General features: G+C 42.9%; 2 protein-coding genes and 1 pseudogene across 5 annotated transcripts; all 3 read right to left on the bottom strand.

The window, feature by feature from the left end:
- Positions 1-3,797: 3,797 nt before the first annotated feature.
- On the bottom strand, positions 3,798-47,904 carry LOC136648464 (vitellogenin-2-like). The gene is made up of 35 exons (XM_066624577.1): positions 47,825-47,904; positions 44,724-44,782; positions 40,675-40,826; positions 39,124-39,372; positions 37,097-37,252; positions 36,858-37,006; positions 34,240-34,384; positions 33,970-34,115; positions 33,612-33,783; positions 33,310-33,435; positions 32,254-32,454; positions 30,366-30,583; positions 29,836-29,942; positions 28,938-29,062; positions 28,702-28,803; positions 27,529-27,633; positions 27,252-27,441; positions 25,728-25,812; positions 25,407-25,592; positions 24,217-24,349; positions 23,418-23,655; positions 23,117-23,328; positions 22,106-22,735; positions 19,549-19,602; positions 18,164-18,295; positions 13,575-13,763; positions 13,330-13,472; positions 12,234-12,372; positions 11,739-11,847; positions 10,540-10,726; positions 8,372-8,466; positions 6,161-6,258; positions 5,573-5,732; positions 4,297-4,455; positions 3,798-3,904 (listed from the first exon to the last, which is right to left on the bottom strand). The coding sequence occupies exons 1-35, from the start codon at positions 47,902-47,904 to the stop codon at positions 3,798-3,800; spliced, it is 5,538 nt and encodes a 1,845-aa protein (XP_066480674.1).
- A 3,123-nt stretch (positions 47,905-51,027) lies between these two features.
- Positions 51,028-51,147, bottom strand: LOC136650814 (5S ribosomal RNA; annotated as a pseudogene).
- A 3,079-nt stretch (positions 51,148-54,226) lies between these two features.
- Positions 54,227-73,909, bottom strand: SSX2IP (SSX family member 2 interacting protein). Of its 4 annotated transcripts, none has more exons than XM_066624887.1 (14): positions 73,826-73,909; positions 69,153-69,285; positions 67,982-68,145; positions 67,626-67,826; positions 64,857-64,967; positions 63,472-63,607; positions 62,201-62,276; positions 61,940-62,117; positions 61,403-61,553; positions 59,127-59,263; positions 58,537-58,710; positions 56,884-56,995; positions 55,789-55,909; positions 54,227-55,004 (listed from the first exon to the last, which is right to left on the bottom strand). In XM_066624887.1, exons 2-14 carry the CDS (start codon positions 69,193-69,195, stop codon positions 54,842-54,844), a joined length of 1,767 nt encoding a protein of 588 aa, XP_066480984.1. In that variant the 5' UTR covers positions 69,196-69,285; positions 73,826-73,909; the 3' UTR covers positions 54,227-54,841. The 4 variants fall into 4 exon arrangements, with proteins under 4 accessions (XP_066480984.1, XP_066480985.1, XP_066480986.1 ...); XM_066624888.1 differs by having other exon boundaries at positions 58,537-58,707; XM_066624889.1 differs by having other exon boundaries at positions 58,537-58,662.
- Between the last annotated feature and the right edge of the window lie 47,987 nt (positions 73,910-121,896).

Raw genomic sequence — 121,896 nt, 5'->3', positions numbered from 1 at the left:
TGGTGAGGAGTAAAATTCTACTCAGTGTGGGGACATTCTACAGTCCTGATCATGGGTTGTATGGGGACCAGGATCGCCACTGGTTACTAGACCTGCTCACCTATGCAGCAACGGACCTCCTCAACCCCATGCCCTGGGCAAAGATCCATGATGGTGTCCCCCGTAGCTGTCACCACTGCCCCCCCCAAAATCCACTTCCCCCCCCCACTCAGCTGAGGCTCACAGAGCCTTGCACATCCTGCACCTGCATAGGGGAAGCCTCTCTGAGGTTCCCCAATGCTTTAAACTGTGCTTTCGGAAAACTGGAAGCACAGTTTCCGACCCCGTCAGGAGCCTCAGAGAGGCTTCCATGGGGTCCTAGCAGCTCACGCCTGGGGCATTTGCCCCTTCGGACCTAATGGCAGGTCCGCAACTGCACCTCTGTGCAATTAGACCATACGTAATGTGCTTGCTTGTTTTTTTTATTTTTTACTGTTATTTTTTTGTAAAAGAGAAAGGATTCGGCACCAGATTCTGTGGAGACTAATTTAGGCCACACCTTCTCCAAGCTGTCAGTTAATGCAGAGCTAGCGGCCTGAATAGAAGTCGATCTTGAATAAAGTAGCAAGTTCCTTTTAAACCTTCTGAGGCTTGGTGATTGAAAGCAAACATTGCTTCTTGGAATAGTGCCTGTGCTTTACTGTTTTATTTGGTGATCGTATTTATTGTGTGCTGTGTTCCCTCGTGTGATGGGGATGTAAATAAGGGCGCAATCCTAACCCACTTTCCAGCACTGACACAAGGGCAATGCAGCTCTGAGGTAAGGGAACAAACATTCCCTTACTTTGTGGAAGCCTCCATGAGTGTCACCCAACTGCAGGATGCAGCACATACCCCATTGGCACAGCTATGCCATATCTGGAAAGTTGGTTAGGATTTGGGCCTTATGGCTTACTGCTGATGTGCACTGTTGCAAACATACTATAAGGAACGTTTGCAGGCCCTACTGCCAGGCAAGCATCAGCGGTAGCCTAGCGTTGGCCGGTGCTAAGAGTTTTACTGCTTGGCGGTCGCATAGACCACCAAACAGCGGAGAGGTATGGGGGAGCATGGGGGGAGGCAGGGAGGAGGCATTCCAGGGATGGGGGAGCTGGGGAGAGGATGGGGAGGAGGCGTGCTGGGAGGAGAGAGTGGGGAGGGAGGGAAGCGGGACCAGTGAAGCTTTGCTGCACCGGATCCAGAGCCTCTGTGTTAAGCTCACTGCCCAACACGGAGGCTCTTGATTCACCACTGACCTTTTGTTTGGTGGTGAATCAGTAGCCCCATTGCGGGGCCACTCTTTTCACCTGGGGGAAGGGGACAAAAGTCCCCTTCTTCCAAGGAGCCACTGGCAGAATGCACAAGTTGCAGTGGCAGCCATTTTCAGCGTCGCTGCAGCCCAAGGCAGCTCAGGATTGGGCTGCCCATCTTTAAATTTTGACGTGAAGTATATGAAGAAATATTGAAGATCGTTAAATACTCTTTCTGGCCAGATCTCAAATTATCTGTATTGTTGTTCTCCTAGTCAAGTACTCCATAATGATTTGATAGCTTTTCGACTATTAGCAATGTGATTTCAAATTACTTTTTACCGGAATACTGCCAATTTTCAATTAATTTGTGGTATGTCAGTGTCAGATGGATTATTTTTTTTAAGAAACAGGGAGCACTGTCAGCCAAATACAATTTGGATTTGGGAAGTGATTTGCTAATTTGCACCAGAGTTCTAATTGCTAATTTGCACCCAGCAGAATGGCAGCATGACCATAGTGAACTACGGCACTTCATAGCCAAATTATGTTAGAACCAAAAAGGCCCAACAAGCATGCAACAGAGATGGTAAAAACTGAATCAGGAAAACACATATCTATGGCCCAATCCTGTCTAAAATGAACAGAAACAGCCTGATACTGCCTAAACTCCCCATACTGCAATGCAGCAGTGCCAGCATGACATCCACAGCATGTTGTGGGGGGTTTAGGCCTCCAGAGGCCTCCCTGAGAGAAGGGAACATTCCCTTAAGGACACAATGCAATCCATGTGGACCCATGAAGGCAGGTGGTGCCTGAGAAGGGGCTTAGGATTTGGTAGGTGCTGCTGCCACAAAATCCTGCCCCCTTCCCAGACCCAATCTCCCTTCCTCTCTGCCCTGTGGCCTCTCCATTCTGTTCACACTCTGTCCCATTCCATTCCCTCCCTGTCTCCCTCCTGCCCCCTTGTGTGATCCTATATGGTCCAGTGAGCATCTTGTGTCTGCTGCTGTGTGAAGACAACAATGTGCCACTTCTGGCAGTGGCCAGTCCAAGTGCTTCAGCGAGTTGCCTTTTGTGGCAGTCAGAAAACAACAGTGGTATCGCTAGGGGGATGCAGATTGCACCAGGTGACACTACTACTGGTCAAAATTTCAAAAATCTTAGTATTTTTGACTACTACCATCGTGTTATGTATCAGTCATGTGTGGATGAATAAAGTTAATGGGGGTGACACCAACCCTAGTTATGCCACTGAATTTAGGTTGTGTGTATGATATTGTAATTTATTCTGTATGGTCTGGTATGGGAGGAGTTCCATCATGTGTGTGACACAATGAGTTCTCCCACTGGGTGACACAAACCCTAGTCATGCCTCTGGAAAGCATGTAACACTGCGGGAGCACTTGTTCTATCAGTGTAATATTCTTTCAGGATTGGGCCATAATAGGTATAATCCTGAACTACATTTCCTGATAAGATGGCTAGATTTCATTTTATTTATTATTAATTTAAAACATGTATAAATACTGTACTGCTTTTCTGTTAAAAAAATATCCAAAGCTGTTTACGGTTTTTTTAAAATCATCATCATATCTAGGGGTGCGCAATTTTTAAAAAATCATTTTGTTAAATTCATTTTTGTTTTTAAGTTTGATGCCCGTGTGTTTAAAAAAAACTCATTTCATTACAATTCATATGGTGGTTTTTTCCCATTTTGTAATTCATATGTGTTTTTGTGCTCATTCTTTTTCCCCCCTTTGTTTTGTAGCAAGACTGTAGCAAGTAGCAGAGATTCTTTGTGTGGCCACCTTCTAGAAGCAGCTATTTTATTTTCCCACAATGTACCAACCGATACAGTGCTGGCCCATAGCATTACCTGAAAAAACATGAAAGTCACCAGTAGCGCCTGCTGTGTTTCTGTGGCATTCACTGTTTTTCTTCCCATAATGCTCCAGACTCAACTGAAACATGAAGCGTTATGGAATACTAAATGGTGTCCACCAGGAGTTAGCTATATGGAAGACTTTGACTGCCAACTGGACAAGGTAAGTTGAATGGGTAATTGTTGAATGGGTGATGAATGGGTTTTGAAAACAAACCCTGTATCCTTTCATAGAACTCATCATGGTTATTCTGGAAAACAAACTATTGGTTGTATACAGTTTGTTTTCCAATCATTCTGAGAATAAATGCACACTCAGTATTCAAACATCCCATCACACATGCAATGACACCACTTCACTTTTATGCATATCATGTGAAATAAAGAAGCCACCATTTTGAATGCAAGGGTTTATTAGGAAATCATCTATTTTTTCATTGCTGGGCTTATTTATACAGGCTCGACTTTCTGTAGAAAATCAGATTTCTTTAGAAAGGTTCAGGAGAGCTTTTGAAAGATTTAATTTAATATATGTGCCGTTGCCTTGAATAGACATTTGGCCCCATGAAAAACTGTATCACAGGCTTCTAATTGCATGAGTAGGATATTCATACATCATGTTGGCAACCTTCAGTCTTGAAAGACTATGGTATCGCATCACGAGAGCATGATTTGTGAGACTCCACATCATACATTAGGTCTTCAGACTTTTCACCTTTTGATTGTCGACTAGCCAAAGTCATGGAGGAATCTGAAGAGAAAGAGTGAAGAAATTAAAAGAACGTAATATTTTGCAGGATGAAAAGTGCTCTTTATACCTGCAATGGAAATGCTTTACACATAAGTCAGTGCATTTCAAATCAACATGGTAACTATCCAATTCAAGCTGCAGCACTAAATGTACTCAGTAGGACTTTCTTCTGAGTAAACACCCTTGGTATAGGGCAGTCATGCTTGGAAACGCTGTAAGCACACTGCAGGTACATCTTCATAATGACTGTGCATTAGTCACCACATCGAGCCCATTGTTAACAACTTGGGCTTAACACACGGGGAATCTAGAAACATAACAGACCATCATCATAGAGGACACTAGAACCATTACTATGGGTAATCCCAATGATGCATATGACATTGACTTACCAGATGGCACACAGTGCATGGCAACATTCATGGTGGTGGTGGCGGTGGCTGAGTATCCTTCTTTACAGCGCAACAAGGGCACAATGGGGCTGCATTTTGATGGTTTTCCTCGAAGCTGAATTCCATCAATTTCCACTTTTGTATGCTTCAGGTCGCAGCCTGCATTAGAACACGCATCAATCTTTTAAAACCTTGTGAAGGGATCTGGAAGTTCTCCTCTGGAACCCCTCTCCCTGTCTACAATGATCACCTTCAATGGAAAATGAATCAAACCATCTCCCAAATATACAGTGACATCTATTAATAGCAGTCCTGAAACTTTTAACTTTTAGCAGGTATGCAGATTCCAAAACTTTTTCAGACACTGAAGAAATCGATTGATTATATCCTGATTTCAGTTCCCATTTCAGTCAGTTATCATGAAATGAACTTCCCAACCCCAAAGAGTGGCTTACAACATATCCATAATATAAAGTTCATTACATATCATACAGTACAATTAAAACAATAAAACAAAATCAAATGCACAAACAACTAAGGGTGCAATCCAAACTGTGCCAGCCAGGAACTTGTGCTGGCCCAGGAGGGTCGCAAATGTGCCATCAGGCATGTTTGCACCTCCTTGAGAGTTGGCTGGGCTGGCATAGGGATGGCGCGCCAGCCCGCAGAGGCTGAATTCAGCCTCTGCACCGACTTGAAAGGGGAGGCTTGCGTTGACCAAGCTCAACAGATGCAAGAGTCTGGGAGAATAGGGAGGAGACAGGAGGGAGGCGTTCTGGGGCGGGGTGAGGGTGGGCAGAGAGCAGTCCCAGGGGCAGGTGGGTGGGGAGTGGGAGGCAGGGCTAGGAGATATGCCAGATCCTAGCCCCCTTTCCAGAGCTGGGCAGAGCGTCTGCAAGCTGCTCTACTCTCTTTGGACTTAGGCCACCTCCTGAGTTGGCACGAGTCCAAGGAGACCCACTGGGGCTGCGTTGGCTTACCCAGGGGTAAGGGGAACAATTTCCCCTTACCTCTGGCTCTTTGGGCCCCTATCTTGCACTGGATACAACACAGGCCTCCTGGCCTGCCTGTTCCAGCGCAAGATAGGATTGAGCTGTAAAACAACTAATGATTTCAGACATTAGTCTGAAATGGTGACAACACCCACATGCAAAGGAAGAAGTGAGCCAGGTGCTGGTGCCTTAAGAACCCCCCACCAAAGCCCCCCACCAATCGCAAATAATGCAATTGGCATTATTTGAGAGCTAAAGGAAGCAACTTAGTAGGGTCTGCCTACCTTCATATTTTGAATCAGCATCCTGCACCCAGGACTGAACAAAGCTCACTGCGTTTTTAGCTATGTATCCAGTTGGTGTTCGGTATTCCTGTTCAGTTTCAGCATCAAATTTCCCACAGACACCACATAATTTTCCAGCCAACCAGACATTGACATGAATCTTCATGAAAACAAATCAAAAATTCATTGTAATTTGGTTTACAATAAGAATAAAAAGTCGCATGGTGCTATGAGTGCATCCTGCCCCAGGAAGCACTGAAAAAAATATATATGCTGCACAAAAATTGAAGGTTTTTTTTCATGTTCAAGGTATTGGTTTTGTTTGTGGACTTATAAAGATGGATTTGCTCAAAGAGCTGCTACACAATGTGGACGAGGGTTTTACTGCTGTTGTTTCTCAGTCCAGCATGACATAAAGATACATTAATTTGAAGGAGCAGTGAGGTGTGGGTCATATCAATCACAGCATTGATCATTATTAGCTAAAGATCATTTGCTCTGATAATCTGATAGATATGTGCAGATTTTGCTTTGCAGTCCACAGATCATTTGCAGCCCTGAACGTATTTGTAATGAAGAGACACATACCAGGATATGAAGTCCGTCGTATTTCAGTGCCTGAAGTCCAAACTTGGGAGCAAAAAGGGCAAGACTGGCATTTGCATTTTCAATAGTAAAGAGTACCTCTGTGAATTAATAAGAAAAAGTCAAAATAATAATTTCACTGGGAAGCAAGGGAAGAGGAGGGAGTCCCAAACAAATAAAATATTTGAATGAAACTTTTGTTCCCAATAAATAGAAACTTGCAGGGTTTCTGAACCAGTAATCTATTTTAGGGCACAAGCCTAACCAAGTCTACTCAGAAGTAAGTCCTATTTTGTTCAATGGGGCTTACTCTCAGGAAACTGTGGTTAGGATTGCAGCCTTCGTCAATTTCTGAATGAAACATCATCATACTGAGCTGTGTAACCCACCATTTAGGTGATCTGGAATTAAGGGATCAACAGAGAAGTGCAAGAGATTTATTTTGTATCATTACTCCATTTTTGTTATAAAAGTATTTTTATAAAAAGTATTTTATCAGTATTTTGCTGCCTCCATTCTTTGGGCCACACCAGAATCTTTGGGCCACATCTTTGGGCCACACTAGAATCAGTCACTTTGTGTTCTCACCAGCTAGTAGCAAACACACATTCGTTGGTGAGAGTGTGAGGTGACTGGACCTAGAGTGGGCTGAAGATGGCCAAACAAGGTTCAGGCAGTGTGATGTCACACCTCCTGAAGGTGACACCCAGTGCTGCCTGTTCCAGTCACACCCCTGTAGTGACGTCACTGAGCTATCCCCACTGGCAACGTTCATTTTTTTTTCTGCTGAGTGCCTCAGAACGATACAACACTAAGAGAATTCAAAAACATTATAGCCACCAAAAAAACTCTGCTACTCCTTTTAACATCTTAATGCTAAAAGAAGGTAAGGGGGAGGGGAGCATATCCTTCTTCCACACTGTAGGTAAGGCTTCTCTTTCTTCTCTGCATTCCTTTTCTAACAAATGAATAACAAACAAAATGGGTTCCCCTTGATTCATTTTTTTCCCAAAACAAGGTACACCCTTATGAACAAACATTGGACTTTGAAGTGCAATGTGTCTTTCACACTGATGGAAAGGTTATCATTCCTGCAGGCCTGGGCTCAGTAGTGAGCAGACCACACAACCAGTATATACCCTGATATCACCAATATCAAAGAGCAGTCCATGGAGTGGCCGGGTGACCACATTCTGGCCCCCAAGAACAACAAGGCTACTGAATGACACTCTACTTAAGTTGTTCGAAGGGGCAGAAATGGAGTACAGGACTGTGGACTCAGTGGTGCAAACTGACAATGTGGTCCACTGACCTATAAAGTTCTTCAGAACCTTCAACCCTCCTGGCTTCCCAGCCCACAAGCTTATCCTCAAAGTGGAGGCTCCAGTAATGTTACTTTGGATCCTCAACCCACACAAAGTCTGCAGTGGCACCAGGTTGTGATGAAGGCCCTCCATAGGAACATCATTGAGGCCACAGTGTTCACCAGCTGTGCTCATACGGAGTCAGTGTTCATGCCATGCATACCACTCATACCATAAGAGTACCCCTTCCAGTTCAAGAGGCTGCAGTTCCCCCCCTCAAGGACTGCTTTGCCAAGTTCCAGGGGCAGTTGCTGAAGGTGGCAGGGATTGACTTGAAGGAGGACTGCTTCTCACTTGGGCAGTTCTACATGGCCTGCTCCAGAATGGGCTCATTCAGCAACCTGGTGATCCTAGCACCTGAGAGGAGAACCACCTATGTTGTCTACAAAGAGGTCCTTAAGTAGAGAACCAAAGGTTGTAGGTATATTTGTGATTTTTTTTCCACTACAGTGTTATTTCTCTGTCAAATGTTATATTTTGAAGTTCACTTCAACTTTCTGCATCAACATGCTTTGCTTTATTCAAACTACATATATTTTTTCTTAATTTGTTTTCCTTTACTGTTGTGAATACCTTTGCGAAGCATGGTACTATGCTATTATAGCACAAAACCAATTCAAAATACAAAAATAACAATTTATTAAACAAAAAAATTAGATGAAACCAGGACTTTCAACAATTATAGGGTCTTGCTTGACATGGGGTCGTTGGGCTAACTTTCAACTGTTCATTGCAATCAAAGGAGAGTTTATTGGAGTCAAAATGAAATTAAAGTAGTTAAATACTGTAGTGAAACAAAGGTATCATGCTACTATATGGACTAATTATAAAAGTACGTTCTTTTACATACCAGTTTCATTTTTGAATATGAATGGGAATTTTAAAATTTCAGAATCATTAACGTGTACTCTGTAGCCTTCACCTTGCTTCTGGAAGAGAATGTCTCTTAACAAAAAATAGAAACAAAGAGGAGAGTTAATCTTTAACTGTATATGGATCAATTCAATATATCGATCAATTCCCATTACTTCTGGTAAAATCGTTGCTATGGAGGATTATATTACCTGAGTAGTATTTTGTTTGCCTTAAAGGAATAGTTGATCTGATGTTAAAAATAGTTGATTCTGCCCTGGTCTACTGCTTACAGTGTTCCTTATCCACATGGTCATTTTGCCAATCAATATGCTGATAAAGAACACTACAGATTGTATCCTGAGAAACATAATCCTCATAAAAGTTTAACAGGATTAAACTTTTTTGAGATCAATCAGAAAAGTTAATTATGATTAACAGTGAAATCCTATGCATGTCTACTCAGTAGCAGTGTGTGGTTGGGGGTGGCATTGTGGAGCATGACAACCTGAAAGTTTGGCAGTGACGTGATGATCTCATCACTTCTGAGTTGCCAGAGAGAGGGTATGTGTCAGCTGCCGAGATGGAGGATACGCCTGGGTTGCAGAACTGCCATTGCCAGAGGGAGGTTACATGTCAGCATCCACTGCAGTGATCGCTACTGGCTCTCCTGCCTGCTGTGTCATGTCTGAGGCTGGTGTTGTCCAGGTTGGGAGTGATCCTGGCACCCCCTTAGCATCGATTTATGGGTGGTACCCAGTGTGCACCACACACCCTGACCTCCCACTGCTACACTACTCCTCAGTAATGAGTCCCATTTTGTTTAATGGGGATTACTCATTGGGATTTACTCATTCGATACACACACATTGCTGGGAACAGGTGTACAGAATTGCAGCTTTAGGGCACAGTCCTATCCAACTTTCCAGCACTGATGCAGCCATGCCAAGAACTGCATCCTGCAGTGGCGTGGGAGAAGTCATGGAGGCCTCCTCAAGGTAAGGGGACATTTGTAAGTTGAACAAGGTAAGCTGCACTGTGGCTGCATTGGTACTGGAAAATTGGATAGATTGGGCCCTTAATTCCCTGTCATTTCAAGGGAACTTCAGAATCCTCAGTTTCTTTTAACCTTCTGTATTAATTGGTTTGCACTAGCACAGGGGTGTCCAAACTTTTTGGCAGGAGTGCCACATTATCTCTCTGACACTGTGTCAGAAAAAAAGCATTAATTAACATTTAATTTTTTAAAAGCATTAATTAACATTTCAAATTTGAATAAATTTACAGAAATGAATATATTAGAGATGGAACTTAAATGAATGAATGAAGGTCTTGCGATAGCTCAAGGCCTAAAAAAAAGACCTTGCACAAAGTAAGGCCAGTCTTTTCTTCGCTGCCGCATCACAGATGTGAAACATGAAGCAGTGGAGGGAGCCCTTGTCCCACAGCTCACACAAGAGGTCAAACAGTTGCCCTGGCATTGTGTTGGGCCAGTGTGGGCTCCAGCAAGTCTCCGCAGGGCCAGAGGCTCACTGGAGACTGAGGGCTCCCTGTGGGCTGGATTGGGAGTCCTCAAGGGCCACAAGTGGCCCCTGGGCTGGGGTTTGGGCACCCCTGCACTAGCAGATCAGCTGTTTTGTGCCTTTATGGCAAATAAAAGTGCAAGTCAGTTGGTCTGCTACTGATAATAATACAGATAAAGACTGCAGATAAAAAGAACTGCAAACTATTTAGTTTGCAGCAGCGCATCAGCCACTTTACCCTGAAAACTGTTTCTGCTCTCATTGGATTCATTTAAAATTAAGTTCATTGTGCTACTCTGAACTACTAATTGTTGTAAGATTACCACTTCCACATTCCTTGCAAACTCCTATGACTGGATAGATATTTTTGTTTTAGCTTGAAAAGCAATTACATTGCAGGAAGACAGAGAAGTGCTTGTATTCAGTGCTAAATGTCCCTAGAAGGAGAAGCAAAGTCAGCATCAAATGTACAGGAAGTATTGACTTGAATAAACTAGCTGTATGATCATAGAGTCCACAGTAGGAAGTTAGTGTAGACAATTTCCTCCTCTTCTGTCCAGTGAAGAAGCTGAAGTTTTTTCCTTCACACCCAGTGGTCATACCAGGTTACCACAATAATATTTGAATTGACTGTACTACTTACGAGTCAGCAAGGCGAACCCTGATTTGCTTATAATTTGGATTATCCAACTGGTTTTTCATCAACACCATCAGCTTGTTCTCATCACCACAATCGTGGACCAAGATTTGGTAGCAATTTGGGGGCACTGTGTTTTTGATTTCCATTCCATTGAAGGTTTTGACGGTATCGCCATTTACTGTGCAGGTGCCTGAAAGCGGGACAAAAAACAGAGAAGCTTTTTATGCTTTGAACCTCTGGAAGCACTAAGAAATCATCCTAACCTAGAAATTGCATGTTGCTGCTACAGTTTCCACAGCATTTCCGTTTGCTCTCTAAAGGCAGCTGTCCACCAGGGGAAGACACAGGATCCTCTACCTGCCCAGCCATGTAGACCATAAGGGAAGCCCACGGCATGCCTGGCAACAATGATTTCAGCTGTTCCTTTGTGGGATTGCTAGCATACTGGTCTCAGACAGGCCCCTGTAGTTTTGCAAACTCCATGATAGATGGTGACATAACTGGTGCGATCAGACCTCTCTGACACCTGCTGCTCAGTTGTTTGCTATTCAAGCAAACAGCATAGTTGTTAGCACAGGCACAAGCGCTCTGCTGGGATGCGTCAGTCGGCAATCCCATTTTTGTGTTACTCATACAAATGGTGTTCAATAAAAGCTTAACCTGATCGTCCTTCTGTTAGCAGATAGGGATCCTTTCTCTATAGTCAAAATGTACTTCTTGTCAGTGTGTATTTGTGTGAGAGGCATAAGGGGATTTAAACTCTGTGCTCTGGAATTCCAGGCTACTCTCTCTCTCTCTCTCTTTGCCTCTTTGCTCCATGTGCCACAGTAGATCCTGCAACAGAAGAACAGTTGTACCCTTGTGTCAGGTAGCATGTGGGGAGCTCCCCCTGCTGTGCACTGACTCCCTGTCATGTGTCGTCATTGCTAGCATGCCACCCTTTTACTGGTACATGCTGGACATACTGGCATAGGTGTTGCAGGAAGTGGCTGCAAAGAGGCAATTGAGGGAGCGGGGTTGTAACCCTTCTTTGTTTCTTCCCCATAGTTCTGGACTAGTTTAGGATGAAGACTGCAGCTAAGGCAGCATAGGTAGGCTGGTGACCTAAGTTGAGTAAAGGAATGCACTGTAAATTGCTACATATATATTAAGAGAACACATATTTTAAAGGTTAAAGCCTATGGAGATGATAAATTGCTGACCTTCCAGCTTTACAAGAACCAGTAATGGATCATCCAAGAGATGTGAGATGCGAATTGGTGAATTCGGAGGGAATGGCCATATACTACTATATTCGGTATAGTAGACATCCTGGAAAAGAATATTAAAACTGATTAAAACAGAGCTGGCATACTTTCAGTCTGTTTGTGCTGTAGATGGGCACAAGGGTGAAACCCAAGACCAAAACCATCTAGCCCTTTCATTATTCATAAAAGGTTTCCCACTGGCTATTCCATTGACTTGAATAATTGTTCAATGATAATATACTGGGGTGAATTACATCATGTGTCATGTATCAACAATGAATTGCTGAATAACTTTTGGTTTGTATAAGTGTTGGTTAAAAACTAATAAGTACATATTAGCACTTGTACACATGTTTGTGTCATTGACATGACTCTCTCAGTTCCTTTACTCGTTATTCTGGACCAACACCTGAAAATCTAAGCGTGGAAATAATATTGTCTGCAGCTCACCTCGGGCATCCTCATGACCATGATACAGTTTTGTGGATCACCTGCACCCATGATCAACTCAAACCGCCGAGGAGGGTTTCTCTGCTCTTTATGTGATAAGCCCATCATGAAAGCTACTCCAGGAATTAGTTCATCAACACTTGAAAAAGGAAGGGAGAATAACTGTAATTACTCAGTCAGGTAAGAAGGTCATCTCCTTCACTTCCTTAAATAAAAAGATGTTTTCTGGCACCATTTGGGTATGTCATGTTGTACTGACCAGCTCACCGGATTCAGAAGGCAGCTGGGCTGAGCAGCAACAGATGGAACACAATGGGTCAGCTCCAGCTATGGTGAAGCAAGCCCTGAGGGACCCACTCAGATTTTAAAAATAAGTTCTAATGAGCCTTTACCATTCATTCATTCATTCATTCATTCATTCATTCATTATTCAGTCTGAATATTCTAGTCATTAGAAAGTAAATCTTCCTATTGGTCAAAATGTAATAGTAGCCTAGACAAGGAAATCTTGCCAGATAGCATGCTCTGGTCTCTTTATGGAGACTGAGCTGCTAGATTGGTACGTGTATCCCATACCACAACAGATCAGCTACTAGATAGTGTGGAAGGCCTGTTGAAGACATAGCACAAGTGAGAGGGATTAACGGCTCAATCCTGAGGTTGGTGATTCCGCCAGGTGCAATGGCACTGAAACAGCGACCACTGCATTCAGTGGCATTGCCAAAGCCACCAGAAGTCTCTGTGGGGTGGGGGGAGGGGATGATGCCTGATCAGCTGCAGTAAGGAGATTGGCTGGGGAAAAAGATTTTTTTTTTACATGACATGCATGAGTGAGGGCCAACTGGACATTGCTTGCAGGCCAAATCTGGCCCCTGAATCGCCAGATGTCAACAAGAAAGTTCTAGCAGCTTTTTAGAGGTGTTTCTTTAAATCCTGGCAGAAGTGCAAATGCCTTCTTCCCCCATCTTCTGCTTCACGCCTGTTTCCCTCATAAGTGTGAAAGATTGGACATGAGTGAAAAAAATGAAGTCGCTCAACAGGTCCAGCAGAGCACTTATATCATCCATGAATTGCTGAAATGTATACATTTACTCACTTTCTTGCAATGGATTCTATACAAGGAGGAATCTTGGGGAAAGCAACCTTCAGCTGAAGAGCAGGATGATCAGCAAATGTGCCAGCTCGAACCACTGCTGAAACCTCGTACTGCCTGCAGTCGCGACCTGCTTTCAGGGAGGCCTGAGCAATACAGCAGAATATTGAACACATTTTGTCAATATATATAATCAACTTTGAATATTAATGCTCTGTGGAAACAAATATGCTTTTGAAAAGCCTCACCCATATTTTGTCTTCAGTAATTTCAGCATCAAAGCAGGTTACTGTTGACTTTCTTGGTTCTGCGATGTCTCTGACAACAATTCGTACCGCCGAGGAGTCTCCATACAGTGTAGTCTCGTATCCTTCTACTGGTTTATTATTACGGAATGCACTGAGCCTCGCAACCAGAACTTCTGGCAGCTTCTTGGTCTAAAAGACAAAGGAAAATATCCTTCACATTCCTGATTGAGTAGAAAGAGCTACAGAAACATGTGCATTTCCATTTTGAAAGAGGAACCACAGACTTTGAAACATTTCATTAAAGGGTTTCAGCAACAATAGCAGCATACCTTTGTTTCAAACGTACAGAGTTTCACTCCCTTCCTCTTCCTTATATCTAATATTGACTCTGATTTGCCAGCTACCTCACTTAGAAGCTTCTTGAGATGGTGGATATGCAGTATTCAATAAAAGAAATATGAACAATATGAAGGTATTGTTGTTGTAAGTGCTGCCTATTCCATGCACAGAGCCAGCTAGGCAGGCTGAGATCAGGGGTCTCAATGTGTGGATGAGACAATGGTGTCAGGAGGAGGGATTTAGATTTGTTAGGCACTAGGGGACAATTTGGGACAAGCAGGACCTGTACAAGAGGGATGGGCTTCACAAAATGGAACCAGACCGTTTGCACATAATATTAAAAAGGTGGCAGAGCAGCTTTTTAAACTGATCCTTGGGGGAAAGCCGACAGAAGCCATCTGATTCAGGACTCCTAATCCCTATGGAATGAGGATGGGGAGGTTAGAGGACAACAAGGCAGGGGCAGAGTAGGAGTAGGAACTGGGAGTGGAAGCATGATGGGATTTGATAGCCTGGCCAGCAAAATGAGAGTTTGCAAGGATAAAGGAGCAAATAAGCAGCCCATCTTGAGGAACTTTGTAGAGCTTTTATACTAATACCCAAAGTCTCCAAGCAAAGATGGGAGAACTGGAATGTTTGGTGGTTAGGGAAAACACTGATATAGTGGGCCTAACCGAAACCTGGTGGAATGAGTAGAACCAGTGGGATATGGCACTCCCAGGCTATAAACTCTATAGAAGGGTCAAGGAGAGGTGTGTTAGAGGTGGGGTGGCCATCTATGTTAAAGAAGGCATGGAATACAGCAAAGCAGAGATTGAAGGTGGATTCGACTCCACCATGGAGTCACTGTGGGTTAAATTACCAGGCTCGAGGAGCAATGTAATACTAGGGGCGTACTACCATCCACCAGACCAGAAACCTGAAGGGGACCTTGAAATAAGGAAAAAGATCAGGGAGGTGTTGAGGACAGATAGGGTTGTAATAGCCGGGGACTTTAATTATCCTCACATCAACTGAGTCAATTTGTGCTCTTGAGGGCAGGTCCTCTCATGAATTAGAAACTGGTTGAGGATGAAGAAGCAGAGAGTGGGTTTAAATGGGCAATTTTTGCAATGGAGAGAGGTGAAAAGCAGAGTGCCCCAAGGATCTGTTCTGAGACTAGTGCTTTTCAACCTGGAGCATAAATGACCTGGAAACAGGGTTAAGTGGCGAGGTGGCCAAGTCTGTGGACGACACCAAACTTTTCCAAGTGGCGAAGACCAGAAGAGATTGTAAAGAGCTCCAGAAGGATCTCTCCAAACTTGGAGAATGGGCAGCAAAATGGCAGATACATTTCAATGTAAATAAATGTAAAGTTATGCACATTGCAGATGCATTTCAATGTAAGTAAATGTAAAGTCATACACATTGGGGCAAAGAATCAAAACTTTCCATATGGGTTATGAGCTATCTGTGACAGATCAGGAGAGAGATCTTGGAGTGCTGGTGGACAGCTTAATGAAAGTGTCAACACTATGTGTGGTGGCAGTGAAGAAGGCTAAATCCATGCTTGGGATTATTAAAAAAGGTATTGAGATTAAGGGCCCAATCCTATCCAATTTTCCATTGCTGGTGCTGCTGTGCCTATGGGGTATGCACTGCTTCCTGTATTGGGGATGCAGTCACAGAGGCCTCCTCAAAGTATGGGAACATTTATTCCTTTACCTCAGGGCTGCATTACAGCTGCATCGGTGCTGGAAAGTTGGATAGGACTGGGCCCTAAAATGGCTAATATTATAAAGACATTGTACAAATTGATGGTAAGGTCACACCTGGAGGATTGCGTCCAGTTCTGGTCGCCACATCTCATAAAGGATATAGTGGAAAGGGAAAAAGTGCAGAAGAGAGCGACAATCCTAACCAACTTTCCAGCACTGACTTAGCTGTGCCAATGGGGCGTGTGCTGCATCCTGCAGTCAGGGGGCAGTCACGGAGGCCTCCTCAAGGTAAGACCAAGTTTGTTCCCTTACCTCAGAGTTGCATTGCCCTTACCACGATGCTGGAATGTTGGTTAGGATTGTGCCCTAAGATGATTACTGGGCTGGGGCACCTTCCCTATGAGGAAAGGCTATAGCTTTTGGGCCTCTTCAGTGCAGAAAAGAGGAGCCTGAGGGGGGCATGATTGAGACATACAAAATTATGCAGGGGGTGGATAGAGAGAGATGCTCTTTTCCCTCTCACATAACACCAGAAGCAGGGGACATCCACTACAATTGAGTGTTAGGAGAGTTAGGTCAGACAAAAGAAAATATTTCTTTACCCAGCATAAATTACTCTGTGGAACTCCTTGTCACAGAAATTGGTGATGGTATCTTGCTTAGATACCTTTAAGAGGGGATTGGACAAATTTCTGGAGGAAAAGTTCATCATGGGTTAAAAGTCATGATAGGTATGTGCAAGCTCCTGATTTTAGAAGTAGGCTACCTCAGAATGCCAGATGCGGGGGGGGGGGCACCAAGATGTAGGTTATCTTGCTGTCTTGTGTGCTCCCTGAAACATTTGGTGGGCCACTGTGAGATACAGAAAGCTGGACTAGATGGGCCTTTGGCCTAATGCAGCAGGGCTCTCCTTATGTTCTTATGTTAACAAATGGAACACTTATGCACCAATGTGCCTTATTTTAGGGTAAGCAATACTCTAAGGAAGACTGAACATATATGCTTGACCTGCAGAAGTTATTCTTTGCAGGTAGCAAATAGAATGCTCACTGGCTATCCAAGGTCTAGGTCTCACTGGAAATTCTTACTAAGGATGCATGCCCAAAATGCCAGACCAAGGGCCAAGTGATCATTGTGTGATCTGCATCCATTTCACGTAGTTGATCTCCATGTTTTGGAACTGAAATTGTTTTGGTTACAGTGATAAATGATTTCTGTGGTAGATAAATAGGGGAAAAGTATTGATTTTGTTTGACTGCTCAGCAGCTTTCACCAACATAAACTGTGATAAGAGGAGTTGTGCTGGTTGCTGCATTGTTATTGGCCCATTCCTAGTTCATAGGATAATACCAAATGGCAGTACTAGAATCTGTTCTGCAGTTTACCAGTTTGTTACTGGGTGCAGTTCAAGATAGTACTACTGACCTTTCACAGTACATGATCTCAGTGATGTGGCTAAGGGGGTGCAGGGGGTAGCTATTGCACTGGGCAACAAGCTTTAGGGGAGCAACAAGTTGAGCTTGACACTAGTGGCCAAAATTGTGAAAATTTTGGTATGTACAAATAATATCATCATGTTATATATCATTGGATAGGTAGTTTAATGCAGAATGCAATGAAACAAACCACATCAGAATATCTTTATTCTATAAAAAGATATGGCCAATTAACCAAAAAATGAAAACACAATTGCCTTAAGGAACAAAAAGTGGATTTCTTTAAACTCAAAACAGACCTATGAAACTGATTGTTCTGAGAGCCAATGAGATGTTATTACGATATAGCATGGAACCAATAAGGTGCTAATATGGAGGAGGCAGGTTTCCCCCCAATTTGCACTTTTTAAAAAGCCCAGGTGTGATATCACTTCCAGTTGCGACATCACTTCCGGGGCATCATTTTGAGTGCCGCACTGGGATACATGTTCAGTAACTACGTCACTGCATGATCTGTCTCCAGGGTATATCAAAGAACACCTTCTCCCAACTTGAACCTTCTTACTAACATCACCAAATGAATCTTCTTTGGCAACGTCCAGAAGGACTAGACTGAAGACCAGGAGAACTGAGTCTTTCTTGGCTCATTTGACAAGTCCTTCAGGACTCGTTTTTTTAGAGAGACTGTCACAGGAAATCCCTTCAGATGGTCCGTCAGAAGGGTGTTTGTCATGCAGGGCTTTTGGAGATCACTAACAGAGAGATTCCCTTCATTCTTTTTGCTGCTGTTAAGTTCTATTATGTTATTCTATTGTTATATTGGTAATAATTGCTGATTTTTTAATTTTAATATTAGGACCATATTTTGCTTATATTTTACAGAGACCTGCCTTGATGACCCTGTTTGGACAAAGACAATATAACAATAGCTTAGTTGCAAGACATATTCTGTGCCTTATGCAGAGCAGCCCAGGATCAATCTGTGGCATCACCATACTGAGCTAGGAAAAACTCTGGCTGAAACCCTGGCCACTCTTGGTATATTTTTCTAACCAGGTCAGATATGCAACTTCTCCTCCATTTGTCACTTGCCAAGCAAAACATTTTCCATCTGTACCTGATAGTCAGTTTGATCTTCTTCGCTGCTGGATGATGATCTAGATCTAGAGGAAGAGGAGCTGCTTTCCCTGCTTTCACTGCTTTCACTTGAGCTGCGACGGCTAGCAGTTGCTTTTTGCTGTCCTGGACGCTGCAAAATGTTTTGAAAAATGCATCTTCAAGACTTTTAGCAACTTGGAGAGTTATTCTACACAATAAGGCAGGTAATCTTATATAATTGTCAGTTTGGTGGTTTTTTTTTCGTAGCAGTTCGTATTTTGTAGAAATGCCTATCTGTAACCCCTTCTGGAGGATGGGGATGATAATAAAATTGTTTCAGAATAGCCTGACCTACATGTTTCAGTGATGCGGAGCCTGATGGGCCAGCCTACAGCAGCTTCACACAACCTTCATAGGATTATTCAGGAAGCTTCTTGCGTGTACAGGTGGGCCCTTGTTACCCAAAGGTTCTAAACCCGCGGATTTGACTCACAGAGGGTTCTGAACTAGTGGTGGAGGCCCACACCTAATTTCCTGGATGCAACCGAATGTGTTCCCCAGTCACATCTGGGAGGCTTTCTGAGGCCTCCAGAGTAGACCTCCATGTGTGGCCTCTGTGGGCCTCAGAATACCTCCAGATGCAACTGGAGAACATCTCTGGTTGTGTCCGGAGGTCCTATTGGACCCGACCTGCAGATTAGTTTATATGTTGAGATTGCCAGGCCCTATGCAAAGGGGAAGGCAATATTTAGAAAGGGAAGCAGACTTCTACAGCCTTAACAGTGAAGAAGCCTCACCACCCTTTCCATGTTGCTACCATTCCTTTTTATGAAAGGCAGCTGTGAAATTATCACCAAGGGCAAATCCTGAGAAGCCTGTGAAATTGATCAAATCTGCCATGTTCACAGAGCTTATCCAAGCTCCCCGAAGAGGTAGAGGAAAACTGTAGTAAACCATTTGTGAGCTTAGCAGTTGCATAACAAAAAAATACTAACAGTGGTAGGATATGTGTATGGCAGCTTATGGGTGCTCCACCATCCTAGAGAAGAAAATAACACAACAGTCCATGCACATTTGAAAGGATTGTGCTGCAGTTGTGATGAATAATTTTTTTAAAAGATACCACATGATAAATCAGCACTGGAAAAAAGTGAATGGACAACATGGGGATGGAATCGTCTGGGATGAAGGGCCTGAGATTCTCAGGAACAAAGGAGTTATATAACAAAGGGTGTGACATTGGAAGGCTCCAAGATGCAAGCACCTTTATCACTTGCACTTTTCTGTGTGCATTTAAAGAAAGGAACTTTGGAATATTGAAACAGCACTTTCTGGCTCCAGTGTTATCTCTGTCCACTCCATCTCCTACACCACCCCCTGGCAAGCTGAGCAGAAAAATCTTACCTTCTGTCCCTTGAATGCAACGAAGCTGAACTCATAGATTTTTTGTGGAGTGCCCTGGGAAAATAAGAGAAGCAGGAAGTTGAGCAACCTGTCCTTTTGCAAAGGCATCAGCATGTTAACTCACGTTAAAAACTAAGCGATATACTGATGGAATTAATGTTTCAAAAATATGAAAGAAAGTGCCTCTGAATGCCACACTCCTCACAATATTGTCAGAGAATTTAGTCATGTTGATTAACATTGGCATCATCGTTGGCTGTCTGACTACAAGATGCAGCCTCCTTAACACTGTTTTACCAAATCAACAATAATATTTTCCTCAGCATGCTCCACCAATATTTGCTGGCACATGCACTTTGGAAAAGAATAAACTTCAGACTATTTTGTGAGAGCAGAGCCACAATTCATCCAACACAAGCTTCCGAAAAGTAGCCATTTGGATTTCATTTATGGCACTAACAACAATGATGTAACTTTTTCTTTTTAAAAATATTTTAGCGCTCTTGCTACTGCTGCTGCTGGGAGGATCATCTCTCTGGACTTGTTACCACATCTTAATCCAGAGCAGTTCCATTATGGAAAAAGCAGTGGAAAGATTGCAATCTGTAATTCATCCCAACAGTACCTTCTTTGGCATCAATACAGTGCCATGCTTGGTGGCAGCTGTGGGTGCAGTGGTGTCACTAGGAGGGTGCAGGTGGTGCGGGACGCACAGGGGAGGTGACGTGTACTGGGGGGGTGACATGCTAAAATTGCAGTGGTTAGGAGTAATACTATCATGTTATATACAGTTGGATGCAGACTTTCCAGCTGAATGCAATGCAGAAAACCAGAGTAGGTGAGTAGGTGACCTTGCCTTAGTCCATCGGAAAGGGCAGGCTGAGGGGAATCCAATGGTCCTGATCCAATGAATGCAGCCCCCAAAAACACCTGAGAAGGAAGTCCCTCCCTCCAAGCAGACGAATGTATTGAGCCCTATGGAAAGCAAAACTAAGCCTCACAGTTGTGTTTACTCATGAGTAAGCAAATGTGCCTTGGCTGGTGGTCAGGCCAGGTAAAGGGGAATGTGAAGCCACCAGAATGGTCCTGATCTGGTGGAACTGGAACTCAACAAATGCTCCAGAAGGCAGCCTCCCTCTCCCCCCCACTAAAAAGGATCAAAACAGAGGCTTCAGCTGATAAGGTGAACCTTTTTGAGACTTGCAAAGCCAGGTGGATCCTGACAGTGATCTGGTTTAAACAGAAGTTCTTAAATTGAACAGGGCACTGGGTAGAGCTGAAAACCTTACTGATTGTGTAGAGGGGTGCTATTGCAGGCAGGCTACAGAGGAAATTCACTTGGTGGACCAGGGCTGGCTTCCGCTTATATTTGTTTTACTTTAATTATTTATACTTATTTATTTTAATTTGCCTGATGATGTCACTTCCACCATGACATCACTTCTGGTGGGTCTTGGACAGATTGTCATTCTAAAAAGTGGGTCCCAGTACTAAAAATTTGAGAACTGCTGTAATAAGGTGTTAGCAAGTTGACAACCTAGGGGTATGTGTGTGTGTGACACCACTAGTGACCGAAATCACTAAAACCACAGTTTGGAGGAATAATACCATCATGTTATATATCAATCAATGCATCATTTCATGCAGAATGTGTTCTATCTTTGTTCCATCAAAAGGTACAGCCAAAAAACCAGTGGGGGCAGAGTGATGGTACATCACCATGCCCACCACCTGGGGTGTTGCCCCCCCCCCACTGCATGGGGGGTGACGCGCTGGCATTATGCACCGGGTGACGCGAACCCACTGTGTGGGTGTGCACATATGTGATAGTGCAACAAGTCTTATTTTCAGGTGACACTCACTATAATGCATGCACCAATGCCCTCTGTAAAAGACACCTTTTTACTCCAAGCACCATGGCCTGGGCTTAGCTGACTTGCTGGATGGAGGAACTCCCCAAGCAGACCAGCAGACAGATCCTTGTGGGTTCCAGCTGACTGACAGTGTGCCCTGAGTCAGCTGGAACTGGAAGGACCATGCCTGTCCTCTTTGCCACAGTCCAGGCGAGCAGATCTGCCCTGCCCTCCCACAAGGGAGCCATCAGCTCTACACACGGCAGTCACAACTCCATTACCTTTTTTCTTGGCATTTCGTGACTCTCACTGCTGGTGTCACTATCCTTGCTGCTGCTGCTGCTGCTGCTGCTGCTGCTGCTACTGTCGCTGCTGCTGCTGCTGTCACTGCTGCTGCTGCTGCTGCTACTGCTACTGTCGCTGCTGCTGTCACTGCTGCTGCTGCTGCTGCTACTGCTACTGTCGCTGCTGCTGCTGCTGCTGTCACTGCTACTACTGTCGCTGTCACTGCTGCTACTGCTGCTGTCACTGCTACTACTGTCACTACTGCTGCTGCTGCTGCTGCTATCACTGCTGCTGCTACTGCTGTCACTGCTGCTGCTGCTGCTACTGTCACTGCTGCTGTCACTGCTGCTGCTGCTGCTACTGTCACTGCTGCTGCTGTCACTGCTGCTACTGCTGCTGTCACTGCTGCTGTCACTGCTGCTACTGCTGCTGCTGCTGTCACTGCTGCTGCTGCTGCTGCTACTGTCACTGCTGCTGCTACTGCTGCTGTCACTGCTGCTACTGCTGCTGCTGCTGCTGCTGCTGCTGCTACTGTCACTGCTGCTGCTGCTACTGTCACTGCTGCTGTCACTGTTGCTACTGCTGCTGCTGCTGCTGCTACTGTCACTGCTGCTGTCACTGCTGCTACTGCTGCTGCTACTGTCACTGCTGCTGCTGCTGCTGTCACTGCTGCTGCTGCTGCTGCTGTCACTGCTGTCGCTGCTGCGGGAAGACCTATCTTTGGAGGTGTGCCTGCCTCCATACTGACTGGCAGCCTTGCTTTCACTGCTGCTGGTGCTGTCACTGCTGTCGCTGTCACTACTACTACTACCACTGTCACTCTTGCCACTGTCACTGCTGCTGCTGCTGTCCTTGCTGTCAGCACTGCTGCTGGTGTCACTGCTGATGCTTTCGTCCCTCTGCTTCAACTGCTTCTTTGCAGCGAGCAAGGCAGAGGAGGAGGAAGAGCTGGAGGATGAAGAAGAGAGGCTGGAATCTCTGGATTCTGATTCGTCACTCATTGTTTTGGATTTCCTGCCACGCTGCTTCTTTTGACGTTCAGCCACATCCTGCAGTGATGGTCAGAGGAAAGCAAAAAAACACTTTTTAAGAAGCACAAGTCTTGCCCTGTCTGTGCAGATCCTTTTCTTACCAGGGAAAGAAAATCACTGCTATGAGGGTTACTTTATTTGGTAATGATATTTTGTGCAACACACCTGTGTTTACATGTTCTTGCTATTCCAGCAAGGGCAGAATAAAATAAGGGTGCCAATCGATTTAAAAGAAATTTATTTTACCTTTAGGCAAAGGACCCAACCCCCTTGATTTGTACTTGGAAAGCTTTGCCCCTTTAAAATGGCACCAAATCAAGTCCTCCCTGGGAATTATTGCTTGGAAGCACTTCTTTGGGCAATCATGACACTTTTTCTAAGTTCCGCCCTTATTTATACCTTGTATCCCTTTTTGTATCCCTTCTTCTTCTCTTTGACCATTTCTTCATCTGCTTGGTCTTCCTGAGCTTGTTGATCCTCCTCTACTTGTTGATCTTCCTCTTCGTCGTCCCACGTCCCACGTCCCACGTCCCTTCTTATCCGGTGTGCTTGAGAGGTCGACCTCAGTTGGACCTCCCCTTGGATCTCATCAACAGCAGCACCACTACAGTCTACAATTCATACACATGCATTAGAAAATGAACACAGCTTGTTGAATGCTTACAAGGCTACATAGACCTTTTGGTCACATGGTAATTACCTGGTCTCATCTCAACGATTAATTCATGATGTCCAGAAAGGAAGTGCCACCAGCCTTGCTCAAGGGGCACAATGTCTCTTGTTTTCTTGATAGTCCGTTTACAGATTGATGCAGAGATGCCTGGGATTCTCATAGGGAATAGCTGACAACCATATATTCTTGGATCTGCTTTGCACGGACATTCATCTTTAGCCTTGTCTCCATATTTAGTGGGCTTATATTTCAATTCATTGCTTTGCTGCGTGAACACAAAGTTGTCGTGATTTGGCAATAAAGTAATGTGCAAGGTTTACATACAAAGAAGTGAAAGGTTTACAATAAATAAAATGCAGGCTCAGTATTATCTGACTGTCTTACCACTATTATCTCAACATTATACCATTTTTATTCCTCCCCGCCTTTGAACCTGAAATATATTATGCCTGATAACGAATAACAACTTATCCTTAATGTGGTTCACATTGGTTGTATAAAAACTTGTCTATTCTTTTATATTTGGTAGTAGTTATTGTGTTAAGTTAATTACTTCCTGCTTATTTTATAATTCTTTCCAAGAAATTGTGACTTTTACCAAGGGATGTCAGAATGTGTCTGAGCCCAGGGACTCTATCACTCAGCACATATCTATAAATCTCAACCAATTCCAAGTACCTTGAACAAATGATTCAATGTCATCCTCAGTTCCATAATCTACTAGTAAATAATGTCATTTGCTATGGGGCATGCACACACATGTATGTGCACATGTGTACCCTCCCACACACACACACACACACACACACTCAGAGGAGATATTTACAGTAATGTCGCCTTGATCTGATGGCCTTCCTCTTGGCTTGAAAGATTCGTCCTCAATACTTTCAGGTTGCGGTGGAAGAACTGGAGATATTTTCTCAGAATATGGATCTCTTGCTACAACATGAGCCTCATGGCTGTGTGGATATGCAACAGAATGTATTTAACCATGGTAATTTGAAGAAGGATGCATTTGGTGCTAGGAACGCAGCATGATGGGAGAGGCCATCACCCAGTAGTAGAAAACAAGCTTTGCACATGCAGGTCGCAACATGCACTTCTAAGCTTCTCCTGATAAAAGGGTCTTATGTAGCAGGTCTGGGAATGATAGGCAGCACAATCCTGAGCTGCCCAGAGTACGGGGCTGCCGTAACACCAAAAATGGCTACCGAAGCATCCTAAGTGCAACTGGGCGGCCACCGGCAGCACCTCGGGGGAAGGGGGCATTTGTTCCCTCCCCCTGGGTTAGGAAAGTAGCCCCACAATAGGATTAATCAATTCTACAGAAGCTTTGGAGATGCTGCAGAATCAAAGAGTTCCGTGTCAGGCTGCATAGCCCAACATAGAGTTCAGGATCCATTGGTGCTCCACTGCTCCTGCCCTCCTCCCACCCTCCCCCCAGCATGCATCCTCCACACCCTCTCCCCACTTCTCCCCGGAATGCCTCCTCCCTGTCTTCCACCATGCTATCACCTATCTCTCCGCTGCCCAAAGGTGACCACTGAGTGGTGGAGAACCGCTGTTCCACTGGTGCTAGCCCAGCAATAGGTGGTGCTGGGCTAACTCCAGTGCTTGGCTGGTGCTGAGGGCCCACAAATGTGCTTTATGGCATGTTTGTGAGAGAGGCGCACCATCGGTGAACCGACACACACTGTTTAGGATTTGGCCTTTAGACCTTGGAGATCCAGTTAGACAAGATAGTGCTGGATTAGGTGGGCCAATTATTTGACTTCCTGCATGGAGCCCTGTCATAACACCTCAGAAAGTTGAGAACTTCAATGCAGGGACATATATAATGGGAATGTTTTCAAAGAGGACCTCCATATAGATGGTAATACCCATTTCCTACTATTCTGTATTCTTATCCTGAAAATATCCTTGGGTATACAGATTCCTACTGATGGCAGAAGGCCTTAGGGAACAATAGATGACAAGATAAACAGATTTTAGGCAAATGGAAGTCAGCCACTTTACCTTATTCTTATAAACTCATACTGCTGGCGAATTGGAGGCATTTTGAACTTGAGGTTCGCCTTCTCGAAGTCCAATGTGGCAGTAACCTTGGGTGAGGCATGTGAATGGAATTCGCCTATCATTTCCACACCATGTTGCATATCATCAGTGTTAATTCCATAGAGTACTTTACTCCTACCATGGAGGCTATAAGAAGATGGGAAAGGGCATGTATTACAAATTTCCGCACTATGTTTTGCTAGTATTGTTTCAGAGTCAGAATTCCCTTTTTCATAAATGACTCATAACTATTTTTTTTAAAGAAGTTACTGTTTTCCTTACGCAATATCAGCTTCAGCATTAACTTGTACACTGGTAAGATCAGGTAATTGGGTTTTTTCACTTGATGGAGTTGTCCTTACATTTGCTACAAGAGACAAAACAAACCAAAGATGTAAACAAACATGTAAGGAGGTCAAGGAATAGTCTTAACTATTTACAAGTAAACATGTACCGTAGGCCCTCCTTATCCATCGGTTTGGCATCCACAGATTTGACACAATGTGGATGCCAACCCCGTGACTGGAAGGTACTTCTAGTCACATCCAGAAGGTCCTGTGAGAGACAACTGGAGATTTGATTATTCGTGGAAATCGGTATCCAAGGAGGGTCCTAGAACAGATCCGCTGCGGATATTAAGAGCTTATCGTATCTTAATTCCATAAAAGCAAAGTCTTTGTCTTTATTTTTAAAATCTGACTAATTATTAAGAACAATTGAGCAGTAGGTCCTCAAAGTCAGGTGATATGATATGACCTAGTTGGAGCTCATTAGTAAATTTCTGATTATTTGGGATGGAAGTGAACAATGTTTTAGAGAAACTAGGTTGGCCTTTTGTTGATAAATAACACAGTCATAAGGAACTCTGGGGATAACATCTAATAACCAAGTTGCCAGCATGATGATAGGGGATGCTAGAAGTGTATAGTGATCTATATCACTATGGATAGATTTGGATTAGGCTCACTGGATACATAATGATGAAGAATAGCTTCACTGACCTTAATGAGGTTAGACCAGCAATTTTTAACTTTTAAAATCTTATAGCACACTGAGAAGGTGATAAAATTGTCAAGGCACACCATCGGTTTTTTGACAATTGACAAGGCATACCAGATTGCTCACATCCCCCAAAAGCCTCTACGAATATATGGCCCTCCCCAAACTCATGTGGGCACACTTGCAAACCATTCACGGCACATCAATGTGTCACAACCCAGTGCTTGAAAATGACTGGGTTAGACTAACATGGAAAAAATATAAGCAGGATCAGAACACAAGTAATTCCCGAATGGTCATGCATTCTACGATAGGGTCAGAGCTAGCAAGATATATTGAAACACATGCACATGCGGACAGGTGCATACACACACTTATGAATGATAAAATAATATCTATTATATATTCCAACAGATATCAACATTTTGCATATGTTTTCATGTACCTGTACTGCATTTTTGCTGTTTTTAAATTAGCTAAAAGAGTAATGTATTCTTGTAAAGAAGAAGGCAGATTGTGAAAGTAAACAGAATGGTCAGAGCTCAGTGTTCCTAATCCAATCACATCCACTGATGAAGTCCCTCATGTTAGTTTAGAGCCCTGAAGTCTTATGAATATATGGCAGGTGGGTGGCAGATACCTCTCTCTTGGTATTTGGGTATACTCGTAGAGCATTTAGCCACAGCTGTAAAGGAACGTAATTAAAGCTGCTCCCTAACCTGGATCTGAGTTTTGTCACATTCTTCCGTTGTTCCCAACATATGTTATTCTCAATGAACTATAAAGACATGTTATTACCAGACTCACCCTTTAAGGAAGCTTGTGCTACAACAATGGCATTCCAACTGACTTCAAATGGCAGACCAACTGTAGTAGGACGACAGTGCTTCATCTCCAGCATCATAGCATTAGTCAATTCTTGTGAAAAATCAGTTTGGACGATTTTCACCAAGAACTGGAGCAAAACTTTTAGCTGGTTAAGGGGATCTTTCCATGCCTGCAGTGGAATGAAAATTCAGCATGTTAGAAGACCAAGAGATAAAGTTATTAAAGAGATTGTGAAACAAAGAAGACAACCCTTTACCTTCTGTACATTTCTACCGTCAACTTGATAAAAGGCCATTTCCTGATCAAACATTTTAAGAGAAGCAACAGCCACTGGATCTTTAGGAGATGAACGTCCTGGCAGCTGAAATCAGAATCAAGAGTTATTTGATGTTCGGTCTCTTCTAATACATAAATATCAGTAAGTGAATATTCACTTAGAAATATTTTGACTGTTTAAGGCTGTGATCGCAAACCTACGTCCATTGTAAATGCTCCCAGTTTCTTGAAAATGACCACTTCTAAGTCCTATAGAACAATCCTATACATGTTTACTTACTTCTAAGTAGACATTGTTCTATAAGACTTAGAAGAGGTCATTTTCAAGAAAGTCCCATTTATTGCAATGGTTCTAATTGTGTGTAGGACAGCAGAGTTCTGCTGTCACAAAATGGCTGCTGCTGGAGGTGGCAGCACCACCACAACAGCGATGGACACTGTTGTGCCCACTGCAGTAGGTAAGGTAGCTGTGGTGCAGGTGGGGAGGGGTCAAAATTGGGCAGGGAAGGGGAGGAATGGGAGGCGGCAAGAGGGGTGGATCTGGAAGCAATGGGGTATACTGGATCCAATGCCCTCTTTTAACAAACTCCTCCCCATTGTTTTCTCCTTGGACTTGCACCAGGCTACACAGCTGGTACAGGTACAGGGACACCCATTGGCAAAATGGAGACTTAGGGAGATGGTCCCAAACCACCACCACCAGCAGCAGCCCCCGCTGGATATAGCAGTCACTGTATATGGCTACATTGTGCTGGGGGGGGGAGGATAGGATAGGGCTATAGGGCTCTTAATTCTACAGTAGCCTCAGACTAAATTAATTCCTTGACAGGCAACAGTGTTATGGGTTACCAGGGTAGTTATGGTAATTCACCTATAACTGCAGTTTTCAAACTCTCTGGAGTTTGAAAAGCACAGTAAGTTCAGTAGAGGACTGGTGAGTACATCCCAGTCCCTACAGCCCCATTAGCGATGCGACCATCGCAATGCCCTAGTCTGAATACCACTGACCTATACTATGAATTTCCGTAATGAAGAGCAATGGCAAATATTTGCCATAAAATCAAGGGTTTCATGAGCACAGCCATTCTAACAAAAGGTTCCAGTATAATCCCTTTCACCATTTCCTTATGACAAATACAAACATATACAATACCTCTCTGCCGGTCTCTTTTATCTTCTGATGAGTATCATACTGATCAAATTCTTTCTCTGGCTTCTTCAGCAATTCTGAGATGCCTTCAAAGTGTAGTGCAGCCTGTTTTTCAAAAATGTTTTCAAAAACATAAAAGCTATTTAACAAGTGTCATACATGAAACGATATAGTAACACAGCAACAAAATAAAACCATCATATTTTTTCCAGAAAGGAACTATTAAATGCAATGCACACCGCAAATGGCTCAAATCTTGTTCCTGCACCAAATACATCCAAGCTGGTCATGACATCTGTAGGGAACACTGTTTGGGGGCTATTTATCCAGGAGAATTTTCCAAGTACCCCAACTTCATATTGATCTGAAACCAAAACAAAGACAAGGATGATTATTGAACTTTGGAAATCAAAAGTTTCCTCTGCAACCATTGTTTGGAAACATCCTTTGCACTTGAATTAGCTATTGCTTTTATTGTCTTTTGGACTATATTTTGCAGTAGGTAGGTAGGTAGGTAGGTAGGTAGGAGATAGATAGATAGATAGATAGATAGATAGATAGATAGATAGATAGATAGATAGATAGATAGATAGATAGATAGATTATATTGTCTTTTAGATGTAAAAAATAATCAAACATGGTATGGCAAATGTCCTTTATAATCCTCTAGCACAGTGGTTCTCACACATTTTATTAACTGTATTTATATGCCGCTTTTCAACATTTAGCACTCACTTTTTAGATTGAAAATCTGTCAGGACCCACCAGAAGTGATGTCATGACCAGAAGTGACATCATGAAGCAGGAAAATTTTTTACAATCCTACCCACACTTACCTAGGAGTAAGTCCCATTTAATATCATTGTTAAAAGAATATACATAGTAGCTTGCTAAAAGTACAGATCTGTAACATCTCCCCAAATGCAGTTACATTCCATGGTAGCATCAAATCTAATATTTTTTTAAAAATATTGAAATGAATGAGGACCCACCTGAAATTGGGTCCCCACCCACAGTTTGAGAAATACTGCACTAGCACTTTGACAAACATTTCAATGGAGGTACAGATGATAAAGTTTAACAGGTCTTGTCTTATTTGGTAAAGAGTTGAGAAATACATAACTGTGGACTACTTACCGTTATACTTACTAAACTGAAAAATTTTGCTATAACGAAGGCCCAGTTTGTCAAGGGTAGTAAGTTTGGAACTCAGAAGTGCGGCTGCAACATTGCAAGCTGAAGACCTAAATAAGATAGAAAACACTATTGAAATTAAAAACAATTAAGAGCCTTGTGGCCCTCTAATGACAATCTTGTGTCTATTTCTAGATAGTAAGAACATTAACACAGGGACCTGTCCTATCATCTGTTGTAAATAGCATTTACATAGGTATGGACATCAAGTAATGATAATGATGATGATATGACAATATCTCACCAGTTCTTAAACTTTTGGGGAAAGTTTGAACTAGTAAGCACCCAAAAGCCCCAACCCAAATGCCAGGTGCACTATGACACCATAATATAATAATAATATCAACATATCTGATAATCTCCTTTGCTGAATAGAAAATATGTTTTCTGTTAAAGATCAGTGGCCTAACAGAGCATTGTAAGAAATAAAAGTTCCATTGTGGGATGGACAGTCTGGTTGTAACTCAACTTACACGTCCAAGAGGTGTGGAAGTCTGATGTTTGCCATTGTCTTCATGTGGCAATATGCAAAGCTACGAAGTTGCAAATTATTATCTCTGAGCAGCACATTAACAATAGCTAATACCAGAGGCAGAGTAGGGTTGGTTTCAAGGAGGCCTTTGCAAGCTATTATTCGGACTGGAACAGGACGTGAACGGTCAGCAAGGATTTGCATGAGAGAGCCTTGCCACTGAAGGAAAAGAACATGTTCCATTGTTATCTACTAATTATATTAACTCCAAGTAACTGAGTAGGTTGCAGTTATAAATTGCACACACAGCATTAAATAGGAACAGATTGATCTATTATGGCGGTCAAATCTCAAAGGCAAAAATAATGCAGTGGGATATTATTAAAAGTTTGAAAGAAGAGTTCATGATGAATGATATAGGACTTTTGTGTGGCTCATTAAAATCCAGTACATCTGAATATAATAATTGTATGTGTGGTCCACTGAGCTCAGCACTCTTAAGTCCTACAGTGCTCAACTAATACGGCAATCTTATGCACAGTTACCTGGGAGTAAGTCCCCTTACTCAATGCAGTTTATTTCTGAACAGACATGCATAGGATTGCAGAGTGGATTATCTTGGGAGGGCATGATGGAGATAGCCAGCCCAGTTCTCATGTGTCTGTAAACCATCTTGTATTCAATTGTAGACTTTGAGACATGGAGGTTTTATTTTTAGCTATCAGGCCTAAAATCACTATACTGTGATTTCATTATACTGCTTTTAGCAAAGCATTTGCCAGTATATGAGCCTGAGCTTTTTAAAAATCATATTTTTGATTCACAAGATTGCAGAGAAAACTTTGTAAGTGTATGTTGTTGGCATCCTTCAGTCTCGGAAGACTATGGTATCGCGCTCTGAATAGTGGTTCTGGAACAGAGTGTCCTCTCCAGTGCGCGAAGCCTGGGTAAAGTAGGTATGGAGGATAGACTCTTACCCATGCAGCAAATCCCCCCTCTCCACGTTGCTGAAATGATCCAATGGAAAGGCAGAAACCAATACGGTTGGTTCCAGTGGTGTCGCAGGAGTTGCCAGAATGTGACTGTGTTCAGCCATGAACTGCCTCAGGGACTCCAGCTCCAGATTTTGCCTCGAGGTTGACTCCTGAAGCCTTTTCCATAACTGGATGTAGCCACAAGGCAGTGGAGGTTTGGGATCAGAGTTTTCCTTCTCTCAGATGAGCTGCCTTCCCAGGCTAATGAGTCCCATCTACCCGGTGGCTGTTTAGTCGCCTCTTTCGACAAGTACAGCCAAACTGAGGGCCTATTGTTATCTCCAGCCCCCAGGGGATTGTAAGTGTATAGGCAAGAATGTATTATGGAAACAGGCAATGGCCTCGGTTAAGTGCAGGGTGAGTACAATGAAAGGCTTTTAAAGGCTGGTCTGATACTTATAATAAATCTCAGACCTCAACTAGGTTGGTATTGCATTGAAAATAGTACATGACTACGGAGTTAATTTATTCTATAAGAGGCATGCTTTGAACCTTATATTTTCACCTAGTATTTTCATTTGATTGTCTTAGTATTTGCAGCTTTTTCTTTTTGTTTCCTGCTCTTATCTGTTTAGATTACTTATGTGGCAAGTACTATTTAATTATTGAATATCATACACTAATCTACCGAATATATATTCAGTATATAATGTATTGGAAGTTTCAGGTTCAAATCCCCTCTCAGACATGAAGTTTCCTGGGTTACTTTGGGCCAGTCACTGTCAATCAGCCTCACCCACCTCACAGGTTTGTTGTGAGGACAAAAGGAGGGGCTTTTTGGAGGAAGAGCAATATAAAAATGTGGGGGGAAATGCATCTTAATATATCAAATTAAGTATCTTTAGTTATATTTACCTTTGTAGGATCTGGTTTGCTAATTTGCACCATGGTTCGAACAGCTTCAACCTGAATGTAATCTGGATAATCACCAGGCAGAAATTTCATGACGAGCTTCATGCTGGTTGGCTGACCTGCATTACCAATAGATTTCAGAGCCAATAGCATTTCCATTTCTTTGTGATTGGTCATTGCATCATTTAAGAGGTTGTGGAGAGGCTGCAAACAAACAAAAAATTGTGACGCTTTCTAACTTGACACAAAGCTCCATGGATGTAATACATGTTGCTGTATTTCCTTAATGGGGAAAAGATGAAGAGCACAATGCAACTGTCGTCATTACAGTCATTAATGACTGACTTGGTTGTTTCAGAATTTACTGTATGTTCACTGAGTATAACAACGAAGGATCATGGCACGGTTGAGCTAGAGGAGACCTGAGGGTAATGCCAGTTGAATCATATGAAGAAAATGCCAAAACTATGCAACAAGCATTCATTGACCAAGCAGCCCCAGATAACAAGCATTTCTTTTCCTGAAGGGAACAGAGCACAGTTCACTCCAAGAAAAGCAATCTGGGTCCCCTGTGAGAGCATTTTCAATCCTTGAAAAGAAGAAATCCCTCCATTCTTACCATCTGGAGTAGAAAAATGGTTGTTTTGGCTATGAGTGTTTTAAATTAGGGTCCAATCCTATGCAACTTTCCAGCTCCGGTGTAGCCATAATGCAGCCCCGTGATAAGGGAACACATGTTCCCATACCTTGAGGAAGTCCCAGTGACTGTCCCTCCACCGCAGGATGCAGTACACACCCCACTGGCACAACTGCACCAGCACTGAAAAATTGGATAGGATTGGGCCCGCTGTCATATAATATCATTCATTATTTGTTAGACAAACAGAGAAACCAACCAATGTCTTTGGAAAATACATCATTATTTTCTAAAGACATGTTTTAGCTTTAGAAGCCACCTTGGGTATTTGCTTTGGCATGAGAAAGGCAGGCATAAATTTCTTAAAATAAAATAAAAATAAATAAAAATGTTTTAAATTAATGTGAAAAAGCATCACATACCTGAAGTGCTACGTTGGGGCATGGTTGATCCCGAGCACATATTTTTTTTACCATGGAACCATATGACAGAAAACAAACTGCTGGAAGCATAGCCTCTTTTTGTTGCTTGATTATATTGAGCAATTCCTGTTGGAGAAAGGGAGAAATAGTTCTATGGGATTAAATTTGATGACTGATTTTTCTTTTTCAGGTGTAACAGTCATCCTTTTGATATGCATTGTGTTGATTTATCTATACTGTGATTTAAATTCTACACTTGTTTTCAATTTGATGCAATCAATGATAGTTTCAGGTGTACTCACAATTGCTACTGCAAGTGCGTGCTCATCAGTAGGGATGGCAGTGTGGAAGACTGTGAGAACAAGCCAATATTTTTCATAAACACTCAAGTCAGCACGACTTTCCCACAGGTCTTTCACAAACTTCATTGAGTCCGGAGTGCCAGCATAAGCAATTCCTATCAACAGGGCTTTCCTGCAACGAAGGGAGGCAGATATTGAGCATTTTAATCTTTCTCTCCAGAGAAATGCTGATGGGAGTATGGTTATGGGCTGATCTTGAAATATCCTGCTTGAGTCAAAAATGTTTAGGATGGGTACTAATCACTATGCCAGGACACGATGCCGATGCTATGTAGTCTATGCTACTGAGCCAACGCACCTGGCATGATGGTTATTCAAATGACTCCTGTAGAGTTCCTGCAGGCTAGCGACATCCAAACGACGACACAGTTGGACAAGCTGTAGGTACTTGATAGCATTGTCCTTTATGCTGCCTTGTTCCGATCCTTGCAATATTTCTTCAAGCTATTAGATTAAAAAAAAAAGACAACAGTTAATCAAATCTATTCACTGTGCTCAGTAAGTACACATGGTTGTCTTATTGGCTTTAGAGAGAACAAAACCATTCAGAATACTAAGATTTCTCTACCTGTTGTTTCACGTTTCCAGGCTTGATCATTGTCTGAGGGGGACTAACTTTTCCAAAGTCATAATAAATGTTTCCATGGTCCTGCCAGCTGACATGTGGCACTTGGGCAGGTCCATTTTTCACTTCGCTCAGTATAAGTTCTTGTCTGGAAAGAAGGAGGAAATCACAAGTGCCGTTAAGGATGCAGTCACTCGTGTGGGCTGTTTCTGGAATGACTCCAAAAAATCAGTAGGACACATGGGAGAGCAGAGGTGTGACTCCAGAGAAGCCCATCAAATGTAACAGAATTGTATCTATAGTGAGCAAGGGGATATAGCTGAGAACATCAAGCTAACACTGCTGAATTAGGCCAGAGGACCAATAAGCATGAGATGAAGGCATACCCATGCTCCCTTGCAACTGGCATTCAGAGATTCACTACTTCTGAACGTCAGATAACATATACTCATCATAATTAGTAGTTAATGATAGACTTGCCTGCCGTGAATTTATCCAAGCCTCTTTTAAAATCAACCTGGTGTCATCATAACATTTTGCGTTAGTGAAATCCATAAATTAATTACTTGCTATGTCAAGATGTGCCCTGTTTGTCTGTCCTAATTTCCCTTCCCTTGATGACCCCTGGTTCTACTTTGGTAATAGAAGGAGAAAAACTTCTCTCTCCACATTGTGCATTGTTTCAATCCCCCCATCAGCCACCTTTTTTTTAAATAGTCAAAAGCCTCAACAGCCCGTAGGCTTGAAGGAGCACATGTGCTAAATTAGTTCTGCAAACATTTGGATGACTTGGACAGAATCAGCAACTGAGGGTACAATCCTACCCTGTGCTGGAACAGGCAAGACAAGAGGCTTGCGCTGTATCCAGCACAGGATAGGGTCCCAAAGCATCTCAGCCAGAGGTAAAGGGAAACTTTACCTCCTCCACCACCTCCTGAGATGACACAAGCCAAGGAGAGTGGAGCAGCTTGAAGTCACTCCGAACTCCCTGGGAACGGGGGTTGGGATCTGGCAAAACTGTCTCAAGCGCTCATCCAAATTGGAACTCCATATAGAACTTGGGGAATAATTTTAGCTTTAAGTACCTTGAGAGTTGCTGGAAAGTAAGAGTTACCACTATTATAGAAAAAAAACGTATAGTTGCTTGGGCTGTATTCTTAGCATTGTCTGTAATTGCTCTGCAGTAGGGAATCTAAGAAAGTTTATAATGAAAAAGAACTCCTGGATACTTAAACTGGTTTACTTGTTCTAGTATATTAGCTCCAATATTCTAATTTAAAAGCTTTCTGAATTTACCAAAGACCAAGATTTTTGACTTGTTCTAATTGAGTTGGAGGTTTTTCCTCCCTAAATATCCCATGCAGCTTGACAAAGGCTGTTTCAGCCCAATGTGTCATTTTGGCAAAGCTTTTTAGTATGCAAAGTGAACAACAGTTGACTTACCACAAATCAACCTTTGAAGTAGGTCACTATAAGTCTAATTTTGCAAATGAAAACATGAGGCTGAATAGTGATTTGCTGAGCAAGATCTGACAGTTCTAAATCAGCATTATATCTGCTAGGGAACATGGATGCAGAATAGAAAAGTACAGGCATGTGCTGCTTAACAACTTTTCATTTAACGACGGACTGCATATATGATAGTGGTCAAAGCACAATAAAGATGCTCTTAATGAGGCAATCACGTCTCCCATAGCCTGCAGCAGAGTGTCCGTTTACACGACAGAGAGGCTCTTAATGCAAAAAAGAGGCAATCCATCTCCAGTAGCCTGTGCTGCCAGTTAGTGTCTGACAGGGAGTGTCTGTTTACACAACAAAGGCAATAGATTGAATTGTGAACTGAACAGTGAACTGAATTGTGAACAGAAAGTGAACTGAATGTTCACTTAATGACCTAATTGCATAACAACAGGGATCAGAGAACGTATCCCCATCGTTAAGTGGGGCACAGCTGTACTGAGCTTCTGCTAACATGGATGTTTTTAAAACTGATTTGTTGTATGATCCATGGCCATTTATATCTCAGGAGTCACTGCACTAAAAATAGAGCATAATTTCCAAATGATCTAATTGTTTTAAAAAGTCTGTGGGTGGATATGGGAGCCTGAATACAATAAACTTGTATGACATCTACATGAATGACCAGCATGTTCAAAGTCAAGAGGCTGTGTGTCACCTGGCAGTGATGAACATCTGATCTGCTTTGATATCAGTATGGAGCTGGGCATGCAGACAGGCTACAGTGTTTCTGCCTGCCCATGGCTCATCTAGAATGAGGACACAGAGATGCTGGATAGCAGATGCTAAGGTGCATTCTGAAGATCTTAGAACTGGAATAATCGGACCACTGAGCTACTTTTGTTAAACACTACATGTGCGTCTGCACAGACAAGGAGATTTCAAATTCTATCATTTGAGCACGTATAATTAAATGATTTTGAAGACCCATCATAACAAACAGTGTTGGCTGGAAGCAGATGATGCTGTTTATTATATGGAGCACTTGGTGGAGGCAAAATATGCTTTATTCAGTTGCTGCTAAGTCCAATGCCCGCTTATGCTATATGGTTCTCGCATAGTAGCCCTTTTTAACGAAAAAAAATTCAGCTGTCGCCACTTACTTGGCTATCATAATTCCAGCACTATCAAGTTTGTTCAATGGGGAAATCTCGTATACTTGCTCAGAGTCAACACGAGTTATTAGATCTCCAGCATTTTCATATTTTAATGCGATGACAAATGCGGCAGTTCCTTGAACCATCTTTTCTTTCTAAATCATGGAAAGTGTTGAGTTTAGTGAGTATGAATACATTCTGATTTTGTGCTCAATTCAGGATGAATATGCTTATGGCATTCTTACCAGAGGACAGTTAGGGAGGAGGTCGATGTAGGATGCTCCAATGTTTTGCTGCACTTTTGTAGTGCAGTTGTTCAAGTCTGTAGTCTTTGTAATGATACAACCACCATTCTTCCTGTCAGTGATATACTTTGTTTGGCACTCACCTCCAATTCCAGCCTGCAGAGATTGATAGATATGTCAACTTACTAACAATACAACCCTATCCATTTCCCACCGCTGGCACCAAAATGGTAACTTTCACATCCTATAGTGGAGGAGGGGCAGATGTGGAGGTCTCCTCTGGGTATGGGAATGGTCATTCCCTTACCCTGGGGTAAGCCTATATGGCATATAAGGATCCAATCTGACCTGCACATGCTAAATAGCAGGCACAAGTCTGTGTGGACCTGCACTGTGGGATCAGATCTGGGAAGGAGGATAGGATATCAGCAGTGCCAATGCCACCAATTCTGCCTCTCTCCTGGATCCAATCTGCTCACCCCTTCTCCCTGCAGTGCCCGGTTTTCCCCCTCCCTGTCCCATCCCTCCTCCTGCCTCTCCAGCCTCCTCGCTGCCTCACCTACTGACATATCTGCTCTGGTGAGCAGTGGGAGAAGCGATGGAAAGGTGGCCACCAGTGCTCCCCGTAGCGCTATAAGTAGCACACTGTTGGAGCACCTTTTACAACTGACACTGATTGCTTTATGTCAGCCAGCGCCAGTGGAAGATAACATACAACCTCAGAAGTATAGGATGGGGGCCTAAGTGACATATGAACTCAAACCCAAATAGGAAGAAAACATGTAGACTGTGCAAAAATTTATGATGGTCAAAAAAAATGAAACTGTTATGTAGGTAAGAAAATTCCAACAACTGAGAATTTTCATTTATCTTTTCCTTTGTTGCTGTTTTCCCATTTCTTTAGTATTGTCTACTAAACTTTAGAAAGCCAGAGAGAAATAGACTTGGCTATACTTTGGCTAATCTCAAAATTAGGCAATGCTCTCTGGCCTAGATATTTCATAGTGAAGGAAACAATATGGACCCAGATTGTTTGGGTCAAACTCTCCCAGGCATTTGGTAATTCTAAACATTAATTAGACTTTTTACTGACAAAAGTATCTAATTGAATAATATCAAATCATTCCACTGAAAAATTAGACATCTGGCAGTGGCTGGGAATGAGAGACAGACAAGAGGAGTAAATGGACAGCCCAATCATATGGTTTTCCCTGCCATAGCATGCAGCTGTGCCAAAGTGAACTGTGCTGCATTCCATGGGGGGGGGGGCAGATCAGGTGGGTTGGGAGGGGAAAAGGAAATTATTTTCCCTCTGTACGACCAAGAGGGGTGACAGAGGGAGATAACATAAGAAAAACCTGGCTGGATCATGCCAAAGTCCATGTAGTCCAGCCTCCTGTATCTCACAGTGGCCCACCAGATGTCTCAGGGAGCACACAAGACAAAAGAAGACCTGCATCCTGGTGCTTTCCCTCACATCAGATGCTACTGAGGTACTGGGAGAGACCAATTATCACACGGCCCACTCTCTCAGCAGCACTGCTTCTGCCGAGGCATCACTTTGCAGACCACCTCTCAGCTGCTGAGCGGCGAAGTGATGCTGCGGCAGAAGTGACACTGCTGAAAGGGTGGCCATGTGATAATTGGCCTCTTCCAGAGTGATAATTGAGTCATATCTTGAAAATATAATCAAAATTTGCACATTTTCTCTTCGGTCATTTGCAGCTAAAGAGTTTCTATGACAGAAAAAAAAGTATTTCTGGCCATCATCTGCTTAATGATATTTCCTGCTCAATGATGTCATTTCTGGCCCTCAGCAGGCACCGTGGATGGTATTTGGCCCACTATATGAAATGAGCTTGACACCCTTGATCTAGGGAATTAAGCAGATAACAACAGTAGTTCACTCCTCACTGAAACAGAAGAATAAACAGTAACAAAGTAAGGTATTTCACTGCTAAAGTCAACTAGAGTCACTTGAAAAGATGACTGTAAATGCCGCCTGGATGCAAACTGAAAAAACAAACCTCTGATAGCTCATATACATCTTCCTCACGAGGTGTTACACAGAACATATTCAGTATCCCTCTGGCAAAGTTCACACAAGAAACGGAGGTGCCAGGTGGTGCAGAAATGCTCCCAACACAGCTATCCCTGTATTCAAATTTGATTTCCTTGTCCACACATTTTTGAAGTGCCGCAGTTTTCTTAGCAGAATTATCAAACTGATCTCTTGGATGGAATCCAACAAACTCTCCCAGCTGGAGATTGCGAATCTGACAATAAAAGTAAAGGGGAAAATTACTTTATTTCCATCAGATGTAATATAGAAGGAGAATTCTATATTTTGGCCAAGGCTGAGCACTTGTACTACCCCCTGAGAAGAAAGGAGGAGGAGAAGTGGGGCGGAGAAAAAAGGAGGGAAAGAGGGGAGGAGGAGAAAGGTGAGAGATTTGTAACAGCCAATGAATAAAGAACCAACTTTGGATGTTAAAATCCAGTGGCGTAGCTAATGTAGCCTGGTGCAGAGCTCAGAATGATGCGCCAAAAGTGATGTCAAAACTAGAAGTGACATCACACCTGGGCATTTTAAAAAATGTAAATTGGGGGGAACCTACCTCCTCCCCCCAGCAACTCACCATCCGCTTGATCAGCCACCTCCCCGCAGCCAGTAGCAGAGCTAAGGCATCTATCTGCTACCCAGGATCAAAGAAGATTTTTTGTACCCCATGACAAAACCAAATCTAATTAAGTAAATAAATAAAAAGTGTGCCCCTTTTAGGTTAGAGACACTGTGCTGGGGTGAAGAGGGATGGTTATTTTCTTCCTGCTAAATATAACAAGAGCATCACTTGAAGTTAGCAGGAGTACCAGTTAGCAGGAGTAGCTATATTATAATACATTGAAATGAGAGCTGACTCCTATTAACACCTTACTGGTTTCATGCTGTATCATAATAACATCTCATTGGCTCTCAGAACAATCAGTCTCATAGGTCTGTTTTGATTTTAAAGAAATCCACTTTTTGTTCCTTAAGGCAGTTGTGTTTTCATTTTCTGGTTAATTGGCCATATCTTTTTATAGAATAAAGATATTCTGATGTGGTTTGTTTCATTGCATTCTGCATTAAACTACCTATCCAATGATATATAACATGATGATATTATTTGTACATACCAAAATTTTCACAATTTTGGCCACTAGTGTCAAGCTCAACTTGTTGCCCGCCTGAAGCTTGCTGCCCGGTGTGACTGCCAGCCCCTGCACCCCCTTAGTTATGCCACTGTTAAAACCTTGTATTTTGATTCCTATATACAGACCAGTCATACAATGCCTCCCAGTTTCTTTTGAAGTATGGAAAAATTCTTTGAATTAGCATGAATTATGATGAGGTTTTCTTATTAAAGGAATGTGTTCAGTCAATTTTATTCTAAATACTTCTACAAATTCAGGATCAGTGACCTAAGATGAATACTGGATTGGCCTCAGCTGGCTTGTAATGTAGGGAAAAAGATTTCTACTATTTTCTTCCCTGAAGGTCAACTTCCAGGGGCTCTGTTTTTTGTAAGAACACTTACCTTGAGAATGTGTTCATTTGTTTTGTATGGAGAGATCTCTACATTAGCAGTCACTTTCAATGAAGTCACTGCTGTTCTACTTCCTTGCACTTTACTGTCGATTTTGGCTACATAAGTAAATTCATGGATTTTATCAGGACTAAAATGTGCCCCTAGGAAAAAAAAAGATACAAAAATCCAGTTACCTCAATTGCCTTTAGTAAATCCAGAAACACTATGCCTAAATAATTCATTTTGCTTATAAATTAGATTACTAATCTAAATCTATAACTGATTCAATGGTTTAATAATTAAAGTGATGCAAGATTTAATATGTAGGGTTTCAATTTAAGATTAAATTTTTGTACTGTTTAAATCCATTCTGGTGTTATCAAAAAAAATGTGTTCTTTGAACAGCATGTTTTTGCAATTAAATCATAAGTTATTTCTTTCTGTATCTTTAAGAGGTATCTATTGTAAGCATTTGATGAGATACCAATACATCAATACCAATACTAATCAAAGGCCAATAATTGATCTTGCTATTGTTAGCCACTGATATTCTTTAAAAAAGAAAAGTGAGTTGCAAATAAATTGAATGAATTATTAAGAACATAAGAGCCTTGCTGAATCAGGCCAAGGGCCCAACTAGTGCAACTTTCTGTATCTCACAGCAGCCCATAAGGTTAGAGTTAACAGGTACAAAGGGGGACAGAGTGCTTATACCTTTAACCTTTGTATGGAAAATTTTGGCAGGTGCAGCTCAACAAGGAAGGGTTTAAAAAGCCACACCTGCCAAAATTCCCTCTTCTATACAGTGATTAAAGGTATAGGCACTCTGTCCCCCTTTGTGTCAGGTAACCCTAATCAGGTACCTCTGGGAGCACTCAAGGCAACAAGATGCCTGCATCCTGTTGCCACTTCTTTGCACCTGGCATTCATACAGGCTACCTCTAAAACCCAGAGGTTGCATATGGTCATCATGACTTGCAACCTGTAATGCACTTTTCCTCCATAAAAGGAGCAGGAACAGAACTTCCCTCTGTTCGTTCTATCCATCGCATAAATGGTTTTATGTCTCAATCATGTCCCCTCTCAAGCACCTTCTCTGTAGACGGAAGAGCCCCAAATGTTGTAACTTTTCCTCATAAAGGAAGTGCCCCAATCCACTTAACTATTTTGGCCACTCTCTTCTGTACCTTCTCAAGATCTACTTTATCCTATTTGAGTTGTTGTGACCAGAACTGGACACAATACTCCACAGGTGGCCTTACCATCGATTTGTACAATGGTCTAATAATATCAGCAGTTTTGTTCTCAATCTCTTTTTTTTAATTATCCTGAACATGGAATAGCCTTCCTCACAGCTGCCACATACTGGGTTGACACTTTGAGCTGAGCTTTCCACCACCACCCCAAGATCTGACTCCTGATCCATCACAAACAGCCCAGTACCTGCCAGATTCATTGTAAATCTTTATAGCACTTCAGGTCCCTTTAACATTTTTTCATGCAGATTGTTTTATATAACGCTTACAATAACCCTGCGAAGTGGAACAGCGTGATCATTTCCCTATCACAGAATCCAGAACTGAGGCTAAGGGAAAATGCCCCACCTAAAGTCCACTTTTAACCAGTTCCTGACAAAGGCAAGATGTTAACAGGGAACTCCAGATTTGAAGCTCCATTTCTTAACCACGATACCACAGCAGTTCAGCAAACTCTTTTTCACCCAATGGCTAAGATTACTCTCTTTCATGTTAGTAGTCACTTCAAAAAACAGTGATGGTATGAAACAAAATGAATGGTAGCTTACTTATCTGGTGTTCTCTCTGTCGGAACTTCTGACTCCCTGGGGAAAGAAATGGGACAGGTTACAATGTGAATGCAATGGTAGAATATAATCTTTCAATAATAAATTTTACATATATACATTGACACACCTCAGTAACAAAACTAATTTCTCCATAAGGATAATAGTAAAAGAAAATTTAAACTTACCCACGAGGGTGAGCAGGACTGCTAGGACAATCCCCCTCATGATGAAGGTGAGTGTCGGTCTTTAGCCATCCTGGGCATTTTATAGGGAGAGCAGTCATCCCACGTGATCCCTGCTGACCAGGATTTTGCTGAGGTTGCAAATGATTACCTGCTTCAGCAAACAATGCTGTTTTTTTTAAATTGTTGTTGGCCCCCCTCTAGTTTCATCTTTAATTTTGAAGGAAAAGAGAATCCTTCTCTATTTTGTCACCATCATGGTTTGTCCTCCATGTTTCTTGTTAAATTCATCCTGACATTATCTATGGAAATTGTTTTGCAAATAATTTTTTTTTTGGGCGAAGAGATCTTAAGAAGAAATAAAATATTTCACAAAGTTTATTTGTGGCTTGTGGCCATCTTGGACACTGCTCAAGATGAAAATGACTGTGCCCTGGTTGTTCTGACCTAATATCTAATACAAACATTTACTTAAACTGACAACCCCTGAAGAGTAATTCTGGTGGCTGATATGGCAGATGCAACATCTGCCTTTGCGTCTGGTTCTTACTGCAAACTGCAAACATGGTTATGTGCTCCATGTTTATTGTTAAATTCATACTGAAATATTTGAGGAGATGGTCTTAGAAATAACTTCTCTTTCTTGAAGAAAGAAAGAAAGAAAGAAAGAAAGAAAGAAAGAAAGAAAGAAAGAAAGCTTTTACTACATTTATTTATGGATAGAAGCCATCCTGGGCACTGCTTTAGATGAGCAAGACTTTGCCCTGGTTATTCTGACCTAATGTAAAGGTTTACCTAACTCAGGGGTGTCCAAAGTTTTTGGCATGAGGGCCACATCATCTCTCTGACACTGCGTTGGGGGCCGGGGGGAAAAAACGAATTAATTTACATTTAAAATTTGAATAAATTTACATAAATGAATATATTAAAGATGAACTTATATGAGTGAATGAAGGTCTTGCAATAGATCAAGGCCTATAAAAGGCCTTGTACAAAGCAAGGCTGGCCTTTCCTTCACTGCCACTGTTGCATCACAGATGTAAAACAGCAAGCAGTGGAGGGAGCCCTCATCCCACAGCTCATGCAAGACGTCAAACAGTTGCTCTCATGCTGAGAGCAGTTGCATCGGGCCATTGTGGGCTCCAACAAATCTCCGGAGGGCCAGAGGCTCATTGGAGACTAGGGGCTCCCTGAGTGCCACATTGAGAGTCCTCAAGGGCCGCAAGTGGCCCCAGGGCCAGGGTTTGGGCACCCCTGACCTAACTGATAACCCTCAGAAGTAATGTTGGTGCCTGACATGTTAAATTCAACACCTCTCTTTGTGCAGGTTTTCATTTTCTAAAAATTATTCTTCAGAATTTCAATAAATTTATCATTCTGATTCTGAAACATTCTGTAGCTCACAGTTGTAGGCCTAGTTTTCAAAACACCTCTCTGCTTGAGTGTCTGCCTACATCTGGGAAAGGACATAAACAACAGGAGTTGTATTTTATATTCAGAGACCCACAGTGGGTTGGAACATGATGCTCCCTGCAGTGCCACGGTACCTTATTGGGAGCCCCCTGAGACCGCTTCTGGGTTACCCCAAGCCTGAAACCCACCCTATAGGGTTTTGCAGGCTCCAGGCGCCCCATGGAAGAAACTGGAAGCCACAAATGTAATGCATATAAGATAGATTAACATTCATGTAAATTTACAATGAATCTGGCACGTTCTGAGCTATTTGTGATGGATCCCAAATAGTATGTGACAGCTGTGAGGAATGCCATTCCATGCCCAGGATAATTTAAAAAGGGATTGAGAACTATGCTTTCCATCCATGTAGTGATACAGACAGATTGTATTTGCCTCGTAAATTTGGTGGCAGAGGGCTTTTGTAAGTAAAACAAACAGTGGAGGAAGAGAAACTTGCATTGGCTAATTATGTAAAAGAGAGTCAGGAACAAGCACTGGTTGAAGTAATGAATGGGAATTTACTAAAAGTTAAAGCAAACTAAACAGGAGTATAAGAAAAATGCTATAAAAACAAGAACTGAAAGCTGGCACAATAACGCAGTGAATGGCCAATATACGGAAAAGATCAAAGACAAAATAGATAATGAAAAACCTGGCTATGGTTAACATCTGGAACCTTAAAGAAAGAAACAGAATCATTAATATTAGCAGTCCAAGAGCAGGCCATTCAAACAAATGCAATAAAAACCAGAACTGAAAAATCATCAAATGATGCAAAATGCAGATTGTGCAAAGAAGCCGAAGAAACAATTGATCGTATACATAGTTCCTGCAAGAAGATTGCACAGACCGCTTATAAATCTAGTGGCTCAGATGATCCATTTGAATTTATGCAGAAATTACAACATCGAAACAATAATAGCCGCCTTGGGTGCCCTTCGGGGAGAAAGGCGGAATACAAATCTAATAAATAAATAATTGGTAGGAGCATAAACCAAAAAAAGTGACAGAAAATGAGAAAATCAAGTTCTTGTAGGATTTTTGAATACAAAACTTGATAAAGTTTAGCACATAATACACCAGATATTAGGGACATTGTGGCAGCGTGGGTTAAACCGCTGAGCCAACAAGCCTGTTGACTGCAAGGTTGGCTGTTTGAAACTGAGTGATGGGGTGAGCTCCAGTTGCTTGTCTCAGCTCCTGCCAAACTAGCAGTTTGAAAGCATGTAAATGCGAGGAAATAAATAGGTACCACCTTGGTGGGAAGGTAACAGCTTAGGACAGAAAATGTCTACAGACAAATGTTGGCTCTTTGACTTAGAAACAGAGATGAGCACCATCCCTAGAGTCGGACACAACTAGGCTTAATGTTGGGGGGAACCTTTTCACCAGATACTACGGTAATAGAAAAAAATAAAGTGACCATTCTTGTCATAGCAATACCTGGCGATAGTAGAACTGATGAAAAAGAGCATGAAAATATTAGTAAATATCAGGATTTAAAAATTGAAATCCACATATTATGGTGTAAGCCAGCAGTAGTTATCCGAGTTGTGATTGGTACACTGGGTGCAGTCCCAAAAATGCTTGAACTGCATTTAAAACATCTGAATATTGACAAAAGTACGATCAGTCAAATTCAAAAAGTTACCCTGCTTAGTTCAGCGCACAATATCCATAAATACATTACGATGTCCTAGACCCCTGAGTGGGACCCAATTAGTAATTAACGCCAAGTCCAGCTAAAGAACGGGCAGCTGTGATATGCAAGATAATAATAAATAGAGAGAAGATACCAGCAACAGCAACTAGAAAAGACTCCATGCTGGGTGAATAGGGACAGTTGCTCTTGTCCCCATGCTAAATATGACACCACTTTAAAAGGTGCCTCTTTGCCGAGTTAGCAGGGGTGAGCAGGGGTCTACACGATGTACACCTTTATATTCCACTAGATACGGAAAGGAAATATTCAACCTTTGTGACATTTCAGTTTCCTGTTAGCAGGAAAGCCCACAGTGCAGCCCCCCAAAAAGAAGGCCTCATAGCTTACTTGCAGCCCAATCCTGGGCTTGGCGCACCAGCTCATCACCGGCATGCACTGTCGCAAACGTCCTGTAAGGCACGTTTGCAAGTCATACCATTGGGCAAGTGCTGGTGGTAGCCCAGCGCTGGCCGGCACTGGGCTATCACCGGGCAGGCACCCAAACTCTGCCACTTGGTGGTCACGTGGACCGCTGAGCAGCAGAGAGGGAGGTGTGGGTGGAGGTGGGGAGGAAGTGTTTCGGAGAAGGAGAGGCAAGTGGAGGGTGGGCAGAAGTCAGAGAGGAGGTGTGTTGGGGAGGCAGGAGGTGGGGAGAGGTCAGAGGGGAGGCATTCCAGGGGAGGGAGTGGGGAGGGAGGGAGGACCAATGGAGCAAAGCTGGCAACACAAAGCTCCACTGGATCCAAAGCCTCAGTGTAGGGCTTTCCACCATACACAGAGGCTCTTGATTCACAGCCCACCTTTGGGTTGGTGGTGAATCGAGTAGTCCCATTGTCTGCACTTACCTGGGGGAAGAGGACGAAAGTCCCCTTCTCCCGAGGTGCCACTATGGCTGCCTTGGGTGTGCAGGATGTGGTAGCAGCCATTTTTGGTGCCACTACAGCTGCGCATCCCGGGCAGCTCAGGATTGGGCTATTAGTGACCTATTCCATCCTGCTTGTGTTGCCAGTTTCCCAAGGACATTCTTCACCTGACAAAGAGCCAAGACTAGAAAGAAGTTCTTCAGGAGTAGAATGTGAAGAAGGAAGTGGTTTCAGGCCAGAAGCCGAGCAGGAAGGTGTCGGCAGCCCCTTTCCACTTCCTGCTTCTTCATGTTAAATTAGAACATAAGAACATAAGAACAGCCCCACTGGATCAGGCCATAGGCCCATCTAGTCCAGCTTCCTGTATCTCACAGCAGCCCACCAAATGCCCCAGGGAGCACACCAGATAACCTCATCCTGGTGCCCTCCCTTGCATCTGGCATTCTGACATAACCCATTTCTAAAATCAGGAGGTTGCGCATACACATCATAGGTTGCGCATACACATCAAATTACCCCTTCTACTCGTGGCATCTTGTACAGTACTTGCTTGACATTCTAATACACAGGCTGTGTGGCTGTCACATCAAGAAATCCTTAGGATAATGATGAAGAAAATGTCAAAATGTTGCAGTTTTAAAAAATGGTATTTTAGATCAACTGACTACCTGCTTTTTCACTGTTAAATACTCAATGAAGCCAAGAATACTGCTATATACGTGGCATTTGCTTTCGATTTTATGATATCATTTGTTAGCAAAGGCAGGAGTGTGTGCCCTTATCCTGGCAGCAGTCAAGGCACACTGCTAGGTCACACTGCAATAGATTGAGTTTAAAAAAAAAATAGGTTGAAGTTGGTGGAACAACTGGCCTGCTGCCTACATAGCACAATCATCAGAGCTTGATTTGTCCCTTGCAGGCTTTGAGAGGGATGTGAGGTAGTGAAAGGAAGCTGTTGTCAGTTTCTTCTTCTCGTCCTGTATCTTTTCAAGTCTGCAGGGGTCAGTTTGGGAGCCGATATAGACCCCACTGCCATCACAAAGGTCCGGGGCTGTTGGGCCCTTTTCTTACATCTGACTCCTGTTACTGTTGAATGTAATTTGTCTGTCCCAGGGATGTGCAGTCACTAGAGACAGGGGAGGCAGTGCCTTACCTGACCCAGTGATTCACTTTACCCAGGCAGCCAAACACTGAATATGTCTGGAATTCTTCTGAGAACTGAAGAGCCCGCATTCGACCCTCAGAAAGCCTTCTGAGGCCTCTGAAAGACCTTAGAAAGGTACTTCCAATTTTACAAAAAAACAGTAATACTTTTCGAATGCCTTCTAGAGAAATCAGAAAGTCTTCTGAGTGCTGGAGAGCCCACACATGGCCTCTGTGGCCCTCAGAATACCTCTGGATGCAACCAGAGCAGCTGCGGCTGGAGGTGACCTAGAAGTGACATCACTTTCGGCCATGACATCATTTTCTAGTTACTGGGCTAGGTGACACTGTGCCTAATTAGCCCAGACAGTCAATGAATGTTCCTGGTTGGTCCCTTTGATATATCTGAAATAAAGTGTTGCTTTCTTAAGTGTTGAAAGCCAGATCTGTTAAAGGGATGTGAGCTTTCCATTGCAAGTGACTACAGAAGGAGGCAGCTGATTGAGTAGCTGCAAATCAGTTGGTTTTTGTTTCATTTAGGATGACAGATTTCACTTCAAGAAACACCACTGTGATTTGCAGCTGTTCCATTCTAGGTTTTCTTCCATTCCTGGAATGGAGGTATCCTGCCTGCTCCTTTCTACTGCCCTGAAGTCCCCCAAATCTGCTCATGAAGGTTGGGGGATTCATTGGAAAGTATTTTATGTGGCAAGGAGTTCCACAGATTGATTACATTTATACATTGCCATCCTGTATGTATGGAGTCAGGAGAGAATAGTGGCAGAACTAGCATAGAAGAGTTAACTGCTGTATCCCCTTCCAGATAAGGATATCTGGTTTGTTTTGGCAATGGTCCCCCAGGTCTTTGTGTGCTGCTGCTGAACACTAGGACAGTAAATAAAGACACCTGTTATCCAGGATTTTTCTCTGGATATACACGCTGACCTGGCTTGTATTACTGAGATCTAGTTAGAAGCTGCAGATGATGGTTAATGCAGCTTCTTCCATGCATCAACAATCTAGATCTGGTGAACAGTGATGTCTTCCATCTCCTTGATCCTTAGCAGTCATCTAATTTGAAATGTATATAGTTGAACTTAGGCACCTTAGCTAAAACTGGTATTGTTGGCATATCATCTGTCTGGCTGCTTAATAGTCTCCCTGTTTGAAGTGGTTTGTGGTGAAACTGAAGTTCACCACAACTGTAGTCTTGAAATACTTTTACATCCATGCTGCGGCTTATGGCCACCATGGTCATACTATTAAGAGCCTGTTCAACACAACAGATGTCTAGGGTAATTTTCTAGACATCTGAGGATAATTAAGTAGCACTAAACATAGTGAGTAGTCTTGATGAAATTTTCATGACAAATCCTAGAGCACATGGACTAGAGTTCTTTTTCAACACCTACTCCATGGCAGTGAGGATAGTAAAAAAAAAAATTCTTATTTCTCTTGTCACAGGTGTAACTGTATAGTGACCTCAAAAGAGTTGATCCAAGTGGTGAGGGGCCTTTTACATCTTGATCACCAGAGGGAGTTAGAAGAATCCTAGTTACCCTGACCAGCTTGTGATCTACTTTGTTGAAAACATTTGTTGCATCTTATTCTGGCCTGGCCTGGCCTGATATTGGTGTGGGTCTGGATGTTCCCAGGGTAACTACTTATGTTGTTAACCCATTTCTTCCCAGCCCACTGGTGTACACATTTGATCCCTGTTGCATATAAATAACATTGGGCAGAAATGGCTTAAGCATACTTTTCAGTTTCTGCAGCCTGAGGCCTTGGAGACGTGAGACCTACTACACACACTCTTATGCTGACATCCTTGCTTTGTGTGAAGTAAATTTCCCCTTGTTTAATTCTGCCATGCCTTTTACAGCAGCTTGTTGGACTTCTATGTGCTTTTTTGAAACTTTCTTTTTGCATTTGACTTTTTTGTGGACACACTTGAATCGCCTTCGCTTGGCTCTCAGACTCACTCTGAAGCCTTCCCTCTAAGTCAGGGGTGTCCAAACTTTTTGGCAGGAGGGCCACATCATCTCTCTGACACTGTGTCAGGGGCCGGGGAAAAATTTGACTATATTTACATAAATGAATACATTAAAGATGGAACTTATATGAATGAATGAATGAATTCTACTGAGCTTATTTATAATACAAATATTTCTAGGTGGAGACATGTCTTAACAAGGCAGGGACACATGAAATTTTTTTTTCTAGACTGAAACTCATCCCAGCAAGGCAGAAACACATGAGGAAAAGTTCTTCACCAAGGCCCCCCAGGACTTTACAAAAATTCACTGAAGCAAGTATCACAGAACTAACAGAGTCCCACCATTTGTGGATTGCAGGAGGCACACACTTACCCAAATACAGCAGGACACAGAATAAAGATCTCACAAGCAACAGAAAGGGGGGGGGAAACCTTTCTGATTTGCAGGAGACACTCACTCACCCAAGCACACCAGGCGTAAGCTAACACAGAATAAGGATCTCACAAGCTTCTCCCTCCCACTCAGCAGCCCCCCACCACACCAAACCTAACTAACATAGAAGCAACTAGCAACTTCTCCCCTTAGTTCCGCCCCCCCATAAAGCACACCCAGGCAGCGCATTCAAGCAACTCATTATTTCTCTCCCTCAGCACCAGCCCACCCCTCCCCACACATAGCACACCCAAGTGGCCCCTGATTTCTCACCCCCACCCAGTGTGTGGCCTCCCCAACACCTGGTTTGTTTGCTGGATGGGCAGGGCTTCTGCAGAACTTGCACAAAGAACAGGAGAGCTCTGCAGGGCCAGCCATCCCCTCACTGCTACTGCAATGAGCAGTTGCATCCAGCCTGCAAGGGCTCTGACAGGTCTCCAGCTGGCCGAGTGCCTGTTGGAGATAGGGGGCTCCCTAGGGGCTGGATTGGGGGTCCCTGGGGGCTGCAAATGGCCCACAGGCTGGGGTTTGGGCAACCCTACTCTAACTTATAGCAAAAGTTGGGGAGGCCTGACCGCATTCTGACTGGCTTTCTCATACCAGTCATTCACTATTGCCCTTTTTATAGGCCATATGTTTCAGGGTGCTGGATCAAAAGAAGCAGGATTACATTTTGGATGTAAAATGCAAGAGTTTGGGAGGGGGCAGGAGAGAACAGGGTAAGCTCTACACATAGTGCAGTTCTGCAGGTTGGCAACCTTCAGTCTTGAAAGACTATGGTATAAGCCTACAGCACCTGGTATTCCCAAGTGGTCTCCCATCCAAGTACTAACCAGGCCTGACCCTGCTTAGCTTCCAAGATCAGACAAGATCAGGCATGTGCAGGGTAACAGTTGCTGCAGAGTCTACAAAGAAAGAGTTGACAACGGAATGCCATCCATGAGAAGCCCCAGAGTAAATAAATGTGAGCTCTCTTCTCTTCCACGTGACTTTGCTCAACCTACATTTTTATTTACACTTTTTATTGAACTAAGCAGAGTTCAAATTCCCTCCGCAATTACCCTCCAGAAAACAAAAGCTTATTTCGGGTGTCTATTGCCAGCACTGCCGATTATTAAGATTAGTTTGTGTAAGTAATATTTCACACAAACAAAATTCATGGTGAGCAAAGCAGGTTCACTGCAATAGGCAGACAGAAATCAAAACTATTCACTTTAGGAAAGCAACATCTATGGTGATTTTGTTTAAGTACCATTTAGTTCCCTGGATGCCATTTTGCAACACTGTTAAAGTCAGGGATTTTTTTAACCCCCCCCCCCAACATAGCTGACACTGCTACTGTTAACAATCCAAACATGCGCCATTTCAGAAGTACAGATTTTATGACAGGCTAGCCTTTATGAAAAGGGCCAGAAGTTTGTGTTTTGGGGGGACTCTGATCTGTTGAAGGGAACTTCACAGCCTATTCATTTTGGGTAGGTGATCAAGGGTTTTGCTCTGAGCAGTTCATGCTCAAGTGACTGAGAATTGGCTCATCCCTGCCTACATGGTCTGAAGCAGGAAGAATCCCCTGCATCCACAACTATCCCATCTATTCCTATAGTTTCTTTCACTTTCAGCTTTTGGACAGACATCCTTTGGGGCTGAGCCACTGTCATTTTCTGCCATTGAACAGGAAATAAACTTTTTTTTGCCCCCACATGTTATGCAGGTAGTTACCTTACTTATTGGGTCTTTACCCAGAGTGGCATCACTCTCTCCTGCTGCTGCAGGACACACCCACCACTGCTCTTGAAAAGTCACCTAGTCCTCTGCACTGTCTGTTTGCATTTCAACCACCCATCTCCTTTTCCCTTTGTGTTATGCAAGTCCCCCGATTCTGCCAGTTAGAAAAGTGGGTGAAAGAAATACCCTGGCGCTCTAATCCTCCACATTTCATGCCAGGTAATGCTGTCTCTTCAGTGGGTTATTTCCCAGAGTGCTGCCCCACTGCTTCTGCAGGATACACTAACCACTGCACCTGAAAAATCACCTTGCTCTGTGCAGTGTTTTCCTCTCACTCACCCTTTCCACCTGTGATCTACATATACATAAGACTTTTATTTGCATAGATAAATGAAATGTAATTCGAAAACACAACAAAGAGACCAAAAAACAAAGTACTATAACAGTCATAATCATCCATTACCCGCCCACCATAAAGTAACAGAGGACCCAGAATTTTATCCCGCCAATAGCCTAGAGACAAAGTTAGCAACCTTAGCCTTCTAATCATATTGGAAGAGAGTTGGCTTCCAATATGAAAAAGCTTAATCTAATCCTCCCAACCCCACATTTTATTCAGCAATGGAGCCAGATAGTTCATGCTAAGAATGTCATGAAGCGGGCAGTAAAAGACCTATATGTTTCTAAAGTCTCCACACAATTCCTGTTACAGAAACATCTTCTCTCTGATAGGGGAACACCACTAAACCAAGTCCTCCGATATGCCAGTTAGACTTTCCTGAGAGTAAGGAGTAAACCCTATTGACCAATGATTAGAGGTAGGAGAAAATAGTTATTTTTTCTGGATTTCAATGTTTTCCAAAAGGTAGGAGTGCAGAAAGCAGTGTTATAATGTAAATTTTGAATAAAATTGCATAATTGCTTTAAAATTGTACTGTCTTAAAATTGGAACCCCCACGGCTACAGGGGCACACTTGTACCTATTCAATGGTTTTCCAAGTTTCTCAAAAGTGCAGCACTACACAGATAGCATAATTTTTCTTTTTAAGTCGCAGTATCCCCCTTTTGAATACCAGAATAGCAGAAAGTGTGCATAAAAAGCCACAGAAAGTGATCGGATCAAGGTACAGTACAATACAGAAAAAATAAAATCAGAGAGAGAGGCTTCACTAAGCCTTGCTTGGTTTTACAAGCTTCTCAAAAGTGCAGCACCACACAGACAAGCCCCAGAAAAGGCATTTATGGAGAGTGGCTTGGGGCAGAGGGGAGATCCAGATCTGAGCACACTCATCTGATCACAGTTTAGGACTCAATCACCTCTAGATTACAGTACAGTGCTGGTACCCTTACCTGGGTATCCCACCCACTTGTGTCTCTTCCCCCCCCCCCCACTGCCACACATACGCACAACCTCTAGAACTCTTTTCCTTGGCCACTCCACCAAGGGAAACACTTCAGAGGCTCCCTGCCTGAAAACTACTTATGGATTCCTCTAAAGCAGGGGTGTCAAACTCATTTCACACCGAGGGCTGAATGGCATTCAGGATGCCTGCTGAGGGCCGGAAGCGATGTCATTAAACTCATAACCAAAAATAAGCACTTTTTCTCACTTAGGAATTCATTAACTACAAATGGCAGAAGAGAAAACATGCAAATCTTGATCATATTTCAAGATATGGGAGAGCCCAATTTTCATGGGGGCTGCCCTTTTATAGCAGTAACATCTCAGCACTGCTCAGCAGCTGAGAGCCTGAGGGCCGGATAAAAAGCTTCAGCAGGCCGCATCCGGCCCCCGGGCCTTATGTTTGACACCCCTGCTCTAAAGCAAGCAAAAGTGGTGTTATTTCATGAAATGAGCAATTTTTCATGTTTTGATCTTAATATCATTTTATATCACAACTTGAGCAGATATGCTCATTATTCTGCATTGTGTTGATCACTTAAAAAAACCCTTAATCATCATACATGATTAACTGCAGTTTTAAGCTGTTTAGTCTGTACACATTTCTGTGTGCATGTACTCTCATTCATTTATAAAATGATATTTGAATTCCAAAGGCTAGATGGAAAATCCTGGTGAGCTAGAGGCAGTATCACCTGCCTCTAACTCCTCAAGGATACAATATTGGCAACCAATAAAAACACAGAGACATTCATTCACATTTCCTAGAACAGACTACATTTATTTTGCAGATGCATTTTAAGAGAACTTTTACTCTCAACTGAATTGATGTTCTTTTTTAAAAAAACATCTGTAAACATTGTATCACATTTAAAAAACAGTTACAATTGGCATGTAAAATACTATGATTTTTGAATCCTTTTATTTCATTTCATGGCATCATCACATAATCATAGATATCTCATCTAACAGCAAGCTATGATCTTGCTTTTTATTTAAGAGATACGAGAAAAGGTAATCTGAAATCACCCAATAAATACAGAACCTGCCATGTTAATAATCTATAATATACTGTACATTCAAGTTAAGGAAAAAGTTTCAACACCAGTTACCCTTGAGACACAAGTGAACATTTCACCATAGACTAGTGCTAAAAGTGCTACTTTTGCCTGAATTACAAAATAGAAAGGCTGAAGTATATCATTATCAGAAGAACCATACATTCCTTCAGTCAAAGAACCAAGTCATCTGTTGCAAGAATATACATATATCTAAATATTTTTATAGCCTTTCAAAAGAGTACAGATAAAAAGGTTTGAGAAGAAAACGAACCCTAAAAAGTCAGACATACAGCACATCTGCTATCACAGCCACTATTCAATATCACTCATAACACCCTGTGTGTCACCAAATGAAGTCAAAGTTTATGAACACATCTGCTTAACAAAGGGAGAACAAGAAGGCTAAAAATCTAAGGCAAGTTATCTAGTCGCTCTGCACTTGACTTTGCTGGCAGTAACATGTGTAAACTGCACGTGTCATCCTGTGTGATACAACTGGCATCGCTAGTCTGCATCCTTCTCAGCTGGCTTGGCTTTTGGGCTTCGGATGTTTTCTCTGCATAAGCGCTTGAACTGGAAGAAAAAACGAACAAGAAGTTCAAACGGCTACACACAGATACACGAGACCAAGACCACAATTCGGATTAAAGGCCTAATCTGGAATTTGTGACCCACAAGCTAAATCTGCCTGACAGCCGACCACTGGCTCCCATTTTTGCTACTATGTTTTGCAAATGAGGGGCTGTCAACAGCAGATAATACCTGACTGTTGATTACATTCAGTCTGGTGGAACACACATTATGTAGACTTAACTCTATCCCAAACATTTCAGTAAAATGGTAAAGGTCCTGGGAAGAGATCTTCTCCCTACACCCACCCTACCCTTCACTGCAGAAAACAGCAGTTCCAACTGCACACACCTGCTGGCCTCCATCAGCTGCTGTAGCTCAGGAGCAGAAGATCCCAGGTTGTCTCTGGCATCTCTAGATAGGGCTGGGAATGACCCCTCTCTGAAACCCTGCAGGGGTGCTGTCAGTCAATGCAGACAATACTGAACTCAGTGGACCAAAGGCCTGACTTGGGACAAGACAGCTTCTTGTGTGCAAACGACAGCTTGTAGATCTAAACTGTGGAGACCTGAACTGCTGAAGCCACTTACTCTAGGGACAGTTTACAAAAAGACAGCAACTTGACTGAATAAGCTGTCAAATATCTCTGACTAAGCCAACTACACCACCATCTCTTGGAACAGTCACCCAGTTAAATCTTCCCCTGGCCAAAAAAATCTCTATAATCATTCAGCAATTTTTTGGAATGCTGGGAAGGAGAATAAAAGTGATGGAGAAATGCTGGCACCTGTTCTCAAGAATACACTGAGTTGCCGGACAAATGGCTGAGAATTTGGATACACTGGACAAGTGGTTGGGTTTCTTTTGGCGAGCCCTGAAGTTTGTTAATGGATTATCCGAGTCAGAACCTGCAAGACAAAATGTTGCTTATCAGATAACAATAAACACCAAAATCTTTGAAGAGGGAGAGAGGAAGTTAAGAAGGGCAAGTGCCATTAGCACTGTGCTAAAAACACTATATGCTAAAAATCCTGAATGGAGGGAAACACAAATGCAAGCCCACATTCAACCCTTAGGGTTGTGATCTTTTTTCTCTCCCTTCCATAGAACGTAAGGGGCAAGAGAGAAAGAGAAGCTATGAGATGCAGAGAATTTCTCAGCTGGATGAATGGAGGGGAATTCTCTTTTCCTTGTTTCTGAAGAGAAAGAGGCAGGACCAGAAGACACAGCCAAAGACAGTCTGGAGGCAAGACTGACTTGCCTTTTGTAACCAGCCAAGCAAATTTCTGCAAGCCTGTCACAGGACACATGCATTCCCAAAAACCTACCATCTAATATTTTGCACCTATGCCACACAAAGTCAGGCACCTTCGTATGATCCTTTCATACAGTAGTGAAAGGATCAGAATTTGTGAAACATGAAGACCTAATAGTTCTGCTCATGAGCAAGGAGGTAAGTTCATAGATGGAAGAAGTTTGTGTTTTACTCTCCACTGCATGAGCCTCCCCTACCTCCATTGAGAGAGCTATAACAGTGTAGCAGCCAATGACTGCACTACGGATGTCCACCAGAGGGCTACATAAAATCTCTCTTTGCAAAGGCATGAGGAAACACTAAGAAAATGTATTTCATTCTCCCCCCTCCAGGGTGCAATCTCCTGCCTAATACTATGCAACTATCCCCTTCCAGGTTGATTTTTCACCAGTTTCATTTTTCACATAGGCTTTTTCTGCACTCCTTAGACCTTTCTGTTCTTCTGTTTGACAGTTTTAATTGCTGTTGTGTTTTATTGTATTTTCAGTATTTTTAATGCTTTTAATATTGTATGCTACCTTAGGCCTCTCAAAGGGAAAGACAGAGTAAAAAAATTGAATATCTTACTTCCTGAGAAGGCACTTTGAAGTTTCACATCTTCAGACTTATTGTGATCAGGAGTCATACTTAAGAACTGTTGCTTCAGCCAAGCTCCACGGTCTTCCTCAAATGCCTTCCTCTATACAAAATAAATGCAGCGTCATCATTCTGTATCACATACCTTCTCATTGAAACACCATAGGTTTTGATACTTAAGGGGGAAAAAGTAGAGATACGCCTCCTAATCTCCATTTAAGTAGCAGCATTCAGTATAGACGAGTGAAGCCCAGAAGCTAACAGTGCAATACTATCCCACCTAATGCCAGTGGGATGAGCTCACATACTGTCACAAAGGTGCCATAAGGCACACTGTAGCAGTGCGGAGACTTGTGGTACAGGTGCAAAGGCCCGCACCAGTCTCTCAGCTCCAGTCAAAGGGCTGTGTCCACCAGAGAAGGCAAGATCCTCACAGGCCAGTCGGGGGATAGCAGATCGGGCCCAGGAGGGAGCTGCGACAGCAGCCTCCACCATATTCTATTGTACCTCCAGGCCTGATTTCCCCTGACACAGGGCTCCTTGTACTTGTGCCAGTATAGCAGTTGCTGGGTTTATCCTGGGGCAAAGGGATGAATGTCTCTTTCCCTCGGTGAGACCATCAGCAGCCTCTAATTCCATGCTGAATGCAGCAAAGGCTGCACTGGCGCCACTGCATCACAACATTGGACATCTGTTAGGATTGGATTTAAATAGAGTCCTCCTAATTGCCAGAAGGGTGAATTAGAGGGAGTTGGCAAGGGAAGCTGTAAGAGTACAAGTGAGTCCCGGCAGTAGAACATCCTCATGACACAGGATAAAAGGTTTTGACAAACCCATTCATCCAAGACTCTTGAGAAAACCTACCAGTCAGGGAAGAAGAGAGACCCTTTTCATGGATTGGTAACTGGCTGAAGAACAGGAAGCAGAGAGCCAGAATAAAGTGACTGTTTTCACAATGAAGGGAAGAAACCAGTAGGCACCCCACATGTACTGGGAGTGGTGCATTTTAACTAGTCCATAAATGATCTGGAGTTAGTGGTAAACAATGAGATGGTCACATTTCCAGATGATATGAAACTATTCAAAGCAGGCTCACCCAAAGAGAACTGTGAAGTATCCAAAAAGAACCTCTCTGGGAGAACGGGCAACCAAGTGGCAAATATGATCCAATGTCAAAAAGGTTAAACTGATTCATGCGGACAAAAAATTCAAACTTCATAGAGAGCTCAGACTCCATCAGTGTATCAATGACAAACCAGGAAAGAGATCTTGGGGTCATGGTGGATAGCTCAGTGAAATGTAGATCTAGTACATGGCAATGGTGCAGAAGGCAAATTCCATGCTAGAGGTTATTAGGAAAGCGATTCAAAATGCCCTTTCACAAAGAAAGGGATTCAAAATGCTAATACCAGAATGCTAAAGAACTTCAGCTAGTCACTGCTCCTTGGCACACACCCAGGATGCATTTAGTTTCCTTTCATACACTACATGAAAAATTTTGTGTTGTTCCTTCTTTGTACAGCACAAAGACATTAAAAACAAATTCTACTGCACTGATAATTCCTAGTTCTTGGTAATTAACAATCTTAGGAGGTGAAAAGTGGTTATTTCATGTATTAAAATGCTTAAAAACTATTTGAGTACCTCAAGTCCTAGTCTAATAGCAGCTTCTGTAAAACTTTTGCGCTCTCTTTCAAAGTTCTTCTTTTGTTCTCTGAACAGTTTCCATTCCTCCTTCAATCGCTCTTTTTCTTCCAGCAAGTAACAGTCCTGTAGCAACATATTGGTATCATCATCACATGGAGAAGTTAGCTGCTGCTGCAGGTAAGATGCGAAGTACAGAGAAAAAAAATCAGAAATGAATATTTGGAAAGTACTACTCTGGTCATATCACAAGTAACCTTAGTTACCAGAAGAAGTTGACCAAAGGATAACAATTCTAGCTGGAATTAGGTACGAAGTGTTTCACTAGGCCAGGAAATCAGGATGTGCATTAGGGGAAAGGAGGAAAACAGAAGAACTATTAAATAAGGAAAAAGCTCCCACTGAACTTCAGTGCCCCTGTACTACCAATTCCCATCCATACACAGGCAGGGTGTAAAGCGCACAAGTGTCAATGAGAAAAATCTGAGTGGAAACCAACACAGAGCCTCACTTATAATTCTTGCAACTTTCACATATTTTGACCTTTACAATGCAGAGACCACTCTCTAACAAGCGGGGAACATGCTCACCTGTAGGAGCTGCTGTTGAGTTTTTATCATCTCCTTGCACTGCTGAATTTCCAACTGCAGCCTTTCAACTTCAAGCTCATGGTCATCTCTTGAGATTATATCTCTGTCATTCAGAACTCCGGAGTGCACATGTGAAACTGAAAGTGTGAAATGAAATGATTTTCATTTACATTAAGAAGTTACTGAATTCATTTTGTATAAATTAACAACCATATTTATATATTGCTTTTCAACAAGAGTTCACAAAGCAGTTTACATAGCTAAACAGACAGAATTGTTCCCTGTCCCAAAAGAGCTCACAAGCTTAAAAGGTGCAGAGAAGATTGCCACTGGAAAAGATGCTACATTTGGGTAAATATGGACAAATATATGTAAGCCACCTTGGGGTGTCTCTTCAGTGGTAGAAAGGTGGGATATAAATACATGAATAGACAGATAAATAAGATGACCACTTTAAAAAAATGCATCTTAAGCAGGAAAATTGAACTTCAAGGAAAAGTGGTATATAATTTTTTTAAATAAAAGTATCATCTAGATCATGCCAAGAAATTCTGGAAGTTCTAACATAGGGCTAGCATTCTAATCATTTGTGTAGTGTACAAAATATAAAATATACACAAAGGATTCTTAACAATGGACAATAAGGACACCAAGATGCATTTTAATTGGTTATGTTTTGAGGGAGTTTATATGGGACCACATTTATATTAAGCAGCTATGCTAAGCAACTTCTGTACTTTAAAACAATTACATCCAAAAATCCAATAAAGCCATTGGCAATGCTCCCCCCATCTAAGTAGGAAATCACATTTTGACTATTAATGTACAAAGAAATAAAAGAAAGTTTGCATACTAAACATTACTGTACTCTTTTATGGAGTGCCCTAAATTAAAAGGTGACCATTTATGACAGTCTTGAAGCAAGATAATTAACATACAGAAGTTTAATTCCAGAACAAAACCTCATCCAAGTACCAAGTAAAGATTATAGCTTTAAACAAATATATTTTTAATGCTTGACCATGAATCTCCTCTGTCTTTATTTTCTAAAACTTATGATCTGAATTAATCTCCCATTTAATTTTTATCAATTGCCTGAAGCCAAGAAGGGATAAGAGAAGCACTATTCAAAATATTTGGAGGTTCGAATAATGGGGGGGGGATCCCCATAGGCAGAAAAGAGGGACCAATAAACTTCTCATATTAAAGAACAAATCTGCCATTGAAAATGTTGCTATTGTGATGTATGTTTATAGGGCATTACTTTAACGTATTTTACCTCAATTTTTCATAAAATGTAATGTTTCTTTTCTCTGTTTTATTTATCAATTTATATCCTGCCGTCAGCCTGCATCTTACATGAGAGTTACATTCCAGAGTCAGAATGTAAAGTTAGAATCATGTATACAGTACTCAAAATTATCTTGAAAATTCCTTACATCCAAAAAATATATACTATGTCTTTAAAAAGCACAAGAGACATTCTGAAACTGAGACCGGCTGAGAGAAAAAGCAGCTTCCTTCTCCAGTCTCAGGGTCACTTCAGGGCATGTATTTACGTAATAAGTGGAATTGCAGTCAGAATCTCCTGCACTATTTAAATCAGTGTTTCTCAAACTGTGGGTCGGGTCCCACTAGGTGGGTCACGAGACAACTTCAGGTGGGTCCCCATTCATTTCAATATTTTATTTTTAATATATTAGGGGATGTGACTGCAATTGGGGAAATGTTACAGATCTGTACTTTTAACAAGCTTCTAAGTATATTTTTTTAATGATAGTCAATGGACTGACTCCTGGGTAAGTGTACATAGGATTGTAGCCTAGGATTGTTAAAAATGTTCCTGCTTGATGATGTCACTTCCAGTCATTACATCACTTCCGGTGGGTCATGACAGATTCTGATTCAAAAAAATGGGTCCCGGTGCTAAATGCATGAGAACCACCAATTTAAACTACCTTTTTAAAACTTTTTTCAGTTTGCTGAGCGTGTGTAGTTGAATTTGCGCAGGTAAGATGCAGGCCTACTTTAAATAAGTATAATAATAGGTACCACATTAAATGCTATTAGCTCTTTCCAACTGTTCCATGTTGGTGGGAAAACTAGTTTTCATCACCTGAAACAATGTGCAGTAACCATAATATTATCCTTCTTCTGTACATACATCAATAACTTTCTGTATTTTATTCTAATCACAACCAAGGCTGAAAACAGCATCATAGAAACAACACTGTTTGTGGCAACACTGCCACAAGCATGATTCAGACCAGATTTACCTTGGTTATCCAGCTTTTCCACATGATTCTTCAGCATTCTCCATTGCTTTCGAATGCTGTTAGCCAGCTGCTCACGCACAGTTTCACAGGAAAGTTCCCACACATTCTCTTTATTTACTTCTCCAGTGTCGTCTTCCATGTCTGACAGAATCTATCAGAATGAAAGGCTATAACTTAGTGAAGTTACTTAGTAAAGGCAAAAATTGGTAGGGTTTACCACAGCTTAGTTGGCATTCTTCTATTAAATGAATGCTGCTGATTTACAGCACAATCTTGGGCATCTCTACTCAGAAGCAAGTCTGACAGAGTTCAATGGGAATTATTCCCACATGAGTGTGTGTGGGACTGCCAACCAAATGTGCTGAAGTTCAGAGCTACCCAAGATGTAGCCAGAGGAAGACACAGTTTCAACTTTCTGAAAGCAGAAGTGGATAAATCTAGATCTAATCTAATAGATCATTAGATCAAGATCTAATGATGCCAACACGTTTCAATGTAATGCTTTAAAGAGACTTATGCACACTGACTGCTACTTACAGTTCCATTGCTATCTTCAGCCTTCTCCTTCGGTTTCTGCTTCTGTGGTGGAAGGAGAGAAATTATCTCCTTTTTCATTTGCTGAAGCAATTTCTTGAGCTCGGCATTTTCTACCAAAAGTTGTTTCTGCCGCTGTTCATACTCATTTAAGAGAACTTTGTACATTTCTTCCTCGTTCCTGAAAGCAGAACACTTAAAGATAACTAAACATGTAATATGCCATGGTGAAAAAAAAACAGAGCTATAACATGACCAACTCACCTAGCTTCGGTTTTTCCAGTTCTCCATGCACCTCGTTTGCCATCAGCTCTACCTACATAGTTCAAAACATCCATTGCTACAAGGAGAGAAATTAAACATTTTTCACAAATAGATTTAAAAAACAACCTTATGATTGCGTTTTCATAATGGCATTTACAGTTTTAAAAAAGGCTCAGGGATAGGACAAAGTCACTGCAGTCCATTTTCAGCCACATGCAGGCAGACTTTGTTAAATCTTCCTCTTGACATGCCCCAAAATAAACCAAGAACAGCCAGTACAGTTCATGCCCCACATGAGTGCTGCCCTGATTATTTTAATCGCTTTATTATCCTGCCCTGCTTCTGACATTCAGTGTGGTGTACAATGTATAAGAGTAAAAACAAAATGGCAAATGTCGGTACCAATTAAAACCCAAAACAAACCCAAGCAAGACTAAGAGCCCAATACTATCCAACTTTCCAGCATGGAGATTTGTTCCCTTACCTTGTGGAGGCCTCTGTGACTGCAGCCCCATTGCAGGAGGCAGTACATGCCCTGTGGGCACAGTTGCACCAGTGCTGAAAAGTTGGATAGGATTGAGTGCTAAGTTATATACAAAAGCTTTGATAACAGAGTTGCAAAGTTTGCTGAAAATAAGAAGCTTTCAATTGACAGCAAGGGAACGTTGAACTTTACAGCGCAGGGAGTTCCACAGGGCAGGGACTACACCAGAGAAAGCCCTCTCACAGGTGACAACAAGTTGCATTTCTGAGGAAGGTGGAACCACAGGAGTGTCTCCCTAAACGATCGTACAAAATGGGCAGACTTATGTAGGAAGTGGTGGTCTTGGAGATATTTTGATTTCAGGCTGCATAGGGTTTTAAAGGTAATCAAAGCTGATGCATCATGGAACAAACTAGCAACTGTCAGCATCCAAGTAGCTGCATTTTGTGGAGGGTTTTTATGGGCATCCCCACACAGAACACATTGCAATAGTTTATAGAAGAAGTGACTAAGGCATGGCTAGGTATGAGATGGGAACAATCTCCACTGGCATACCACTTAAAGCTGGGCAAAGCATGCTGGGCCACAGCTGCAACACTAGGTACAGGGTACTTCCAACTTCCACACCTTGTCCCTCCTGCATCTGTGTTGCTCTTTGCATATTTGCCAGATTAAGAGTCACAAAACAGGACAAGAATGGTGAAGAGACCATGAGGAACAAATTGAAACTAGAACAGGAAACATACTGCCACCGCCACCCTGACGGTGGTATTAGTAACACACATACTCATTTTTTTATCCTTTTTGCTCATAAGGAGTTGATGAAAACGCTCTTTCAGTTTGTTGTATTCTCTTTCTTTTCTTTTCATATCGTGATTGTACTGAGTTGCTCGGCTTGCAACAATGTTCTGTAGTTTCTGCACCTATAAAATATACATGTTTTATGGTTTATGTAATATTTTAAAAATTAAAGTGCCTGTTTATATAGAAGAAAGTTTCTTAGTAGCAATAATACAGTTTGTACGCCAAAGAAACCAATTCTTATTTCTAGCCAAGGACAATTAAAAAGCCAGTTACTTTTTTTAAAGGTACAATGAAGGGCCCTATTACAAACAGTTCTCTCAGAATCATCCCTTCATCCATTTCAACCTCTTATCTATTTACATATATAAACATCAATGTGTGAATCAAAGAAGAATCCAAAATCACTAGTAAAAACCAAGGGTTCTCGATTTGCACTCATTATGTCCCAGAATAAGCAATCCATTAAAGAACTTGATAAGATTATATGCAAGGGCGAAAGAATATAGACTTTCCTATAAATACAGTGACTTAAGAAAAAGCCAAGACAGCCAAGTGTAAGGCTGAAACAATGAGGATTCCCCCACCCCATCCCCCAATGCAGGCTCAACAACCTGACTCCTATTGTTTAAAACATCGGTTCCCAAAGTCCTCCTTAGTAGGAGGGAACCACCTAGGTGCATGCAGGGGCAAGAGGATGGCAGCAACGTGATCCCCACGATAGTGCTGCTGCTTGGGAAAGAGTAGGGGTTCCTGGCTTACCTAAAGCCAGTGATAGGATTCGGGGAACCCTACAGACACCCAGAGGGCTCCCCAAGTCTTGAAAATTAAAACACGATTGGAAACCACTCCTGGTTTCCAGTCACAAATTGTGTTTTTTAATTGGAGAGCCCTGTGTAGGTGTTCACAGGGCTCCCTGTACCCCTCAGATCCCATCATTGGCTTCAGGCAAGCCAGGGACTCCCCCCTTTCTTCAGCAGCAGCACAATCCTAGGGACTGCATTGCTGCAATCCTCCTGTCCCTGCCACTTAAGGAGCCAAACCCAAGTGCTTCCTAGGCTGGTGGATTGTGACCCACCAGTTTGGGAATCACTGCTTTAAAACCAAACTCCGGGTTTGTGGCTTTCCCCTTATCATTCCACTAGTAATCTGATTTCATGATTTGCTAAATCTTCTTAATAGTTTGAAATGTTAGGACCCTCCCAGCCCTGCTCCCTCCAAATTTTTATACATAAAAGTATGATGCCATATTTGATTTTAAATCATGCAGAGCATTCATAGTCACATAACATCCTTGCCACAATACAGGCAAAGATGACACATGCATTAAAGTCAGTAGAACGGTGACCACAGAAGTACAAGGTAACTAACCTCATCTTTTTCATTTTTGAGTAATTGGTGCAAATTCCTGTTCTTGCACTGCAGTTGTCTCTCTCTTTCTTGAAGTCCAACTGTTTCTCTTCTAGAGGTTTCCAGCTGCTCCTATTAAAAGGGAAAACATACTCACACACAAACCCAAAATAAATCATTCTGCCCTTCATGAATTAAATGGAATGAAGTAAGAACCACTTTCACATTCCCCCCTTCTTGAATGCAGTCATTCAATTTGCTGGCTACTGACCCCTCTGGAATAAGGAGGATCAATTCCCAGTTGAGTGGCAAACTGAATCTGCCTTGCATATGGCTGCCTCTTTAAGGACAGTAAAGCCTGTACTGGTCCATGCAATGATCATGACTTGATTATACAATTGAGCACTTGAAAGGTTATTTTAGGAGAAGGGCTGAGAGATTACCACTTTCACGTTCAAATGATATTAGAGAACCAGGATAGTGTAGTGCAGTGGTTCTCGCACATTTAGCACTAAGACCCACGTTTTAGAATGAGAATCTGTCAGGACCCACTGGAAGTGATGTCATGACCGGAAGCAACATCATCAAGCAGGACAATGTTTTGCAATCCTACCCACATTTACCCAAGAGTAAGTCCCATTTACTATCATTGTTAAAAGAATATACATAGTAGCCTGTTAAAAGTACAGGTCTGTAACATTTCCCCAAAGGCAATCACATACCATGGTAGTATCAAGTCTAATATATTAAAAACAAAATATCAAAATGAATGGGGACCCACCTGAAATTGGCTTGTGACTCACCTAGTGAGTCCCAACCCACAGTTTGAGAAACACTGGTGTAGTGGTTTAGGAACTGGACCTGGAAGTTCCAGGTTCAAATCTTCACTTGGCCACGAAGCTTCCTGGGTGACTTTGGGCCAATCACTATCTCTACCTAACCTAACTCACAGGGTTGTGAGGACAAAAGGAGGGGAGGAACCAAGTACACTACCCTAAGGAAGGGAGTATTTAAAAAGTGAAAATAAATATTTTCTAATACTTAAGTAACTAAGGGCGTAATCCTAACCCCTTACGTCAGTGCTTTCCAGCACTGTCATAAGGACAATGCCGCTCGGAGGTATGGGAACAAACATTCCCTCACTTTGCGGAGGCCTCCGTGAGTGACACACAACTGCTGGATGCAGCACACGTCCCATTGGCACCACTATGCCAGTGCTGGAAAGCACTGACATTAGGGGTTGGGATTGCGCCCTTATATAAGTAACTAGAATAGTACTGCTATACATATGCCTGTATAGGTTGAGCCTCATTATTCCTGTGGTTATTCCATTCCAAGCACTCACATGGATGGCAAAAAACTATTTGCACTATAGCAAATCAATTTTTTAAAAAAAGTTTCTTTGCTCCAGTGATTTAAGAACAGCCTTGCTGACCTTTTGAATCTTGAGATAGGAGTCATTAAGAAGACAATCCATCAATCAGTTCTCCTCCAAGCGGCTTCACTCAGCCCCTCCCTTCACCAATGCAAAATGATCGCCTTTCTTTCACTGCTCAGAGGGAAGGGAGAGGTCCGCTGGAGAGAGAAGGATTGATTGATTCTCAGTCAGTTGCCCTCTCTCTTTCTCTCATTAAGGAGGCTATTGTTAAAAGGACTGTTCAGTTTTTAAAACTGATTTTAAAGGGGTGCATTTTTTCCCTTCTCCAGGGATCAGCACATTCCTTCTCATTTGCAGGGGCCATGCGTGTTGAGTCAAATCCGTCTATAAAAAATCCGTGTATAAATAGGCTGGACCTGTATATTGAATATGTATTTAGAATAGGGAATTGTAAAATGTGAATACAGAGCCAACTGCAGCACTGTGTTGCAGTTTTGGGGGGAGGGAACTGTATAAGAATCATCATACAAATGGATACCCTGACACAATATATTTGAACAAAGTGCTCATTGCTTAGGTAAATGTCACATGTTTAACCTACCACATTAATTTTAAATTGTTAAAAGGCCAACAGAGCTTAAGAACCCTACTGAAAATTAAGACTAGTTGCCCAATTCCAAGGGACAATTCCACTGGCAGCTGCACATATAAGACCACAGACAGGTAATGTGCTTCCTAGACCTATTGCGATCCACCAGCCAGGGAAGCACTTGTCCCTGGCCCCTTAAGGGGTGGGGTGGGGGGGATGGCAGCAACACGACCCCCAGGATCATGCCACTGCCGGGGACAGAAAAGGGGGTACTTACAGAAGCGAGCACTGACCTCTGGGGATGGGGGTCCCTGCAGATGCCTCCACAGTGCTCCCCAAGTCTCTAAAAAGCTCAAAATTGCAATCAGAACCAACTTCCAGTTTGCCCCACCACTCATATAGTTAACAGTTCCCAAAGAGTATGTCAAAATGCCCTGTGATCCGCCCACTGCCTGGCAGGGAGACTGCAGTGTAGGAGGCTCAGTGCAGCAGGCAGAGTTGCAGCCTGCAAAAACCACATGCTTGGAAAAGCCATTCTGCCCACCCTGACCCCTCTTACCACTATTGTGAAGCTTGTGACACTCTCCGAACCTGAAACTAAGTGGCGGCAACGTCACTGCGTGACACGTTTTGCGTCATTGCCACTTCCTTCCTGGTTCTGAGGGCGTTGCAAGCTGGATAAGTTTGGGAAGCGCTGCATATAGTCTTTACTCTTTAGATGAGCAAACTCCCTAGTAAAGAAAAAACCATTTTTCTGTGAACATGTTCTGAACAGTGCACTTCTGTTGTCATACCACATCAAGGGGCGTTCCAACTCTTGTACCTTTAGTTTAGCATGGCAGTTCTGCAGATGGTCCATATCACTGCCCAGTTTCAGATGCTGCATTTCTGCTTCTTCCTGAGCTCGGAGATTCTTGCGCTGAAGCAGGAGCAGTTCGTTCAGACAGTTTAAAATGGATACTACCCCCAACTCTTTACCTTTGGAGTCTGCATAAAGCGAAGGGAAGCCAAGTGTCGTCAGCTCCTAGCACAAGAGACATAAATTATGTAAAACCAATCTCTCTTTCCTTGTATGAGCTCTGACGAGATTCAGGTCTTGTCCCATTGCAATCTCTACCACTTAGGAGGGAGCTATTCCCCAGGAGAGCTTCCAACATTTCGGACAACTAGATGATTTACCCTGTTAAGATAGGAGAGGCTCTGTTCAACATTCTGTTCTGTGCAGAAGGCACTGAGAAAGTTGTGCGTGCTTTTGGACAAAGGCAGTGGTGAGTGTAACACTTGTTGCACACTTAAGGTGGAGGGGGACATCTTTTTGGCTGAGGTATTCCAAGTAGTATTATCTGGAAAAAAAAAATCAAAATACTACAAAGCAAGTGAAGAACATCAAGCACATATTAATGTGACTAGCCAATTACAACTCAGTGTTTAAAATTCATTAAGATATAGGAAAATAACTTAAATTAAAAACACCAACTTTGACACATAGCAACTCATTTATCAGAACAATTCCAAAACCTTCATGGTAATGAAACATGCTATGAATCTTTACATTCAATAAGTAATAAATTTATTTGCACTGCTCCTCACTTATAGTCAGTATCTGAGATGCGAATTTATTTCAAGATATATCAGGGATGGCCAAACTTGCTAAACATAAGAGCTACATATGATAAACTTCCAATGTTTGAGAGCTGCAAAAAAGATGTCTGAGAGCTGCAATATTTAAGAAGCATTGAAATTCTTAAATATACTTATTCATCATGAATATTAACCTTACATTTAAATCCAATGGACTTTTAGTTTATACCTGTAAATAATTATGCTTGAAATTTTTTTATTTACCTTTCACATTGTGATGCAAAGCGCAGTTCAGCCAGCATATTTTCACAAGCAGCACATTATATGTCAGAGTCACATGTGGCTCACAAGCTGTGGTTTGACCACCCCTGCAATATAACTAAACTTCCCTTACCACAGTTGATTGCATCATTAGTCACAACTCTAAATATGCAAGATATTGCAATCAACCTACCACTGGAATTAAGATAGGTGGTTAGCTACATATATAAAAAAATTGATCACATCTGCAAAATCACACTGATAAAGAAAAACGGATTAGTAGCGATACCGTTCTTCATTTTCATTTTAAAGAACAACCCAATTCTATCCACGTTTTCCTGTAATGGGACTTACTTCTGAGTAGAGATGCATAGGATTGGGCTGCAAGTCAGGTATTTTGTTTAATCTCATAGCCTAGCAACCACTAAACATTTGAATGCTAAGCATTCCAATTAATTCTCCTGAATTAAGCATACCCAAATTTCAACCCAGGACTTCAGTAATTTACCTGGCAACAGTGCTGGCACTGCAATAGTGTTCCAATCTCCCATAGCAACAAATGCATCTAGAGTACCTGATCAACTGCTTCAGCACAGAAGCATTATGACCACTGTGGGTTAAGTCTCCTACGTAAGCATCTCCTAAAATAGCAAGAATGCTTTTGATTAATGAGAGTATTCAAACAAGAGGCTAAAGCAGGCAGTCTAGATTTTCATATATGCAAGATCAGACAAATGTTTAAAAACACATCACCAAACGGAAGACTTGTTGGGTCTACAATGGTAACAAATAAAAAAATTAGGACTCCAACAGCCTGTAAAGATAATTAACAAGACAATTTATCTAGTGCAATCTTGTTATACTATCAACCAACACATGACAAGAAAACTATAAGGAGAATGAAGGTTTTATAACCTGGAAGCAAATCAGCAACATATCAATTTCATCTTGCAGTGAGAAGGCAATATAGCATTTATAGTAGTATAAATGACTACTACAGAAGCAGATTACGCTAAAGGGGGAAATACATTGCCTAAGAGGTCAAAATTTTAACCAAAGTAGATTTGCAGTATTTTCTTCTACAGGTATAATAGTTTGTGTTTTGTTTTTTTAAGGGTTTTAAAAATCAGAAGAGACACACTTCTATTTTTGTTAGTTTAGTATTGCTGTGATTGAATACTGTTGTGATTCACACCTAAACAAAAAGAATCTATCAATAGATCAATAGAACTTGAATTCATTGTATTCAAGTGTGACTCAGGACAATGGAAATATATTATCCGTTCTAATTCAGAACTCTTTCAGTAAAAGCCTATGCATGAGCCCCACTGAATTCAATAGAATTTACGCCCAGGTAAGTTATGTATAGGATTGCAGGGTAATTGGATTTATTTTATATGTATTAAAGCTTAATACAGAATTATCACAGGTTATTTGCATTCCATGGCCATTTGGCCCTATAATGTTTTTCTCTACTATGTACAGAATATCCTGTCAACATGAAGGCATGAAACACTATCCTGATGAAACAGACTTATGCTATTATAAATGTATTACTACCCAATCCTGAGCTGTCCGTTGCGCTGGGACTGCAATGGCTGGGACTGCAATGGCTGCCGCGGCATCCTCTGCACAACAGAGCAGCCGCCACTGGCTCCTCAGGGAAGGGAACTCTTGTCCCATTCCCCCGGATTAGGCAAGTAGCCCCATAATGGGGCTTCTCAATTCTGTGGCAATCATGAGCTGCCGTAGAAGCAAGAGCCTCCTTGTTGGGCCCTTGGCCCAACACAGAGGCCCTGGATGCAGAGGAGCGGACCTCCACCGGTCCCACCTCCCTCCTGCCCCGCTCCCTCCACCTGGCATATCTCCTCCCCACCCTCTACCCACCGCAGCATTGGAACACCTCCTCTCCACCTCCCTCCAAGGCCCCACGTACCTCTCCACTGCCCAGTGGTTTGGGTGACCACAGAGTGGCAGCATTTCACCAGCGCTAGCCCAGTGCCGTCCAGTCCCGAGGGCTGCAGACATGCCTTTCGGCACGTTTGTGACAATATGCGCAGTTGGAAAGGCAGCATACACTGTTTAGGATTGGGCCCTTAGTCATTAAAGTACTACAAGACTTATTTTTGCTGTCAACAGGCAAATACAGCTATCCTGCCGAGCACTGATAAACAAGTTTCTACAGTACAATCACATTTCACCACTGACTTTTCAATACCACATGCTGTGTGATAAGTATAAGAACCTAAGAAGAGCCTTGCTGCTTCAGATCAGGCGCCCATCTAGTCCAGTCCCCCGTATCACACAGTGGCCCACCAGACAGCTCTGGTAGCACTCAAGACAACAACATGCCTGTATTCTGTTGCCACTCCTTTGGATCTGGCATTCGCAGATAAGTTATCTTTTAACCTGGAGGTAGCAGATCGTCATCATGACTTATAACCTGTGGTAGGCTTTTCCTCCATAAATTTGTCCAATCCCCTTTTAAAGGCATCTAGGGAAGCTGCCGCCAAAACATCCTGCATGAGAAGGAAAATAACTTACTCTATCCACTCTTTCCATCCTATGCATAATTTTATATGTCTTACAGGTCACACCTCTCTCCTTCCACCATTCTCAGGGCTAGCATTCTGATGACAGGGAGCACTTTACGGGCATCACAAACGGTCTGCTGGCAGCACCCTACAACAGATTATCAGACCAGTGACAAAGGAAAGCTGGTGGAGGGGGTGGAATGTGAAAGGGCAGAAAAAGGGCAGAGAAGGGCAGCAACTGGGGTGGGGAGGGCAGATTGGTTCAGGAAGGGGGCAGGTTTGGGGGCAGCAGTGACCACCAAATCTAAATCGAATTCCCGGGCCCAGTTCTGTGGCACACTGTTTCCACACAGTCCTGCACTGGCAATTTCACTTGCATGGGTTCGAGTAGACCCCTCTGCACCAGGGGTGCCAAAACAACCCTGACTGTTGAACTCTCTCAGCTTTTGGTGAGGGACTGTGCCCAAACATCTTCTGTAAGTCCAGATATAGAATATCAGTGGGTTCAACTATGACAACATGACTTACCCAAGTAACAAAAACACCCATTACCAAAGATAAACTGAACAAAACACAGGTACCATACCTGTGCTTTTTTCAGTCCACGTTCCTTTTCTCAGTAGCATCATATACCACTCCTGTTCAAGTTCAATTTACATTCACTGATGTAAACAAAATACCAAAACAGAACCAACATCTAATGCTTCCTTCCAAGTCTTTCACAGTGACAAACCTACTTTTGTGCAAGCATATATATACACTAAACTAGCTCATCAGACAGTGATATCACTGTTAGATGTCATAACTCTTGGAGAATTGTATCCTAAGATTAGATTGTGAAGAGAGTTTTTAAAAGCTTAAGCTTTTCCTTTGGCAAGTAATCCCTTCCACAGACAGCCCTATTATCCAGATGAAACAAAACCAATTTCAAAAGGATGACTTAAGGGGCCACATAAGTCATTCCATTATGCAAGCCTTATACCTAACCTTAACAACAACAATTTGTTTCCTGTATCTACTGTTTCTCAAGGCAAGAACTGGAGAGACATGAATAATAATAGGGCAAGTAGGAGTATGCAAACTATTTTTCACATCTCATGGGCAATATATTTCTGTGCTGATACTAGTTAGTATGCAACACCCACAAAGCTTTGGGAATTGCATAGCCTGAATCTGCACATTAAGAGAGAACACAAAACTACCCTTAAAAAAGTCAGGCAGTTAAAAATTAGTTTAAAAACACACAATGCAGTAGTATCATTCACAATAGTTCTCCTAAAATTAGGAGGATGTTGCTAATGGAATTCTCCCACTGAACTAATAAGAGACAAAACTTTGAATAATTTTGCAGCTTGATGACATGAAAATGAACTTATCAGCTGTTTTAAGACCCCTGCCACCACAGCAGCAGGTTGCTTTTAAAATAACTCCACTCACATCATGTTGATGGTGATGCCTTGCCAACCCCCTGAAAAATAAAAGGATAAAAACTGGATACAAACTGGATTATTCAGTGTTGTTTTTATGACGCCTGCAAGGCACCTGTCAAAACACAGGTTGGAGCCTGCAAGCATCATACTTTGCAAGTTGCACAATATGAGCTGGAAAACATGAATACATAAAATTGCTACTACCACCACCACCACCCCTGACATTAAAAAAAAACAAAACCAATCTGGGATGTGCCCTTGCCAGACAAAAGCAAATCTTAGCCAGATTCACAAATTATTTTTTTAAAAGGCTAGATTCTGAATGAACAGGACTAAACCAAATCCCCTAAGAAAAACTCCGGTCCGGCTGCTCTCTGTAAATCAAACAGACACCGCATCAGTGTAGCACACTTTGAGAACCAGAGCTGCAGCATCTAAAACACTGTTGTGTCCTCATCACACAGCATGACCTGATGATGACACACACAGCACAAACAGAACTCTAGGAGCGACAGGAACTTATCCTTGCAGTGCATCACCCAAAGTGCCATTCATCACCAACCCAGGTTTCCTCTGTATGCATTCTGGTCCTCTTCCATGCACCAATTCCCCCTCCCCTACAAGTGTCACTTTACACTTGCTCCAAGATTACCCATCCTATACAACTTTCCAGAGCTGATGCAGTCACAGAGGCCTCCTCAAGGGAAGGGAACGTCTGTTCTCTTACCTTGGGGCTGCATTGCCTGCTGCCTAAGTGTTAGAGAGAAGTTGGGAGAGGATTGGGCCCTAAGTGCTTCAGCGCCTTCCACGCCCCAAGTTAGTGCACTACTACGATCCACCACGTGCAATCACTGCCCCGCCAGCTGCTCTCACCTTCCCCTTGTGCGAAAAAGGCAAAACAAAACCTCCCCTTAGATTTTAAGAGTCGATGTACACCGAGGAGCCCGTGGGCTGATCTCCCCCACCCAGAGAGTGTGCATGCGTGGGTGCACGTGTGCGTGCATGGGTGCATGCAAGCAGGGGGGGTGCCCCTGCCAGGCTGAGCCGCAAGTGCATTCCCTGACCCCCACATCACCCCGTGGCTGTCACGTGTGCACGCGTCCCTACACACCGCCCCCTTTTCTCCTCCATGTGCGCCGCCTGCTCAGCTCCCAGCCCAGACCTGCCCCGGGGAAGCCCCCCTCCAGCTGGACGGCAGCTCCAAGGCCACCCCCTACCTGCTATAGGGAGGGGCGGCGCACCCCGACCCAGCACCGAGCGACCCGCTTCGGTCCTAATCGCCAGGGGCACTGCTGCAGCCGCCACCGTCCCCTCCTCCAACCGACCGCCGAGGCTCCTCCTGAGGCTCAGCACACTCCCCGCCTCCCCTTGCCCACGCGGCGCCCTATTGGCCACGTGGTTGCTAGGAGACCGTTCAACAAGAGGCCTGGGAGACGGCGCAGCTGCTGCTTCCCACCGAGGCCCCGCCTCCTCCTCTCACCTGTTGCACCAGCATCCTTCCCCCACCTGTGGGGTGCCTTGCTGGTGTCTCTGCCCCTTGTGCCCAGCAGGGAACTGGGCTTCAGAGAGGGTGGCAGGACTGGCTTGGTCTGGGAGCTTTCTCACAGTGCAAGCCTAGGCTTGCCTACTCAGAAGCAAGTTCCATGGTGTTCAATGGGGCTTACTCCCAGGAAAGTGGATTGCAGCTGCCACAGCCTGTCCGGAGATGGAGGAGGCACATTTGATCAGGGCAGGCTGGCTGCAAGGAGCTGGGCATGTGGAGCTTATGGAAAGAGGATTAGAGCCCCCAGCGTGGGAAGAGGAGCATTAACCTGTTAGCAGGTGGCAAGTCATTATCAGCTCTTAGTGGAAATGGGGGTGGTGAATGCTGGAGACACTCCCTGCGCATAAGGGCCACTACAGGCTTCGCCTGAAGGCTGTGAGCCCAACCCTGTGCGTGCCTACTCAGAAGTAAGTTCCATTATAACCCATGGACCGTACTCCCAAGTAAGGGTGGGTAGGATTGCAGCCTGTGTTCATGGGGGTTTACTCAGGGAGACCAGATGTCATAACCACAAAAGAGGACCAGGCACCCCAAAATGTAGGATGTCCAAGAAAAATGTAGGACATGACAAAAATAAAAGCCAAAAACACTCATATATTAATTTCATGGGGCTAATTTAAACACTATATTACTTAGGGCGCAGTCCTAACCCCTTATGTCGATGCTTTCCAGCTGCGTCCTGCAGTTGGGTGGCACTCATGGAGGCCACCTGAAAGTAAGGGAATGTTTGTTCCCTCACCTCAGAGCTGCATTGCCCTTATGTCAGGGCTGGAAAGCACTGCCATAAGGGGTTAGGATTGCGCCCTTATAGTTTTTAAAATTAAACTGTATTACATATAATTTATTAATTACGAGAAGGCTATGTGCTGCTTGCAAGGGCCTGCTCCCAGGGAAAACATTTAAGTTGTTTTAGAGGACATGAGGCTAAAAAATAGGACAAGTCCTGGAAATAGAGGATGTCTGGTCATCCTGCCCAGTAGGGAAGGGTCACCTTTGAAACAGACCCCAGCTCTCCTTTTAAAAGCATTTAATCTGCTGCAATGATCTGGTCATCAGGGTTATCTCAGTGCCCATGAATAGCCTGGCTGATTTTTGTGTATTAAACATATGTTAAAGGCACAAAAGCAAGCCAGACTGTTTCTGTTTGTTTTTAAAGAATAACACTTTAAAATAAATGTCTAGTAATGCTTGGTGTAAAACAGGCCTGGTTAGTACTTGGATGGGAGACCACCTGGGAATACCGGGTGCAGTGGGCTTATACCATAGTCTTTCAAGACTGAAGGTTGCCAACCATTAGTGCATACATAACAACACAATGCTAAACAGGGGTTCTCAAAAGTAAGCCTCACTGAGTTCAGTGGGGCTTACTCTCTAGTAAGTGTACTTAGGCTTGCAGTGGCCCAATCCTATTTGGCAGTTATGCCACCGGAATGTGTGTTCTGGAAACATCACACACTTTCTGGCTGTCACAAACACAATAATGAAGGAAGCGGCAAGTGGCCAGGTTCACACAACTGTTGCCAGGTCCAACTGGAGAGGGGTGGAATGAGGGGGTGGGAAGATGGGGGGGAGATGGGGCAGGAAGGAGAGCAGATCAGGGCCAGGTAGCAGCAGATTCGGCTGCAGCAACAATTACCAAATTCTAACCCTCTTCCTGGGCCTGATCCACTGTCACCAGTCAACACAGACTTGCACCAACAATATCACTGGCACAGGTTTGAGTTGACCCATCAGGCTGGCAGGGGCTCATCTGTTCCCTTACCCTGAGGCTGAAACTCCCCCACGGGTGCCTCTGCATAGCCTTACAGGGAGGAGTTAGGTCAGATTGGGCTATAAGTGTATTGGGGTGACCATGACAGGATACATTGTAGAGGAATATTGGTGTTGTTTTTTTCTTTTTTAAACTCTGTTTTGGGGTTAATATTAATGGTATGGGGTCTGGAAACATATTGATTTGTATCTGTACATATAAAAAATGGGAGTTAAACAGCCTGTTTCGTTCAGGCTATAGTGTTTTCAAACTATCTTCAATTGTTTTATTTAAAATCTTTGGGTCAACCCCAAAGATACCCCCTTGTGAATTGGGACAGCAGATTCTTAAGATTTATTTAAAAACAAAAATGGACCTACTTACCCTGCCCTTCCCTCACCATAAGATTTTTCCCAACATCTACACACTTGGCACTTACTACAAATGGCAGACAGATGTGTGCCCCCCCCTCTCAAACACACACATGAGCCAAAAAGAACCTTGCATTTTGCCAATGTTAACAAACGTGTTTGCTTGAAATCCTAGTTGCAGAATCCAAATGTCAAAGCCAAACCAAATGTCACAGCACAGTGTTACTGTTACCTTTAAAGTCAAAATGATTTGTTTGTGTGTATTCTTTGTTCTTCAGAACTGTTGGTTTTACTCATATGCATATGAACTAATGGACTGATGAAGATCTACACAATTATTTGATTAAGCATTCATTGTACATTCATTGTACTGCTTTATCTCTTACTGGTTTCTAATACCCAATTTTGTTATGCTTTGCATTTGTTCAGATGCTTTGTTTGAAAAACAAAGGGTAGGTTTCATACTCCAGTGATCCTCACCAACTGCATGATTAAATCCAATCTAGGAACAAGTCAACAGACTGCCAGCTAGTTATCACACCATCAACTGGGCAGGAAAAACAAAGGCAGAACAAGCAAGGTTCTTCATTCTGTAGAAGAGGATCCCTTGATTGAGTCACTCCCACCTAGAATCCAGTAGGGTTCTATGGGGCAAAAACCTATTTTTTAAAAACCCTGGCTCCAGAGCCTCATGTTATTGCTTCATATGTTGCCTCATGTTGTTTATTTTGCCTGTGCTGATTGCATCCCCACCTTGCTATTGTTCTGAGGAGTATTAATTTGCTGGTGCTGCATTAAGCCATCCCCATTCAAGCCTCCAAGAACCACCATGAGCCATGGTGGATCAGAAATGCCCTGCAACCCTCTTTCTAGCCTTCTCCCTCTAACCCAGAATGCTACTGAAGCTGCTGAGCAATGCCACATTTTCAATCTCATAGAATAAGGATAGGTTATCTTGGCCCGGGGGCAGCCTAGCCAAAGACACACCAATTCTCCACTATTTTCTTTGTCAGTATCTGGTGTTAAGCCACATGGACTACACGCTTAGTGTTTGTCACTCTGTGTGTGTGTGTGTGAGAAACCATTTTCTGCCTGTGTACCTCTTTGCTAGAGGCCTGAGACCAGCTGGAAGAAGCTGATTAGAGAATTATCCTGTGGGCCCAATTTTATCCAGTATTCCAGTGCTGATGCAGCCATGTCAACAGGGCACATGCTGCATCCTGTGGTGGTGATGCAGTCACAGGTGATGCAATCCCTCAAGATAAGGGATTATTTGTTCCTTTACCTCAGGGCTACATTGTGGCTGCATGAAATGTCCCCTGTGCTGTCCAATAATTCACATTACTTACTTAGGAAGGGCACAATCCTATGCAGGTCTACTCAGAAGCAAGTCCTATTATGTTCAATGGGACTTACTCCCAGGAAAGTGTGGTTAGAATTGCAGCCTTACTTACTTACTTGGGGCCCAATCCTATCCAATTTTGCAGGACTTTTGCAGCTGTGCCAATGGTGCATGCACTGCATCCTGTGGTGGGGAGGTAGTCACAGAGGCTTCCTCAAGGTATAGGCACATTTGTTCCCTTATCTCGGGGCTGCATTTCGGTTGCACCAGTGCTGGAAAGTTGGATAGGATTGGGCACTTACTTAAAAGATTTTTATCCCACCTTTCCTCTGCTGGAACAGATGCCCAAGGCGGTTTACAATTTATAGGGGGGGGGGAATACAATTTATAAAAACAATGAAAAATCTCTAAAATAAATAAAATAAAACCAATTGGAGGAAGGTAAAACTATTAACATTCAAGGAACTGCTATATAGCCACAGGAGGCACTTGTTGAGGTTATGATTTTTTAGCAATATGAGCCATTTCACAAAGGACAAGAACCCTTTACAAAAAGCCATGTGAATGTTTATTCAGTATAGCATGCACAGAGGCATTTGAGCAGCAGATTTCAGTAAAATGGCAACACAAAGTTGACTGGGAATATGCATGTCAAACAATACTTACCTGCTCAAAGCGTTCTCCTCCAGAGGCCAAGGTACTAAGAAGCATGGTCACTATGGAAATTAATGGAAGGATTTTGCATTTAAATTGAAAAAAAGAAAACAAAATAATCCTAGAGGAAGTGTTTTCAGAAAATGCTATGCTTGGTGGAGAAAGAACCAGTGTCATTTGTAAATGTTTCTGCAGTATTACAGAATATCAGCTTCAGGTTACAACTCTAGAGATTAGACATATGGCCCCATTAAAAAGGCAAATCCATACTACTTTATTTGGATCACTGGTGTTGAATGCTACAGTAATACTAATCTCCTGGAATGGGCACTGGATTTAAAATGTTTTGCTCTTTAAACTAAATTTGCTGCACAATGTAACTATTCTTTGTGACTAGAGGCAAGAATTTCTACCCTAAGACTTTGGATTAGCTGACCTAGTATGTTTCTATCAAATTATGTATCATCATAACCTAACTGCCTCTAAAGGAAGTTGAGAAAGCCATCCAGTTCATTGTGCTGGTTCTGCAATGGTATATGGGCAGAAACATTCCTTTCTAACTACTGTGATCAGCTTACACTGAAGCAGAAGATTTGATTACCCTTGTTGTGACAATTTGCAAAGCAAGGAATGTGAATACAGTGCAATCTGGAGGCAACACTGGGCATGTGGACAAGTAATGTACTCCTGCTATAAAATCCAACTGTGTTGTTAGCACCACCACTGCAGATTTGAAAAGTCGCAACAATTTGTAGCTTTATTCAAAGTAGTTGGCAGGTCTACTGTTCATGTGTAAAGTTGTATCCTATGATTCCAAATCATAGTTGTACTTTCCTACCTTTTAACATCATCTTACATTTGTTTATTCTTACTGAACAAAGTAATGTGAAACATAATTAAACGTCACGGTGAGCAAAAGTTAGTTTTGTAATCTGAAAATATAACGGCCATTAAGGAATACTGTTTGGTATGCAGCAGTATCTTTTTGTGAAATTTGTAACATTTTCAAGGGCAAATCTACTTGCTCTCTTTTATGCACTAGTAGATGTCTGCCCATGAGCACAGCATTTTGCTCATGCTAACAAGGAGCAGGGGTGGGCCAAGACCCAGATGATTCGGCCACAAAAACATGTATTTCTTGCGACTTGTGCAGACTCGAGTCACACATATCTTTTGAACCCGGAACTGACTCGTGACTCTTGTCTTATCTTAAAAACAAGTTTGGATTCGTAGACTTGAGTTTCTTAACATGAGTCTTTTGGCTCACCAGTCCACTGTGTGTCTCCATGTGCTTGCTTACTTTTTTTCACCACTTCTGCATTGACCAAAAAGACCTTGTGGATGATCTGGAAGCTGCATTTAAAGTGGTGCAAGCAACAGACTTGGTGAGAGGAGGGTGGGTTGGCTGGGAGGGAGGGGAGGAGGGAGACTGCATGAGGCTGGGAGGAGAAACCAGAAGAAGGTTGTGGCATCCAGGACACAGGGAAGGACTTCAGTGGTTGAAGTGAAGGACTTCAGCACATTGCTGACAGGTGCCAGATGGAATGGGAGCATCTGGAAGTGTTATATGAGAATTCTAACACACACTGTGGAGCCACGGCTGCCTTGTGACTTGCTTTTTGAAGAGACTTGAATCAGAGTGACTCTAAAAATGCCTCTGGGCGAGTCATGTCATTGTCGTCGTGCCCCCCCCCCCCCCGGTTATGGCTTGTTTGTAACTCAAGTAAAGAGGGAAGAGACTCTGTACTGGACTCAAGTAAGTGGATTCAGCACATCCCTAACAAGGAGGAATGGTTGGTGGTAGGAGCACAATATATAAGAGGTGGGGATGATGTGGTAGGCAACAGGATCAGCCCCTTTGGGTGCAATCCTAACCTACTTTCCAGCACCAACATAAGGGTAATGCAACCTCAAGGTAAGGGAACAAACATTGCCATACCTTGAGGAGGCCTCCATGACTGCCCCCCAACTGCAGGATGCAGCACATGACCCACTGGCACAACTATACCAGTGCTGGAAGTTGGTTAGGATTGAGCCCTTTATTAGTGGATAGATTGCTTTCACTGAAGCTTTGACATAGAATGATAATTTCCTTGAATTTTTAATGTAAAAGTCAGCAGTCCACTGTATGAAATACTTAGCATTATAATAGCAATTAATCTGATTTATTATTAATCTGCAGAGATTGCGAAGGATTTGTTTACTAAGGCACAGGAAAGTTTAGCAAATAAGTGAGACAGAACCATAGGGGATTCAGAAATGACTCATTGGGGTCCAAAAAACAGCTGTTTGCAAGGGTCACTACACCTGTGACTGTCACCCATATTGTGCACAATTCCCTGAAATAATTTGTAAGCTCATTAAACTCATTATCATGGCAAAGATAAATTGTGGATCAGGCCAAAATGAGCTGTACAAAATTGCTGGGGGGAAAAGCAAGGCTTTCCAGTTTCCCATTAGCTTTTAAGGTGAAAAGCAAATTAAGATGCCATTTGTTAATTTTTTTAAAAAAAGGAGTCTGCTCTGGCAGATAAAATGTTCGAAATTAGTCTTAATTATTGCTGTGGAGGCAATGCTGTTTCTCACAAATAACATTTTCTGTTTAAAATCTTGGTAGTAAAATGTAATGGCTTTTCTCCCACATCCCTTTAAAAAAAATAGAGCATGGGAGGCTCTTGAGACAAATTCATACTTTCTTAAGACTTTGGACTTTATAAAGTATCTATGTAATCTAGTTGGACATATTCTTGTAGCGAAGATCATGGATTTTAATCTATGTCCATTCATGATTGGGCTGTCAATCCAGCAGCAAAATAATGTGCTAATAGGGGAATTAAATACTTCTGTACACCTGCAAATAGAGCAAATTCTAGAATAGCAGTCTCACAATAACACAAGATACTACAGTGCTGAGGAAGAGTCTGGAGCACTACAGGAACTGAAATATGGAGAAGGAAAAGACCAATCATGTAAACTGAGATCAACCATTCTTGAAAGGGAAATTTATTGTTTGAAAGAAAGGGCACAAAGGTGGGGCCTTGGGATCCGCAGGGGATCCATTCTCAGGCGCCCCCCATAGATACCGAAAACTGTGGATAATGAAATCCACAGTTTTTAACCCTTTAAGTCCTCTGAAGGTGACCAGAGCTGTGTTCCGGTTGCCTGCGGAGGGCTTTCTGAAGCCCACAGAGGCCAAGTACTTCCACCTGCAGCCTCCAGAGTGGCCTATTTGGCAAAAAAAATGCTACTTCCAATTTCCTAAGTGAAACCAGAAGTGACGTTTTTATGGCATATAAGGCATTCTGAGGCCTGGGGAAATGAAACACAGCTCCGTTAGCCTCTGGAGGGCTCACGTTGGGCCAAGTCTGGCTCACTGCGGGGTCAGGGATCCGTACTGAGCCAGATCCATGGATACACAATCCGCAGATACGGAGGCCCCACCTGTACTGGATATCGCAAAAAAAAAATAATTCATTCCCAGTATGGTCCATAGCATATTAAAGAGCAGGAGGTGGGAATTCAAGCAAGACAGAAGTCCAACTGGCCAACAGAAGTATCAAAATTTCACACAGCCTTCACACGGTGCAGTGAATACCACATTGGCATGGCTGCATCAGCACTGGAAATCTGGATAGAATGGGCCCTAACTGTGCTGTGCGTTTGCGCTTTTGTTTTCTCCAATGTGGAGAGCACTAGACACACCCTGGTGTTTTCAGAGGCCGTGTCCCCTATCTTGTGCTGAAGCCATGAAATATATTTAATAAAATGGTTGAGAATAGCAATATAGCTAGTCCCACTCAGTTAAGGTATAGCCAGTTATTTCCTCAATATTTTGTGCAAATGGAATGTCACACTACTATTGCCAACTTGCAGGATTATCCTCAAGAGATGGGGAGCCCAATCCTAAAACCGGGGACTCCGCCAGGTGTAGCAGCACGAAAATGGCTACAGATGCATCCAGTGGCACCACTGAAGCCACTGGAGGTCTCCTTGGGGGAAGGGGACCTTTGTTCCCTTCTCCCAAGGAAAGCCCCAAGTTCCACAATGGGGCTTCTCAAATCTGCGCCAGCTATTTTGCAGGCACAGGCTTGAAAGACTCCATGTTGGGCCTCCCAGCCTGACACAAAGTTCAGGATCCAGTAGAACATAGCTCTGCCAGTCTCAAACCCCTCCCACCTCCCCTTGCCCTGGAACACCTCCACCGAGGCCCTCACCACCACCCACAGTTCTTATCTAGCTCCAGGCGGCATTTGGCTGGCACTGGGCTCAGCATTGACTGGTGCTGGCACTGACTCAATACGGAATGTCATGGATGTGCCTTATGGCACGTTTGCAACACCTAGCACCAGCGCTGGAGCTCAGCTCTATGCCGGCACTGCTTGTCTATAGGATTGGGCCCTAAATGTGGTTGTCCACCACTGCACGGTTTAGGTAGGATTGGGCCGCAAATATAGTATCCATTCCATTATTCATTTCAATTATTGAATTGTTTATGGAGTTGGAGGAGATGGGGCTTCTCAAAAGTGCTCGGCTGCTGGGCATTAAAGGCCCACTGGAGGGTAAACAGAAGAAGCTTCCATGCAGAAATGCCTTTGGTTTCACAGTCATTAACAATGAGCCACAATTTTGGAATGTTAATTGATGCAGCTCTTCAGATCTCCAAACAAACCCTCAATCATAGCGGCAGATTATATTTGTGATGTCTTCTCAGGGCCCCAGGAATAAACTATGAAATATCCGTGTTTTAAAAGAGGATCATGAATTTTTCATGCTTTGCTTCTTGATTTTAAAAATAAGTGTTGAACAGGGCAAATAGTAAGGAATTTCCTACAGAAGCCAAATAAGCTCCCATAAGCTATTATATATAGCCCCAGGGAGGAAAATATGAATTCCTTTATTGGCTTCATACTGGTTCATATTTAATATGAACTCAATACTTCATATTGGTTGAACTTCAAATTGCCTAATTCCAGGTTCCAGCAGTCAGTCACATGATCACAAAGCTACTCAGTGAATTTACAGTCAAACTGTGAACCAATCAACCTGGTGGTAATTCACAAGGAAGTAAAAATTGACGATTGGATATTATTGGTAACAACCTCAGCAATAGTAGCTTTAGGGTCTCAAGGCAAGATATCTTTGTTCTGTAAAGACTTTAGAACCAGTCTGAAAACTCAGTCACTGCAATCCACATTTTCTCAGAAGCACCTGGCTCAAAACTGTTGGGAAGAGGATATTGAACTAGCAGCATCCTTCGTTTGACCCATCAAGTCTCAATAATAATTATTAATTATTTTTAGCATTAGTGTGTGTCATGCTTTTTGAGTGTGCAAAGCATTTTAGATTTATTATGTTCATGTAATGGCTACAACAACCTTGTAAGATAAATCAGCATTATTATTCTTTTATAGCAGCTGGGGCTGAGAGGGGGTGGCTTGCCTAAGACCATCCAATGGTAGAGGGTTGAAACAGGGAAGCTCAGTTCTTCAACCACTACACTACACCAGTTCTCATAGACTCTTAAGTTCATATGAAACTCTTATGGGCAACCCAATCCAAACTAGGATTGGCCTGTCCTTTATGACAGCAGAAAACAATTCCATTGTTGTAAATGGCCATACAGTGGTGTGCACAGTGCACTACCAGTGGCCACTGTAGGTCCATCACCGCAAACCTGGTGATGAGGGTGCCAGAGGCCTGCTGCTCCAGCTGGATACCTCTGGTTGTGAAAGTAAGATTGTGGCAGGGGCGAGAATGGGCAGAATGGGGGTGTTTCTAAATGGGGGTAAGTGGAAGGCAGAACAGGAGAGGGATGGGTTGGATCTTGCAGTGGCATCACTAGGAGGTTGCAAGAGTTGTGGACCACACCGAGTGACAACGTTGGGTAACCGAGTAACACCACTAGCAGCAAAAATTTTAGAGACCTTTTCTGGCAAAAATTTTCGAAACCTTTTTGAAAATTTGTATTTATGAATAATACCACAATGTTACAACTCATTGGAAAGGTATGGGCTCTTGGGGGCCCATAGATCCAAGGTGTTGCAAGGTTTGCCTGCAGAGGTGGTGCTGGGGTCCCGGGCAGGGATTGTTGCTCCTGCCCTGGGTGGAGGGTGACCCGTACCCTCAGTTGAGGTCAGGGGGGTCTCAGTTGAGGTCCCTGCCCCCATCAGAGGGGAGCCCACACCCCCAAAGGTCAGGGGTAGCCCTCGCAAGTTTGGGGATCTGCTCCCTCTCTTCAGGGCTGGGGTATCCCCAGCCCCTTTCAGGCAAGAGATGGGCCAAGGTAAGGTGCAGAGGAGGCTTCCACCTCCCTGAGCTGCTCTCCCTAAGCCCAGCCAGCTTGAGGAGAAGAAACCTCTTCCTTTGCCTGCTGGGTTCCTTATGAGCCCAGCAGCTGGCCTGGCTGGCCCCACCCCTTCTGACCAGGTGATCAGACTGAGATCCTGTAAGATCTTGATCCTTACTCTTGGGAAGAGCCTCTGCCTGGGGGCTGGGGCCTGGGGCCAGGCAATACTCGCTTGACTCCCTTACTCTTGAGATCCACGCCATTGGGTGAATCGCGTGATGCAATGATGTATCAAACACCCCATCTCTGTAAGCATCATATCCATTAATGAAATGAAAAACACTGCCAGAGTCTGTGAGTGAAAATGAAACTCATGGACTCCTGAGAAGGGGCGTTGGAAAGTAGGTACAAGACTAGGTGTAGAACACTAGGGGGCAGGGTGTTGTCCAGGAGTCAGATGACTCATAGGCAACCTGTCTCAGATCTATACTTTGACCTGTGAAGGGAGTCTTTTCATGGCTTCCCCCCCCCCCAAGGTGCAAAGCCTATCTCCATGAGCTGTGACCACCTGCATGGTCCACTGTGCCAGGAGATTTTACACACCCGTGCAAAAGGAATAGTTCTAGGGCTTACTCTTCCAAAGTTTAAGACCTGTATAGCCAACAAAGATAAACATGCTTGTGAACAATGAGTCAAGTGTTTTTCTCTGATACCTCTATACTGCTTCTAACACTGTTTTATTGTTAGCAGCAAGGGTTGGTGGAAAGCAGTCAGGAGAACAGTCTTCCACGATATGACTTTATATTTGAACCCCTTTTTCCAGCATAGGCACAGTGTAATACTTGAAGACAAAATACTGTATAAACAGAGTGCCATGACAGGGCAAATGAAATGGGAACAGAGAGCATCAAAAATAAACTTCTCATCCAAACAGACTCAATAGAGAGAAGAATAGTAATAATAGATAAAGGGGATCCTGTACCCAGCCTCCATTGAATAGAACACAAGAAGAAATTATGAGGGGAGGCCTCATTCCCCCTGAGATGATAAGCCTGCACATGGGCTTTGGTACTACAGACCGAAGGTGACAGGTCACACGTTTCAATGTTGCTTCGTTCAAAAAAATTCCCTCCACACAGAAAACTGGATGTTAAGTAGAAGCGTTCAGATTTAGCCTTCTCCCTGGACATACTAATTTTTATGTACAGGGAATACGTTTGTGTAACACATACTTTCATAGTTCAGTCATGAAACTCATCTATAACTTTTTGAGTGTGAGCAAACGAGGTGTGATGGTGGTAGCCACATTTAACATTCTCATGCCTGCTTCATTCATATATAATGTGGGAGAGGATTTTTTTAAATTTGTTTTTTTACATCAAAAGGAGTATGCAGAGAACCAAACTCTCACCCTTTCCCCACCTTACTTCCAGGTGCTCTCCATGTAGTTCTGACACCAGTTGGGCTAGGAGAAAAAGGCTCAAGCAATACAGCATGGGAAGGTCAGAAGGGGTATGCCTTTTGATGCTAAAATGAGACCTCAATGCACTGCTCTTTTATCATCAATAGGAATAAACATGGCTGCTACAGTCACATCTAGTTTGACCTGGATGATTAGGTCATAATGTTGGAATGTGGGATACCTGAGCCTGTCAGCAAAAAAGTTGGGCAAACTAAGTATGTGGGAGGAGGAGACAGGAAAATGTGATGCAGGAGGAATGGTATAGATGGGAAAGAACTGGGAGGAAGGAGGCCATTTTTTCCCCCTCAGTCTCTGTAAGTTCTTCCTAGTGTGTCTGGCCGGCTGCCGTTGGTATGGAGGAAGAATGCCATGAATGTAAGAGAGCAACCACAGACAAGTAGCAACAGGAAGCGGGAAAGCTGCAGGATTCATCTGTGCCCAAAGCATGAAGTTATTTAGAGATCAAATTATTCACTAACATTTATGCAGCAAATTTCTACATAAATCTCATTTTCTTTTGAAGCAGAGGCCAATTCCTTTATCTGCAAAACTCTGAACATTTACACCAGAGATTTGATATCTTGGCACTGTGAATGATGAAGGTGACTGCTGTGTGGCCCACTGTACCCAGTGTGCAAGATATTTTGACCTTCTGTACATGTCACCAATGTCTGGATTATGGGACATGATTGGGACATAAAAGAAGACCTTCTCAATGGCCATCCTCTGATTTTTGAACTCCCAAAGGAGGCCAAATATGAATCTCTCTATTGGCCTTCCATCATCAGGCTAATACCTGTCATTTTAGACAAGACTTTCTCTCACTTATCTTTAGTCTGTACGCCTCGTAGCTGTTTTAAAATACATTAGACGTAGGGCACAATCCTATCCTGCACTGGAACAGGCAAGCCAAGAGGATACACAATCCTGGATCCAGCACAGGGTTGTGGCCATAAGCGGCTCAGCCAGAGGCAGTGAAAAACTTTTCTCCTTACCCCTAGGTAAGGGCTTGTTGAGGTGGCACAAGTCCGAGAAGAGTGGAACGACTTCAAGCTGTTCCAATCTCCCTGGGAACAGGGGTTGGGATTCGGCATAACTGCTGGATCCCAGCCCTGCCTTCCGCTCCCTACCCGCCCGCCCCCGGGGCTGCCCAACACCCACCCTCCTCCCACCCAGGAACGCCTCCCTCGGCTCCTCCTCACCTCCGCCCCGTCTACCTTTTGTCCTTGGCTGGGTCAATGCAGGAGTCGAAGAGGAAGCCGGTGTGGAGGCTTGCGCAAGCCTCCGCAGGCCGGCACTTCTCGGAGTGCCAGCCCTGCTTCCTCTCAAGGAGGCGCAAAGTGCCGTACCTCTGGATTGCACTCTAAGTTGTTTACCTGTGATTCTTATCACATTTTTTCCCCATTTTTTGAATTACTATTTTGTATTGTTTTGTTGTTCTTTCCTGTCAGAATTTGTCTTGAGCATGGAAAAGTGGAATATCTTTTTTAAATAAATCATAAAATGTGTAATGTGAATTGATAGAAGGTTTACAGATGTTCTTGCACTTCGGCCATTAATTTTTAGTTTTCTGCTCTGAAACTCTTTTTTTGGTATAGTTTTTATTTATTTCACTCTGACAACTTTCATTCTATAATACCAGCTGCTTTCATCACTTTGCTACATTTGGGAGGTAAAAATTATTCTACAATTTCGTAGCACAGCTAGAACTTTTTTTGCCCTGCATTTGTAACAAAGCGGCTTTAAAAATTAGCTTTCCTCAATCAATCTAGGGTGGGGTTTCCCCCCCCAAAATATAGGGTTATTGATAATTGAATGAATAGTGGTACACAATTTTTGCAGGGTCTGCATTCCAACCATCTTTCTTCCAGCTAGTAAGTTGGTTGCAGGTATTCTAACTGAAATTTGCTGCAGTTGACAAATGCAAAGTTCTCCTTTCTGACTTGTACATTCACTCAATAATGAATACTGTGTTGAATGATAGTCCTGTCCCTGTAATAGACCAATGGCAATTTCTGCAGGCATGAGGTAAAAGCCAAGATTTTTTAAATTTATTTATTTTTCATATTTTTATACCGTCCTTCCACAACATACCAGGAGCTCAGGTGGTATATCTTGCTCCTTCCCTTCTTTTGTCCTTACAACAACCTTTGAGGAAAGTTAGGCTATTGACTGACCCATATCCAGCGTGAGTTTGGGGCTGCCTGCAGCTCAGCCCACGGCAAGAAGAATTGCTTCCCCTTTGCCTGGGGATAGCTGCTGCAGCCCCAGTGGGGCTACCCTGATCTGTGCCACCTAAAGAGGTGGCACAGATCCATGCAGCCCGGAGCTACCATGGGCTGCCCAGGAACGGGAATAGGATCCGGCATAAATGCAGAAACACTTATCACAGCTGAAACAGTCTACCTTTCCCCTCTTCAGTCATCCAGATGCATTTTCCCATCAGGCACAGCACTGGATAGGAAAGTGCCTCTAGTAGCTCACCAGGTTACACAGAATTCCAAAAGAAAGGTGGTCAACAATACAAAAAATTCAATGATTCAGTCAAGAAAGCAGAGCTGCCCACTTTCACTTATTATATTCCACTAGTTAGTGAGCCTGCTAAGAAAACATCATGAGCTCATGTTATTTGAAGGGGAGAACATAACGTAGAGAAACTTGTTGTAGACCCACAAGTGCATCTCATTTACAATACTCATAATTGCTTTTATGAGTGTAATTAGCTGGGTAGGAGACAAACTTCTCATCATGTTTCAGATGTTTTTTAAGGTGTGTGGCAGCACTACACTCACATTTATAAAGCAAATTGACCTCATTCTACATGGAAGACTCCATCAAAGAGTGATGGCAGAGAAAGTCTGTGTCTAATCCGCTAGAATTTGTGGTCACTGATGGTGACACAGCCATTTCTATCCCGCTTCAAACTTTGGTCATCCTCTAAGAACAAGGAAATGATCCAAGTAGTTTCCAAAAAATTTTCTCATATCATTAATGGATATGATACTTACAGGGATGGGGTGGTTGATGCCTTGCAGTAGCATAGCTAGAAGGGGTGCAAAACACTATGTTTTTTATGGCACTTCACTGCAGCATGCAAGTGGCCCCTTCTCTTTGGAAAACTTTTGAGAAGCTTTGGGAAACCACTTCTCAAAAGTGCAGGACCACACAGCCAAGCAGAATTAAAAAAAAAAAAATCACAGTATTTCCTCCCCCCCTTGCATACTGGAATGGAATAAAATGTGCAAAAAAAGCCACTGAAAGTGATTGGGTCAAGGTGCCGTACAATACAGAAAAAATAAAATCAGAGCGAGGCTTCACTGAGTCTTGCTTGGTTTTCCAAGCTTCTCAAAGGTGCAGTACCATGCAGACAAGCCCCAGAAAAGGCATTTACAGAGGGTGGCTTGGGGCAGAGAGAAGATCTGAGCACATTCATCTGATCACAGATCGCATACAGATCTCAGTTTAGAACTCAAAGAGGGAGCAAGACAGGTTGGAACAGCAGGTTTAGCTCTTCCTTCTCAGTGCCTCTGCTCAGGCATTTGCTTCCTCCTCCCCCCCATGTCTCTTCCCCCCCCCCACCTACCACACTTATGCACACCCTCTAGCAGATACATTTACTCAGCTGCTCCACCATCAGAAACGCTTCAGGGGCTTGCTGCCTTAGTAAAAACTACTTGTGGATTCCTCAAAAGTAAGCACAAGTGCGGTTATTTCGAGAGATGAGTGTTTTTTCATGTTTTGATCTTAATATTGTTTTATATCGTGATTTGAGCAGAAATTCTCATTATTTTTCATTCTGTGATGGTCACTATAAAAAACACCCCTAGTGGTAACAGTATTTGTGGGGAGGGGAGAGGTCTGTATTTGGTAGTCTCTCAATTGGAGGCGCAGCTCTGGCCCAACTTGGAGTAGTGCCTTAAACCAAGACAGACCTATTTTACTGGAGCAACAGCGGCATCCTGTGGCCAGATAGTATAAATTGAAACACCAATTCCCAAAGGAATGAAAGTTATACCCTCATTACTTTGTGTTTGATAGGACTCTGCATACTGCCAGCCTCTGAATTTTAAAATGTGAGAAAGTAAACTTTTTCCTACAGATTGATATGAAGTGATATTTTATGGAACACTGTAGGGAGGTGGAGGTTATCTTTCTTCAAAAGTGAAAGTTTGTCAGACTCACCTGAACCATGGGTCTATAAGAACATAAGAACAGCTCCACTGGATCAGGCCATAGGCCCATCTAGTCCAGCTTCCTGTATCTCACAGCGGCCCACCAAATGCCCCAGGGAGCACACCAGATAACAAGAGACCTCATCCTGGTGCCCCCCCTTGCGTCTGGCATTCTGACATAGCCCACCTCCAAAATCAGGAGGTTGCGCACACACATCATGGCTTGTACCCCATAATGGATTTTTCCTTCAGAAACTTGTCCAATCCCCTTTTAAAGGCGTCCAGGCCAGCCGCCATCACCACGTCCTGTGGCAAGGAGTTCCACAGACCAACCACACGCTGAGTAAATAAATATTTTCTTTTGTCTGTCCTAACTCTCCCAACACTCAATTTTAGTGGATGTCCCCTGGTTCTGGTGTTATGTGAGAGTGTAAAGAGCATCTCCCTATCCACTCTGTCCATCCCCTGCATAATTTTGTATGTCTCAATCATGTCCCCCTGGAACTGTGCAGGTCTGGGTCTGGTTAGTGACTGGATACCCCTGGGAACATCATGAATGCCACACTGAGTTATACCACAGAAGAAAGGTGGACTATAAATGTAAAAAAATCTCAGGAATACATCCTTGGTCCTGTCATGAAGGTTTTCATCTAAGATTATGTGGGGCTAAAATTGTTTCCCTTGTCTCGTACTTTTAGCAGTCCATGTAAAAGTGGAAAGAGCTGGTCAGTAGACTAGTTGTTAGTTTGTGTTTAGAATGTTCTGGCTATACCATGCTGCATTCTTTATATTTATTTTTCACATTTTTATACTGCCCTTTCTCCAAAGAGCTCAGGGCAGTGTACACAGCTGCTCCCCTTCTTTTGTCCTTACAACAACCCTATGAGGTAGGTGAGGTTGAGAGAAAATGACTGGAAAGTGACTGGTCACCCAGGAAACTTCATGGCCGAGGGGGATTTGAACAAGTCTACCTCCCAAACTACTACACTACTCTGGCTCTCCCAAACTTTGGGAATTTTATATCCCCAAACTCACTCGATTTGTACTTTTGTTTCTTTGTCTGGCATTACCCTTTGTTTTGTCTCCCTTCCTGAACCTGTCCCCTACCTGCCTGCCTTCAATCATTTTCCATCCTTTATCCTGCCCGCTAAATGTACATCCTAGGCTCCTGATTTCACCTTGCTGCTTCTCTCTCAGTGCACTGTTCTGTTCATGCGTACTTTTTCACACAATTGCTACTTCAATATGGTTGGGATTCCACACCGCAGATGCAGCAGTAAAGCCTGCATCTAGAAGCCACATGAATTAGGAGATGAGGTGGTTGCTTCCCACATAATCATCTCTTTCACCCAACACAAGAGAATCTCAGATAAAGACATTAATATTGTAGTGTGGGATTCCTACAGGAAACCTATTCTTAGGACCAAGGATGTAATAAACAGATTAAGGGCACAATCCTAACACTCAGATGGACCAGTGTAAGTCCCTTGCGCCGACCCAGGAGTGTTGCAAATGTACCATAAGACACATTTGCACCTCCTTATGAGTACAGTATATAGGATTGCAGCCTAAAGCTCATGAATCAACTAAGATTTCTTCTATCAGATAACAGCCCTTAAGAATAGAGTAGCCTGAAACATTTTCTCCAGATAAAAAGGAATCACCAGCACACCCATGACACTTAATTTGTTTTCGCAGAATGAAGCAAAGAACAACCAGATTGAGCCAATCTGCCACTGGGCTCCTCTACCTCAAAGCCTTGACATGGGGGAGATTCTGTGGCGTGTTTACACATTAGTACAAGGCTCACCCTCAAAGTTTTCATTAAGCAACTGTCATACATACTGAAAGCCTCAGCAGCCTGATCTGAATTCTCTCCCCCGCCTTGCTTTTCCTACACATGTTATCATTTTATGCCAAGAGCTTTGTCTTTGCAATGGAAAAAAGAATATCAGTGATTGCTTCCTACACTTTCTTGTTAGTCACTCTTGCTGAATGGGAGAGCAGAGAAAAATGTGTCAGTAAAGCAAAACAGGGCACACTTGTTTCTGCTGAGTTGTTTTTTTTAAAGGATCATTTGCATCTATCCATCACAGTTAAAATTTGTTAGACTCAACCAAGGCAGTGAACCGAAACTTAATTTTATACCATAAAGTGGCAGACATAGCAATCTAATTTCTGCAGGGAGAAAGGGAAATTGATGTGGTTGTAAATCAGGATCAGGAAAACTAGACAAGCAAATCATACTATGCAACTTAGAGGTTGCGTGGGAGAAAGAAACTGTCACATAGGCGTACATGTAATTGTACTAGTTATATTCTGTGCAAAAAACAAAAAACAAAAAAACCATCCATCTATTTTTCCTTGAAGATTTGGAGGAGTTGATCCTCTTGAATCAAATTGACAATTATTCATTGCCTTTATTACATAGAGTCAGACACAGTGTTCCTTCTGTCTGACTGCAATACTGACAGATTTCAGAGTGGAAATATTTTCTACCAAAGCCCACTGTAGTGAATAATCTAGGACTTGGTTGCTAAAGATATGACCAGCTCTTTTGATTTTTCTTAACTAAAAGGGTTCCTTTGATAGTACTTGTTGATAGTACATCAACTAGTAAGCCTTCCCCAAAGGTGTACTTTTTCTACTTAAATGTTGACTGGACGCATCAGATCTGATTTTGGATGGCAATCTTTGGTTTGTAATTCTCATTTTAATTTTGTTTCTTATTCTTTCATTCATACATATGTATGTTGGACTGTTTTTGATTACACAATAATAACATATGTAAAAATAACTTGTATTATTTGGTTACAATTTAGTTGGTCTATCATAGAGTATTTGGCAATTCTTCTTAGCCTGTACTAGATTCCCAGTGACCATACCTGCATCCTCGTAATGAATACCCTGTTTTTTACTCCCTATTTTTTGCCTACTTTTTTGTATTTCTTGACCCTTATAATAATAACAACAACAACAACTAGGTATTTTCTACCGCCTTTCAGGTCATCGGATTACTCCTCTGACTTTATTCAAGGCGGTTTACATAGGCAGGCGTTTCTAAATCCCTCAAGGGGATTTTTACATTCCTAGAGGTTCTCTCTTTCAAGAAACAAAAACATTTCAGAATGGATCTTCCTGGTTTGGTCTCACTTCTGGCCTCCAGTTTTCCCAAGCAGGCTGACAAGCAGCTCCATCTCTCACACGGAGGGCAGCCAAGATGCTTCTTGCTCACACAAAGAGCAGGTGGAATCACTCAGCTCGGCTTGTCAGCTGCTTCAAGGTCTCGCCATTCTCAGCCGTTCAGGGAGCTGCCGGTGTCCTCGAACTGGCGAACTTCTGATGTTATCTTTGGGCTAACGGAGGCTCTACCCTCTAGACCAGATGCTCCTACCCTGGTTCCAGTGGCATAGATAATGATTGTGTAGCCCGGTGCCACGTTCAAAGTGTTGCCTCAGAAGAGATGTCACAACCGGAAGTGACATCATGCACGGGCTTTTAAAAAAGTGAAAATTGAGAGGAACCCACCTCCTCCCCCCAGCAGCTCACCACTCACTTGCTCTGCTGTCTCCCCCCAGTCAGTGGCATAGCTAAGGCTTCTATCTGCTACCTGGGGTCAAAGAAGATTTTGTAGCCCCCCCTGCATGACAAAATCAAATTTAATTAAGTAAATAAATAAAAAGTTATTGGTTCCATATTGTATCATAACAACATCTTATTGGCACTCAGAACAATCAGTATCATAGGTCAATTTGGAGTTAAGCAAATCCACTTTTTGTACCACAAGGCAGTTGTGTTTTCATTTTCTGGTTAATTGACCATAACTTTTGATAGAAAATGAATATTCCAGTGCTGTTTGTCGCACTGCATTCTGCATTAAATTATCTTTTCAATGATATATAACATGATGGTATTATTCGTACATACCAAGATTTTCACAATTTTGGTCACTAGTGACAAACTCAGCTTGTTGCCCCCCTAAAGCTTGCTGCCCGGTGCAACTGCTACCCTCTGCACCCCCTTAGCTACACCACTGTTTGATTCTAAAAAGCCACTGCAGCATCCTTTGCAAGCAGCCTTTGTCCTTTGTTTGAAAACTCCAATAGTCCCCAGATAAGTGCTGTCTGTGGATATAGCTTCTTCTCCAGTCTGGAATGGCTACCCTCCATCCAGGATTGACATGTTTTTAGCAACTGGGGGCCCAATCCTATCCAATTTTCCAGTGCCAGTGCAGCCTTGCCAGTGCAGCCTTGCCAGCATTGCTGCATCCTGTGTTGGGGAGGCAGTCACAGAGGCCTCCTCAAGGTATGGGCATATTTGTTCCCTTACCTTGGGGCTACATTGCAGCTGCACCAGTGCTGGAAAGTTAGATAGGATTGGGCCCTGGGCTGACAAACCTGTCCATTCTAGATGAAGGCAGTGATCAGGTGGGTTTCACTCCTCCAATCAGGTGATAACATCATCAAAGCAAAGTTATATAATCCCAGCTCACAAGAAATTCAGATTGTTCTCTGCCAGTTGCCTGAGAGATTGAGAACTCAAAGAAGAGCACTCGCTTGCCCACAAGTACAAGAACTGGGGATTCCTTGAGCAATGTAAGTAGCTTAAGGTAACCCATTTTTGCCCGGCCCACAGGTGTACACATTTGGTCCCTGTTGCATATATGCAACTTTGGGCAGAAATGACTTAAGTTTTGTGGACCATCTAGCTAGATTACAGTAAGGAATGTCTTTTGCTTTGTCTGCTGAGTGACTTCAGCCAGAGTGCAAACTTCCCTGTGTTTAATGCAGGGATGAACTGGCGCAGGAGAGAAGAGTTGTGGTATAGGAGTTATCCCTGCTCTATCTGCTAGCTATTAATGGTTACTGCATCCATTTGATGAAAACTTTTCTTTGAGTTTTCCAGCCAGGTTCAGGCATTTGCCATCTGTCTGCTTGTACTTTTATTACCCTCCTGGCTTTTCCAATATTGTTTAATTCTCCTTTCTTTTAGACTTGTAATAAACTAGTTACATTTTTACCCTTTGTCGGCCTTGTCCAGGTAAACATTTTTCCCAAATGACCCCCCATCTCAGATAGCCTCAGATAGTAGCAGCAGGTTCAGACTATCAAGGTTTTTCTCCATTCAGGTGCTAGTCCAGTACCAGGAAAGCAGGGCACAGGAAGGTGCGTATGCATTCTATCCCTAAGTGCTACACCTCTTGGTCAGCCTGCCTTCTCTGAGGAGCGCCTTTCCCTGACAATCCTAAATTGCCAACCTGCAGCTTACTGTATTGGAATTGTGGAAGATCTGGCAAGGAGGTAGGATGTGGTGTCAGCAGTGGCCCCTTTAAGGGTTAAGGCCCTGGCATTCAGCAGAGGGTGTGCTGCATAGCTGCAGCCACTTGAAGGCAATAGGGCCCTCAGGCATAAAAGCACCTGATGAAGGGAGAGTTTGGTGTGGGTAGCAGAAGGAGGAAAGTGTGAGACCAGATTGATGGACTGAGGAACTAAGGGCCTACTGGAACTACTGATGGGTTAATGGACTCTGGAGCAGAAACTGTTGGAGACACTGAGATTGGTGTTTAGCTGCCATGCTGAGGACCAAGGATTTGCTGGCAGGAGAGGGGAGGAAGGAGAACCTCTGCAGGTTGTACGGACAAGCTACCCTGGAGGTGGGGTCCAGCAGTACTGCAGGGTAGAACTAGGGTCATTTTGGGGAAAAGAAGGGGAGCTAATTAGCATAAAGTGGGCATAATTCTCTAGGCGGAGCTTGGCCTTGGAATCTGGCAGAACACTTACTGTCTCTCTCTGTCTCATTCTCCTCTTAGTTGAAACTGCAGATTTGGTTCCAGATGGTTTCTCTTCCCTTTATGAAAGCTCTGAAGGGTGACACATTCTGAAACTTGGATTTCAGTTCATCAGAAATTCATTTTATTCAAGACCAGTACACTTCTTTATTCAACCCTCTGGCAACTCATCCACAGTGATCAAACTGTGATCACTGCAGCCCAAACTCACGAGAGTATCATGTGTCCATTCTCAGTTCTTGACTGCATTTATTTATTTATTTATTTTCATTTTTTGCCTGCAGGGAAGAAAATATTTGTTAAGGTTGATGGGAGCTTGTCTACTGTCTTCATTTCAAACTTGAATGTGAAAGCTATCATGATAAAGTGATATCAGAGATGGCTGATATTGGGTTCTGAACCAATGAAACTTAAGTTGCTACTGTGATGAAATGAGCCCCCAAAAATGGGCACCCAATCCTAATGGGACTGCTCCTCCTGCGGTACAGCAGCACCAGAACGGCCACTGCTGTATCCCACAAGGACAGAGAGGCAGCTGGAGGTCTCCTTGAGGTAAGGGAACATTAGTTCCCTTATATCATGTTGAGCCCTGGCAACTGCTATGGGTCTACTTGGATCTGAACCAGCTCAATTGCTGGCACAGATCCAAGCAGATCAGTATAGGGCTTTCAGGCCTGGAATGGGCCAGTGATCACATATCTGGAGGCAGTATCTGCTGCTGTTCTTGTCTCCTCCTGGGCCTGAACCATACTTCCCCACCCAGTTTTGCTCCTGCTCCACCTTCCCTCCACTCTCTCCCACCTGGGAAGGCCCCCCATGCTGCACAGGGGGATACTTACTGCTGACGGCTCCAGGGGCTCCTCTGACCAGTTGGAGGCCTAGCATCCACCTGCGCTGGCCTCCATGCTGGTGCCTCCCTCGTTCTGGCCACCGCAAAGTGCCTTATGGCATTTTTGTGACAGCTGTCTCCCAAGAAGCATGCGGGAGACCAATTCTGACCCAGGATTGGATCGGGCCCTGATTCACCCCTAGCGTTTTCTTCTCATGATGGAATGGGCCTTTTTCTGATCCAACGTTCACACGAACAGAGTGACAAAATGGTGCAATGAAACTAGTCAAGGCTGGTATAATTATCCACACAGCTCAAAGAAGGTTGTAGATATATTGGAACAGTCCCTATTAAATACTTTATTTATCACCATTAGTTTATCTTATCTCATGTTCTCATCTACAGATTCTCTTCTAATCGTGTTACTTCTTCAACTGTCATTTATTTGCATAATATAATTTTCTCTACAGAAAGTTACTGACAGACAGAATTGCTACCTTAACACCTTTTAAAAAGAAAGCAACCTGAAAAGAAACTGTGTTTATGCATTTTAATCTATTTCAGATAACCAGCAGAACAATTCAGATTCTTTGTTTAATAAGATGTGGCTCCCCCCAAATTGGCATTCAGCTCTCAAAACGTAGGCTGCAATCCTTTACGCACTTACCTGGGAGTAATCATATAGAATTTTAGAATCATAGAGTCTGAAGGCACCCATAAGGTAAGGTCATCTAGTTCATCTCCTTCATGTAGCAGGAACTCCTCCTACACCACCCCCTTTGGCAATCTGTTCCTTACGGTCAAGACTTTCTTCCTGATGTCAAACTGGAATTTCCTCACTTGCAGTTGTACCCATTGGATCTAGTTCTACTCTCAGTTGAGAACAAATTTGCTCCTTCTTCCACGTGACAGCACTTGAGGTATTTGAAGAACCCTATCATGTCTCAGCCTTCTCTTCTCCAGACTAAACATACCAAGTCACTCAACCTTTCCTCGTAGGGCTTGTCCTCCATTCTGCTGATTTTCCTCGTCACTGTTCTGTGAACCCGATCCAGTTTGGCTACATCTTTCCTAAAGTTCAACTCAACCCACCCTTACTTCTCAGTAAACATACATATGATTTCACTGTTAGATATACATAAAATAATAGAGGGGAATTAATAAAACCAACAATATGTTTCTTCGCACTTTCAAATAGACCAGACAGTAGCTATCTAACTTGTTTTAGACTGGGTTAGGAGTAGGAAGTTATTAACAGAATTGCTACCTTAACATGTTCTTTGAAAAAAGATAGCAATGTAAAAAGACACTGTGTTGGTGCACTTCCAAAATTCAGTTGTTTATTTCAGATAAGCAAAGACAATAAATCTGCCCAGCCCAACCCCCTTCTTCCCCAAGTATTACAGAAAATTAGCTTTAGCTCTCCCTCCTTTGTGATGCTCTGGCAATGTGCAAGTACATCTTATGTGTTTAAATAGACTAGACTCAGAAGCTGTAGATGGGAGGAATATGAAAAGCACGGTTTAAAACAGTAACACATGCTGCATTCAGGGAACATAAAACAACACCAAAGATCTATTTTTATATGACTTATGGCACAATCCTATGCATATCTACTCAGAAGTAAGTACCACTATGTTAGGTTGGATTTACTCCCAGGAAAACATGCATAGGATTGCAATCTTAATTTCAAAAAACAATAATTTTAAAGCAATGTTATCACCAATCTGATGCCAATTTCTATGGCAACAACCGCCTTCCGCAAAGTTGTCACAACACTTGCAATATGCACTTTTGGTGACGGCTCTGCCGATGGCATCTGAACAGCAGCAGACAAGCAACTGAAGAGCTGATTTCCAGAGCAAAGCTTCTCATCCAGTCTGTTTGGAATGATCTCACCTTTGCATCCATCAAACCAGTTGCATTGCTAGGGGCCCCAATACCTGCGGCAACAATGTTGTGATGCCATGCAACATTGTGATGCCACTTCTGGGTTCTCCCGGAAACTGTGACTTTGCTATCTGGTTGCCACCCCTTCCTCCTCCTTTGAAGGCTCAACGGGAGTCTCCAAAGCAGGAGGAACAAGGTGGCATCCAGATCGCACCACTGCCGCCTCTTAGTATTTTGGTGGCTTCCCAATCAGGAAGCTGCTGAAACACTTGGCAGTAGCTGCCCTCTTGGCTGGGCATCCTGTGGCACCCCCTCACATAACACTCTGGTGTGTCACTCGGGGCATACCGCCTCCACCCCCACTTGCTATGCCACTGCATCAAACCACTTCAAGGTTAAGTAGTATCTGCCTGGCCCAAATGGTTAATTGGAAGTGCTTCAGCTCACACTTTCTGTTTTATGAGCAGTTTTATAGCCCTTTTCAAATGTCTTGTGTGTGTTGGGGTGAGTGGGGAAGTGTACCCGATGTCCCCTGTTCAGACTAACACTCATTCATCTGAAGGTCTGTATGGAACCTATATATATACTCTCTGAACACATGTAGGCTTTCTCAGGGCAACTGGGAACCTTGCAAAAGGCAGAGCTATTTTCAGACTGTATATGTGGAGATCAAAAGAGTGAACGTATGATATGATCCAATTTCTCCTTCTCCCATCTATGGATTCACTAAATGTTTAGAAAGAACTATACAAACAGCAAATACATTCACTCACCTTTCCATGTTTCCACATAAACTTACATAAACTTGAACTCACCATTTAAAAAAAAAAAAAGCCCATTAGTTTCTCAGTAGGTTATTATATGCAGCACCTCAGTTCAAAGAGAACATGTGTTAATGTATCTGTAAGATCAAGTTGAATACTTTCTGCTCAGCTGGCAGAAGAACTTGGCCTTTGTTGAATTCATTGTTAAAGGAGAACATAAATAATACACCCTGTCTCTTTTTCCCTGGTCATTCCATTTCTACTGTCAGGAAGTTATCACAAAGTTGTCTCGTGATTGAGCTGACCTTAGCTCTGTTTGTGCAATTCCCACAATGTAAATCACTTAAGCCGGCCTTCTAGTAACAGCTTTACTAGTTTTCTGTTGTTTCTGAAGAGGAGCCGAGAGAATTAAACTTCAAATATCTGAAGCTTCCAGCTAGTGAACGCACTGTGGAATCTTCTCATTGTAACCCCCTCTCAGTATCATCCTATGCGAACAAACTCATGAACAGATACATAATCTGAATATTCAATAGGCTACCATACTCAGTTCCATTGACAAGACTATTTTTCTCACCCTTTGTCCAAATTTAGGAACTAGTCCTGAAAATGATTGTGTCAAGCGTATGTCTCAGGCTCTCCATGACCAAATGACCTATTGCTTGGGTAGTGAGACTGTATTTTTTTCAGAACTTGTCTACCCCCACTAGATTATTCCCTCAATACTCACCCTGGGTGTCCCTTGATTAGAAGTAAAGTGAAGCATGACATGGGAATCCTGCTTCACTACAGACCTGTGAACTTCCAGTCTCCCAAAATGGCAGCTTGAATTCATGGACTCATCATGGAACAGCTTTTCTTACAAGATACCACTCTGAGTGCCTGGAGTTACAAGACAATCACAGAGGATAGAATGGATGAAGTTGTAGCTTGAGAGGACCTGGACAGCAAGCCCCTGGTTGACGTTTTTTGCTAATGTAAGCTAATATTGCAGATAGAATTTTCGATATTGAACAACTGAATACGTGATGCTGTATGTATTGCTGTGGTCCTCATTTTCCTCAATGTTAAAAAGTTTCAAGACAGTTCCCCAAAAGCTGGAACCCCCACTGCTCATACAGACACCTTACTTCCATCCAGGATGAGAATTCGATTCAGGTGACTCAAATCCAAGTGGTGAAAATCAGCATTTTTTCACTGACTCGTTTACACTTGAGTCGTGCACCTGAAAGACTCGCAAAACACTCGAGTCAAGGGCCCCTTGACTCTCACTCATCCCCATGCATGCAGACTCAAGTCTGTCTGTGACTGGGTGTATTTACTTACTGTTTTTGCAAAACCTCGTGGGCATCATTCAGACTGGATGAGCAGCAGGGAAGTTCCAGCCTGGAGGCAGAGAAGAGTTAATCTGAGCAGGTGGAGTGGGGGAAGGCAGCAGCAGGATTTTTTGCCCATCTCTTTTTGCCCATCTCTGAACCAATAATAATTGGTTATTATAACCAATAATCATTGAAAGCAGGATGGAATGTTTGATATTTGGGCAGGAGGTCTGGTCTAGAGGGTAGAGCCTCCGTTAGCCTGAACATAACATCAGAAGGTCACCAGTTCGAGGACACTGGCAGCTCCGTGAACGGCTGAGAATGGCGAGACCTTGAAGCAGCTGACAAGTCCAGCTGAGTGATTCCACCTGCTCTTGGTGTGAGCAAGAAGCGTCTTGGCTGCCCTCCATGTGAGAGATGGAGCAGCTTATCAGCTTGCGTGGGAGAACTGGAGGCCAGTTTAAAGTGAACTCACACACACACAGCCCAGCAGCAGCCCTGTTTTTTCCCACGGCAGGCTTTTTAAAGGGGGTGACTCGACTTGAGTGTTTTAAATTCACGAATGGATGACTAAGAAAGTGTCCCTGTTATGATTCGTCAAGTCACAGGGGGTGGGGACTTGTGATTCAACTCCAGTTAAACCACACTGGATTGGCCGATCCCTACCTCCACCCTCCCTTTAGCTTAAGGTGGGGGGTTGCACCCTCCACACTCTGATGGCTAACACTCAAGAGAGTTCTCTAGATATCTGCTCACCTTAACTTTATAGACTCATGGATTTGGAAGGGACCAACCCCCTACCAATGTAAGTTGTCTATAACTACAATACCCCATAGATGGCTATCCAGCCTTTGCTTAAATACCCAGAGATGCAGAATCTTCCACTTCCCAAGGCCATTCCACTGCTGTACAGTTCATACAGTCCAGAAATTCTTTCTAACATTTAACTGAAATCTCCCCTGTTGTAATTTAAACTGTTGTCCTGATCCTACCCTCCAGCGCAACAAAGAAAAATCTGCTTCATTTTACACGTGACCGCTCTCAAATATTTAAAGATCATTATTACGTTACCTCTTAACCACCTCTTCTCCAAACTGAACATACCAAACTGCTTCGAGGTCCCATCATTAAGGAGATATCACTTGGGTGTCCAAACTATTTGCCAGTAATCTGCTAAATGAAAGAAATGGCCAAACAACAGCCGCAACACCAAATATGCAAGTCACAAAGATGTTAATCCAAGTACTCAGTTTAATTTGCAATTTGCATTGGGTCTAGGTTTTAGAGAATGGTCAGTAATAAAACAACAGCTACAACTACTATTAGTACAATATAAAGCCCTTTGATATTGGAATGCTGTTCTATATGTGATTATCTTTAAAACCCTTTACAGCTCTGGACCTAGATACTTGAAACCATCTATGGCTGCATTAATCTGCCCCTCCTGTAAGAACATTTGGGGGGGGTTGGTTGCAGGTTCTTCCTCCAATGAAGACTAGGTTGGCAGTTATCCATGACAGAGCCCCCTTGGTAGTGATGCCTGATCTCTGAAATCCCTCTCACTAGAGTTAAGAACAGCTCTTTTTTTGCTGGTTTTTTTGGGAGGGGGAAAGACTTTTTTTTGTTTGTTTCAACTGGTCTTTGGTTAATTTGTCCCCTTCCTTCTGTATTGTGGTTTTTAAAAAATGTTATATGATTGTTCTTAATTGCTTAATTCTGTTTTGGTCATTTTGGTCATTGTGTTTTTATCCCGTAAGATGCCTTGAGCATCTTTTCCAGAATTCTGGGAATTTCAGGAACTGGAAAGGCAGAGTATTCAATCTTTAAAGAAAGTAAAGTAAAAGTAGGTAGGACTGGTGTTGAAGTGAAATAGAAACATGCAGACAAATCTCCTAATGCCATTGTAAGGCCATGGATGGGGGAGCAGGGGAGATCAATTCAAGTGCTCATTCAGTACTTCTGATAAAGTTTGCCCAGTTATGCAAACCGCAGAGATCTGTAATGTCAAACTCCTGCTACCCCTTAATCTCAAGAGGGTGCAACTACAAAGGGCATTGGTCAGAAATGGCCATATGTTGCTGCATAGATTCAAAACAACAAAGACATGGTTCGCAGTATGAATATCTACAATGAAATGATAGCAATTTCCAGGCTAGCTCCCTACAGTCCAAAGCCTCAGTGGGTACCACTAACTTCTCTGTGATCCTTCAGCAACAGATGTGGGGGATGGACTATGCCCTTCATCCTGTCCTGTTTATCCAAGCAATAAATGTCAGGCTGTCAGGCAAACATCCTCTCGCTCAGAAGTGGGAAATCTAAGTCTCACCATATTTTCCATCTTGATTTAGATCTTCTGCATCACTTGTCTGGATTGACCTTTAGCCCATTACCTCTTATCCATGCATCATTTCCCCACAAATACTGGGCTATTAATGATGGCCTCTTGACAAATGGGGTATACAAACATCAGTCATCACCAATGTATTTTCAGACAAATAGCCCTGGGCTGAGAACTCCATTTTGGCACCTGACGTGTATAATGCTAGTTTTCAGCCCTTTAATGGTGTCCAAGTTCTGAGGCAGCAGTTTCATTCTTCCTCACAGTATGGTCAGTTTTGAGAATCCCAACCTCTATTTTAATTCCTAGGACCCTAAAGCGGAGGAAAGCCTTTCATAGGAAGTACAATAGGTAGACTTCCTACTCATTCCCAGTTGTGTCCTAGGTCTCAGAGCAGGTCCTTACATTATGCTAATGTAATGCATACATTACATTATGCATTATAGGTTACATTTTTCTCTCTCTGGCTGTAACTGTCAGAATAAGGAGAGGGAGCAAGTTCTAGGAGAAGGCAGGCTGAACAAGGGGCATGGCACCTAATAGTTAGTGAGTATACACTCCCTTTCTGCTCCTGCTTTTCCTTTACTGAATCAGCAGGTGAATAGGGGGGAAAGCCTTGATAGTTTAAATACACTGTTATCCTCCCAGGCTACAGAGACCAGGCAGAGGGGGGTTGTGGGGGGAGGGGAACAATCTCAGATCTCCGAACCCAAGGGTTCTTATGAAGAATCAAAGCAACAGTTGCATCTGCAGGACAAAGAGACATGACAATCCAGTGAATTACCCATGAAAAATGGACAAGGCACACAAATAGTCAAAATGTAACTAGTTTTTTAAAAGTTTAAATAAAACAAACGTTTAAATAAACAATATTGGGAAAGACAAGGTAGTAAAAGGGTAAGCAGACAGATGAAGAATGGCTGAGCTTGGCTGGAAAGCTCAAAGAAAAGTTTTCATCAAATGGATGCAGTAACCATTGATACCTAGATGGAGCTGGGGGTGCAACTCATAACTCCCAGTCGACAACTCCCCTCCAATTCATCCCTGCATTAAGCCCACTGCATGCTGGCTGGAGTCACTCAGCAGACAAAGCAAAAGACATTCCTTAATGTAACTGAGCTAGATGGTACCTGACTTAGAGCCCAGTCCTATCCCATTTTCCAGTGCTGGTGCAGCAGTGCCAGTGGTGCATCCATTGCTTCCTGTGGTGGGGAGGCAATCACAGAGGCCTCCTCAAGGTATGGGAACATTTCTTCCCTTACTTCAGGGCTGCATTGAGGCTGCACCAGTGCTAGAAAGTTGGATAGGATTGGGCCCCGAAGCTACTTGCATTGCTCAAGGAATCCCCAGCCCTTGTACTTGTGGGTGAGCAAGTGAGTGCTCTTCTCTGAGCTCCCAATACACAGATCACTTAAGCAACTGGCAGAGAACAACCTGTACTTCCTGTGGGCTGGGAAATATATATGTTTGCTTTGATAATGTCATCAAGTTACCTAATTGTAGGAGTGGGAACCACATGGCTCCTACATTCACCCCTTGGACCTGGAGAGACAGGTTTGCTACCCAGTGAGCAAGACAACTCTGTTGCTAGGCATAACAGCTGCCCAAGACAGAAAGGTGGACCCTGAATCTGCATCCAGCACATGGATGCGTAACAACGGAGTTTCCAAACAAAGAATACGAATGCCTCAGGAGGATTTTCCGGCAACCATAAGACCACTGAGCCTGCACATTATTTTCTTGGGAGTTAAGATTATCCAAATATACTGAAAAATAGGCAAAAACAGAGCATTCAACCTCAGTAACTGTTACAGGTTCAGACTAAGCAGTGTCTCCTGTTCTTTTTGAAGGAAGCTTTCCAGGGGTTGCAAACCAGATAGCAGGGAGTGGCCTGCCACTGTGAGTTAACCATGGGTTGCCTGAGGATGGGTTCATCTTTGGCCTGATTCTCACATTAGTCTTTAAAATCATGAATGATGCTGTGAGATGACTTTTTCCCATTAACTTCTGAATGCACATAAGGAAATCTGGACATAATGCACATCTGCACATAAAAATGAACATGAAATCTGGTGTTTACCTCATTAAGAAGATACTGATACTAAGCTTCTCTGTGATGTCACCAGATAAATTTGCATTCCAAAGGAAACTTCACCAGGTGAAAATGATGAGGGGAGCCACCTTGTGGTGGAGGGACTTCAGGGAGAACCAGATCTAGGCTAACAATGATTGAACTTCCTATGTTCCTATGCATATGCCTGTTTTGATGAACACTGCTATACTAGCAGACATGAAGAGTCAAACCTTTTTTAAATTTTATTAGGAATTGTCAATGCACACAAAATGTTGTCTATTGTCCCCGGATCAGCTGCCAGGCAATGATTCTTAAACTAATGCATTCCCAACAGTCCTATGGTTTTGAATCCCTAATAGTGCTAATGGGTCTAATGAACCAAAGCTCTTGAAAGGCTCCGTTTACACAGTCATTGAAAGCTCAATTGCTCTTCAGAATATATTGCTGAGAACAGTTATCCACTGCCAGAGTGAAACAAAAGGAAACAATGAAGAGAATAAGTGGAACATGTTGATTATCTAGATCAGCGGTGCCCAAACCCTGGCCCAGAGTCCACTTGCGGCACTCGGGGAGCCCCTGGTCTCCAGTGAGCCTCTTCTGGCCCAACGCAACTGCTGTCAGCAAGAGGATAACTGTTCGACTTCTCACCTGAGCTGTGGGACAAGGGCTCCCTCCACTTGCTGTTTCACCTCTGTCATGCAGCAGTGGCAGCAAAGGAAAGGCTGGCCTTGCTTTGTGCAAGGCTTTTTATAGGCCTTGAGCTACTGCAAGACCTTCATTCATTCATATAAGTTCCATCTCTAATACAGGGTGTCCACAAAAACACTCCCTGATTTCACGATGTTATGATATCTAAACTAATTCACATATATTGATAAACATGTTGTGAACCAATTCTCTAACAACAGTTATTTCATTTTTTTCAGGTGATTAGACATCTTTTACCTGAAAACCACAGGGGTGCAAGGAAATCTAAAAATGGCCACCACCCCACAGCAGGTGTGTACTGGAATTTGCAAGATCAAACAGTGTTGTGGCCATGCAACCTGCTTTCAGACTCAAGTATCATACGATTCCACCTACACCCAAGTCCATTCGGAAATGGTACAACGATTTTAGTCAGAAAGGGTGTATCAGAGAAAGGGACATTCTGGCCGACCATCAGTCTCAGAGGAAGTTATAGAGAGATTATCACATAAGTTCCATCTCCAATATATTTATTTATGTAAATTTATTCAAATTTTAAATTGTAAATTAATTCTTTTTTTCCTGGCCCCCAACACAGTGTCAGAGAGATTGTGTGGCCCTCCTGCCAAAATGTTTGGACACCCCTGATCTAGATAATAAATAACTTTTTGGTTTATAATGTTGCATTTTTTAATAGCTGCTTCCTTAGCAAAGTTTTTGGACAGCCCAATCCTATCCCCCACCAGCTTGCTCAATACAGCAGTGCTTTCAGAGCATGCACTGCATGCAGTGGTGGGGACGGTGGTATGATCAGACAGCCTGGGCGAAATAAGTAAAAATCAATTAAAAATCATTTGCCGTCAATGGGTCTCCTCGAACCTATGCCAGTTATTTAGCTGGCATAAGTCTTAGGAGCCTCAGGGGGCATGTCAAGCCAGGAAAATGGGGATAGGATCTTGGTGTGCGCTTCTGCTACTTTGATCTTCCCCCTCCCACCCCAGTTTGGCCCTGTCTCTGTCCTGATCCTTCCTGAACTGCCTCCACCTTACCTTCTCCAGTGGGGTGCATGGAAGCCAGTAGTGCATATATACGGCCTCTGGCCATTTGTTTACCAGTTTTCATAACCAGGAAAAAAAGATGCTCAAAGATTTATCTCTCTATATCTACACATGCTTGCAAAGTGCAGGAGCTGAGCTCTTTGCAGGACAATTAGCAGCTCTCTGATTTTTGAACAGGGCTTGAGGCAATTAGTTACCTGATCTTTTCATTGGAGGCTCTGCTCCGCTGCTACAGGACCCACCAAAAATCAGGTTGTGACCTACCAGTGGGTCCCAACCCATAGTTTGAGAACCACTGGGCACTTTGAATACACTGTTTAAGAAATAGGTAATTATTCTTTGGATAACTATTATTTGCCACTAACAGTATGTCTCTATATTTTGCCCAAGGTGACAGAGACATCTAGTGGCAATAACTGAAATACACTCCAGAGAAAAGTGGTTGTTTTGTTAGAAATGAATTGATTCCATAGTGGCTCTGGTTTTATTCATCCTTTTCAGAGTCTAGGTATTTTCTACAAAACTTCCAAGGTTCCAGTTCTGGAAATGTTTAGCCAGTCATCTAGCAAAATATATTATTTTTCAAACTTTATTTTTCTCTGTTACTCAATGTGCTAAATAATTAGAGACAAAAACAAAACAATCCTCAGATTTCCTCTAGCTTTGTTTTGATGTGGAGGGGTAAAGTCACACAGGTGTGGACTTAGGCCAGTGGTTTTCACACAGTGTTCTGGGTTATGCTGGGGTTCTTTAGAAGCATATCGTTCTTCAGTGAGAAGATGAATAATGGTGGACAAGCTTCCCTGAAAGACAGCTTACACACCATTATCAGTTTTCCCTCTCATGTCCAGTCACAGAGGAGTGGTGTTCTAGTACACACTAGTCACACACTGCTTTCCTGAGCAACAATGGAACCTACCAAGCATAACCATGGACATAGCCGCATGTGAACTGAATGTTTGCTCTAGAAAGTTATACAGTGTGCACAGAGGGTGCCTCAGGTCAGCTGAGGCCACAAAAGTGAAAAGTGGCATATAAATGTGAATAGAAATAAATAACCAGGAAAGAAGTCCCATGAAGACAGACATCTTTAAGATCAGTTGTCTGAGAAGATTCTGCTTCCTCCTCTCCTTTTTCACTTGGGTATTGTTGTCCTCTCTCTCTCTCTCTCTCTCTCTCTTTAACCAAGTAGAATTAGGACAGGGGCTGGAAGAGAGTAGAGCTCGAGGCCTTTATGACCAAGGTTCCTCTTACTTATATGCTGGAGCTATTATTACCCTCCTATCCTCAACAAACAATACACACTTAATAGGCAGGGTGGGATAGGAATATAACTAATTATAACTCCCAAGTGGATTCTCCCTCATGCATCTAGATTTATCATTAGGCAAGCATCAGGATATTTCCAGCGTACGTTTATTTGTCAAGACCTAAAGTAAAAACAAATTGCCACAAAGTAAACATGATGGCATAGGATCATAAAAGGACAGCATCATAAAATTGTGCTTCATCAAAGCAGTCAACAACAGCATGGATATTTGCAGGCAAATTCATGCCTTGTATACTCAATTGCAGAAGACGTTTGGGAATTTAAAGATGTAGCAAAGAGGATAACGTGCACGCCATGTAAACAGTAGAGAAGCCAAGAGATTCAAAGACGTTCCTTGTTTGTTCTCCTATAAACGAACAGGACCACACTCAGCTTTGCCAAAAGGAATACAAGGCAAACTTCACCCAGGTTACTTAAAGGAACTTCCAGATCAGATAGCAAGAGAAGTGTCCATTGGTTAGTCATGTACTTAAGGAGGCAATGAGTTTATGGCTGTTGAATACTGGCCACTGGCCTTAAATGAACACCTCTATAAACATTTATATAATGACAAATTGACTCTTTCTCCATTGCTATCGTTCAACGTTGTGAGTAATGAAAAATTTTCCTTATCCCTCCTCTGCAAATTCTGCATAAAGAGGCTAAATGAAGGATGTAATAAGGTTTGCTCTACCATCTGGTGGTAACTACTTTAAAGGAAAGTGCCCACAACCAATAAGGGCGCAATCCTGAAATGCCCTTGGGTCAACACAAGTCCCTTGAGCTGCCCCGGAAGTGTCACACAAGTGCCGTCAAACACTTTTGCACTACTCTGAGGAGGGATAGGCCAGCGCACAGCGCAAGATGTGTGCTGGCCTCCCCACACCAACGCAAGCCCCAGGCCCAGTATGTGTCAGCTGAGCTTGGCCAGCACAGGGGTTGGGGGGCCATGGGGAGGGCAGGGAGGAGGCTGAAGGAAGGCGTTCCTGGGGCGGTTGGGCAGGACCAGGATCTGTCAGTTATGCCAGATCCTGACCCTGTTTCCAGGCGGCCCAGAGCAGTCCGGATCTGCGCGGATTTGCGCCATCTTGTCAGGTGGCACAGATCCAAGTAGCCCAATTGGAGCTGCTGCAGCTCTCCCCAGGGTAAGAGGAAAAGTTTCCCTTTGCCTCAGGCCAAGCCTCAGACAGCCTGAAACTTGCACTGCATACAGCACAGGCCCACCAGCCTGCCTGTTCCACCACAAGTTAGGATTGGGCTACTCGTAATCTCATTTCTGGTAAACTGGGCATTATTGTGTTGAGGAAATTAAAGCTCTCGGACAGGTGTTGCCTATTGATTAAGCTGAGTGCAAAAGCTGCTGCACTAGCAAACTCATGGTGAATGCCCTGCACACTTCCCATGCTTGCTTACTGTCTCTGCTGCCCAGCCATCCACACACCTTCCTGGGCACCCCAAGCATTCTGGCACCAGCCAACCCTCCTTCTTCCAAAAGGATGTGAGAGGAGTAGATTGTTAGCCAACAAGAGTCCCAAGAGACACTCTAGGCCTTCATTATTCTATTCTCACTTCCTCTTCCATGCCCCAAGGTCTGCCATGGGGAGTAAGAAGAAGAAGGGGAGGCGTGGCAGCACAAACTGCTGTAAGAAGGAAAAAGATAGGGGTGCACAAAATCCTAATAACGCGACAGCAGTGACTAATTGCCTCAGGCACAGGAGGGGCCGTGTTCTGGAGCCATGTTCAGAGTCAACTCAGAAGAATTACCACTGGTACCATTTTCTAGGATTTTGCTCCTGTATAGGGAGCCGAAATCTCTCCAGAGTTACCTACCTATGAGACAAGAAGAATAAAAACTAAAAGCCCAATAACAAAACTGAAACTGCTGTACTTGTCCTTAGGGAGAATAGCAGCATTTAAAATGCACAGAATAAATGCTGTGATCTGTTAAATGAGTCTCCACTCTGGAGAGGTGATGGTAGCACATTAGCAAAACACAAAGGAAAACAGAAGAAGCATGAAGGAATAATGAGAATACAGCCCTTTTTTCCCCAGAGGAAAAAAAAATGAAAAGTCTAGTCCTGGGGCTTAAGGCCTGGCTGGATGAACACCAGCAGTGCATACTGCACATTCTGTGACCACTCCCTGGAGAGGAAAAACATGTCCCATCAGTGGCTTCCCCTGAGTGAGCACAAATATCTCCCTTCATTTTGCTGTTCAGGCCAGGGCTCTTTTCTCACATTCACAAAGCATGACATTTTCTTGCATTTCCCAAATTCACTTGGATTTTCTCAGAGTAAACTGATAGCCTGGTATCAGATTTCACGTGGAGAATGCTGAATAGGTCTTGAGCAAATTTCTTACTCAACGGCGTACAGGAACCTCCTGGGTCCTGGGGCTGGATGACATGGTAATACGGAAATCTTGTCACACCCACATCATCCTGCCGCCCCTGTCCTGTGTCGGATACCCCCCTTGCTTCTGGTACAGCTCCATTTTGGAGCTGTTTGGCCCAAGGGAGGACAAGTTTGGCCCAATTCAAAGCACTCGCCACTTCCAGCAATGAGCACTGAGCATGTTACCCCAGCCCCCCCTGCTCGCCAGTGCCCCTGCAACACCCCCCTACAGCCTGACACCTAGGTGACACCAGTGAGCCTTCCCTGCAAGTTTCTAAATACCGTCCTGTCTATTCCTTCCAATTTACCTGGCCTGGTGATAGCTGTACAATCAATCAGTAGAGAGAAGAGACCTCTTCAAGAGCATCCCTTCTTCCTGGGAGTACAGGTGGAACCTCAGTATCCACTGATTTGGTAACCACTGGTTTGACTTACCACTAATACCGAGCTCCACCTTGTAACAAAAGGAAAAAAGCACCAAAATCCAATTTTGAACCTTCATGCTGTTAAACAATTATAATTTCATTCCATTAGATTCCATTTTTCACCCCATCCAATGACTGAATGGAGTATAGTGTCTATACCAATGCATTCTAGAGCAGCAATAGAGGAGCAAGAAACCTAGAGGTGGGTCTTTAAAGCTATTTTTCCACTGATTTGGTATCCACTGATTTTTTTTTTAATCCAATGGGACCTGTATTAGCATACCCGGGAACATGGGAGGTTTAATTTTCCCAGGGTGCCTAAATTCATTGGACTACACATGGGTCATTGAAGCACTCTGGGAAGAATGTGCTTGATTTGGATTATGATAAACATTATAAAGTGGGCAAATTCTTATTACAAATCATTTTCCGCTTACCCCAATCCTGAATTTTGGCAACATCACTATTTCAAATGATAGAAAGCTCATGCTGAGTTTCACTGGATATGCCAGTGACATGTCCATTTTCTGAGGAGTTTATCTGAAGTCATGACTGCAGCAAAGAGGGTTTCTTTATGGTACCATTGTGTCAGCTGCTGCTGCAGTAGCTTAGCTAAGGGGATGCAAGGGGCAGCAATTGCACTGGGCAACAGGGTTTAGTGGGGCAACAAGCTGAGCTTGACATAGTGGCCAAAATTGTGAAAACCTTGGTATGTACACATAATACGAACATGTTGTATATCTTTGGAAAGGTAATTTAATGCTGAATGTAATGAAACAACCCTTGTTGGAATAACTGTGTTCTATCAAAAGTTATGGCCTATTAACCAGAAAACATTTTAATTGTGAAAACCTTGATAAGTACAAATATCATCATCCTGTTATATATCATTGGAAAGGTAATTTAATGCTGAATGCAATGAAACAAACCATGTTGGAATATCTCTATTCTGTCAAAAGGTAAGACCAATTAACCAGAAAACTTTTTATTTATTTACTGAATAAATTAAATTTTATTTCGTTGTGGGGGAGGGGCGGACTACAAAATCTTCTTTGACCCTAGGTAGCAGATATCTTGGCTATGCCACTGTGCTGCAGAATTGCATCGGGTTGTGAGTGGCCTGGAAGTTGGGGCGACCCCACCCAGTAGTGGAGTCATTTATTTAATCTTGTTTCTTTGTCACAATTGTGTGTATTTCTTTGAATTTTTAGATGACAGAGTTTTGTAGGTTTGTTTCGGTTTAGATAGTAGGATTATTATAGAGCGCATCTGTGTGTTCAAAATACTTCATATGCCTTATCCCAATAATTCTTCTACTAGCCCTAAAGTAGGAGAGGCTGCTATTATTATTCCCATATTGGTGATTGGGGTCCTGAGGAATCACAGTTTCCCTCCCTTATGAGTTTGGGCCTGTGCAGGGAGATTCAAACCACAAATTTCCCAGTTAATTGATTTAGGACTTTGTTTAGGAACTATGCTATACAGAACCAGCTTTCTAATGGGATATACATTTTAAAAAACAAACATCCCACATCCTGCATTTTGAGTAAACCATCCACAGGACTTTCATGCTGTTTGCCTTAACCGGGGTCAAACTCTCCAGAGCTTAACTCAAATGTGGTCCTGTGGAGTGTTTAGCTCCATCACTGGTTTTGCCTCAAGAATTGCCTTGGTTTTAATAAAAGAAATTTTATGCTCATTTAATGGTGCTGGTGATTTCCTTAATAGGCAGTTCACCTGCAGAGGCGGGGGTTGGGACTTCTGTTCTGTGGATGCACATACAAGAAATGATCACTTGCAGTTTGAATCTTGGAGACCAAAGCAGAGCACAGAAAGCATTTCTCACAGCACTGCAAACACACTTGGAATTCTCTTCTAAATGTACAGGTGGCTGTAGCACATCAGCAATGTGAAAGCCACTCTCCCTCCCTCCCCTGCGCTACCTGTTTGGTTGCTGCTCTTTCCCCCCTCTTCTTCTTGGGGAATGAAGCACCTCATGGGGAGTTACTTGGGAGGAAAAGCCACAAGGTTCTTCCTCTCCCAACAGAGAATGAAGAGGTGAGCAAGCTGGGAAAGATTTGGCCCTGTTTTCTTTCCATGCTCACTTGCCTGTCCAGTTGCTACTGTCTCCTGCTAGGAAAGAAAATATCCTGTAGTATAGCAGCCAGATTGGATGCATCATGCATCCAAGAACCTGAGCTTTTTGGTCCTGGTGATGTCAAAAGACTTCTGCCAACTCTTAAAATGGGGGGGGGGATCTCGTTTCAGGATAGGGTTTGGAAGTAAAGGAATAGGGCCCAAGCATGGTTCAGAATGACCTGACATTTACTTTGCCATCCATCCTCCTGAGGAACAAAACAAACAAAAAAAGCAAAAGTCTGACAAAATAGGCATTTCAGTCAAGCTGGCAACCCTACCCCACAGTCACAACTTCTTCCTGTTTCAGGCAGCTATCCACAATGTGTGTCTTTCTCTATCAAGGAAAATATACTTTCTTTTAGGTGAAATGCTTCAGGGCCAAATCCAATCCAACTTTCCAGAGCGCATGTAGTCATGTCAATGGAGTGTGTACTACATCCTATGATGGGGGAGCAGTCACTGAGGCCTCTGCAAGGTAAGGGAATGTTTGTTCTGTTACCTCTGGGCTGCATTGCAGTTGCACTCTTGCTGGAAAGTTGGATAGGATTGGACCCTCGGTCACACAACCCTTAAAGGGGAGCTGAAAATATGTTCAACTATGAGTCTCAAAGTACATTTGTATGCAGTCAGAGAGAGCTGGGAGTTACCTCAAAGATCTGTGTGTGTGTGTGTGCGTGTGCGTGTGGTGGAGAGAGATGTTTCCAGTTCTTGAGAATCTGCTTGTTTGCAAAATGCTCTCTGCATATATTTGCAAGAAAAGTGAATATTACAAGGAACTACAAGTCTCTGGTGCCCTCTCGTCTCTTTAAATTCTGGTGCATTGCCCCAAAATATTCCGGGGGGGGGGATAATTAAGAGTGCTTGTCCCATATAGCAGTCACCAGCGGATTGTCATTTCAGCCACTGCAGTGAGTGACACCAATATCGATGATATTTTTATCCCACCCACCTTCATGACACTGAAGTATTCTAAAGAAAAAAGAAAGAAAGAAAAAAAGACTCTCAGGAGCCAGCCAGAACCTTCTCAGCACTTCAAAAGCTATGAAAATTGTTTCTGCCTGAGAAGTATGGCAACAAAGAGGTTTTAAAAACAAAAAAATGTCCACAGGGACTGCCACCCCTTTGTAATGAAAATTTAGAGGGAGTGTAAAACATTTTATAGGCAACTAATTTTTTAAACCTCAGCAATAAGGCTGGGCTGATGTCTGTAATCAACCACATGGTGATATTTGTATTTGGTGGTTAAAGAAGTCCAGGCAAGTTAATTTTATAGTGAAAAAAGCTGCATGGAGCTTTCGCATGCAACAAAGGCCAAGGAACTTGCATGCTAATATGACTGTAGGTAGTCAGAGATGCTGGCTGATTGGAAAGATGGCAGCAGGAAGGACCACCATACTGATTAGATTAGATTAGATTAGATTAGATTAGATTAGATTAGATTAGATTAGATAGATAGATAGATAGATAGATAGATAGATAGATAGATAGATAGATAGATAGATAGATAGATAGATAGATAGATAGATAGATAGATAGATGTTGCAGGGGGCAGGGATTTGCACTGATTGCGATTGGTCCATTCCATTGTCCTAGGCCCTGTTCTTGCCTAGCCAAGCAGATTTTCACATAACAAAGTGGAAAGAGTGCTGAGTATTTCCTTCCCTTCCTGGCTAGCCACTTCCAGGTGGAAGCCCCTGTCTTGCTGGACAGCTCACGTTTCCAAAATGGAGGCTGAAAGCTAAGATGGGTGCTGTCTGGTGACAGAGTGCTAACATGACATATAGTTCTTTCTCATTACTGAACTTAGGGGTAACTGAGACATTAGAACTGCACCCAAGTAAAACTGGTTTGGTAAGAGGACTGAACTGCCTTTCTGGAACTCCTGCCTTGGTTTCTTATTACTTGCCTGTAAAATGGCAGGAGCCCTAATGGCTCTATTGTATGCTGTACATGATTAACAGCAATGCACAATGTCTGTAGGCGTGCAGTACAAGCAAAAGCCTGCAGTAAGTTCCAAAATTGTGTCTTGTCAACAATGATGTAAATCCAAGCACCAACCTAATCCTGCCACTTTCCAAAGCATTAGGTAACTGAACAGAGAAACTCTTTTTGCTTTGGGTCATTTCTTTTCATGGAATGAAGCCACATGCCATTTAAGCTTCGATTTCCCACCAAGATCAAGCACATGAATCAAGCCGAGAGGGACTGCAGGACCAAGGATACATGAGCTTTGCATTGTATGCAGATGATGGATGTCATTGGGAGTGGGTTCACTTCTGGAATGGTACATTGTAAATTCATCCTAAAAACAACAACAAGAAGAGTTCAGGTTTCTCAGGAACACTGGTGTGTAACACACAAAAGAACTGAAGTTCAGGAGAACCGATTAAACAAACGAAGGCATCAACCATGGTAAATTGCAGATAATTTAACACAACCCCTGCCTTCATCAAAATCAGATCTCTGTGTTGTTTCTAACAACATTTATTGAGAAATAAAGCAATGGGAATTTGTTCTGGGACTGCAGCCTAGAAAAGGGGTGACTTCCTGGGGAAGAAGGCACAGGAGTTTAGTAGTTTATTTCTCGTAAAGCAACAAGTCTTCACAATAGACACAGAAATACAGTACACCAAATGAACTCTTTGATGTTGTTGCTGAAACCGCTCTATCCCCATGTGAAAATTTTAAAAGGGGGAAGTTAAGTCACAAGTAGCAGAAATCAACAGTTCAATCTAGCTTAACATCCTGGGAGAGAGTTTTCTCTCTAATAGTTGTGCGAACCCCGTCATTAGGCACATCCATTGTTGCTGGACAACTGCTAATGGCAGCTGGATCGCATCCCAGAATGCTTTGCAGGGCCGGGGGAGCAGGAAGAATGCAACTAGCAGGCAAAAATGTGATAGAAAGTGCATGAAGTGCTGGTTAACGAGCTCAAGAAAGGAAGGAAGTTAGCCTGATCAGTTCAGTAGGACCACCTTCATATATGCAGCCAGTCGTTCTCTGGAATGTTGCTATGTGGTGAATACTTTGTATGCTGAAACTGAACTTATATGTTTTGTCTGGGCTACACACGCAGAAAGAGGTGGAAAAAAGGACTGTACGACTTCAGAATACAAGTGAGGGTACTATTTTTTAATGTTCCCGTCATGAAAAGAACGTCTCCTTGCATGGAGAAAACGGGGAGAAAAAGGGTGTAGCCAATCCTCTCCTTGCTATGACAACTTCCTACTTTCAGAGATTTTTTTTCTTACAGGAAAGCATTCAAAAATATGCCTGCAATCTGAAATGGTGGAGTCCATTTTTCCATTTCAGGACTCATAGCCTTTAAGGTAGATGAAGATTAAGCCTAAATGGATGATATGTGCAGTCCTTGGCTACACTGCTGCAAAGGTAGATTGAAAGTACAGTAGATTCTGCTCAAGCCCACCACTGACTTCTCCTCCAGCCTTCCTCTTCCTTTTAGGATCAAGAAAGCAAGAGGAAAAGTGGTGTAGGAAGCAGCAGGTGGCATGCTGCCAAATGGGACGGGCAGCATTTGTATCATTTCAGTGACTAGGAGATCTTGGGCTTAATCTGATGCTGACTACAGTATAAAGTTAGACTGGAAGCAGGGGCAGTGCATCAATTAATGGAGGGAGAGGTAAGAGGCCCTTACTGAAATACACAAAAAACCACCCCCTGGTATCCAAATGTTAACCAATTTATGGTCCCCAAGTCACCTTATTTTATTTATTCACATTTTTATGTCGCCCTTCCTCCAAGGAGTTCAAGGTGGTGTACATAGTTCCTTCCCTCCTTGTGTCCTCACAACAACCCTTTGAGGTTGGTTAGGCTGAGAGTGACTGGCCTCAGGTCACCTCAGGAAGCATCATGGCTGAGTGAAGATTTGAACCTGGATCTTCCAGGTCTAAATCTAGCTCCCAAATCACTACACCATCCTGGCAGTAGCACAAATATGAGCTTTTCTTACCAGGAAATAGATACGAGTAAGTATCTCTGTGAAATGCTAAATCCAATTGATTTTGTGGGGAAAAGAAACCATCAAGATAGTTGCACACTAGTGTTGCACACTATGTACAACATCCAGGAAGGAGGAGGGCAGGCTGTTCTTGGGAGAGGAGGCCAGGTAATAATCTTGGGAATCTGTGCAGAAGGAAGTAATAAGAAAGACCGCAGGAGCATACATTTCAAACGTGGATTAGAAATCTTTGGCCAAGACTTTGCTTGTGGTTTCTAGTAAATAATTTTCAGCCACATTCTAGGATCTGGGGGAGACAATGACTTGTTCTTGAGCAACCAGCAAGCAAAGTTTTTTTAAAAATTTTTTACTGTGTTTTTGCTGTGCAATGGATGAATAAGCCAACTATGAAAACATTGTTTCACATACAATTGTTAATCCACTAAGTCACAGAGTGGTTTCTCTAAAATGAAAGGCTGATTTCTCTGGTAACACAAAGTACAGCATGAAGTAGCACTTACTCCTGTGTGTGTCTCTTCCCATGGTGGTGTTTGGTTTTTTAATTACCCCACAGACAAGTAACAGCTGGAAGGGAGGGAATTTAGATTGGGAAATCAGCATAGAAGGAAGGGCTCAACACCCGTTCCTAGCATCACTTATTTGATAAAATCTGGCATTCCCTCCAGCTACATTACAATAAAAGCGAGGGTGTTAGGAGATCCAGTCAGAGTTTCCCAAAGTGCATAGGGTTGTAGCTAGGAAGCCGGATCCTCAGTGTATGTTTACTTGTAAACAAATCCCACCAAAGGCCAAGTTGTATATTAATGTGTGACCTGTTCCTTTAAGTACTTGGCTTTAGGTAAAAATAATGCTCAAGAAAAGGTGAAAGAACAGGCAATTCACAGCAGAATGCTGGGGGGGGGGAGCTTTAATGTGTTACCCCCACTGTGGTTCTGATCTGGATTACACACCCTGTGACCCTGTTTTATTATATCAACGTTTACATTGGTTTCAAGTCAAGCCTTGAAATGACCAGGTCATGCTTTAATTGCAATGTGTAGTTTAGCCCCAAGTTCAGTGCTCCCAAGTAATTGTGCATAGAACTGCCACCTTCTTTTGTTACTAGAAACAAGGCTTTTTTTCTAGGCTTTGTGGAGTTCTGTCTCAAGGGAGACATGTCCAAATTCTAGAATTCTTAGAAGGCACTTAAAAACCTACTTGTTCCATCAGGTCTTGGCAATACGTATTTTAATTGCTGCCGTTTTTGTTTCATATACAATACTGATGATTCTAATAATTGTTCCTCCATTTTCATTAGCCTGCTGTGAGCCACTGACAGGATTTTGGTAGTCAAATTTAAATACAAAAATAAACAAGCACACATCTATCAATGGCTACTAGTCATGCAGCCCAATCTTCTCAATGGCCTATTTCAGCAAATCTCATGATCCACTGCTATAGACCCTGTTGAAGTGGCATGAAAGCTGCAGAAATGGCCAACAGCTCCACACATATGGCAGACTTACCTAGTTGCTCTTCCAGCCCAGGTAAGGTGGTAGAGGGGGTGGTTAGTGGGAAGTTTGGAGTGGGAAAGGCAGGGAGTGGGCTGGATGGAACGAATCTTACTGGCAAAGGCACACACTGGATCCTGTCCCTAGTTTTTCAACCTGTTCCACCCTCTTCCTTTCCTTGGAATTTGGCCAGCAAAACAGCTGGAGCCTGGCCTGGGAGGGAAGGGGCAGGATGAGCAGTAGCTGCCTCTTCTCCCACTGCAACCGAAGCACTGAAAGGTGTCTTCCTCCAGCTGACTGATGTGGCAACTCTACTCCTTCCATCCTTTAGCCTCTTTCTGAATAATTTTACAAAGTTTGCCGCAATCAGGATTATAGATAATCACAAAGAAGTGGAACAACTAATGAACTAGCTGAGACCTCCCAAAAAAATTGGTTTTGAAGGAAATGTTGCAGAGAGGTGAGGAAGGTGAAGACAAGGATCTGAGTTGTGCCACACTGCAGATGGAATAGATGAGAGCTTTTGTCCATCCCAATTCTTCATGCGGTAGGTGAAGAAGCAAGAGACGTATGTCATAAAACTTCAGTTTTACGGTAAAGCTGATAAAGAAGTTTTGAATAAAGGATTTGTAGCATCCTGTGTGCGCCTTGAAGAAAATGTTTCATTAGAAACTCAGGTGTGAGTTTAAGGAGAAGGCAGAGTCACCAGAGACTGATGGGAAGCAGTTAATACAGTTGTATGGACAGCTGTGTGAACCATTTTTAAAGATCACATTACGCACCATATACATAGTCAGACAGGCCAAAAGTGCCATGCATTTAACCTTTAGCATTTCAGAAAAGTAGCTACAAATCAATAAGGGGTGGGGGAAGCAAAATTACAAAATGGCTGCTGCTTGGTACAAAAGTATATCACAAAAGTTGAAACAGAGAGCCTCAGACCAGGGATGCCCCATGTTCTCAAAGAGTTATGGAGAAGAGGTAAAGGCCTGCTAGGAATATGGCATCAGCCGTAGCACAGGTCCTTGCTCTCAAGGAGCTTACAGCCTGAAATAGTGGGGGACAACTAGAGAGGGAGGGAGACAAACAAGGGTAGGAAGGACAATGTTGATGAATGTCATTAGTATGTAAACTTTGGTTATAGCTGAGAATAAGAGGATAAACCAAAAGCCATGAAAAAGGTGGGTTTTAAGTATGAGTTTAAATGAAGAGTGGTACTACTAGGTTTATGTTCAGTGAGGACATTCTATCATAAGTGTAAAAGGACGGAAAAAGTTTTTCCATTGACTGAGAGTAGTAGAGTTGGAAGTCATGGCCACACATAAAACAAGAAAGAGGGGCAGGAAGGTAGGGCAGTGGTAAGGATATGGAGGAATTTAAGAGAGAGGATGAGTTTGTGCTGAACGCAGAAGGGGAAGAAAAACCAATAGAGAGATCTGAGGAGGGGTGTCAAATGGTTACAGAGATGAATAATTTTGGGGATCAGAGTTTAGGACAGAGGGAAGAGGATTGAGGCATGAAAGAGGAAGACCAGAAAGGAGACAATTGTGTTACTCAAAGTAGGTGATAACAACTACATGAACCAGAGTTTTAGCTGAGCAGATGGAAAGGAATAGGTAGGTTTTACAATGCAACAGAATCACAGAAACATAATAGAAAGAAGGAGTCTTTGAGCAGAGAGTGATCAACTTGGATAAAGAGAGCAGGCAGGTCAGCATACAAACCATATAAGGCCTATCTTTATATGGAAAGCATACATGAGGAGAATGTGGACCTCCCTCTCAGTATTTTTGTTTACTAGACCGCAGTACTAGACAATTCATAATTTAAGTATGCATGTATTTGAATAAATTAGAACATGCAAATAAGTAATAGTCTTTCTGCTTTCTTAGGGAGCCAGCAAATCCTCAACTAGATAATCTGAAAGCATTTGGGGCCCAAATCTTGGTACTGCTTCTCATAATTCCAGCATCTGAAGATGGTCTCCCAAAGAAACAATGAGGTACCCAAAGTCCGATACAATGCATTTATTTAAAACAAACTTTGGACCATTGCACTAAAGATACCCCTTATCTCACACATACTCTACAGGCAATAAAACCACTTCAAAAAGTACAAAGTTATTTTATGCACATTGGATTAGGATTTGTTTTCAATTCCTTGAAATAATGTTAAATACAAGCCCATGCCTTTGCAAAATCTTTCCAGAGCTTTATCACTAAACTGAAAGAATTAAATCCATAAGCCAGAAGTGCACAGATATTCTTGTTTATGTTTTTCAATATGCTATACAATATTTTAAATTCATGCTTTTAAAGAGCCCAGCCTTTTAGCAGCTTGATTTAATAACCAAACTTTCACTGCTCTTTCACTAAGCAAAGCAGTCACGGACTTAAAATGGATGTAAGATAAGTCCTAGAGGCTTCAGAATACTGCCATCAGTCCACCACCACACAATCACACCTTGCGCTCAAGGGGTAGAAGTACTTTAACAATTTGGTCTAAATTACAAAGACACAGACAACACATATGTACAGAATAGATTCTTATGAAGGGCAAGCCAAGTCATAATTGTGCTCATTACATGCCTTTAAATCATTTTATAAATGCACGGAACTTTCTCCTTTGGAAAGGAAGGTGGCATGTGTAGAAACCATTACACCAACTTTGTAACAACAGATAAATAAAACACATTTAGATCCTACAAGCCTCACTTACATCCTGAGAATTCTTTATCAAAATGCTTAATTGAACAGCATTCTCATTGCACCACTCAGGAAACACCAACAATCCAATTCTACAAATATGTAGTCAGAAGCAAGTCACATCAAGTTCAATGGGGGCTTGAGCAGCAATCCTATGCGCACAACTGGGATACAAGTCCCAGTGAACAAAATGGTCTTCCCTCCAAATAGACATGAATCGGAACCAGAATGCGACTCTGGTCTTATCAAGATATACCACTTCAGACTGTGCCTACTATGACTGTATGTTTCTCTATAACAAACAGCAAACTAGCATGTCAGGGAGAAGGCTCAGCTAAAATCCATTTCCCTGACATGCTAGTTCTCTGGGTAGTAGAGGAATGTGTCTATTTTCTGTATGGTAGAACTTATAATCTGTGCATGCTCTCCTGTCCTCAGCAGTGTAGCCTAGACACAGGAGAGAACCAGGCCTCTTGACAAGGAAGATTCTGTAATGTTGCTTATACTGGGTTTTCAAGCTT

The sequence above is a fragment of the Tiliqua scincoides genome, chromosome 4 (assembly GCF_035046505.1).
Source record: "Tiliqua scincoides isolate rTilSci1 chromosome 4, rTilSci1.hap2, whole genome shotgun sequence".
Lineage (NCBI taxonomy): Eukaryota > Metazoa > Chordata > Lepidosauria > Squamata > Scincidae > Tiliqua > Tiliqua scincoides.
Note: the sequence above shows the minus strand (reverse complement) of the source record. Positions and strands in the feature narration are given on the sequence as shown.

What these genes read in the sequence shown, in the direction of transcription:
- LOC136648464 (XM_066624577.1), bottom strand. Translation starts at nt 47,904, where the DNA reads ATGCGGGCTCTTCAGTTCTCAGAAGAATTCCAGACATATTCAGTGTTT. An exon ending in TAAAAGAGACCGGCAGAGAG is followed by an intron (nt 27,634 to 28,701) that starts GTATTGTATATG and finishes TTCTGATTTCAG; the next exon opens with CTGCCAGGACGTTCATCTCC. An exon ending in ACGACGGACTTCATATCCTG is followed by an intron (nt 5,733 to 6,160) that starts GTATGTGTCTCT and finishes GTTTTCATGAAG; the next exon opens with ATTCATGTCAATGTCTGGTT.
- SSX2IP (XM_066624887.1), bottom strand. Translation starts at nt 69,195, where the DNA reads ATGGGAGATTGGAACACTATTGCAGTGCCAGCACTGTTGCCAG. An exon ending in CTGAAGATAGCAATGGAACT is followed by an intron (nt 61,554 to 61,939) that starts GTAAGTAGCAGT and finishes TCATTCTGATAG; the next exon opens with ATTCTGTCAGACATGGAAGA. An exon ending in CTATTAGACTAGGACTTGAG is followed by an intron (nt 56,996 to 58,536) that starts GTACTCAAATAG and finishes TATTTTGTATAG; the next exon opens with AGGAAGGCATTTGAGGAAGA.